Source organism: Dermochelys coriacea, chromosome 3, assembly GCF_009764565.3.
Source record: "Dermochelys coriacea isolate rDerCor1 chromosome 3, rDerCor1.pri.v4, whole genome shotgun sequence".
In the NCBI taxonomy this organism is placed as follows: Eukaryota; Metazoa; Chordata; order Testudines; family Dermochelyidae; genus Dermochelys; species Dermochelys coriacea.
Window position 1 is genome coordinate 161,052,548 of NC_050070.1, and position 143,146 is coordinate 161,195,693.

Sequence of the window (143,146 nt, forward strand, 5' to 3'; positions counted from 1 at the left end):
CTGCAATCTCCCTGTGGGGTGGCCCCGGCTCGGCCTGTGCCACCTGCCCTCCCATCGCTCCGGGGCTGGGGCGGGGAGGGAGACTGGGGGCGCTCCAGGGCTTAGGGCACTAGCCTGGGGCAGGGGTTGGTGGCTGCAGTGAGGGGGAGGGGCGCAGAAGGGGGTCTCGTTGGAAGGGGCAGTGCTGGTGGCTAGCCTCCCCCAGCCGGCAGTTCACATGCTGCCCATGATTACAACCTTACTGCCCTTGAAAATCACCCTATCTATCACAGTAAGTTCATGTCCGCAGTTCCAATAGTTTCTTATACTTGGACAGCAACTGCTTATTTCTTCAGGCCACCCTTTAATTGTCACTTCTTTAAGGATTCCCATGATTCTTCTTTCTCTGTTTCCTCTCTTATTTGTTGCAGTCTCCTGTTAGCTATATGAATTGACTTTACAATCAGATCTATATAGGCTTGCATCTCTGTCTCTAAAGTCTTCTCTGATTTCATAGGAGTCACTGTTCTGGAAAGTGCATCTGCAGTGAACACGTAGGTCACACCCAAACCATGCTTTTGCATATTTATCATCATTCTTTGAATCCTTAAGGTACAGTCATTCAGTATCAGGGGGTAGCCGTGTTAGTCTATATCCACAAAAACAACAAGGAGTCTGGCAGCACCTTAAAGACTAACAGATTTATTTGGGCATAAGCTTTAGTAATTTGCTAAATAATGCTATCAGGGGCTTGTGGTCCATTTCAACTTCCACTGTCTGTCCATAAATATACTGATTGACTCTCTCACAGACAAACAATACTCCTAAAAGCTCCTTCTTGATCAGCGTGTATCTGGTTTCTGCCTCAGTCAGTGATTTGGATGCATATGGCACTGGTTGCTGACAATCCTCATGCTTCTGTGAAATCACTGCACCTAACCCAGACTGTGAAGCATCTGCTGAAATGTTAATAGGCCTTCCTGGTGCCCAGAGCTTCAACGCTGGCACTGGTGTCCGTTGTTGTTTTAAACCTTCCCATGATTCCTCCTGTTCTGCACCCCACTACCATTCATTTTTATACTCTAGGAGTTTCTCAAAGCTGCTGCTTTGGTAGATAGATTAAATATTAATTTTCCAAGATAATTAATCATTCCCAGGAACCGTGGGACATCTTTCTTTGACTGGAGATGTGGCATTTCAATGGCTCAAATCTTCTTCATCACTGTTTACACCTTCATTGGAAATAATGTCCCCAACGAAAGTCAGTTCTGTAAACCCTAAAACACATTTCTCCCTATTTAGTTTGAGGTATGCAGCTCTAGTTGCGTTCAGGACTTCCTGAAATCTATGATCATATTCCTCTTTCGTTGAGCCCCAGATGATGATATCATCCATTGAGGTGTCAACACCATTAATATATTTATAGATCACATGTATGGTTTTGTGGTACACTTCTGGTGCTGAAGGTATGCCAAGGGTAAGCATAGAAAACTGTATCTTCCAAATGGGGTATTAAATATGCATAGCTTTGAGCTTTCTTCAGTTAATTTTAGCTGCCCAAACCCTGAGGATGCATCCAATTTACTGAAATATTGATCATTTGCAAATTGAGCCATAATCTCTTCTCCGGTTGGTAGTTTGAAATGTTCTCTTTTTACAGCCTTGATGAGGTCTCTGAAATCTAAGCATATGCATAGCTGGCCTTTACTTTTCTCCACGATGACTAGAGAGCTCACCCATTCTGTTGGCTCCTCAATTTTTTGTATTACTTGCATTGCTTCCATCCTTGCAAGCTCAGCCTTGAGTTTATCACGGAGTACAAATAACACCTTTCTACATGGATGGATAACTGGAGAGACCTGTTTGTTTATTCAGATTGTATGTTCACCCTGCAAACAACCCACCCTTGAAACAAGTCTTTATATTCCCAAAAGAGTGCCTCATAGCCAGGTTTAGTATGACCTTGCAGTGAGAGTACCTGTTTTACCAGATTGAGTTTCTCACATGCAGCAAGGCCTAAAATTGGTGTCATTTCCTTTGGCACTACAATGAATGTGAGCCCGTACAAGGCATTTTTATGGTTGATGCTAGCAATACACCTCCCTCTCACTGGTATATTTGTTCCACAATAACCAGTTACTTTTATTTTTGTCTTATATTTGTACTTATATTTTTGTCTTTTATATTTGTACTTATATTTTTGTCTTTTATATTTGGTCTTATTTTCGGTCTCTCATAATCTTTTTCAGACAGAATATTAACCTTAGCTCCTGTGTCCAGTTTCAGAGGAATAATTGTTCCATTCATTGTCATAGACAATCCTCTCCTCGGGCTTGGTAGATCCCAGTACAACTATGAAAAACTCCTCAACCAGATTGTCTTTAACTAAATGCATTTGACTTTTCTGCATTTGGGATTATTTTCCCCCCCATCTATGACAGAGTTTCCCAAAGGCAACACATTGTTTGGGGGCATGCTGTGATCCACACCTTCAACATAAACATCTATACCTAGTCTTCTCCCTAGCAGTGGTTTTCATAGTGAGTGGTTCTAGTTTCTGATTTGATCTATTCTGGCTATATTCTTCAGTACATGGATAATCCCTTCTGGTGAATTCAGCTCTTTGGCTTGTGCTTTCAGTTTCTGCTGCCTTGCATATTTGGAGAGATTTTTTTAAAGTTAAATCTCCATCACGGAGCAGTCTCTCTCTTCACACATTGTCTTTAATGCCACAGACCAGGGACATTAGAACAAGCAGGGGCCAGGAGGCCATGGCCCCGTCACTATTTAACAGCTGTAAGGGCAAACAAGGGAAGGAGGCAGAGAGGAGCAAGTGGTGGGGAGGGGTTTTGGGGGGAAGAGGTGGTACAGGAGCAGGGCTTTGGGAGAAGAGGCAGTATGGGGGTGGGGCCTCAGGGAGAAGGGGTGGCATAAGGCGGGGCCTCAGGGAGAAAGAGCAGTGCAGGGGGGCGGGCCGTGGTTCAAGTGCCGATGGTCCCCCCACTTTTAGAGAGCTTCCATTGTTCCTGCCACAGACTCTGTCAACTCACCAAATCACAAGTTTTACTGAGGTTCCTTAATTCTGTGACACACTGCTGTATGGTGTCATCAGTCTTTTGCATGCATATAAAAAACGTGTCTCTCTCAAAGGTCTCATTCCTTTTTGGCATACAATGTTCCTCGCATTTAGTCAGTATTTTATTTAAATTCATGCCTTCACCTTCTCCAGACTTAAAAGTTGTTACAAATATCTGATGCTTCCTCCCCAACAACATGCCAAAAAAAATGATGTCACATTATCATTTTTTTCCTCTGCACCTACAGCTGCTAAATACAATCAAATCTCCGGCTGAACTTTTTCCAGTTCTCTGCAACATTGCCTGACAATGGCAGACTGATGGAGGTTGCAACACATCCATTTTTGGCGCACACACCCCCTTAAGCAAGTCAAGCTACTACTCTGCTCACCAAATACATGGAAAAACCTCTGTGCCTGGTACTCCACTCCACACGCTTCTCTGGTGCCTACCTTTGTCTCTGCTTTCAGTTGCAAACACAGGAGTTAACTTCAAAATGACAGCAGTTTACTTCTCATTCAGCACTTCTGACACCATGTCACGATCATTGGGTTCATTAAATAACAAACCAGCAAATGAGAAAGGAATAAAACAAACTGGAGCACTTCTGGAGAGAGCTGCTGCACATAGCCATGCTGTGTTCCCAACCTACACCTCAAAGGGCACATCTCCAAATTCCCACACTCACAATGCTGTCCCTTCTGAGGGAGCATCTCCAAATCACAATCTTTCATAAACATATCTCTACAACAGGTATTTCAGTGCAAGTTGGTGTGTAGCCCAGCCCTACATTTAATGTTGGAAGGTCTGTGTAAGTAAGTGTATGTTATATGACTAGGTGGACAAAGGGTTAAGAAAAAAGGCAAGAAAAGGGTGCAAAAAGATGTAGGATAACATAACTCCTCTCTATTTTAACTTATTCTTTGTGTTAATTGCATTTTCTGTTACAGTAGATCATTACATTCCCTCCACTCAATAGGTAAAGTACACCACCATGTCTGTCACCTTTAAATTTGCTGCTAGGGCTCTATTTAGCAGCAACCCAAAAGGTCAAAGTCTGATCTCAGTTACATTGGTGTGAATAAATCCTGACTAACTCCACTGAATTCAGATTGCTCCCTCTTATGGAAAAAATATTATTAATATTTTTATTATAGTAGTATTCAGCTAACTCAATCCCAGTTTGGGCCCCATCGAGCTAAGTACTAGTCAAACACATAGTAAGCGAAAATCTCAGCCCAGAAGACTTTATAATCTAAATTGACAAGGAAAAGAAAAGCAGGAGAAAAGTATTAATGTCTCAGTTCACCGTCTGTGAAATGGGGTATTAAGTGACTTGACCAAGGTCAGACAGAAAGCTTGTGCACAGACAGGAACTGAACTCAGATTTCATGAGGGCTAGTCTACTGCCTTAAGCACATGACCATGCTTCTTTGCTTTACAGAAACTTTGCACAGGAAAACAGGATTTTGCTTTATTTTTATTTCATTTTTAAGAAGTTGATTCAAGTACATTTATGGTGTTAAATAAATATGTACACTAATTTCAGGGTAAAATTTCAAAAGTGACTTTCCATGAGACCTAGGTTACTAAACACACAAGTCTCTTGAAATTGGGACTTAGGCGCCTAAGTCCCTTATATGCTTTTGAAAATATCACTCTCAGTGTAGAAAATGAAATAATTTTAAAAGCTACTTTGCATTCAGCAGACTCATTTTGGATTTGCAACCATGTGAGAACAGAATCTGAATATAGGCACTGCCATACTGGATCAGACTGATGGCTCATCTAGTTTACTAGCCTGTCTCTGACTGTGGCTGTTTTCTAGATATCACAGAAAGGTGTATAAAACTTCATAATGGAATAACCTGTTCATAGGGTAAATTGTCTGCTAAACTCCACCAGTTACCGTACAACATGTGGGTTTATATTTTGCATTCATTTTTATTCCCTCACATGTAACTAGATTATCTCATGATCTATATAAAGGTATTGGCTTTTGTGAACTCAGACTGAACTCTTGGCCTCAACAATTTCTTGCAGCAATGAGCTCCACAGGTTAATTATACGCCTATTTCCTTATCAGTTTCATAGTTGTTGCCTTTCAATTTCATGGAATGGTCCCTGTTCTTGTATTTTGAAAACGGGTAAATAAGAGCCCCCAGTTTAACTTCTGTCTTCCATTGGTTATTTTATGTAACTTCATCATTCATTTATACCCCTCTTACTGCCTCCAAGACTGTTCAAGACTGAAATTGCAGGGAAGCTGAAGGTCAGAATTGAGGAGCATTTTCAGAGAAGTGCGTTTAGTGCTATCAGTCAATTTAATGTGTACTAAAATTCACTCTATGAAAGGCAGGGGGAGGGAGACTTCCAAACACAAGGTACTGATGTTGATCATAAAGTTTAAGAGATAAATCTCCTTTCCAGTCTGTTCTGGGCCAAGGTGGTCGAAGCACCACAGGCCTGGCAGGAGTACTCTGAGAAAAACAAGGCTTACACACAGCTGTGAGTTATTTGCTTTACTGAAAGTTAGTGACCCACCTGCAACGGGGACTCCAAGCGTTGCAGTCACAGAGGCGGGGAACCCAGCACACCGGAGCTATGCCTGGGATGGAGTCCAATGGAGGGGCAAACAGTCAGCGTTAATAAGCACTACACAAAAACAGCTCATGAATATAGAATTAGGTACTTCTCAAAGGGAGGCTTTCCGCTACCTGGCGAAGGGCCATGCAAAGCAGCTGTGTCCTTCAAGAACTATCTATATCCTGCAATAACAAAGCAGCTGTGTCCTTCAAGAACTATCTCTATCCCACAATAACGAAGCAGCTATCTATGTCCCACAGTAACCTCTCGGCTCGAGAAAGCGGAAGTTCCCTGGCTAGGCCGTAATAAAGTCTTCTGCAGTCCCTTACACAGTCCAAGAAATACAGTAAAGCTGAAACTCAAGGACAAATAGGTCAGTGAAAATTGCCCTTGGCTTAAGGTACTTTTCAGCATGATGACTATAAAGTCAAGATAGTTTAACATCACTGCTGCATGTGGCTAGTACAAGTTCTTGAATATGAAGTCCCCACCCTCTGAAAGGGCAAGTGATTCAAAGTGACAAAGCGGATGTAATTTGTTCAGGAGTAAATATGGTTACATGACAAGATGTTACTTGGCAGCTTGGAAGGCACAACCATGCTTGCCTTTTCTCATATCGCTGGGGCACTGTTGTTATAGATATGCGGGGCAAGGGCATCACCATGGTGGGCTCTGGCAGGCTGGGAGACCAGAAACAGCAAATGGAAAAATCACAATTAGAAAACATCTTCACATAATAATGCGACATGGAGCTTTGTTAAAGTATCCATTCTTTCATTTGCTGGATTGTGTAATTCACAATCAAAGAATCCATTAAGGTTTATGTGAAAATATATCAGGCGTGTGTTTTAAAGTAACTAGATGGATTTTAAATACTCATTTCAATAAATTTGAACTTCATTTTTAAGTGAATATTTACTTTTCACTCCATATTCCCCACCACCCCATCCCCTGCGGAGTTGTCAATAACACTGCAAGAGAAACAGAAATGATATTGTACAATAGTAAACAACTACGGTCAAAATGCTCCTATCTGATCCGCACTGCAGAGTTTTTAACCAACACTGGCAGCCTGATTATCCTCTGCCTTTCACTTTGTGTAGATTTTTTACACTTGTGAAAAGTGGTGGTAAAACTTTATTTCAGGTAGAAGTGGAAAATGTCAGTCTGGTAGCATTTTACATTCATTTTGCACTGGTGTATGAATTACTCCACTGTCTCTCTACGATATAATCTGGACACATTTTTCAAGAAGAGTTCCCAGAAACCATAATGGATTTTGTTGGAGCCATGTATTAAAGTCATGAGGTTACTCTTCAGGATCAGTGGATTAATGCCTGTAAATTTATAAAAAGAAAAGGAGTACTTGTGGCACGTTAGAGACTAACAAATTTATTTGAGCATAAGCTTTCGTGAGCTACAGCTCACTTCATCGGATGCATTTGGTGGAAAATACAGTGGGGAGATTTATGTACCCACACAGAGAACATGAAACAATGGGTTTTATCATACACACTGTAAGGAGAGTGATCACTTAAGATGAGCCATCACCAGCGCGGGGGGAGGGGGGGAGGAAAACCTTTCATGGTGACAAGCAAGGTGGGCCATTTCCAGCAGTTAACAATTGTTTCCATCCCACCATCATCCTCAGCCTGGACCAGTCCACACAAGAGATCCACTTCCTGGACACTACGGTGCTAATAAGCAATGGTCACATAAACACCACCCTATATCAGAAACCTACTGACCGCTATTCCTACCTACATGCCTCTAGCTTTCATCCAGATCATACCACACGATCGACTGTCTACAGACAAGCTCTACGATATAACCGCATTTGCTTCAACCCCTCAGACAGAGACAAACACCTACAAGATCTCTATTATGCATTCTTACAACTACAATACCCACCTGCTGAAGTGAAGAAACAGATTGACAGAGCCAGAAGAGTACCCAGAAGTCACCTAGTACAGGACAGGCCCAACAAAGAAAATAACAGAACGCCACTAGCCATCACTTTCAGCCCCCAACTAAAACCTCTCCAATGCATCATCAAGGATCTACAACCTATCCTGAAGGACGACCCATCACTCTCACAGATCTTGGGAGACAGACCAGTCCTTGCTTACAGACAGCCCCCCAACCTGAAGCAAATACTCACCAGCAACCACATACCACACAACAGAACCACTAACCCAGGAACCTATCCTTGCAACAAAGCCCGTTGCCAATTCTGTCCACATATCTATTCAGGGGACACCATCATAGGGCCTAATCACATCAGCCACACTATCAGAGGCTCGTTCACCTGCGCATCTACCAATGTGATATATGCCATCATGTGCCAGCAATGCCCCTCTGCCATGTACATTGGTCAAACTGGACAGTCTCTACATAAAAGAATAAATGGACACAAATCAGACGTCAAGAATTATAACATTCAAAAACCAGTTGGAGAACACTTCAACCTCTCTGGTCACTCGATTACAGACCTGAGAGTGGCTATCCTTCAACAAAAACACTTCAAAAACAGACTCCAGCGAGAGACTGCTGAATTGGAATTAATTTGCAAACTGGATACAATTAACTTAGGCTTGAATAGAGACTGGGAGTGGAGGAGTCATTACACAAAGTAAAACTATTTCCCCATGTTATATCTCCTCCCCACCCCACCCCCCACTGTTCTGCAGACATTCAGACGTACTGCTAGAAATGGCCCACGTTGCTTGTCACCATGAAAGGTTTTCCTCCTTCCCACCCCACCCCCCAATGGTGATGGCTCATCTTAAGTGATCACTCTCCTTACAGTGTGTATGATAAAACCCATTGTTTCATGTTCTCTGTGTGTGTACATAAATCTCCCCACTGTATTTTCTACCGAATGCATCCGATGAAGTGAGCAATAGCTCACTGTATTTTGCAAATACAGACTAATATGGCTGCTACTCTGAAACCTGTAAATTTATACTTAACCAGATTAAAGCTACCACTCTAAATATGGATAGTCAGTTCCCCCTACCATGGGGCCAGTATCCCCTCTCCTGCAGAAAACTCCATGAACTCTGGCCTTGTGCTGGATAACAGAATTTGGCCCTATCTTTCCCCCACTATGTCTAAGTAGCTGATTGAAGAATGTATATGGTGTTACTATAAATGTTGATATTAGTGTCAATGCAGAAAAATAAAATGCCTTTAAATATTTGGGTTTTTTTAATCCAGTTGATTAGTTTTTCTCTCTTATTAGTTGACCACATTTCCATGCAAAGGAAAATACACTCCAGTGCTACAGTACCCTGTGACCCATCTGTCTCTTCCTCTGCCTTCCTAAAGGAGCTACACATGGTGGGCCTGATACTAAAAATGCTGAGCACCTCATCTGCCTAAAGAATTCATTGGTAGTTTAGGATGCTCAGTAGGATCAGGCTACATATGTATAGTATTTGCATGGAGAAAAGTTAATTACTCACACACCTGCAGTTTAACTGTAAAAAACCGACTACTTTCATTGCATGTATGTTGTAAAATATTCCTGGTGTTTAGCCTTAGTTAATCCCAGTGAAACACAGACTACAATATATAGCAGCATTTTCACAAGTAATGAGTGACTGAATAACTCACCAGAGCAGTAATATGACTCAGATCATTGATGCAAAGTTCAGTCCTGCACAGATGGGACACCGTAACGGCTTTGCAGTGGGGATACTCCCACATTTCTATAGCAATCTATAGGCCAGATCCAAAGTCCGTTGAAGTCAATGGAAGAACATCCACTGACTCCAATGGATTTTGGATTAGGCCGTCTGAGCAAAAGTCAAGGGTTGCTAGAAGTGAAGAAACCAGAGTGGTTCTGCTGCTGGAGCGTGGAAGCAGAATTTCTGGACTCCACAAGGGAAATGCACATCTCTGCATGCTGGATTCCAGACTCACATCCCTGCACATTAAGGTGTAGGTGAGGGAGAAGGGAGCAGGAGCAATGGATTTGTTAGCGACTCTGCTGATTCATTAGCAGTCATCCCTCTCCCCAGTAGCAGTGAAGGTTTACAATAGCCTCGGGTTTGATGTAGTTTCTATGTGACTTTGTGGGCCTGGAGGATTCCTTCTCCAGCTACGTAGGCTTTGTACAAGGGGGTTAGGGGCCCAGGGAAATGGTTGAAACAGACATAAGTAATGATAGCCTAAATGCAGTTAATTATGTGTAGTCAAAGCACTTTGCTATCAATATTAATTTGTTGTATTTGAGACCAAGACAGTCAGAACAGCGACAAGTTTATTCAACGTCATTGCAATGATTGTGACTAAAAATAGAATGGCATAAGGCTGGAGAATAGAAATCTCCTTCCCAGGGCTGCCTTTTCAGCTAAGCACAACTGCATGAAAAGGCAGCTACAAGGCCAGGGTACCGTGTGGCCATGTCAGTAAAGCCCACTCCTTGGGGATCTCAAAGAACCCAAACTATCTAGGTGGATTCCATGTACCGGCACCTCCTTCAGGTTTGTTTTCACCACACTTGGTTCATTTCCATCTCGTACCTCCTTCCTTTAGAAATATTCATCTCCCATAAACAAAGAACATGTTATGTATGAAAACCTTGAGCCTCTAACGCATCTTTCACCCACAGAGCTCTAAGCACCGTCACAAGGTAGGTATCACTATCTCCATGTTAGGGGTGAGGACACAGAGGCACTGAAAGGTTAATGGCTCAGTCATGTGTTGGGCTATACATGCATTCAGAGGAATAAGGGGGCATAAGGAAGCTTTGTTCCCCGGATTGGGATACCTGCATCACCAGAGTCTGTGCAATGGGAGGGAAGCTGGTGCCCACCTGTTATTTACCTTCCCACACTGACGGGCAGAGAGGGTGAGCAGGGGCAGCAAGTTGTATGGGCCCCTGGTGCCCGTGCTCCAGCAAATTGAGGGCCCTGGGGGCCCAGCTCCACCAATGTTCGGGGCCGGGTCTCTCTCCCTGTTCCACCTGCTGACTCAGCGTGCCACTCCCAAGCGTCCCTGGACCCCGCCTCACCTGTGACCTGCACTCCCTGAAGCTCCGCATTGCACTCCCTCGCCAGCCGCTGCTGACTAAGGGAGCGGTGCCGGCGGCTGCAGGCTGACTGCTGCACCTGCGGAGGGGAGGAGGTGCAGCGGCATGGCAGCCTCCCCCGCCCCCTGCAGGTGACTCCGAGACCTCCTGGCAGCATCCAGGAGTTGGGGTGTGTCATGCCCAAGGGGAGGGGAGAGCCCTCCCCTGACCGGAGCTCACTGCTGCCGGTGGGGAGAGGGCTGGGGGGGTCCTCCTCTCTGGCTCCAGCCCCAAGACAGCCTGCCTGCTGCACCCCAAAGTTTGAACTCCTCATCCCTGGCCTAGCCCCACTCCAGAGCCCGCACTCCCAGCCAGAGCCCTCACCCCCTGACCCAGCCCTGAGCCCCTTCCTGCACCATGTACCCCTCAACCCCTCCACACCATGCAGCCCTCCCCCCCGCACCCCAACCCTCTGCCCTAGCCCTGAGCCCCTCCCATACCCCAAACCCCTCATCCCCAGCCCCACCCCAGAGCCTGCACCCCCAGCCAGTGCCCTCACTCCCCCACACACCAACCCTCTGCCCCAGCCCTGAGCCCCCTCCTGCACTGTGAACCCCTCATCCCTGGTCCCATTCTTTGCTTTGGAGTTGGCATTTCTTTCCTTTGTTCTTTATAAGTGATTCTTAGGTGTGCATTGCTGTGGGTGCTAGACTGTCTGACTTGTAGGCCTTGTCTGCACTGGGGTTATTTTACACCAGCATAGCTGCGTTTGTGCAAGCCCCTAGTGTAGACAATCCATGCCCAGTTAACCCTGACTTGTGCTGGCACAGTTTATCTCAGTATGAAACTCCAGTGTGGACAAGCCCTTAGTACGGTGACAACTCCACTTTATCTAAAAAATTAGTTTTATAAAAACAAACCCTTAAGACCCACAGAAAAATGTTCCCCCTGTTATTTTTTTCAATTCCATTGAAAACACTGTTTGCTGCCTCCTGAAGAACATTGCAAAAGAAGGGGCTACATTTTGTTTTAATTTTAGAAAGTATTTGCTTTTGAGGGTTATTGATCCAAGAGTACTTGGCTGTTTCCATATTCAAAAGAGTATTAATAAAGCTGATATTCTTAGTTAAATAATTTTTTCTTATGATAATGATATTGTGCAATATAGGGAAACTGTTAAACACTTACTGTTTCCAGTCCATTTTTACATTATTTAAAAAAAATACTTATCAGCTTACAAGGCAGGTGAGGCAGGGGGCAGGACTTGGACCCATTCTGGGCACCACCAAAAATTATACAAACCTGCTGCCACTGAGGGTGAATAGAGGGAAAGGTGGGCAGAGAGTGGCAGAGTTTATGCCCTGCCCCCCACGATGCACCAACCAGCACAGCTGAGCCAGCACAGAGAGAGAAATAAGCAGCACCAGCGAAGGGCTGGCACAGAGTACTTCCCTCTTGAAACAAAGGAGAAGCAGAAACCATGCATCTGATGAAGTGAGCTGTAGCTCACGAAAGCTTATGCTCAAATAAATTTGTTAGTCTCTAAGGTGCCACAAGTAATCTAGACATAGAAAAAGATAATTTCAGTCTTGCAAACATTTTTATTCTTTGCCCTTTGTGACACACATCCCTCAGCTCCTTATACTGGTTACGATACTAGGCCATTCAGTCACAATACAAAGGAATTCAGATTAAGTTTCTGGATCGTTTACAGTAACGAGACATTTTATCATAAAACAAAGCTATTTTACGTTAAAAACAAAACAAACAATCTGTTCTACTTACTGTACCATTTGATAAACTCTATGGAATCAAACTTGCCTTTTCAAGAAAACTGCCAAGATCTGGTATATGTTTGAAGAGCTAAGAATATAGCATTCAGATATACCTGACATTATTTTAGCATCTCCATTTAGTAAACAGGGCTGGTTTGCTACTATGTGGTTCTTGCTTCTTTGGAGGCTGATCCTGCAAGATGCTGTGAGGGATCTTTCCTCAAATCCCTTTCACTTCACACCCTCTACCAGACATAGCTCTTATGCTTAAGGCTACAAGCAGGGTGGTGTAGGGCTGATGTAGCCAGCCCTACGCCACTCAAGGCTTCCCCTTACATTAAGGAAATCCTCAGCTAGCTACCTAGGTCAGCTTTAAATCTCCTTTGAGTTTCTGGCGCAGTTCAAAGCAAATTTAGTGAAGGCCAGAATCTGGCCCTATATTCAAACAATTCACCCTTTGACTTGATTGAAAGTTTTGCCTTAAGTAGAGACAAATGGTCCATCCTGCAATCTTACTGAGGTCAAGGAGACTACTTGTGAGAATAAGGGTTACGTGTGAGTAAAGCCAATGGGATTTGGCCAAATAATATTTATGGCAATTAATTATCTTTATAGCGACCTACTCTTCTTTGGAATTGTGTAGTTTGAATATCTCTGTATTACATTGCAGTTTTCATTTAAGAAGTATAGGGCTGGACTTCTCAATGAGATGAGAAGTTAAATTACTGTTTACATTACCTTTTGTTTTTAATATAATAGCCAGTGTGTAAAACACTTTCCAGAAGCCCAGCACCCTAGTCAGAGGTTTTAAACAAACAGTTTACCTTAATATATATTTATAGCTGGATTGTGTGTGTGTACATATATATATTTATTCATTCATAAGCATACACAGTCCATCTATATCAACCTGTATTTTAAGATGAAGTCAAAAACCTTTGCATTCAATTATTTTAAAAAGGATCGACCGTCCTTCACAATACTTGTCCAATATGTGGGGAAACAAGCACTAAACAGCCCATTAATTTCAGATTACACTGGACAACACACATGAAACAGCATGAGAAAATTACAGACTAAAATAATCTGGTCCTTTACAGGTACAATATCTTGTATACACCATTCTGGTGTGTAGAATATTCATGTTACACCATTCCATAATATTGTGATTTTTAACAATTTTTTCCCCAATAAGAGGAAAACTATGCTACTGAATGGTTGACAGAATTAGGTCACAACTGAATGCATTTTAGACATAACTGTACCATACATAAACTGTTGCATGACAGATGGAATATAAAAATATATACCACTGGATATTCAATCACAGGAACAGTATATTTTTGGAAATCACTGCACTACCAGTGCAAGTTATTAATTTCTTTGTCATGGATGGAAAAAAAGCATTAAAATCACTTAATTGTCAAGATACAATAACTCTTTTTCCTTGGAGTCAGATGAACATCCTTGGATAACTGACATGAATCCCACCTCGATTCCGATGAGGGTTCATGCTCAGAATGCTGTGTACTTAACGTGTGTATTAGCAGCATCCTTAGCCACCATTCCCATGGATGGTGATCCTCCCCCTTCACTCTTCAGTACAAAATAGTCATTGAGAAGCTTTGCCCCTTGTGAAATAGCAGTTTGTGATGAACCAATTTCACTAAGCAGCATCTCCCATCAGATGCCGATAGTTCTTTGACTTTGCCTCCACATGTAATAATTTTTTGCTTGGTTTTTTTTTTTTTACAGCCACAGACTGGGATACACGGAGAAGCAGAAGATAAGCATAGTTTACTCAGCCTAGTCTCCATGGTACTCCAGAGCCGCAGTTGGCAATTATTCTTACTGTATATGTCTTTCATATACTGTATTACGGCTCAGGTTCAAAGCTTTCCTCTCCTTGCTATTCTTTTTACCAAGCATCACTGTAGGCTGACTTGTCCTTGCTCTCCATCCTTTGTTGTTTCCAGTCTTTAATGATGATTTTTGAGTTAAGAGCTCACTAAAGTGTAGATCATGCTGAATGCAAAAGAGAAAGAGCCAATATGAAAGCGTCCCTTTGAAGTATGCAGAGCACTTTTGATTTTTATAACCTTTACCCTCCATTCCTAATTTTTGACTCTAATGGCCTATGCCTTCCTTTGCCATACTGGCTCACGTTCCTTCCATCTCTCTATAGCAACTGAATTACGGTGGATTCAAGATTAGTATCAGAAATCACTCAAGATGCTATGAACTCATTAGCCATTTTCCATACAAGTTGTGTATGAGCTTAATAATGGACAATGTCTGAGCCTGAAAAGCAAAGAAAATAAAATCACTCTACTAACTAGTGTGTTTGATCTTTGAAATTTCTGCCAGCCATTCCCAGAAGGGAAAGCAGCGTTTCCACTGAAATGGTGTTGTTTCATTTCTTAAGAGAAAAAAATCTTCATGCAATGGAGGAAACATCAAAAATAAAGAGATCAGTTGGATAGGATACGTATATCTTAAGTGTAACTTTGTATAACTATGAAATCATATTATACTACCACAGACCTGCTTCATTGTATCTCCACTCTGATAACATAGGTAGGGGTGGCATAGGTGATTCTGTAATTTACACTAGATCGCTTAGGGCCAGATTGCAACGGTAAATTTCTGGCCATGTTTTAGGATGATAGAAATGAGTAGCTCAGAAGGGGCTGAGCCCCGGAGGGAATTCTAAAAACACTGTTACTAGCTGATACTAGTCTGCTGGCCAGTACAAAAGAGTGAAGGAAAAGGTACTATGGCTCTGCCTTCTCCAAACAGGCCAAGGAAGGGATGGGTGAAGTTAGCACTGCCAGGAGAGCTAACAAAGCATAATCCCTGTCCTTCCCACTCAGACAGTATCTGACTCATGCCAAGGGGAGCAGATGAGTAAGAGGGGGCAGGACCCTTGTGCCTTTTCACACAGATTTGGCCAGACATAATTTTGCTCTTAGTTATTACTTTTGTTTTAGGATGATATGCATGTTTTAGGATGATAGAAATGAGTAGCTCAGAAGGGGCTGAGCCCCGGAGGGAATTCTAAAAACACTGTTACTAGCTGATACTAGTCTGCTGGCCAGCACAAAAGAGTGAAGGAAAAGGTACTATGGCTCTGCCTTCTCCAAACAGGCCAAGGAAGGGATGGGTGAAGTTAGCACTGCCAGGAGAGCTAACAAAGCATAATCCCTGTCCTTCCCACTCAGACAGTATCTGACTCATGCCAAGGGGAGCAGATGAGTAAGAGGGGGCAGGACCCTTGTGCCTTTTCACACAGATTTGGCCAGACATAATTTTGCTCTTAGTTATTACTTTTTAATTTAACTGCCACAAATTTTTAACATGCAGCCCGCAGCATTTAAACCTCAGGACAATGCTGTAATTGATAAGTGAGCAGATATTACATTATCACTATTGCTAATCAGGAAGGGACATTCAGCCTCCCACAGCAGTGTATTGATTGAACAAGCCCCACTTTACAAAGCATTATGCAACATAAGGGTGCTTGGAGATGGGGTACTGGACGTGATCCCCGCTATGAGAGGAGTAGAGGGATAACTAAAATAAAATAACTTCATTTAAAATTAAAAGCATGAATTTGTGTTGTCAAGCTGCTTTAGTGTAATTACATGGCTCCTACCAGCAAAAGTGTAAGGATCATGCAGGTGTCTCCTTAACTAGACATGATCCCTGCATATTCCTTGCATCAGCCATTTGCATCTCTGCCCTTAGTAAATGTGACAGTGTAAGGGGGAGGAGTGGGATGGAGCTGTCCTTGGACCTGGAGTCTTTCCTTGACCTACCCTGACATTCGGTTGAGGCCTTATCTATCTTTATAATGCACGGTAGGCTGGCTCAGGATAGGCCACAGGAGAGGTACTCCCAAGTGCACCTTACTGCTGCAGATCAAAGCATGCATGGTAGCTGCTCAGGTGCACCTGCAGCCATGGAGCCCCCTTTCTAGTGCTCTTTTAAGTGTTAGGTAAGAATCAACTCGCAAAGCATAGGGAAGGATTTGACCCTAATATTATATATTATTAACTGCTGATGTAACTTATTTGCTATGATATCAATATAGAGTGATATCCATCTAAACAGACTATCCAAAGGACCAAAAAAAATTAGTTTCCTAGCAGAGATAGCTCTTTGACTGAAGGTTGAATGAAATTGTATTGGCAACCTTGAGGATGCATTGGGGCCCAATTCAGGAAAGCATGTAAGTACATGCTTCACTTTAAGTCCTATGACCTCAATGGGTCTTAAACACATGCTTAAGTGCTGTTCTGAACAGGGATCTTGTCCTGAATCAGAGACTGAAATGGTTACTCCAGTCAAAGGGAATGAGGTTGTCTGTTCTTGTTGGTCCATAGCGCAAGCTTAATTTTTACATAAAAACCAGCTCTGTACCACTTCCACATGGGAATGATCAAGCTTACCAGTAAAGATAGTAGAAGAAGGAAAGGAGATAGAAAGCTAGTTTACACCATGCTTCTTTCTGACAGTAACTCAAGGTGTCTGCATTCATGACTGCAGGTGGATCATATGCAAGCTCTGAACTATCCGCTGGGCAATGGAAATACCTGAAAGAGCAAGAGAAAACATCTGGAGTGACACTAATATTCTCAATCAAAATTTGTACAGGTTGCAGGTCCTCATGCCCCAGATCATTAGCCCAAGTCAGGAAGAAATCCCATCTCCTCCCATGATATAGCAATCCACAGTTAGGTTCAGTGTGGAGGTTTTAGTTCTTCCTCTGAAGCATATGGCATTGGCCATTGTTGAAATCTGATACCAATCTAAATAGATTACTCATATATCCCTGTAGCAATTAATTCTTGTGGACCTCCTATGTTCTATTAACTGTTTAGAACAATACATTTCATCCTCCTTATGTGACTGTGACTTATTCTCTAATACTAATATGTTATGAGTGGCAGTGTTGTCTACTGCTCAGAACAGGTAATCAAGATTCCTGAATTCTAATAGCAGCTATGTCACTGACTAACTGCATGACAACAGGTAATTCTCTCTGAACCAATAAGCACTTCAGTTTATCCATCTGTAAAAAGAATATAATAATACTTGCATACCTCATATGTAGGACCATACCAAATTCACAGCCATGAAAAACGCGTCATGGACCGTGAAATCTGGTCTCCCCCCATGAAATCTGGTCTTTTGTATGTTTTTACACTATTACTAAACAGTTTTCACAGGGGAAACCAGCATTTCTCAAATTGGGGGTCCTGACCCAAAATGGAGTTGCAGGGGGTCGCAGTATTGCCACCCTTACTCCTGCACTGCCTTCAGAGCTGGGTGGATGGAAAGTGGCAGCTGTGAGCCAGGCACCCCACTCTGAAGGCAGCGCCCCGCCAGCAGCAGTGTAGAAGTAAGGGTGGCAATTCCATGCTATGCCACCCTTACTTCTGCACTGCTGCCTTCAGAGCTGGGTGGCCGGAAAGTGGCAGCTGATGATTGAGGGCCCAACTCTGAAGGCAGCTGCACAGAAGTAAGGGTGGGATAGCATGGTATTGCCACCCTTACTTCTACACTGCTGCTGGGCGCTGCCTTCATTGCTGGGCTCCCGGCCAGCAGTGGCTGCTTTCCATCTGCTCAGCTCTGAAGGCAGCACCGTCGCCAGCAGCAGCGCAGAAGTAAGAGTAGCAGTATCCTGCCCCTGCCCCCCCACAATAACCTTGTGACTCCCTCACAACTCCTTTTTGGGTCGGGACCCCTATAATTACAGCACCGTGCAATTTCAGATTTAAATAGCTGATATAATGAAATTTACTATTTTTAAAATCCTATGACCATGAAATTGACCAAAATGGAACGTGAATTTGGTAGGGCCCTACTCATATGGCATATATTATATGGCTTAGTTGCATTGTTATATGGCTGAAAAATTTGCCACCAGCATAATCTTTGAATGGGAAATGACTTTTCTGCACAAGGGAAATTTCCATATTTGTTGAAAATGATTGGGTTTATAACAAAAGCTCAAAGAAGAAAAATGTTGAAGAAAATACATTGTTTTTGTCTAAATTATTTTGTGGGGAAAATAATTTCCTGATCAGTTCTAGTTAAATGCTTTGAGATCCTTAGATGAAGTATTATTATTACTGTTAAAAATAAAGTATAGTAACTGATTATATTAACATGTTTATTTAAAAACCCACCCATCCTTTTAAATGATGCAGAGCCAGCATATAGCCAACCTGTGGAACCAGATGTTTAACTTCTCATTAATGATAACCATGTCCTCTCTCCCTCCTTCCCATCTAGCATTTGTCACACTCACTCATCTTTATATAGTCTGCAGATTCTTCAAAAGGGGCCATAGGTGAAATTCTGGCTCCACTGACTTCATTGGGGCTATGATTTCACCCCACATCTTCCTGTGTCTTTGTACAGCACTTGTCATAATCGACCCTGATCCTTACTAGAGGCATAATAATAAGAGTAATAGCATATATACAAAAAGAAAAGGAGTACTTGTGGCACCTTAGAGACTAACAAATTTATTTGAGCATAAGCTTTTGTGAGCTACAGCTCACTTCATCGGATGCATTTGGTGGAAAATTTTTCCACCAAATGCATCCGATGAAGTGAGCTGTAGCTCACGAAAGCTTATGCTCAAATAAATTTGTTAGTTTCCACCAAATGCATCCGATGAAGTGAGCTGTAGCTCACAAAAGCTTATGCTCAAATAAATTTGTTAGTCTCTAAGGTGCCACAAGTACTCCTTTTCTTTTTGCGAATACAGACTAACACAGCTGCTACTCTGAAACCTGTCATTATGCAAAGAATATACACAGACATCTCTGCAGATAAAGATCTACTATATTCCCCCCCAAGCATGACTATAAACACTCGCCATCCACAAACAACATTTTTGCCTTGCACATTAAATATAATTTTCACACTTGCCAGATACCTGTTCTTGTGACACTTGAGGTGTTCCCCTCTGCAAAAATTGTGTTGGAAATACTATTAGCTTTCATGTGTTCAGCCCCACCAGAGAGAAAGCACATTCACAACTCCATCAAGCTTTTTGAGAATTAGATTGTCACTCTAAACTCAGAATAATACACTGTGCCATTCTACTTGTAATTACTACTGAGCTTTTGTAGCAAATACTACGAGAGAGTTACCACTCTTTAGTTTGAAACCAAGATACTCCTAATTATCTTCTTCACTATAACACTGCTCTTTGCACTGCTACACAGCAGTGGATTTCTGCTACATTCTTTAGCCCTCCTGACATAAAGAGACCCTGACAAGATAAAAATCATGTACGTCTTTTTAAATTTTTATGGGAATGTAGTGCTACTGAAAGGTGCTATACTGACAGCCCTGGGAATTAAAGTCCCTTAGTTATCCTAAGGACAGATGGAGGGCTGATTCTTTGCTAGGGTGAACTGGGGGCTTGGCTACCAGGGGACTGGCTGCAGTTCCCTGATCCTACATTGTCTGACTCTAGCATAAATTAGAGCTGCTGAAGAGAAATTTTACCTTAAGCAACTAATTCTTAATGTCCCTCAGTGACCTTAACCAGTGGAAGATCAAGAATAGAGCAGCTTCACTCCACCACGTCCCACACCTGCAGTGCCCCCTCCCTCCCACTGTGATGAGATGGGGGAGGCTGCCTCTGCCAGTTTTACACTAAGGGAAAGCTTGTCTGCAGACAGCTACAGCCAGAATCCAGCCACTCTGCAAAGCTAGAGTAGCAAAAAGTGGCTCGAGAAGATCAGAGAATCTGGCCACAAGTAGGGTTACCAACTCTCCCATTTTTGCTGGGAGTCTCCTGGAATCGGGCTTGATCTCCTGGATGCTACTGAAGCCAATCCAGGAGATTTTAGGCCGCTAAAAGTCTGGTGGTGCAACAGAGTTTAGGCAGGCTCCCTGGCTCTGCGCTGCTCCCGGAAGCGGCCAGCATGTCCCCATGGCTCCTAGGTGGAGGTGCAGCCAGGGTGTCTCTGCGCGCTGCCCCCACCCTAAGCGCTGACTCTGCAGCTCCCATTGGCCGGGAACGGGGAATCGCGGCCAATGGAACTTGCAGGGGAGGTGCCTACAGGCAGGGGCAGCATGCATAGCCATCTGGCACCCCCTCCTGCACCCCAACCCCCTGCCCCAGCCCAGTGAAAGTGAGTGAGGGTGGGGGAGAATGAGCAATGGAGAGGAGGGGCTGGAGTGAGCAGGCGAAGTGGCCTCCGAGAAGGGGCGGAGCATGGGGTGGGGCCTTGGGGAAGGGGTGGGGAAAGGGTGTTTGGGTTTGTGCAATTAGACAGTTGGCAACCCTAACCACAAGGACAGATAGTGAAAGTGGAAACATCCCTCAGACTCGCCCCATCAATGATCCACAATCCTGATAGAAGGGTTGAGAGGGTAGTTTCATCTCCACATCCGAAATCAATCCCTCTAGATAGCAAGCTCTTTCGGGCCAGGACTGCCCGGTGTCTGTATAGTGCCTAGTGCAATGGTTAGTTTCACTTTCATATTCTAGTCTTTTCCTGGTTCTCATGCACAACTATACTGCTGTAGTATTTGTGTTCCAACACTGTGTAGGAATAGTTAATAAACTTAATCTAAGATTTTATTTTTTTATTTTATTTTTCTTCCCCCCCCCCCCCCCCAATGTCATAAAAATATTTATTTTAATATTCAGGTTTGTAGAAACTTTAAAATCCATGTCATCCTCTTCACTGGAACCTGAATGCCTCATGTTTTCCTCTTTCTCCATACTGACTGTTAAAGTTTGAGGTCCTTTCAGCTTAAAAGTATGAACCCACAGCAGAACTGAGTTTCATCCACCTGTGCAACTAATGGTACAGAAAGGGAGATTGGAGAAAGAAATCCGTCCTTCATGTTACTGCTGTGTTTTCATTATCTGGTGCCACATACATGCATGTTGATTGGGCAAATGAGGATGACAATAGTCCAGTACATAGAAGACAGCCTTACCTCCAAAAGTGATAAAAAACCAGAGGAACATTCAGCCCCAGGGTTAGCCATTCCTGAGCACACAAGAACATAATGCAGAAAAGGCTATGGATAGAATACTCAGGCAGCACCAGCTGAAGAAACAGAAAAGCAGAAGAGAACAGGTCTATCAGAAAAGCATCTCTGTGATTTTTATAGTTTAAAACAGCTTTTCAGTAGACTAAGCATATCTGCAAGTCTGATGGGTCTATATGCCCCCAAGTGCCTCTTAACTGAGAGGCAATATGGTCTAAAGAAATGAGCACAGGATTGAAAGCTGAGTACTAATCTTGACTCTATTCCAATGACTTATTGAGAGACCCTGGATAAGTCACTTATCCTCTTCTTGCTTCAGTTTCCCCTGTGTGTAAAATGGGGATTATAATACTTGCCTATCTCACTTGGGTGTTCTGAGAATAAATGAGTGAAAGGTTACAAAGAGCTATTCCAAGGCTAAGTATTATAACTGAACCATTTGAAAAGAAAAGTGGAGATCTAATACTGAAGTTTCACTTTTGTTTGGGATTTAAAGTGCCCTTGAAAAAAAACAGAAGATTGTTTTCAACTATTTCGATTTTCTATAACAGGATTAAATCACTGGGAGACTCATGTATATATTAGAGAGCAGTTTGAGCCAAAATCTTGTGAGAAGAGAAACTTGAAAAGTCTCTCCCTAGTAACAACATGGCTCCAAGTGTCAGTGCTCTTTGGACCCAAGAAGTGGGTCATTTCTCAGAGAGAGAAACTGGGTGGACTTTAGAAATGCTCCTACCATCAACGCTGGTGGAACTGAATAGGTAGCAACAGGGAAATAAAATTTTAAGGAAGAAAGGCTACTCTAGACAAGACCATAGAGCCCTGTCACTATCTCTACTGCTTTTTCCCTTTCTTAGTTGGTCTTTTTCTCTCATTTTCTCGGGTGCTCTTTTTTACAACCGTAAAGATTCATTTGCCGACAGCAATCATTTCTCAACAAAGCCCGTTGCCAACTCTGTCCACATGTCTATTCAAGTTACACCATCATAGGACCTAATCAAATCAGCCACGCTATCAGGGGCTCATTCACCTGCACATCTACCAATGTGATATATGCATCATGTGCCAGCAATGCCCCTCTGCCACGTACATTGGCCAAACCGGACAGTCTCTATGCAAAAGAATAAATGGACACAAATTTGACATCAGGAATCATAACATTCAAAAACCAGTAGGAGAACACTTCCAACCTCTCTGGTCACTCACTAACAGACTTAAAGGTGGCAATTTTGCAACAGAATAGCTTCAAGAACAGACTCCAACAAGAAACTGCTGAACTAAAATTAATTTGCAAATGGGACAACATTAATTTGGGCTTGAATTGAGACTGGGAGTGGTTGGCTCATTACACAAATTGAATCTATTTCCCCATGTTAAGTATCCTCACACCTTCTTGTCAGCTGTCTGAAATGGGCCATCTTGATTATCACTACAAAAGTTTTTTTTCTTCTGCTGAGAATAGCTCATCTTAATTAATTAGCCTCTTAGAGTTGGTATGGCAACTTCCACCTTTTCATGTTCTCTGCATCTATCTATATCTTCTTACTATATGTTCCATTCTATGCATTAGATGAAGTGGGCTGTAGCCCATGAAAGCCTATGCTCAAATAAATTTGTTAGTCTCTAAGGTGCCACAAGTACTCCTTTTCTTTTAGCAGAGGCATTGTTTGCACAACTTTACCTTGTGCTGAAATTGCAATCTGTAGTACCATAAAGAAAATGAAGATACACTTTTTCATTTGTGCTACATTTGGAATCAGGAATGGTCTTTTTGCGGATACAGATTAACAAAGCTGCTACTCTGAAACCAATGAATATTATGTGTACCTCTGCATATTAAATTGTTGTTATGCCGTTTGCTACCCAGTTTCAAAAGGTTAACTACTGCAGGAGCTCACCCTCAGCCTCAGGGAGGCAGACAATGGCTGAAGATAACCCAGTGACTAGTACTTAAATACAGGTGTCAATTCCTTTGAAGTTTTACCTCCACAGTGCTCTGGTCAATAGGCTGGCTGGTAACCCTGGGGTGGGGAAGGGAAGAGGAAGGAACTCCAACTGGGGGAAATGAAAAAGAATTGTGGAGGGGTTAAAAACCTCACTCCTGAAGTTGAGAGGGACACAGAAGGAGTGCGATGAGACTGACCTTCACTCCCTGAGGCTGAGGAGTCTTGGGTAAGTTAGACGTAACCTTTAGGTAAGACAAAGGCATGTAGGCTGCGTGTTGTTTTAACCCTTTTCTCCAAATGCTGCATTCCTTTAGATTTCAGAGTAGCAGCCGTGTTAGTCTGTATTCGCAAAAAGAAAAGGAGTACTTGTGGCACCTTAGAGACTAACAAATTTATTAGAGCATAAGCTTTTGTGAGCTACAGCTCACTTCATCGGATGCATTTGGTGGAAAAAACAGAGGAGAGATTTATATACACACACACAGAGAACATGAAACAATGGGTTTATCATACACACTGTAAGGAGAGTGATTACTTAAGATAAGCCATCACCAGCAGCAGGGGGGGGAAAAGGAGGAAAACCTTTCATGGTGACAAGCAAGATAGGCTAATTCCAGCAGTTAACAAGAATATCAGAGGAACAGTGGGGGGTGGGGTGGGAGGGAGAAATACCTTGGGGAAATAGTTTTACTTTGTGTAATGACTCATCCATTCCCAGTCTCTATTCAAGCCTAAGTTAATTGTATCCAGTTTGCAAATTAATTCCAATTCAGCAGTCTCTCGTTGGAGTCTGTTTTTGAAGCTTTTTTGTTGAAGTATAGCCACTCTTAGGTCTGTGATCGAGTGACCAGAGAGATTGAAGTGTTCTCCAACTGGTTTTTGAATGTTATAATTCTTGACGTCTGATTTGTGTCCATTCATTCTTTTACGTAGAGACTGTCCAGTTTGGCCAATGTACATGGCAGAGGGGCATTGCTGGCACATGATGGCATATATCACATTGGTAGATGCGCAGGTGAACGAGCCTCTGATAGTGTGGCTGATGTGATTAGGCCCTATGATGGTATCCCCTGAATAGATATGTGGACAGAGTTGGCAACGGGCTTTGTTGCAAGGATAGGTTCCTGGGTTAGTGGTTCTGTTGTGTGGTGTGTGGTTGCTGGTGAGTATTTGCTTCAGATTGGGGGGCTGTCTGTAAGCAAGGACTGGTCTGTCTCCCAAGATCTGAGAGAGTGATGGGTCGTCCTTCAGGATAGGTTGTAGATCCTTGATGATGCGTTGGAGAGGTTTTAGTTGGGGGCTGAAGGTGATGGCTAATGGCGTTCTGTTGTTTTCTTTGTTGGGCCTGTCCTGTAGTAGGTGACTTCTGGGTACTCTTCTGGCTCTGTCAATCTGTTTCTTCACTTCAGCAGGTGGGTATTGTAGTTGTAGGAATGCATGATAGAGATCTTGTCTCTGTCTGAGGGGTTGGAGCAAATGCGGTTATATTGTAGCGCTTGGCTGTAGACAATGGATCGAGTGGTATGATCTGGATGAAAGCTAGAGGCATGTAGGTAGGAATAGCGGTCTGTAGGTTTCCGATATAGGGTGGTGTTTATGTGACCATCGCTTATTAGCGCCGTAGTGTCCAGGAAGTGGATCTCTTGTGTGGACTGATCCAGGCTGAGGTTGATGGTGGGATGGAAATTGTTGAAATCATGGTGGAATTCCTCAAGAGCTTCTTTTCCATGGGTCCAGATGATGAAGATGTCATCAATGTAGCGCAAGTAGAGTAGGGGCATTAGGGGACGAGAGCTGAGGAAGCGTTGTTCTAAGTCAGCCATAAAAATGTTGGCATACTGTGGGGCCATGCGGGTACCCATCGCAGTGCCGCTGATTTGAAGGTATACATTGTCACCAAATGTGAAATAGTTATGGGTGAGGACAAAGTCACAAAGTTCAGCCATCAGGTTAGCCGTGACATTATCGGGGATACTGTTCCTGACGGCTTGTAGCCCATCTTTGTGTGGAATGTTGGTGTAGAGGGCTTCTACATCCATAGTGGCTTGGATGGTGTTTTTAGGAAGATCACCAATGGACTGTAGTTTCCTCAGGAAGTCAGTGGTATCTCGAAGATAGCTGGGAGTGCTGGTAACGAAGGGCCTGAGGAGGGAGTCTACATAGCCAGACAATCCTGCTGTCAGGGTGCCAATGCCTGAGATGATGGGGCGTCCAGGATTTCCAGGTTTATGGATCTTGGGTAGCAGATAGAATACCCCAGGTCGGGGCTCCAGGGGTGTGTCTGTGCGGATTTGTTCTTGTGCTTTTTCAGGGAGTTTCTTGAGCAAATGCTGTAGTTTCTTTTGGTAACTCTCAGTGTGATCAGAGGGTAATGGCTTGTAGAAAGTGGTGTTGGAGAGCTGCCTAGTAGCCTCTTGTTCATACTCCGACCTATTCATGATGACGACAGCACCTCCTTTGTCAGCCTTTTTGATTATGATGTCAGAGTTGTTTCTGAGGCTGTGGATGGCACTGTGTTCTGCATGGCTGAGGTTATGGGGTAAGCGATGCTGCTTTTCCACAATTTCAGCTCGTGCACGTCGGCGGAAGCAGTCTATGTAGAAATCCAGGCTGCTGTTTCGACCTTCAGGAGGAGTCCACCTAGAATCCTTCTTTTTGTAGTGTTGGCAGGAAGGTCTCTGTGGGTTAATATGTTGGTCAGAGGTGTGTTGGAAATATTCCTTGAGTCTGAGACGTCGAAAATAGGATTCTAGGTCACCACAGAACTGTATCATGTTCGTGAGGGTGGAGGGGCAAAAGGAGAGGCCCCGAGATAGGACAGATTCTTCTGCTGGGCTAAGAGTATAGTTGGATAGATTAACAATATTGCTGGGTGGGTTACGGGAACCATTGTTGTGGCCCCTTGTGGCATATAGTAGTTTAGATAGCTTAGTGTCCTTTTTCTTTTGTAGAGAATCAAAGTGTGTTTTGTAAATGGCTTGTCTATTCCTTTAGATGTACATCAAGAATATTTTGTTTTGAAGAAGCTGATCTGAGTCACCGGGTCCCCTACTGGTCACAGCTCCCAAAGGGGATCCATGCAGGCAGCCAAACATAGTCAGGCCTGCAGACAAATCATCTTTGGTACACAGGATGCTATAGCCTGGAGACAGTGAGTCAGGGGACTCCGCCCTGAGAGAAGTGAAAGTGCAGGTCCTGTCACTTCACAGGGTGTCCAGAGAGAAACGGAGAGAGAGGTTAAAGGTACAGCTGGTCCTGAACCATAACAGTGCCCAGAAATGCTGGAACAATTTGTAGTACTGAGAGCCATTGAACCAAACTGTAAACCCTATATATAATGGAAACCACTTCAAGGTAAGGGAGGGGGCATGGCAGGACTCCCAGACCCCTAGTTTCAGTACCTATGACAATGCCTTAGCTCTAAGATGGAGGAATCATCCTAGGGTCTGAGCCAATGCCCAATGAATTTAATGTAAACTTTCAATTGACTTCAATGGGGCATTGGATTGGGCTCCTAGAAAGAAAAAGATTGGTTCAGAATCCAAGCCTACTCAATCCTTGCCATCTCTGCCAAGACAGTCCATTATGGTGGTAGTTTTTCTGATGCGGGTGACCTGTTCATTAGGAATTAGGTTGAGAGCACTAACTCATTTAATACAGACCACACAGCAGCTGTCAGAAGGTAACCACTTTAGGAGACAACTGATCTGCTCTTAATTTGAACCAGTGACCTAGGAAAGGAAGCCTCCAAATTCCATTACTAATTGGTCTTGAATAATCTAGTCCCTGAGTGAATGGTGTTTCAGTGTTTCTTTCTCAAATCATGGTGACTGTTATATAGACCAGACACTACAATATGCAATTCTAAGAAAATTCAATGTACCAAGATGATAGATTTAGCGACAGTAGCCCTGGAACATTCCAACAGCCAAATTCTGCACTCAGTTACATGTATGTAACCCCACAGGGTTGCAGATAAAATTTAGTCTCAACTGATGACCCCTGGACACAGCTTTGGCATCTTTTGAGATAGGTTCTAGGATATGGGACTGGAGGAGAAAACTGTCAAAGTAAAGCAACTGGTAAGACACTGCTGCTGTTGGGCTGCTCGGGGCCCTGCTGCTTGATGAACAGCAGTGGTGATGTAGTAGCCCAGGAATCCTGCTTGCTGACATTCACCAGAGGGAAGACCTTGAAGGGAAATCTGAGAAAAAGATTAACAGCTTGCAGGACCAAAGTTCATGAGCAGAAACACAGGTTGGTATAATGCATGGAAGCAGAGGTAAGGAAAATGCATTATATCCTACTGTTATCTAAGTAGTTTAGGGTAAGTTTGTGTTTTGGTCTATCGAATATAATTTGTTTATTTTATGAAAAAAATGCTAATCCCTTAATCAAAACCCATCATTTGTACCAGGTGCCTTTACAACAATTACAACGTACAATTTAATATAGACAGAAAAAATAATCGCTCATCTCATCATAAATACCTAATCTCCCAGTGCACCAGACAATGAATACACACGCACACACACACGTACGTTCTCTACTCCTCAGAATTCTAAGAGGAAATAGAACCTGGCAGCAACTTCAGGAGTTTACAGATCTGGGCTCTGCTGGACTATGGCACAGGGAGGTGAATTTCAGGGTCAGTCTCCCTTACAGACAACACCCGAATTTTCCTCGCAACTTGTACTCCCCCACGGATCAAAATTGCAGCAGTTGAGATACCTCAGAGCTGAGGCAGTCTCTCAGGTAGTTCAATCCCAAACCATTGGGCTTCTTGTTTTCTATATATATGTTGTTGTTGTTCTGTTTACAAAACATCCCTGGCTTTTTATATAGTTATTTGCCCTTTTGTCATTATTCTATTGCATTGGAATCGATCTTTCTTGTATGGGACCACACTTATAGCACATTACATGATTTTCATGGGAAATGAATATTCTAACTTGGTCCACTGTTGAATAATGCCATGTTTGAACAGACACAGAGGACAGATTATAGTAGTTACAACTGAAAAAGTGTAGTGGTGGCGGAATAAATATTACAAAACTTTCCTTGTTACTAATGAATCCTGCACCTATTTGGAAAATCACCTGTCAGAGCCAAGTCAGACCGTTCAACCAGTTATTGCTAAGTCACTCACTTAAGTGCTAAGAATCTGATACTACTTAGAAGCCCTTAGCTCATAGCTAATGCCCCCGAATATCCCAGAGCAACGGGAAACCCCACAGTTTTTCCACTTCTCGAGGAGGACCCCTCCATCCCTGTGAAAGTCTCCCCCTCTCCACATTATTACTTGTCTTACACCTCCAATTTCAAAAGCCCTTCATAGCAGACACCATTCCTTCTTTCAGAGAATGGCTAGATGGGATTCCCTTCCAAGCCCAGCCATGCCATTCTTTATCCAGCTGTTAACTGACATAAACTCTCCTGCTCCCTCTAAAGGCTGAGCCTGCATCCTGAGGAATAAAAGGGGAAAGGACATTGAACTGGAAGCTAGGTCTCCTTCATGTGACACAAAACTGTTCACTAGCCACGTGGAAACAAGTCTGTTTTCGTTAAGAACAGATCAGCCCCTTTCCATCCACATAGCAACAACAAGCAACTGCAAAGGGCGCATATGCATAAAATCAGTCAAAGATCCAAATCTGGGCCTGATATAATAGGCTGCAACTCCATCAGTGATGCTGCATCAGCTTTATACCAAGTCTGTGTTTGGCCTAGAGACTCTTTTTCCTTCCACCCACTGTAACTTCAACTCTTTTTATCCTCCACACTGCAGGAACAGTCAGTGGATGGACAACATCCAGCTCATAGAATCATAGAAGAGCAGGGTTGGAAGGGACCGCAGGGGGTGATTGAATCCAACCCCCTGCTCAAAGCAGGACCAATCCCCAACTAAATCATCCCAGCCAGGACTTTGTCAAGCCTGACCTTAAAAACCTCTATGGAAGGAGATTCCACCACCTCCCTAAGTAACCCATTCCAGTGCTAAAGGTCCCACGAATCCATCTCCTTTGGGAGTCTGGAGATGTCTGAAGCACCTCCCTGATGAGATCTGTGCTGAGAAGTCTGCAATTTTTTCCACATGATCACTTACTAAAGCTGAGTGGTGGAATTTGTCTGCATTCATGTCAGTGGAAGAAGGGAGGGGGGGAGCGGAATCCATGGTTTTCAGAGCAGAGAGTTAATTTAATTTCACTTTAGAGTCCATCTTAATAGAGCTCACCCAGTGTGAGCAGGGTTTATTGAGAAATATCAACTGCCAGATTAAAGCCTTTGTGAGAATAACAACAAGTGATTACCCTATTTGACAGCTATTAAATTGTGCTAATTGCAAGCTATAGACCAAGCTGGAAGAATTCAGTGCAAACTAGTGGAAAAAAATGAACTGGATTATACAGAAAAATAGTGGCACTTTAGAAGTGTGTGTGTTGCTCTGGAACAGGCACACATCTGGAATGCATACAGTGTAAATGTTTGCTCCCTTTGTCACAGACACCAAGATGCTTGATGAATTGTGTATAAACACACAACATTGTATACACACATTACATTTTAGCATTTTCAATGGTCTCAAATATTTTATTCAAGTGCAAGTTCCCCTCTTGTCACACCCACAACTGTCTGGGTGTCTCTCCAACCCACTTTAAATGACGCAAGTGTAGAGTGACCATATATCCTGTTTTGGCCAGGACAGTCCCTTTTTTAAGCCCTGTCCCGGGCATCCCAACATTTTTGGCAAAACTGGACGTTTGTCCCATTTGCTCCTGTCGACTGATCATCAGTTGGCAAAAGCAAACTGACAAATGCACAGTTTTGCCAAAAAAGTGGGATGTGACTCCTCGTGGGCCACGGAGGAATGTGCAGGGAAGCGAGCGGCAATGCCAGCCCCGTGCAGGAGAAAGTGCTCAGGTAAGCAGCTTGGGCCAGGCTGACACCGCAGGCAGCAGGGGGTCTTGGGCCAGCCCCACATGTAGATTGAGAGGGCAGCCTTGGGCCAGCCCTGTGCCAGCAGGCAGTGCGGGTGGAGAACCTCAGCCTGGTCCTGCATGTGGTGGTGGTAGTGGGGGCCTCAGGCCAGCCATGTGAAGTGGGAAAATTTCCTTTGGGAAAATATGGTCACCCTACCCAAGCAACACAGCTTCCACCACTTTCTTTGGGAGGCTGAAAAAAGTGGTTGGCACTAAGAACAGGTTTGACTGAAGCCCCTGGGTTGCATGCTTACAAAGTCCATACTGAGTCCATGACAAGATTTATAGCTTCCCTCCTCCAGCAGAGTCCCCAAGGGAGTGCAGGTGACATCAACACCAGCTTTGTTTTCAAGTAATTCGGCAATAGTGACAAAGGCTGGGTTGGTAGCCCTGGAGATCGAAGTCCTCTAATTATCTGCAGTATAAGTATGTGCCTCGGGAACAGAGGTGCACGCTTCCTTGCACTGCCTCACCAATGTGCCTCAGTCATAACCAGGCAGGACCTGGTTATGGGGCGAAAGGATGATTCAGTCCCCAAACCCATCGGTCTTTGGCCATTTCCGAGATTGGCAGCAAGACTGACAATTAGTACTACATCCATTCATTAGGAACTTGGAAACCACCATCTCATTCATTTCACAGACAAGCTCATATTGATGAAAAGGCCTCAGGAATCAGTAAAATGACATTCAGACATCTGCCTCTCAGGCCACATCCCTGGGGTCATGAACATCGAGTAACGTGCTCACAAGAAAGACACCGACAGGTCTCAAGTACAATCAATGGCCACCTGAGGAGGCAGAAGTCCAATGGGAAAGTGAGCAGGAGCTGTAACACTATCCAACCTATTTAATAGGAAGAGGTATTAACTCAGTCCACTTTACCTATTGTACTTATTGTACCTGTTTGCATAGAGCCTCTACTTTGAGGGATTGGGAGTCTGATCCTGACTCCACTTAAACTTCCATTGAACTCAGTGGGAAGAGAACCTAAATCTTTTGTTTGGATAATATGCAAACTTTTATTTTCTTCACAAACAAACAAACCTGCCAGGTTAGTGATTCAAGGTTTGTCAGTAACTTGTACACAGCTCATCAAAGAAGCAGGTGTATAATTATGTTCCTGAGAGCTGCTTAGGAGTCTGTTCTCTGGAGGCCATTAGAAGCAGAGTGGTTGCTAACACTTATTTTTGTCACAGCTTTGTTCCTATATTGCTCTGTTATCACTGCAAGGAGACATATTTAAAAGAATCCATTCTGGCTTGCTGTGTGATGAGTATTGGAGAAAGCAAACACAAGAGCAAAAGCTCAAAGGACCTACAGACATTCGCAGTGGAGTGATTAACACTGTCTTGAGTTAGAACTGAAGAATATGAGCTGAACACATGAAGAGAGGACCAAGAAGTGAAGCTTTTCACAGTGCCAGATGACAATAGAGATAGCAAGTGTCCCTAGGTTTGGATGCTCATTACATGAATTGCACATTTGGGCCAGAAACCAGGACTCCCTTCCAGTCATGGCAGAGGCATGGAGTAAGGATGCAGATGACTAGTTGAAGCACCGATGGGACATGGTAGACCAGGAGATGGAGGACCTGGAATGAGTGCTTAATTTGTGCCAGGGCTGATCCACGGCACCTCTGAGCTTGCTGTGTCAGTTCTGAAAGTAAAATAATTGCTTGAACTCCAGCACCTAATTGCTTGAGCCCCAGCACATGTTTCATCACAAGTTAAGTACTAGTGTGCAGGGCATTGGGGTAGGGCATGCATGGGTGCAGTTGGCTGGGGGGGTGGTATGGAGAGGAACAGGGATAGGAAGTGTCATTTATCCATGTTAAAATGTTGAAACACTTCAAATTTTGTGTGTATAAAACTTAAAACATTTACAATTTTCAGCGTAGACAAAAACTCAAGTTGAGTAGGACCCTACTCCCTGTGAGTGGTCCCAGTGAAGAAAATGGGATTACTCATGGAATACAATGCTAGTCAGTGAGTAAAGATGAAAGAATTTGGATCTTGATAAAAAACATATTAAATCACAAGTAGGCTCCCAAACTGCATTTCTATTAAAGAAGCTAACAAGAGACCAAACCAAAGGTGGACTGCCCAGTATAAACAAATGGGAGTGATAGCAAATGAGTAAGGATTATACACCAGTGTGGAAATAGCTGTATCCCTTAACTCTTCATTTTCAGACTTCCCAGATTTTTTTAATGGTGTCTAAGTTTTATAAAAAAAAATCAGAACATTGATTCTGGGGTGGCATCTGGACTCCACTGAAAAAGACTGCCAACTTTAACTATATGAGTTTTTGTTAGCATTGTATAACATTTACTCTACTAAGCCTATAAGGCATAGGTATAAAATAGGTGTTTATTAATAAAATAACTATTAACCTCAATAAATAACCATTAACCTCAATCCTTCTGATAAGGAAAGGGGGACAAACACTAAGATCTTAGTTGGTGATCTTTCCATAATGGTATCTGCCTCGCCTCCCCGGCCCTCTACCTGGAGATGCCGCCGAACTGGGTGGAGGTGGAATTAACGGTCTCAGACTCTCTATTAAAGGACTGAATTTTGTTTAGCACCTTAATCCTTGCAACAAATATTTTTAAAAAGGAGGATGGAGAAAAGCAATATTGAGTCATTTAAGAGTGTGATCTCTAAAGTACAATGTTTAAATACTGACAGGGAGTGATAAATATTATTAATAAGCAGGTTCCCTTTCCCCAAAGGATATTCTCATTGCCATGGTGGACATATTGTCATGTTAGCAATACATACTGGCCACTGGATCCATATAAGGCATGAAAGGATTTCATCTCTCACAGCTCACAGGCAGGAAGGATAGCCTTATGGTTAAGACCCAGGACCAGGAGATTTGGATTCTATTCCTATGTCAGCAACTGGCTTCCTGTGTGATCATGAGCAAACTACTAAACCTCTCTATGCCTCAGTTTTCCACCTGCAAAATGGAGTTACTTCTCTCCTACCCCAAAATCTGTTGTGAGTCTGAAATCATTAGTATCTATAAAATGCATCTTGAGTCTAAGATGGAAAGTGTTATCAAAGCACCTCACATTTTTTAATTATCTGCAACATGCACACTGCTGTTTCCACAGTGACTTTAGGCTCAGTTGTGAGCTGCCTGATGTGTCTGTGAAGAGGAATGAAGAAACAAGTTGTCGTCCCCCTCCCCATGATTCCTCAATCAGCACTGATCTATGTGCATGGTGAGAGCATCAGCTGTGGGATTGCCCCTCTCTCTCCTTCACAAGTGGGCAGGGAATGGGCAGAGCCTTGGCTTCATCTCCATCCCACCAGCACAGCTGTGCCAGCATGAAGGGGGAAGTAAGCAGGACCAGGTATATGGCTGGCACAGCTTCCTCCCTGGACAGGGCTGGCCTTACCATGAGATGAACTGAGGCGGCCACCTCAGGTTTGAGACTGCAGGGGGGAGGAGGGGCGCCACTAGGACCCAGAGTGTAGAAAATTGTGTCTGCTGCTGGTGCATATGTATTCTCTCTGCTCTAAATGCACAGAGATGGTGGAGTGCTGTGCTGGAGGAAGGAGGGCACAAGAGACATAACAGGCAGGCAGGAGAAAAGGTGAGAGGGAATAACAGAAAGCAGCAGGAGCTGCAGGGAGAGAGAGGAGGAGGAGCCTCTTCTGTACCTCTCTAGCATCCCCAGGAGCTTGGACTGATTAACACCAGCTTCTCAGGGAGCTTCCTGTTTCCTGCTGCTTCCCTGAACCAACTTGAGGAGAACAGGCAGTCAACTGAAGTAGCAGGAGCCAGTTAGGCCCTTAAGATGTTGATATCTTCCCTCACTCCGGCCCTGCTACCAGCCTGCTTATTTGTCCCCTTCAATTGAATGTTGAGAGCCACTATAGCTGGCACAGAACAGCAGTCCTGAGTGAAAGAAGAAAACATCCCTCTGGGACAGCATTCTGAAAAAGAAAGAAAGCAAAGACAGCTTTTTTATCTAAGCAGGAAGGAGCTCTCCTGAGATACATAGACACAAATGTTCATGGTGAGGATGTGAGTAGTGAGGAGATGCCTGATCTTCCAGTTAGTCAGAGTGCAGGTGACCTGGCAGCTACTGCAGCATCCATATCTCCATCTCAAATGGATGTAACCATGCATATTCCTGAAGAAAAGTGTAGATCAGAGAAGAGTATGGTGGAGGCTCAAGAAACCGCTGCTGCTGAGTTTAGTTCCTTAAGTCTAGATGATTCAGGACTGTGGACCCACTTGAGCAGTAGCCTGAGGGACTTCCTTGTACTGCATGGGCCACAGCTAGTGAAAAACTTCATGTTCCCCAAAGACAATGAAAATAGAAGTTTCCATTCAACACATTACTGGCGTGAAATTCCCAATGGTGACAAAGTGGAGAGGCCACGGCTTATGTACTCAAAAACCCAGAATGCTGCATACTGTTTTTGTTGCAAACTCTTCCAGTTGAATGTTCCAGCCACGCTGGGTTCTACAGGAACAAAGGACTAGAAAAATCTGGCATGCCATGAGAAGGCAGGAAATCACCAGAGAGCATTCCATAGGTGGAAAGAGCTTGAGATGAGACTAAGGTTAAAGGCCACTATAGATGATCAGCATCAAGAGAAGATTGCATCGGAGTCTCTTTACTGGCAAAATGTTCTGAAAAGGCTCATTGCCATTGTGAAAATGCTTGCTACCCAAAACCTAGCACTGTGAAGCACTTCAGATCAGCTGTATGTGCCAAACAATGGAAACTTCCTTAAAATTGTGGAGCTGATGGCTGAGTTTGATGCTTTACTCCAGGAACATCTAAGAAGAGTCACAAGAAATGTACACAGACCACTACCTTGGAAAAACAATTCAAAATGAGATCATACAGTTACTGGCAACAAAAGTCAAAGAGAAGATTGTGGCAGATCTGAAGTCAGCAAGATATTACTCTGTTATTCTGGACTGCACACCTGACATCAGCCATACGGAACAAATGACTTTAATGGTGCGTTTTGTAACAACAGAACCTAGTGAAAATGTCCCTGCAATGGTGACTCTCAGAGAGCATTTTCTAGAATTTATTGACATTGATGATACTACAGGAGCTGGTATGACAAATGTGCTTCTTAAAAAGCTGGAAGATACAGGAATTGCGATAGCCGACATGAAAGGTCAGTGCTACGATAATGGTGCCAACATGAGAGGAAAGAACAAAGGAGTGCAGACACGGATCCGAGAGTTAAACCCTCAAGCTTTTTTTTGTCTCATGCAGTTCTCATTCATTGAACTTGGTGGTCAGTGATGCAGCATTAGCTTCTAGTGAGGCTGCTGAATTTTTTAATGTAATTCAAAGCATCAATGTATTTTTCTCTGCAGCAACTCATCAATGGCAAATTTTGAAGCAACATCTGGGAACATCCTCTCTGACACTGAAACCACTGAGTGCCACACGATAGGAAAGTCAAGTGGAGGCGATAAAGCCTATCAAACACTAAATTGGGAAGATAGATGATGCCATAGTTGCCATTATGGAAGATAATGCTATGACAGGAACTGTTCATGGGAGAACAGTGGAAAAGAAATCACCAGAAACATATATAACTTCAAATTTCAGTGTGGCTTAAGGCATGGCTACACTGGAAACTTCAAGCGCTGTTGCAGGAATGCTCCCGCAGCAGCACTTTGAAGTGCAAGTGTGGTGCACGCAAGCTCCTGGTAATCCACCTCAAAGAGGGGTTTAGTACAGCTCCCTGCGCTCGGAGCCTGTCTACATTAGCGCTTTAAAGCGCTCAGACTTGGTGAGCTCAGGGGGGTGATTTTTCACACCCCTGAGCCAGCAAGTTAGAGCACTATAAAATGTAAGTGTAGACAAGCCCTTAGTGTTCTGGCATGACATACTGTTTGAAATAAATGTTGTAAGCAAGAGATTCAAAGGTGTTGACCTTGATATATCTGGAGCAATGGAACAACTGGACAAAGCAAAGTCATACCTACAGTCTTACCAGTCAGATGAGGGATTTCAAAACGTTCTGAAGACTGCTCAGAAGTTGGCAGAGGAACTTCATACTGAAGCTATTTTTCCACCAATTCAAGAATACAAGAGTCACCGAATAAGACAACATTTTGATTATGAGGCACAGGATAATTCATAAGAGACCCCAAACAACAATTTAAAGTTGAATTCTTTAACCACGTACTAGATTGTGCAATACAGTCAGTTGAAGAATATTTCATGCAGCTCAGGGAACATAGCACTATATTTGGGATGTTGTATGATATTCCAAAACTCCTCACAAACCTGAAGAAGACCTACACCAGCAATGCAGGGCACTAGAGACAGTGTTGACACATGATGACATGCGTGATATTTATGCGAGTGATTTAGGTGATGAACTGAAAGCCCTTTCAAGATACATTTCAGCAGGATCAACTCCAAAGGCTGTTCTGGAATATATGTGCACAAATAAGATGACCACCCTCTTTCCAAATGCTTTTGTTGCTCTGCGCATACTTCTAACACCTCCTGTAACAGTTGTCAGTGGAGAACGCAGCTTCTCCAAGCAGAAGTTAATAAAAACACATCTACGTTCCACAATGACACAGGAGAGGCTGGTCGGCCTTGCAACCATCTCAACAGAGCATGAGCTGGCCCAGACTGTGGACCTTTAGGAAGCAATTCAAATCTTTGCAACCAAGAAGGCATGGAAAGCACCACTTTGATTATTCAAACAGATAAAAATGCCAGTATTAACTTTCAGATGCCTGAACAGCAAATGTAACTTTTCTTGTCTGCATAGTAAAGTGTTACTTAAAATTTTTGAACAAGGCATTTTAAGTTGTTAGTTCTCCTTTATTGGGGTAGGTAGCAGAGCAGTACCATGAGAGGAGTAGAACAGGAAGAAGGCAGAACTGAGACCTTTCAAAGTTTTGGCCCAAGCAAGGGGGCATGGAGGCGTCATTTGAGCTCCCCGCCTCAGGTGCCAAAATGTTGTGGGCCAGCCCTGTCCGTGGAGCAAGGGGGAAGCTGAAGCAGAATTGTGACTCTGAGTCAACTATGGGCTGCTCCTTATTAAGGCTTGTGATTACCATACAACCTAGCCCTTTGTGATCTATACCTTCCTTATTCACCTACGCAGGCACAAGCGGGATGTAGCTTTTCATTATATTTTGTTAAGCACTCAGACTCCCTGAGGTAACAATAAAAACCATTATTTTCTAAACCTTTGGAAAATGCAGAACTCAGCAACTTGCAAAATTTCACTGAAAATAGTTTGATTTGTGCTGGCAAGGTGCATACCTAAATCAATATCAATGATGAATGAATTGCCTCCAAACAAGGGCTGGACTTTCCCTGGATGCTATATGTTCTTTCTGCACTTTTGAACTCCACCCTGTTTGTGGGTCACTTTTCCAGATAAGTAGGGGTACATTCTATCCATTCATTTAAAGCTTAGGTGATCACTTTACTATTTTAACCTGAGCTCACAGCAGATAATAGACCACTTATCCACATGATTTGACCTACACTATATGACAAAATACAAAACTATGAAACTGGCCTATTTATTTCTTCATTGGTATCAGTCTGTCAATGATTTCTTTCTAATGAGGAGGAAATATACCCCAAACATGAAAGATAATTTTTTCTTATCTATTATTTAAAAACCTTAGACACAGGCTCAAAAGCACCTTCCTTCAAAGCTCTGATACTTCTACTTTAAACAGACTTGTCATTTAGCTTTAGCTTTCTTTCTGTCTTACCTGGAATAAATGTTACAATAAGGCAGATATTTTGTTCACTTTCTCTTTATGAAACATGATTCAACATGCTTCAAAACAAAAATGAATTGCTTGCAGTTAACTCAGGCACACGGATACCATTTACAGGAGCCTAGAAAGAAATTCTGGGATAGTATCAATGCCCCACAATACGTAAATTACTAGTCCTGTGATGGGGCAAGAGCTTCCTCATCAGTTGATTAATAGGCAGCAAGTTTAAAACAAACAAAAGGAAGTATTTTTTCACACAATGCACAGTCGACCTGTGGAACTCCTTGCCAGAGGATGTTGTGAAGGCCAAGACTATAACAGGTTCAAAAAGTACTAGATAAGTTCATGGAGAATAGGTCCATCAATGGTTATTAGCCAGGGATGGACAGGGATGGTGTCCCTAGTCTCTGTTTGCCAGAAGCTGGGAATGGATCACTTGATGATTACCTGTTCTGTTCATTCCTTTTGGGGCACCTTGGCCATTGTCGGAAGATAGGATACTGGACTAGATGGACGTTTGGTCTGATCCAGTATGGCTGTTCTTATGTTGTTCCAACCCTGAGTAAATGGGCTTCACATGGGGGAGGGGTGCACAGGTGTGCGAGAGCTGAAATCCTCCTCTGATCCTGAAGTTCCCCTCCAGGTCCCTTCCAGGTTGTAGTAGCAGCTATGGACCAGTAGGCTTCTGTTACATGGTGTTTCTGGGAAATGGATGTACCTAGTTTACAGCCCCACAGCACCTGATTCTATTGTTCTCCAGAGGAAGCTGCTAAATAGCATTAGAGTTTGGTTCACAGAGGTTCTGGAATTCCCCCTACCTGGCCTCTCTGTACATTGTCACCCATGGCATATTTACTGTGTCTTGGTGTTTGTGAACCTGCAATAGAGGGGGTGTGGTTTCCTCCTTCATGAACTGATGATCAGAGTAAAGTTGTGCTATGATAAATATTCTCTCTAAGATGGTTTGGACTAGGGAGCCCAGATTTTCCAACTCAAGACATATGTTGCTGGAGTGGCATGAGGTCACTCCAGTGTTGTTTGGCATCAAGAAGATGTGCACAAGCATGTGACAGAAAAGGATTCCTACTTCTTCTCTACACCCATCTCTTTCCCACTCCTTCCCTGCCACCTCTGGGATTTGCTGGGGAGGGAGAAAGCTCCTTGGAAGGTCCAGAGGGACAACCAGGGATCAACATGAGATAGACTTGAATGGAGACACTCTTGGATTGCATATGTACTCACTCAACCTGCTGTCAGTCCCACCAGCTCAGCTGGCCAGAGATTCCTTCAAAGGGAAGAGTCTTCGGAGAGTTTGCAAAAATGTGGACAAACATACTGAGTGAAATCCTGTCCCCATTTAAGTCAATGGGGAGCAGAATTTCAAATTATTTGTCTCAAGGATAGGTCCTGAAAGCTTGGACATTTCTAGGTTTCAGGGACATTTGAGTGCCCTAGATTTGATTGTATCCTTGTTTTTATTCAAGAAAATATAACTTTAAATAGAAATGTTTTACACATGATAAAACCTGATGGGGTTTTTGAAGCTTCTCAAGATGTCACCTGACAGTAGAGGCCAGAATTCCATTTAAGGGCTGGATCTTCTCAAGCTGGAGGCTGTCTCACTGGCTGATAACAGGAAGAGTGACAAGGATGAGTGTGGTACAGGAGAGTACTGGAATTTTGAATGGACATTAATCAAAACCCAAAGGGCTCTTGGAGTGGTGAGAACACTGGAAGGAGGTGTTTGTTATTTTTGCCTAGATCTGCAACTATTGTGCTTTGTCTATGAGTAAAGTGTATCTTTACTCATAGACAAAGTTTAGAAGTTCCTTTCTACAGTCTGTGTGTTCCCTTTTTTTAATTGTTACAAAGTCCTTAAATGGATAAACAGTAACCCAGAATACCCACAAGGGCGGAACTCTGGAGAGGGTGTGCTTTAGCTATTGGGGAGAATTGAAAGGGTCTGAACTAGTGTTGGGACCTATGACAGCTAGGGTGACCAGATGCTCCAATTTTATAGGGACAGTCCTGATTTTGGGGGCTTTTTCTTATATAGGCTCCTATTACCTCCCACCCCCTGTCCTGATTATTTACACTTGCTGTCTGGCCACTCTAATGACAGCTGCAATGTTGAGTCCCATATCCCCAGAAAAAAGGGATACTAGACAGGGGTCTACTCCCTGCTGGAGTCACTAGACTAAGAAACAGTGTCTGGATGCTATTCAGTAGGCTTAAAAGCACATAGTAACCAATATAGCAGCCTGATGTCTGACCACAAGGAGGAGCTCAGCCAGAGCTGAAACACTTTACTAGGGAATAGGGGTTGAGACCTTCAGGGGGGGCAAATTATCCCACATCTGTCGATTGTGGTGTCTCTAGCACTTTCCTCTAAAACATCTGGCGCTGGCCACTGTTGGCGATAAGATTTGAAGTAAATTGATGATATGATCAGAGAACTGATCCAGTATAGCAATTCCTTTATTCATCTTTGCCTCCGGTCACAATCTGCAAAATGGGGACAAATAGTGCCCCCCACCTCACAAGGATGTTGTGAGGGAAAATACATTACAGACTGAACTGCAAAGATGCTATGGTAATGAGACTGTATAAATACCCAAGAGAAATAGATTCTCCTTGTTCCTCATCTCCCATGTCTCCTTTTTCTCTTTTTCTTTCTGCAGTGAGGATAGGCAGTAAAGACAGACCTCCCACATCCGACAGGAGGCTAGAGAGGGTGCACCTCATCTCTGCTTTATCACTTAGCGCTCTCCCTTACACTCATCCCTTTCTTTTTTTATCAGCTCATTCTTATGTCTTTTTCACTTCTTTTCTTCCATTCTAATCCTGTTCGGTACAAAGCAAATGCAGCACACAGTCCAAGAAAGAGTTGACAAGAGCGATTGCAATTTCAGCTCATTTTAATTTGACAGGGCTTCTTTAAATAATTTGTTTCTGAACATCAAACAATGCAAATGCCAGCTTCCATAAAGTTTATGAATTTACTCTAGTCATTGGGCGCTGCATCCTGTACAGCCTGCCTCCAGTAGTCAGTGGCAGCTTTAGGCACTTTAAAGCTAAGAGACTGGGGGTGGTCTGCAGGGTGAGTTATTGCTCAGCAAGCAAAAGTGTGAAGCTAGAGTGCACTAGCTTGCTGTGCAGTAACTCGCCGTGTGAACACTGCTACAACTCGGTAAAGCCTCAGAGTACAGGTTTAGTGTATTGGTGCTTGAAAGCATAGTATGCTAAGCTGTATTCTGGGACTTCCACTGTGCTGTAGCTGTGTCCACGCAGTGCGTAACTGTGGGGCAAGCTGGTGCAATGTTGATTCACACCCTCACTTGCTGTGCAGCAACTCACCATATAGCTAAGCCTTGTGACAAGTGAAGGGCATAGTTACAATCTGAAATAGAATAAAGAGGACATAAATAGGCCAGTGTCAAACTATAACTATGAGTCAAAATCAGACTTTGTGTAAGCAAGCTCAGTTCCATTGACTTCAATGGAGTTACAACAGCTTATATCAGTTCCAGATTTGGCCCATTTGTACGAGAAGTGGTTCTGGAGCAAGTTCTCCCATCCTTCCTGAATTTTGATGAAGCTTAATTCCAAGTGTTGCAACTGGCCCAAAGCAAAAGCCTCTATCTGAAAACCTCTCACTGCCTTTGGATCTGGGTCTGGCCATCAGACCCTGGATCAACCCTGAATTTACACTGTGGAGTATACCAGTATTGCTGCTTCCACTCAGAAAGACTTGGCCAGCTATGTGGATTGCAGAGGGAGCACTATAATGGAAATTAAGTTCATATAGAGGCATAAACCTGCAGAGTCCAAACCACTTTCAAAATCTCATTTGCTTTTCCTATTCCCTCCCACATCCCCTGCAGGGAGATAATGCTCCCTCCAGATCTTGGAAACGTCTTTCCCCAAGTTGTGCAAACTGGTGACAATCCTGCTGTTTATATAAACTGCAAATTGTTCCATTTCTTCTCTGACTAACAAGAGACTCTCTACAGAAACGGTCTAAAAATAAATTATGCATAAGGCATGATTTCCATGAGCTAGCTGAAAATTTTGTACTAATGTATTTTTAACCTACTTGAAATCTTATTTTCAATATGAGAGACTGAGAGGCCCACATCAGATTATCCCATAGTCCAGTGGTTAGAGCACTCACCTGACAGGTGGCTGAGCCCTGTTTAAATTCCTTCTGCTCCTCAAGGCAGAGAAGAGACTTGAACAGGAGGTCTCCCACATCCTGGGCAAGTACCCTAACTATTAAGCTAAAGGGGGGGTCTCTTCCCTGGCTCATTTTGTTTGGAGATAGGCAACCTCTGAGCAAGCCTACCAGATCGGGCCTGCATGCCCGTTAGGCAGAAAAACACATTTTTCCCTGTTCATTGATCACTAGCAGAACTCAGCACCTCCCTGTAGCTGGCCTTAGGTACCTACCTCCATAAGAGAGGCAGGGCTTTGCATACACCACTCTCCTCAGCATCTCCCATTGGCTAGCTTAGGTGGCTCCCTACCTAGTCTGCTGACTTTTGTGGATCGCATTCTAAAGTGCCTCTCTCTCCCCAGGCATTGCACAGGGAGCCTAGCACTTAACTTGGGCTTTGTGGGTCATAGTGTTGTTCCAGTGATTTTCTAGGTGTCCAAGTCCCTTTGTCAGCCTTCCTACCTCTGTTTCGTCTCCCACCTTTTATCTGTCTTGTTTATTTAGATAGTTCCTGCCCTGAAAAGCATACAATTTCTTACTATGTGTTTGTATAGCACCTAGCTCAAAGGGGCCTTGCTCTTTGTTAGGATCTTGAGGCACTCCTGTAATACAAATAATAAGAATTAGGCTATCATATTAAACATGGAGGAGTCCACACTTCTGCCAACCATCCATTTCAGTACCTCAGCGTGCCAAGGACTACCATATTTACATAAATAATGGGAGCAAAAATGAAAGGGAAATGTAAATAATAACAATGGCAACACAGAAGTTAGAAAGAAAACGTTCTTACGTATGCTATTCATCCACACCCTGACCAAAGCAGAACTGTTCCCGACGGTATATTTACCCAAAATTTTTGTAGACTGCTAGATAGGTATAAGTTTCTGGTTATTCCTTGAATCAAATAAGAGATAGTAACAAAGTGCTCAAGTGAGCACCTCAGTAAATAAGACCACACACACAAAACACTTGTTAATCAATTGCATTAAGATTTTTTCAAGTAATCAAATAGCTTAAGAAAGTCTTTGTGGTCCCAGTCACAGAGTAGATATTTAAGACCAATCCAAACCTGTAAATGAATCAGGATTCCTGAAAAGGTTTAAAAAGGTATAAACCCACTTCAGGGGAAATGGTTTAGCTGGTCAGTCCTTATTAGGTCCTGACCCTTGTTAAAAGTAGAGATGAAATCAGATCCAAACACAACCTGAACTTTGGGAAAGTTTGAATCTGCAGCTGTATTTTAGGTCTGACACCTCCCTCAAACTATGGCCTGAACTAAAACCCTAGATGGAAAGATCCCTGAACAGATCTGAGCTTCAAGTTTGTAAAAAAAATTAAACCAGGCACATTCATCGTGGTTTTGGGTTTTAATGTCAACATTTATTTCAGCTCAGCACAATAAATAGAGATGAGTCCAGGCTGTCAAGTTCAGAGAGGGATTCAAACTTCCCTGAAGTTTTGAGGTGTGCACAGCTGGTGTGTCAGTATGCTCCATCATTAGAGAAAGGGGTTGGGCATGGTCTTTCGATCTGATCCCAAATTTCCCTACATCTGCAGCTATTCAGATCACGTTTTGTGATTCAAGGCCATCTCTAGCTAGAACCATTTTACAATTGTGCTTCAAAGTTAGAAGCAAATGGTTTAAATACTCAAGAAAATAATATATGAGATGATAAATATTTTAAAACTTTAAAATTATAACACTGATTCAAATCACTTTATGTGCAGCAGTGTCTGCTAGGGCGGAAGCTTCTATCTGTATTGTCTTATAAGGACACTTAAGCTATTAAAATGTGAACTGAATGATTACCCAAATAGCTCCAGCACAGTTTGTACAAGCATTGGCTATTCTTCATAACTAATTTACTTTGCCTCTTGATGTGAGTTTTAGCTACCAATCACACAGCAGGAGGAGCCTCCTGCAGGATTTCTTGCTGCCCAGCTGGTGAGTCAGACTCAGCGATGTCATGATATTCATGAGGTATGAAAGAGAAAAGCATTAGGTATGCCAGGAAATATAGCAGGCACCAAGAAGCCACAAACAAGGATGCAGTCTTTGGACTCTAACAAGAGCAGACAAAGTGCATATACTCCAGCTTTGTTACAATCTCCGTCAATGGAAGGGATTCATGTAATGCCATTTTCTGTTCTCATTATGTTCTTTGTCCTAGGAACAATTTATCAAAACTCAAAATGCATCCTACATTGTTCTGTGAAATATCACAGCAAGTTCTGCTACTGCCACAGACTTAATTTACCTGATTTTCACTGGCCAACAATTCAGTCTCCCTCTCTGATGACAAAGGCACCTAAGCTGCAAGAAGGAAATTTTTACTATTCATTAGAGCAAGAGACAGCACCGGGTGTGTTACAAACCTGGCAGTGAAGACAATGCAAGATTCTCTCTCTAAAGCAGACCTATCTTTACAGTATGGCTATGCTGTAATGTTTACTTTCCTTATTAATCCCTGTCAAAATTAGAAACTGGTTCATTTTTAATCAGTGCTGAAAATGATTTATTGTGCTACTATAGGTAGGGGTATAGTTTTTATTCCCAGCTTTGCTACTGAGGCCTGTTCTGTACTTAAAAATTAGGTCTATCTAGCTATGTTGCTCAGGGTTGTGAAAAATTTCACGCCCTGAGTACTGTGGTTAGGTCGACCAAACCCACAGTGAGACACACCTAGGTTGATGTGAGAATTCTTCTATAGAGGTAGGTACTGCCTCTCGGAGAGGTGGATTAACTACATCAATGGAAAAACCATCAGCGTAGGAAGCATCTACACTATAGTGGTGTAGCTGCAGCTGTGCCAATGTACCATAGACACAGCCTGATTTGTTGGGCTTGTTTACACTAGATTTTAGGCTGTGTCTACACTGGGATTTTTCAGATCCATAATTCCCAATTGGTGCAGTTCCACAAGTTGTAGCTACTTTGGTGGATTTAGTATAGACAGAGTTGAAACCCTATAGGGTAGTAAAATCATATCTGACCACCCAAGCCCTGTCTACAGTACATCTTCCACCATTGAGGCAGCTCCATTGATGATAGCAATGGTGAGAACTCTATCACAGACAAAGCGTCAGCAAGCACTGGCATATTAATCATTTTATTGCCTAGACTGGTACTGAGCAGGATGAGTTCACAAGATGGTTAAAACCAGCAGCTTGTTTACACTAGGGTTGCCACCACATCTGCTATTGGTGGAGCTGAACTATGGTAGCAATTTTGGGAAATTTTAGGAGCAAAAAAAGCTAGTGTAGCTTTCTCTTCTGGCTGTCATTTAACCCCATGAACTATTCTTCAGACAAGGCAAGGCAGTGAGTTAGTGCACTAATCTTTCACCTCTGGGAGCCAAGACCTCTGGATTCTAATCTCTGCTCTGCCAGAGAGTTGCTAGGTGACTTCCTTGTACCAGTTATTTAACATTTTGGTGCCTCAGTTTTGACACCTGTAAAATGGGGCTAATGATCATTACTTACCTCACAAGGCTGTTGTGAGAAATGAATGTTTGCAAAGTGTCTTGAGATCTTCAAATGGAGTGCACTGGAAGAAGTGCAATGTATTATCATTATGGGCCTCTCACCCCTAGAAGTGTTCCATCCAGGTTATGGCTTAGGGACATTGGTAGGGCAGCGTGGTGAACCTAGCACTACTGCTTTCCATACTCTATTTTTTCTGTGGAAAAGCGATAATAAATTACAAAAGAGGACTTTAGTCTCCAGGATTGTCTTATACAAATACACCAAAAATAAAAAGAAAGATACAATGTTTATCTTTCAATTGTAAACCCCCTCCCCAAAACCCTAATTTTTTTTTCCAATTATCTGGAACATCTCTGAGGGCAAATATCCCTCTCAAAGTCACTTTGTGGTTACAGTTGCTTTGGCCCTGGAAATTTGCAGTGTTCCCTGTTGCTCTTTCTGAATTTACCAACAATAAATAAAAGGATAAAGATCTGAATCAGCATGTCTCTAATCCTACAGCTCCAGAGATATTATGTTTGACTTAGCATAAATGCTTTCTTTGCAGCTGTAGGAAAGGCGAAAGATCTGTCTTTAATCAATCTTAGTTCTCTTCCACAGAGACTCCAGTTCCAGTTCTGCTTCTCATATCCCTATCTTGCTTGAAGTTAACTAGGTTTAAAAACAAACCCGCAGTCATTTTTCGAGTAGAGACATTTTTATTGCTCATGAAAGGATGGGTGTGAACAAAGTGGGGTCTGGAACTTATCTGCTGAGAGAGGATATTATGGGAGATTTCCCTTCCAGACAATGTTCTGCTTTAACCTGGAAGGACTTCCCTGTTGGGGAATGAGAGGTTAACTCAGTCATTGTTCCCATGCAGTCCATAGTCACATCTGAATTGCTACCTGCTATTAAGTTGCCCTTTTTAAAATTTGTCCTCTAGGGCAGTGTCGTAGCATTACAACGTTCATGCTCCATCACGTTGCCAACTGTGTTAATGATAGGAAAATCATAACTGCCCTTAAAACCAGAAAAAAAAGTTTCCAACAGGCAGCTGTCAATTAAATAAGTTTCTCTAGAGAATGTTGTGCAGTGCACCAATTATGTAATAATATAGTCACCATAATAAACAGTAAAATATTTAAAAATATCATGATATTTAACCATATAAATAAGAGAAAAATTCCTATTAGATCATCTGCATGAGGAGATTCCAGTGGACCAGGTACCAGAAGGGAATCAGAAGGATTGAGCCATATTTCCAGCTCTTCCACAGATATGATGTATGAATTTGGGCAATTCATTTTCCCACTGAACCTCTGGTCCCCCAGCTGTAAAATGGGAACATTAGTACTACTCACCTATGGAAAAAGCCTTGTGACTATAGATGGTATGTGCTAAGTTTTATAAACTGTTTTTTAAAAATCTCATAGCAGTTACTTTGCATAGCAAGATGCAGTGTCTCCTGCCAGTTCAATTCCTCCTTCCTCTACCTTCCCAAGGATGATGCAGAATTAAGCTCTTAACATGCCCTGGTAACATAGAACAAAAACAGCTTGCTCCAAGTCTGACACATGCTTCACAGCACTGCTCTGCATCCAGATTGCTGAGGGGAAATACCCAGCTCTTCTACCTCTTGCTAGCACTGTGGTTGTGTCTATACTAGCCATTTTCCCCTACAACTTCCCAGTGTTGCTAACACCAGTTCAGCACCACCCATGGTACCAACAGCAAGTGGGCCACTGGTATTTTAACTACCATGCCTTTCTCTGCTCATAGCTGGTCTAAATGACATGATGGTTGAAAGAGAGACATGGTATGTAAGGTAATATCTTTTATTGGACCCACTTCTGTTGATGAGAGAGACAAGCTTTTGAGTTACACAGAGCTCTTCTTCAGAGTTGGGAAGGTACTCTCTTTAATATCCTGTGACCAAAACGACTACAACAACAGTGCAAACAGTGATGGTTAAAACACCATTGGCACATTGCCTAGAGCAGAGCTCTCACCAACAGAGCTGCAAAACAGGTAACAAATTTTAGAAGGGGGAAAAGCTAGTGTAGACCCAGCCTGTGTGGCTATCACAATCACTAGCACATACTTTAAGTAAATCAGCTTATGTAATAAATCTATGGGCATGTACATACACAAAAAGTGTATGATTTCCTGCTAAACCACATGTGACTGGAAGACCATACTACAGAGCTCCAAAAAACAGGCCTCTGAGATAAAGGAGAATTTCAGTATCCCACTGGGAACCCAGTTTTAAAACTGGCCTCAGGAAATAATATCGTTAAAGCATTTACATTGTAATCCAAGGGATCACTCAAGTCTGAACAAAGCTCATAGCCTCTTTTTCATCAAAGCTTTATTGTCTAGCAGAAAATTTGAGCAGGTCTAGGTCTATCCAGCAGAGGGCAGCAATACACATACATAAAAGCCAAAACATTACATACATGCCACCTGCTTTACATACTGCCTGAGTGAGATATTGTTTTCATGGTGTGTAAACATTTTCCAAAATTAATTCACATCAGATAGTGATGTTTGTGAATGTTCTGGTTGTGCTGTAGTGGGATCCCTCCTTTGTCAACCCCACCATGCTTGAAAACTCAGTCAAATTATATAACATCTTCTAGTATAATCAAACACATACACACAACTTATTGTCAAACCCTGCAAATGAGCTCCACTACATTAAAAAAAAAACCAAGGATTTCCAAGATAATTCTGACAAACCATCCAGTCTCTTCATCCATTGGGGCTCACTATATGTGACTTGTATGATGCTGTGTGCATGATCACTTGTGAGAGACACCCCTGTAGACCCTGGGACAGTGAAATGAAGCACATTTTTACAAATCTATTATAAATCCCTTTAAAATAGAGGTTTATAGCCAAAAATCAAGAATCAGTTCTAGTGGCATTAACAGTAAGACTGCTGGCTTTATGTTTGTAAAGTGCTTTGAAAATGTTAGCCAACCCCAACACCCTAGGAAACAGGTATGTTACTATTTCCCCATTTTATAGAAAGGGAAACAGGCACACAGAGGTTAGTTACCCACAGCCACACAGAGAGCAATGTTATAGTAATCAGAAGGTCTTTAGAGTTCAATACAAACTACATATTCCCATGTCCTGAAAACACTCAGTGTTTTAATTGCTTCCCCAAAGCTCTGCCACTAACCATGAATGCTCCAGAACTGCTATGTACACAAAAGTGATTATTAGTAAATATTGGACTTGAAGACTGCACATCTCTGTAATTATTCCTTCTTCCTCTTCCTGTATCACATCTCCCAATTAAAACAAATGTGTCCCCAAAGAACCTGGGAAGAGAAGCTTCATTAACAAACAATTTAAGTGAGTTAGAAGTCTGATCCCTGGTGTATGCAGTATCAGTAATTAGCCAGAAAGCACCATCTTTGCAATGAGGCTCAGGCTCAATAAAAATTAAACTTTCCTATGGGCAAGGACTCCCCTGGGGACTCACATATATTAATATATTTGCCACCCACCTGTTGCTTTCTGTCAGAGAAACTGGGACACAGCTGGAAACTAGATGACTGCTGAGTCAGCAAAATAGTTCCTGGAAAAGTACTAATTCTTTTTTATGTTGTTTAGCTAGTATGGATTAATATTTTCTCTCCTTGTCAGATGCCCAGTGCAAGTGATTACACGTGATTCTTGATAGCAGTGTGCTCAAAATTGTTCCCATGATCAGTTTAAACTGGTATAAATCAAGTTATTTAACAAAAGTGTTTTATAAAGTAGGGTCCCTCCCTAGTGCAAATACAGTCGTTTAGAACATAATCAGGCCCCGAGATCAGGCTGAGCCAGTACTTAGCACTGCCAATATCACAACATTTTGAAACTGAGTTTCCAGCTGTCCTGAACATAGCCACAGGCAGTCAATAGTGTTAGCTATTTCATTGCTGATCACAGTAGCAGAAACATCCAGGATGGATACAATGCAGCAACACATACTTTCCAGTCTGGACATTCTAATGACATCTTCTAAGAGCTGGAATGTTTTGTTAATTGTCATGATGTTGCATTAAATACTATAATACAGTGCATAGGTACACTTATTAAAACCTTTTTTGCAAGGTCAGGTCTTTTTACTTGGTCTGTTCAGAGACAGAATGGCTTAAAAAAAACTTGATGTAAGCAGCTTACATAATATACTGGCTAAGTGCATGTGATCATGTCTACATCTAGTGTTTGGCTTGCTAAAAGTTAAGAGCCTTGTATTCACTCCCAGCTAATGGTGTTGCTTCTTTAGCACATGCTGGGGCATTGTGATTTTGGTCCTGATGGCCACTGGTGCTATTCTCCCATTGTTGAGCACAGCTTACATTGAAAACCCCACCCTAAGGAAACCAGACGTGTTCAATGTTGGTCTAACTTTGCATCCAATGAAATCAATGGGACTTTAATGGAAGCAGAGTCAGGCCAACACTGAGTGCTTTTAAAAATTCCATTCTTAAATTACAGTAGAATTTGTAACCCATTACTGGATGAGTCCTACAAAGAGCAGAGCATCCTTTACTCCCATATAAACTGAGGTTACTTGGCACCATCATAGGGTCAGCTTCTATAATCTCAACATTCTCATTCAGCCTGTAAGAAACTCAAAAGGTTGAACTCATGCAAATAAAATGCTCCATTTATTAAATAATTAGTAAATGACTGTCCAGCAAAGAATAATTATAAACCTCAGATCTTGATGGCAGCACAGGCATGTGGCCATAACTGTCACAAGTTACACCTCCAGAAACCAATCACCACCTTCAAAAAGCAGGTTATTAAATCTGAACCTGAGAATGTTCTGAAATGTTCAGTTCTTGTCAGGAAATCCTAACTGATGGCAGCCCCTTCTCATTACCTCCACTTTGTTTTTCAAAGGTAACACTGATTCCAATTTCCGCACTGGAATCTCAGATTTCATGAGTGATGGTGGAGGATCAGTGGGACGGGCAAATGAACATACCCAGAACAGCCATCTGATGGTCTCAATTCTCATCAATGTCATAGATCCTGTGTTGGTTTATACTCACCTTTCGCAAAAGAAAGCAGATGCGCTCAATGTTTCTTAGTCTCTCTCGCTGCCAAAGAAAGGTGGAAAAAAAGTGGTGGGAGGTTATATTGTGTAATTAATTGAAGAAAATATATCACAAACATAATGGGCCAAAATCATCCATGGCTTACATCCAGATATCAATGGAGTTACACCAGGGATGAATTTGGCCTAGTAATATTTATCTCTCACATATAACTTTAAAATTGATTCACTCGGTTATCTAAGCACCCTTGTGAGGAAGGTAATTATTATTCCCCATAACATGTGAGAAAACAAACCAGAGACGAAACTGAGCCCTCAAGTTAGCAGGGCAACAACTCTGAAGTCAGTATTTGTGTCTTCTTACACTAAGGCTGAATTGGTGCAGAGAGACTGAGGCACAAACTTTCAGATTCCCACTAACTTCAGTTGTGGTTCCACACAGAGAACATTTGTTTATATAGGTACCTCTATAATTGCCAAGAGGCTCTATCAATGTGCAACTTTTATAGTTGATCAGGCTACTACAGTGTATTTGTAATATGCTAAAAATAGCCTTTTAAAATAGAAGATATTTACATGAACTGAAAGATACTGTACTTGAGGATTCCAGTGTTAAGGACAATGCATGCTCAGCTGATGCAAGGAAAGTCAAAACAAAAACTTTAACAGGCTTTCTGTTAAATGGATCATAGGTGAGAAATTCACTAGTAAAACAATGTTCTGGTCTGCTTAGACACATCACTCGAGCAACCAGACAAGATTTTGCTCTTGGTTACATGAAGGTACATCCAGAGTAACGCCATGACGCTCAATGGAATTATTCTGCATTTTCTGCGGTTAGCACAGAACAGACTCTGTTGCACTGTGCCCAAGAGGCGTGAGCAATTCAAAAGTAAGTGAAGTTTTATACCTCTTCTTACAATAAATTAGAGAAGTATGTACTGTACATGTACCATGTACTGTACATTCTCCTGAGGGTTATTAAGGTTTATCTCTAGACATTGCAAAAGCTACTATTTACAGTCACCTTTCTGAAACAAATAATGAGATGAACCAATGTGTAAAGCCAATTCTTTCTAAGCCGTCTGTGTTTTTCAAACTGTTTTAAGATGATTCCATTTTGTGAGGATTATATTTCTCCTATAAAAAAGGTTTCAGTCTGAGGAGACAGTGGAAGGTACAACAGTAATATTTTGCCATTACATGGCACCTTTTATGTCAAGAAGCTCCTCAGACTATGGTGCTATCCTGCAATGGTCCACGTGGGATGTAAGGTTGCCAAAACACCACTGGCTTCAATGGGAGGTCCATGTGGATGTAAGGATCTGCCAGCATAGCTCCAATTGCAGGTCTGGGGATAAACATGCCTGGTCTTCTGGAAAAGGAAGTTCTTTAGACTCTACAGTGGGAATCAGGTGACCTGAGTTTGAGTCTCAGCTCTGCCATAGTCTTCCTGACTGATATCTCAGTGACTCAGCTCCCTCTCTGTAAAATGGGGATAATAATATTCCCTTACCTAGCAGGAGTGCTGTGAGAATAAACTGATTAGTACAAGACATTAAAATAGTATGATCTGGAGTCCACACAATTAAACAGATGGAAATGTGGGTGCCAACTGATACACAATAGGGGAAGAAGGAAAAACATTTGGTGAATGACACCAGAGCAAATGCCTCCTCTCATAAAAATCTCTCCTAGTGTGCTAGAATAACACCCATTAACATCCACACTGAACAGGAGAAAGTATCATGAGAATACTATTCGACCTATTACAGAAAGTTTGCTAGGTGAGAGTCAAAATGGTGCTACTGATATAGACTAACTTGCAGGATTTTATTGGACATTTTCTGTGCAATGTTTGTTCAGAGTAAATGAAAACTACTGAACATTCTGGGATTAATGAATTAATTAACTAATTAAATCACTAACGTGAATTGAACAGGGACACACAGACATTGACTTTCTTATCCTGGAAACCAATTACATTAGCATTCTAAAACAAAAGCAGTTTCTCTCTCTAGGGCACTATACAAGTTTAGGAACAAAACAAATTACTGGGACGTGATGCAGAGATAGGCACAGAAAGTGTGCCTGTATCACAAGATGAGGACAAAAATGCATGAGGAGAATTAAGAAACATTGATAAATAGGCCTAAATATTACTTTCATAGAAAATGCTGTAATATATTTCAGTGGAGATTGTTCCCTACAGTTTCCATTTTCAGTTACTATTTTAGGGGTGGATTTATTTTAGTAGATTAAGAGATACAATTAATCACATAAAAATACATATTAACTTTAGACTGGCTTGACGATTCTGTAGAACAAAGCTTCTTGGGAGACTCAGGTTCAGGACTATCCTTACAATGCCATATTCAAGGGTGGTATAAAAGATGGTATAAGTTACATTTTGGGAATAAACTAGTCATGAAACGGATTTAAGTGGCCAAGTATTGTAATTTGAATCTGTTTGGCATTTGGTGGCAGTGCAAGATATATATAACACACCAATTTGATATTACGTGGGAACCAAAATCAGCCCATAGTAGAAATAAATGCAACTCCTAATGAGGTCAATGGGCCAAGTTCTGCCTTCTCTTCTGCTGATATTAATGTGGGGTAACTTCACTGAAGCCAATAGAATCACTCTGATTAACACTGGCTCACCTGAGAGCAGAATTTGCACCTGCTTAAACCAGGACTGAATTTGACACCAGGAATGTTGGGAATAGGACAAGAATATGTTAAAATAAGGGAAGAGGGAAAGCTGTCTCTTACCCATTGACTGGACCTCCTGATGCATGCTCTTATTTTCTAAGTTATACTTGTTTTGCAGTCACACAGCGGATGCCAAATCTTTGCCACTTACCCAATATGTAATCTATACAATTGTTTCTGTCCCCATAGAATCTGGCCCATAGACTTTCAAAGGAGATGCACCCCTTTCTTCCAGTCTACATTTAGTTAAATTTGGCCCAAGCTCCTTGTAAGTGGGGTAGTCACCCCGCTCTGGCTCAGCAAGGGTTAAAAGCCAGCCTTGGAGAGGGCTGGGGCTGAGAGCCAATCAGAAAAGGCTGAGAGGCAGCCAATCAGGGCCAGGCTGGGCCCCATAAAAGGCTACAAGGCCGGAAGGCAGGGGGTTTCTCTCTAGCTTTGGAGAGAGATGGACCTAGCTGTCTGAAGGAGTGAACGGTACCTTGGACAGAGCAGTACTGGGGAAGGGGCAGGCTAAGCTGGGGAGCTCAGGCCTGGTGACCTCCCAGGGAGGTTCTGGGGCTGCAGGGAAAGGCAGCAGGTCCAACCCCCTTGCCAATTATGAGTGGCCATTACAGACTGCAGTCTGCCCTAGAGAAAGAGGGCTAGATGATGACTGGCAGTAGCCACAAAGGCGAGGTGGGCTTAGAGGGTTGGGGGCTCCCCTGGGAGGGGAGACCCAGAGTGTGGGGTACTGTTGTGGGCAGAACCCCAAGGGAAAAGGGCACCGGGTCCAGGAAGGACACAGGGACCTGAGGCAGGAGAGACATCAGCCAGCAGGAGGCGCTCCAGGGCTAGAAAAGAGCTAATTCCCAGACTGACCAGCAGGAGGCACAGTGGCAGTGAGGGCTCAATCTGCCACACTCCTAGATAATTGACAGATTACTGGAGTATAGCAGAGCTCACAGCCTTTGTGTCAAATTACCCTTTACTGTAAGCAGGCGGAACCTCATTTACTTCAGTGGGTTATTCCCCCTTAGTGTAGGGAGAATTTTGACCTCTGCCTCTAGGCAGAAAGGTGATGATTGCATCCCTCATCAAAGCCCTTGAGTAGTCAGTACAGACAATGGGTCACTCTTGAAGCAGATGAGGTGAGTGAGGTAATATCTTTTATTGGACCAACTTCTGTTCCTGAGAGAGTCAACAAACTTTCAAGCTCTCACCAACAGCAATTGGTGCAATAAAAGACATTACCTCAGCCACAGTGTCTGTCTAATATCTGGGACTGACACAGCTACAACAATACTGCAAACATTGAGAAAATGGTCAGTCCACTGCTTGGATGCAGAGGAGAAAAGGGATTTTAAAGGAGGAAAGTGTGCCTCAAAATTAAGAGATGCACAAAACCCCTACAATCACATTTCAATTTCTCCTCTTCCTGAATCTCTAAGTGATCTCAAGCCATCTCCAGCAAGAAAGGGAACTACTTGAGTAAAAATCCACCCTGAGACCATCAGACTGATGGGTTGCTAAATCAAGGGTAATAACAGCTGCTCTTACAGACTACAACTACTTTCATAAGGGACTCCTAAATCTATTTGCATATTTTCCATTGACAGTTCAGCACATCTTCTTCCATTCAACATCTAACGTTTGGCAAATCTCAAGCTATACTCACTGCATGAACTGGATTGCACTGGTCTATTGGGCTCTTGAAGTCTGTCCTTAGCTCATCAAAGGCGATTATCTGCAAAATAATTTTTTCAAACAATGTAATGACAGCAGTAATTTCAGTGAATCCAGGTTTTTTTCTTTATAGTAGTTACTAAGATCTATTCTTACTAACTTGGGTTGAAATTCATCCCAAATATAATGAATTAATTACGTTTTATATCATTTTACAGAACTATATATACATTTCACAAAGCTATTTTCATCCACAAGATCACTGAACAAAGTAATATTGATAGGTCATGCTATAACTGGACATACATATTGACCCACTGCCAGGTTGAATCACTCCTCCAATAAATATGTGCTTCTATAGTATTTTTCAGAGATCAAAACTCTAAAAATGAATTAATTTCTCTACAGATAAATGCAATAAACCATAGTCCTAACACTGAGAGTTTTGGAAAAGGGTGTTGTATTAAAATAAGGAAAAGTCAGAAGGTAACTTGATTTAATTGGAAGTGGAGGATTATTTCACTATTTGAACATTAAGGGGGTTAAGCACAAAATCAGTCAAGTTAGAAATGAAAAAGACCTGGTTTGTGCCAGTTAGATCATACAGCCCCACATCTCACCCCAACCAGAAAAAGTTTGATCCGTAGAGCAAGGATTCTCAAATTTTCATACAGTGTAGACGAGACCAGCTCAACATTTTTTCAGCCTTTTCCTTTAATCCTTACAGATTTTCAAGTAATAGGAAAATTTTAATGAAAAATTTGTTTTTGTTCACAATTTTCCAGTTTTTTTATATAGCTTTTTTTCCATTTTGAATAAAAAAAACTGTTTTAGTTTTCAAAAATAGATTTTTTTATTTTTATTTTACAGTTTTGTTCCTCTCCCACCTTTTTCTCCTCTCCCCTACCTTTTCTTTTCCACTGGAAAAGTGGAATAAAGGAGAAAGGCAGGAACCAAATATAAAAACTCCCCCTGAAAGCCAAAAATTGAAAACTGTCATGGGGGGAGAAGGGGGGGCTGAAAACTGAAACAAAACATTTTGCTTCACTGAAAAAAATCAGAAAATGCCTTGAAAATTTTTGAAAGAAAGAAAAACTTTTTGTTTCCTAATTTTTTCAGGGAAAATATGCTAAAAAACCCCCACAGTTCTAGTGTAGCCCACACTTTGCTGAGAGATTGGCTCACTTCTCACCCAGTCACGAAGGGTCAGAACCAAGCAAGGGACTTGCACTGTCTCCCCGCCACCACCACAGAGCCTCAAAGTCTGGAGGCATAACGCCCATTGCCTGTAGTGGCTCTTCCAAGAAGAATGAAGATCTGAGAGGTGGTCCGAGGATTATGTAGGCTGAACTCCCTGCTTGTTCTGCAAGAGGACTGGGGAGGTGGAGAACAAATTCTCTCCCTTTGACAGAATTTTCTAAGGAAAACTCCTCGCCGATGACAACCCCTCAGGTTTTTCCCTCTGGGGAGGGTGATCTGGCTTTTGCTGTTTACACTCTTCAGTCATTCTGACATCCCTCTCCACCATCTCTTTAGTCACTGCTTAGCCAAGCTGGATTGATTTAGCTCTTTTAATCTTTCCTAATAAATCAATCACCTAAGTCCCTTCATTATTTTTGTTGTTCTCCTATGAACTCCACCTACTTGGTTTGTATCCTTCTGGTGTTTGAGTACTCTGAACACACTGGGTCTGAGCCTGTTCTACTTACAGTAGTGGGAATCTCCAGCAACTCCATTTAAGTGACTATAGATACCTTGGTGTAAAATTGGTTTAAATGAGGCAAAAACTGGGCATACAATTCCCAGTGTGGTCTCCCCAGAGTTGACAACAGGTAGACACAACCAACAGATGGTGAATGCAGAAAGGTAGTGGGTACGTCTATACTGAATAAAACCCCAAACCTGTGGCAGTGAATTTCAGAACCCGGGGCTTGCGGTACAGGGCTAAAAACAGAAATGTGGACATGGCTGCTTGGACTGGAGCCTGGGCTCTGCAACCTAGTGAGGGGAGAGAGTCTCAGAGCCCAAGCTCTAGTCCAAGGAGGAACATCTACACTGCTATTTTTAGCCTGTAGTGTGATTCCCACAAGCCTGAGCTAGTTGACCAGGCTCTGAGACACACTGCTGTTAGTTTTTTGTAGCGTAGACGTATCCAGTGAGATAGCTGTTCTGCAACTGAAATAAACATGTGGTCACAGCATGTAAACTGCCTAGCTTTACGAACAAGTAAGCCTCAAAACAATCCTGTTAAGCAGTTATGATTGTCTCTATTTTGCAGATATGGAAACAGAAGTGCAGAAAGGTTGAGACTTGCCAGATCAGAGCCCATAAACTCTAATGGCAGAAATGAGAATAAAATCAGAGACTCCAAGTCCCCTGCTCTAACAACACTGTTTCTACCAAGTTATAGAGCATTTAAAATTAAAGAATTGTGGCATTTTCAATAGCAAACTTCAGGTTGCAATGTATTCAGCTGATAACTCTTCATATCAGAGCATTATTATTAAATGTTTGTTATAGTCTTACTGATGTGTAGGTGCTGCACAAAGAAATGTAAGACAGTCCTTGCCCAGAGGAGCATACAATTTAAGTTATATATGACAGGTAAGGATGCCAGAATAGATTACATCATTTTTTGTGTTAGTTCATTTGAGACTGTAGTGATTCTCACGTCACCCACATAGTTGTTATTGGGGCATTTAGTGCACTGAATGAGATACGCTATCTGTTGTGACAGGCATGTGGCACTAGATCCTGCCATAATAGATGCAAAACCTCAGACATATCTCCATTGCTATGATGATCAATACCCCCCACAACACACCTTTCAAGATCCATGGGTCCTACACACACCTATTACAACATATGGTGCACCTCATGCAATGCATCAAATGCCCCAATAAACAACTATGTGGCATCACAACAACAAGGCAATCGCTATGCTCTCAAATGCACTCACACAGAAAAATGATAAAAGACTAAAAACACTATATAAGCCGTGGGCACACCCTTTTCACAAAATGATCACTCCATATTTGACCCCTCAGTCCTTGTCTTCAAAGGAAACCTGCCCAACACCTTCAAAACACAAGCCTGGGAATTTAAACTCATAACTTTATTAGACACTAAAAATCATGGACTTAATAAAGAAACTGGATTTATGGATCATTACAACAATCTATAACCCATAGAGCCTCCTTTGTCCTGCGACTGCAAAAGTGTTACTTGCCCATTTCACCTAAAATGGTCTCTTATGATGTTAACTCCTTATGCTAAACAATTTGTTCCACCTTGTGTTTAGCTGTGACACTGAGTACCTTTCCCAGACCTAAAGAAGAGCTCTGTGTAAGCACAAAAGTTTGTCTCTTTCACCAACAGAAGTTGGTCCAGTAAAAGATATCACCTCACCCACCTTGTCTCTCTAAAAGCATAATACACAGAGCCAGTGACATCCACAGAATTATCTGCCCCACCTCATCTCAGGTCATAAGCGATTGTTCTAGTTACTGGTGGACTGGTATCCACATCACATACAAAAACAACAACAAAAACCCCAAACCCCAATATCATCACAGTTGGTAATATTTAATATCCTGGCACTAAGATGAGATTGAATAGGCTATGGAGACTGAACTACCCTCTGACTCCTAGAAGAGATCTTCCAGGTCTGAGTTGAGGAATATTTGTTGGGCACAGCATGGCAGGAAGCTTGTACTGCCACTGCCTATGCTGTACTTGTTTGGTGGATGGAAGAAAAAGGTAAGTATTGGAGCTACCTATGGAGTGGTTATAAAGTTACTGGTCCTCCACAGTTACTAGAGAGGACCAGAATGTGTTGTAGCAAGGAGCTTAATAAAGGTAGGAACTTCCTGGTTAGGAGGTTCTCTAGTTGCTGCTTAAAGCATGTCTCTGTGTTTATGACCTCACACTACACTATGCATCTAATAAAACAACAGAATAAAAGTTCCATTGATTTATAAACATACTGGCCACACTCTGTGATGAATTTCTCCCCATGCAAGGCCATTAACTCCAAGTGTATATCAGCACAGAATTTGCCCCAATTTAGACATTATTATGCTGCATAGTTTACAGATTCTGTGCTGGCATCACCTGTTTCAGAACAGCAACCATTAGGAAGGTATTTATAGAAGTGCCTGAATTCCTCCCCACCCACATGCATGTTTCTCCAGACAATTACAGCTTTGAATACAGAAGCATTCGCATAAGATTGAGGCCGAATTTTCATTCTCCATTTATTTCTTTATACAGAGATCTAATGGAACATTTCACCTGGCAGTGGCAGGAAGGAATCCAGACCTGTGTTTTAGGGAGGCCACTCTAATTTTTGACCACTGAGCCCTTACAGGCATGTTTGGCTTGAGTGCAGGTGCTTGGTTTTTTTGTTATTAAACTGACCAAGAGTAATTTCTGGGTAGGAAATCTGCTGAGAATATTCTTTAAAGTGAATTAATTACTGGTAAAAGGTGCTGCATTGATAATTTTTGGGCTTGAAGATTATAATTTATACACATCTTAGAAACATCTAAAAATAAAATACTGAGATGAAAATGTACTACAGCCCTGACCTGGAGGGACTACATTTATCGTCCATTCATAGCCCATTCACACTGTGTCTTGCCTGCTCAGACTGCCAGCAAAGGTGCCAAATTAGTGCTGAATAATGTGGTGAACATCTGTCCATGCTGAACTAGTCTGAGAACAACAAACACAGAACAGCAGTGGTCTCAGCACGCCAGCAGGCTAACTGATATCCAGTTTTTTGTAGCCACCATTGTAAAGAAGAGTTTTAAGGAGCGATTTGAAGGAGGACAATGAGATAACTTCATGGATGTTTATGGGGAGTGCCTCCCAAGCATGAGGGGCAGGATGAGAGAAAACATAAAGGTACTCATTTGAAAACTTTGCAAGTGGGTGATGGAGACTGGTGTCATTGGCCAATCAGAGGCAGGAGTCGACATCTCAATAGTGAAAGTGTTGAAGTGAAGGGCTAGGAAAATAATATTTGCAGCAGCACTGTGCACGGGTATGAGTGGGACAAGATTGCATTTGTCAAGGCCAGAGAAAAGGATGTTGCAGTAATTGAGATGTGAGATGATGAGAGCCTGGATGAGAGTTTTAGCTGCATGTATGGCTTTACCCCAGCTCTAGTCAAACTTCACTGTGGGACCTTGAACCAAGGCAGTTGTCTCCTGGTTGCCCCCTCGTGGCCAGCAGAGGGTCTGCAGCAGCCTGCCTCTATTTTCCATCTTTAGGGCCCTTAAGATCTCCACAGACTTTCTCGTGGCTAACACCCTTCCCACCCCGACACCCCACCTCCCTTCTGGGGCTAGTTAAATAATAGAACAGTCCTTAAGGTCCTCAAAATAAAGTCCATCTCCACACCCCAGAAGCTCATACTCAGCTCTGGCTCTTAGTTCTACCACACAGGAAGATCTTCTTCTATCCCAATAAGCTCTTCACAAGGTTGCCATTCCTAGCCCTCCCTAGCAGGAGCTCTACCTTCTACCTCTGATTTCCTTCTGTCAGCATCTTCCCTGTGCTGAGAAGAGAAGACAGCATATATACTGCCCTCCTTCAGAAAGCGCCTCCCAATTGGCTGAGAGATAAGGAAGCCCATTCCCCCCTCCCCCACCCCGCTACATTACAGGCCCTTAAAGGGACAGGCTCCTGTTTTTTTCTCCACCCATCCAACTACTAATGCCTTGGAATGCTTCCTTTCCTCTGGCCTTGGCCATTTATTGAGCCTTTAAAATGGCATAACATTGATACTGGCCTGAAATGGGAACAGCAAAAAAGCAAAAAAAACACTCAAAAAAGTAAACTCTGTCGTCCCCGCATGCTAGCAACTTCTGATAAGTCTCTAATGAGAGCTTCATGTGTACATCTGATCATAGTTTGGCCCACTGACATTTGATAACTTATTGCAGGTGAAGGCAAGAGATGGAGTGTAGCTGAGATGTAGACTGAAAAAATGTTTTGCCCGCCAGTACTTGAGTTTAGGGTTTACTGTTTCTTCTTCAACTGCCTGATAACATTGCTAATATCTTAAGCAATGTTGCTAAATGTTTGGTGTCTAGTGACCCTGAATTCAGGGGTTGGCTGGTAAGTATAGGAAGACCAAGTTTTAAGCTCTTGTTTCAAACTATATTTAGGGCCCTTCATTTTTGGTTTTTATTCTATTTAATTTTTCCTGGAAATGTATTGGTGTTTATTACAACAACAAACAGGTAAAAATTGTTGGGAAAAACTATTAATAATTTTCTGGGTAAATATCAGGGTTTATTTTGGTGGACAGAAGGACGGGGGGAAAGTATTCAGTAGACTAATGCTTTGATTAATGAAATTCAGTGTAGTTTGCTGCAGAACTAAACAGAACTCAAAACACACTTCCACCTCTGAGTTTAAGAAAACAATGTATCTATAGTCCCCAAATAAAACTTTTCATTTGAATAAACAGTTTACTGTTGTGGACTTAGAACTATTAGCCTATAAATATTTACATTTAATAATTGGGCCACACCATTTGCAGTGCATCCTTTTCTCCTGTTTTTGTTTTTTTAAAACTTTTTTGAATATTTCCTTGTGTTCTGAAATGTATTCTGATACAGATTTTTGTTTTCTTCCCATTTTAGTGTGTCAGATCTTTCAACCATTATCGGATAACAGCTTGAAATGTGTATTTAGTGGGCATGAGATTCATCTGTACATTCAGATGCACATGCACTTCAGAGCTTGTGTGCATGCCTATTTGTTTATTGTGTGCATCTTCTAGACTATTCCATAGACTTACTTCAACAGGCAGCTTTGCATCTACACATAGACCAATGTATTTTCATAATACATATATCTCCTGCAATGCATTGTATTTTCCTAATAAAACAAGTTATTTTTAAATATTTGACTGATACAAAAGTAGGGTGAAAATAAAAAAACAAATACTTTTTGTAAAACTTGGGATTTTTCTGTAAAAATTGGTTTAAACTGAAAACGAAGGGGCTTAACTATATTGTAACAAATCCGTGGCCTTCTAGAACATCATTGTTGTTGGATCTGGAGCTGATAAGGTTTAAGGATTGTTTTCTTACAAGCTACAGAGCAATTCCATTTTCAGCCTCAGAAATCTAATTCTGTGACCTACTGGAATAGCAGAAAACCATTTACAAAGGTTACAATCCTAAGTACAGAAAACTTAGAATCAAGCTTTCCAATGCACTGGAAGACAGGTGTTAGAGGATGTTGATTTTACCTACCTATGCTACTGCACTTCATAAATTAAAGTGCTTTACAGATATTAGTTAATCCTCATAGCAGCTCTGTGAGATAACCACTTTACAGGTGGGGAGACTGAGGCAGGGAAATCCAGTGACTTGCCCACAGTACACAAGAAATCTATTCCAGAGCCAGGATTAGAACACAGGTGCACCTGACTTCTAGCCTGGTGCTCAAGCCCCTGGGTTATGGTGCATTCCAGGATAACAGAATAAGATTTTGGGGCTATTTTTACCCAGATTTCCTATGTTCCTGGGCATTAGAGTACTACACACTGTAGTAAACTGATGGTTTTAAATCTGCACAATGTTGCCAAATTCTGCAAGCAGTTGCACCTCAGTAGGGATCCCAAAGTGCTTTACAGTATGGATCAGTGATAGTCATAATCTTTGGGGTAGAACACAGCAGCTGTTTAGCAGTAAATAGAAACACTGTGTAAACAGTTTACAGCAGGAAGTGAAGAATAGCCTATCCAATTGAAACTGCAGGGAGTAAAGGATTTAGGTTGGCAGAATGTAAAATTACCAGAGTTTCAGTTTGACCAAAACACAGAATCAACACCCATACATCCCAAGAGATTTTTTAATGACCTCAAGTAGTCGTTTTGTATGAGTCATAAAACTAAAGGCCAGACAACAGCATCCAATAGCAGTGCCCCCGAACACCAAGTTGCCGCCTTTGGCAACACTCCCTTAACTAGCACTAGCAGTAGGTTCTTTGTTCTCTCTGTTGAGCCAGGCACAAGACATCGACATTCATACACACACAAAGCCAGTGCATTAAAATCTCTGCACAAGAGTCAAGATTAATAATAGGCCCACGCAGTGCTTGCACTAAATCTCCACTTCAAACTTTATTTTATAAATAAATTAACTCTGGGGTTTCTGGGTAGGTTCCATGGGACTTCTCTTCTGAAACCTACTGTCACGCTGCCTGAAATGGTTTGTGACTAAGGCTAAGATTTAGTCACAGGTATTTTTAGTAAAAGTCCCGGACAGGTCATGGACAATAAACAGAAATTCATGGCCCCTGACCTGTTCATGACTTTTACTATAAATACCCCTGACTAAATCTTAGCTGCTCTTAGAGTGCTGCTGCTCTGGGAAGTCCGGGACACCACTGTTCTGGGAGGTCCTGGGGGCCGATGGCTGGCCCCTGCTCTGGCGATGGGGGCTGGCTACCTCCAGCTGTCCCCAGAGCCACTGCTCAGGCCGCCTCCAGGGCAGCCCCCAGGACTGCTGCTACTCCAGCAGTCCCCAAGGCTGCCTCCCCCTTTCTTCCCCCCTCCCTCGGCTGCTCGGGCAGCCCTAGAGTCAGCCGCACTCATGACCATGGGTGCCAACCTCAGGGCAGACTGCCAAGAAACACAGCATGAACCCCAAAGTGGTTGGGTGTTTTATACTTAGAATTCACCAATCAAGTAACAAGTGTGAACTCCTCAGGCACTATAACAACCCTAATAGGGAGACACAGACGGTCCCCTTGGGTACTTCAATGTATCTTGCCACTCAGATAAGCCTGCATCTGTGACAGATGGTCCCTTACACCAAAAAAATCACAATATTCAGGTTACTCCCAGTCCCAAAGAATCAGTCACTTACCCCAGGTTATAGAATCATAGAATATCAGGGTTGGAAGGGACCTAAGGAGGTCATCTAGTCCAACCTCCTGCTCAAAGCAGGGCCAATCCCCAATTTTTGCCCCAGATCCCTAAATGTCCCCCTCAAGGATTGAACTCACAACCCTGGGTTTAAGCAGGCCAATGCTCAAATCACCAAGCTATCCCTCCCCCCACCAAGCTATCCCTCCCCCCAAACCAAAGACAACTAGAGCCCTGCAAATCCACGTATACCCACTTTATACCCAGAGATAGCCACATCTGCAGATGTGGATGAGGATATCCGCAGACTATTTTTGAAAATTGTGGACAGATGCGGATCCAAATTTTATATCTAAAGCCCTGAAAATCTGCTAATATCTGCTTTATATCCACATATCATTTTCGCGGATCACAGATCTGATGTGGATGCAAATTTTGTATCCACGCAGGGCTCTAAAGATAAAACTTGTAGTCAATCCTCTAACTCACTAAAGATTTATTAACTAGGAAAAAGAAATGAGAGTTATTGACAAAGTTGGAGAAGGTAAACATAACACCCAAATGAGAAACAGTCTTAAGTTCTGAAAGATGACAGTTGCAAGCTCTATATGTCCTTCAGGGCTAACCTAAGCTAAACAGCTGGAGACTCATCACTTATGCTTAGAAATCTTTGCCCTTCAGAGTTCAAGCCGCATCGGGATAACAATTTCTCCTTAACAGGAATTTTTATTCCCTTCCCCCAACATTCAAGATATGATGGGTAGGGTCCTATGAAATTCACAGCCATGAAAAACGTATCAAGGACTGTGAAATCTGTTCTCCCCCGATGAAATCTGGTCTTTTGCATGCTTTTACCCTATACTATACAGATTTCACAGGGGGAAACCAGCGTTTCTCAAATTGTGGGTCTTGACCCAAAATGGAGTTGTAGGGGGTCACAGTATTGCCACCCTTACTCCTGCGCTACCTTCAGAGCTGGGTGGTCAGAGAATGGTGGCTGTTGACTGAGTGCTTAGCTCTGAAGGCAGTGACCTGCCAACAGTAGTGTAGAAGTAAGGGTGGCAATACCATTCTATGCCACCCTTACTTCTGGATTGCTGCCTTTGGAGCTGGGTGGCCAGAAAGTGGCAACTGCTGACTGAGGGCTCAGCTCTGCAGGCAGCAGTGCAGAAGTAAGGGTGGTAATACCATACTATGCCATCCTTACTTCTGTGCTGCCGCTGGCGGTGGCTCTGCCTTCAGAGCTGGGCTCCCAGCCAGCAGCTGCTGCTCTCTAGCTGCCGAGCTCTGAAGGCAGCAACTCTGCCAGCAGCAGCGCAGAAGTAAGGGTAGCAGTACCGCAATCCCCTCTACAATAACCTTGTGACCCCCTCACAACTCTTTTTTGGAGTTTTTGTTATAACACCATGAAATTTCAGATTTAAATAGTTGAAATCATGAAATTTACTATTTTTAAAATGCTATGACCATGAAATTGACCAAAATGGACCAAGAATTTGGTAGGGCCCTAGTGATGGGACAAGAGCATATGCACATATCCTCTTCAGCAGTGTGCAGAAAGCAATCAACAAAGTCTTTTGTCCATAGTGGCTTGTCTGATGTCTGTAGACCTTTTGCTGGGGAGGAGAAAACACCTTGAGGTAAATTAGCATTTCGCACTTGATAATGCTTCTCCCCTGACTGTGGGTGATTTACAGTCTTAGAAAACGTTTTTATAGTTACAAGGCAAACATTTAAACATTATCTTATAACATGGGATACAGATACTATCAGCAGGATTAACACATGCAGTATCCTACAAACATTCCAAAATGTCTAAACATTATACACATTCTTATAACTCTAATATCTATTTTAACAATACTAACACACAGGTGAACCAGACTGGTTTCCAGATATGCATTTGTCAGTGATTAGTGAGGCTTGGGGCCAGGGCGTGAGCTGGCACCATGTCTGCCAGCATCGCACCTACCTATAAAAAACAAAAGCAACCAGCCTCATTTAAAAAACCAAAACCAACCAAACCTTAAACTCCCCACTTGCCTATCAAATTCTGCTGCACTAATCCAACGCACTGTCACAGCATTATTAATCCTACCCTGCCAGGATTTGGGGACAGAGAAGAAGGCCCCCGTGATAGGACCAAGGACACTACTGCTGTGGCACCACGGTAATCAATGTTACTTAAGTAAAAAGAGGGAAAAAATCAGATAAATATTTCATAGATTCTAAGACCAGAAAGGACCACAGTGATCATCTCATCTGATCTCCAGCAAAACACAGGCCATAGGACTTCCCAAAATAACTCATTTTTAAACTAGAGCATATCTTTTAGAAAAACATCCAAACTCGATTTACAAATTGTCAGTGACGGAGAATCCACCATGACCCTTAGTAAATTATTCCAATGGTTAATTACTCTTACAGTTAAAAAATTACACTTTATTTCCAGTCTTAATTTGTCTAGCATCAACTTCGAGTGAATCTTCTCATACCTTTGTCTGCTAGATAGAAGAGGCCATTATCTAATATTTGTTCCCCATGGAGGTAATTATAGCCTGTGATCAAATCACTCCTTACCCTTCTCTTTGTTAAAACTAAATAGAATTAACTCCTTGAGTGTCCCACTAATAAGTCATCTTTTCTAATCCTTCTTGTGGCTCTTCTCTGAAGCCTCTCCAATTTATTAACATCCTTCTTGAGTTGTGGACACTAGAACCAGATGCGATATTCCAATAGTGGTTGCAGCTGTGCCAAATACAGAGATAATATAACCTCTCTACTCCTATTCAAGATTTCCTTGTTAATGCATCCAAGGATCACATTCGTCCTTTTGACCACATAGTTGCATTGGACGTTCATGTTCAGTAGATCATCCAGGATGACCCCTAAGCCTCTCAGAGTAACTGCTTCCCAGGATAGAAAAGTACGGCCTACATACTTTGGCTTCTTTTGGAAATCCAGTAGACTCGGCTCCCTTCATATGGGGGTGGGAGGGACACATAGTGCTGATGATGACTTACTCAGTGACTAGCTCCAAAAGGGGTTTGCTCAATTCTACATTTGCTGCTAAGTCCTGAAAAATAACAAGAGTCCCTGGCAAGGAAACGAAGCAGGAATTTCATCTTCAAACACGTCAGAAGGCAGGGAAATCATTTGCGTGAACCAAGCTGGAGCCAGAGAGATAAAGAAAGCTGCTCGTAAGATACCAACTTCGCTGAATCGCAAAGGCTCCAGTTTGATTAGAGGCTGTTTGAGCTGGGAGATTTGACATAGCTTTAATCTCTTCTCTCACATCAAAATCATGCTGCTGGAATTTACAAATGGCAGGTGTGAGGCTTAATTCTCTGAATGGCTGTTGTGTCGTGATAAGTATTTTTTGGAGTGACTATTCACTTCCCAAATTCAATTTACCATATAGAGATGGCATAAAGCTTTGCATTCATGCAAAATTCATGCCTAGTGTAACTCTATTGGACGAAGTTGCAGGGATAAAGTTAGACCATTCACTTTAAAGCTTGCCAAAAATTATTTGATTTTGCTGTGTATTTTGTTCTGGTGATATAAGTATCCAACTCCAGTTGCATTATAGAATCATAGAATATCAGGGCTGAAAGGGACCTCAGGAAGTCATCTAGTCCAACCCCCTGCTCAAAGCAGGACCAATCCCCAACTAAATCATCCCAGCCGGGGCTTTGTCAAGCCTGACCTTAAAAACTTCTAAGGAAGGAGATTCCACCACCTCCCTAGGTAACGCATTCCAGAGTTTCACCATCCTCCTAGTGAAAAAGTTTTTCCTAATATCCAACCTAAACCTCCCCCACTGCAACTTGAGACCATTACTCCTTGTTCTGTCATCTGCTACCACTGAGAACAGTCTAGAGCCATCCTCTTTGGAACCCCCTTTCAGGTAGTTGAAAGCAGCTATCAAATCCCCCCTCCTTCTTCTCTTCCGCAGACTAAACAATCCCAGTTCCCTCAGCCTCTCCTCATAAGTCATGTGTTCCAGTCCCCTAAGCATTTTTGTTGCCCTTTGCTGGACTCTTTCCAATTTTTCCACATCCTTTTTGTAGTGTGGGGCCCAAAACTGGACACAGTACTCCAGATGAGGCCTCACCAATGTCAAATAGAGGGGAACAATCACGTCCCTCCATCTGCTGACAATGCCCCTACTTATATATCCCAAAATGCCATTGGCCTTATTGGCAACAAGTGCACACTGTTGACTCATATCCAGCTTCTCGTCCACTGTAACCCCTAGGTCCTTTTCTGCAGAACTGCTTCCAAGCCATTCGGTCCCTAGTCTGTAGCGGTGCATGGGATTCTTCCGTCCTGAGTGCAGGACTCTGCACTTGGTCCTTGTTGAACCTCATCAGATTTCTTTTGGCCCAATCCTCTAATTTGTCTAGGTCCCTCTGTATCCTATCCCTACCGTCCAGCATATCTACCTCTCCTCCCAGTTTAGTGTCATCTGCAAACTTGCTGAGAGTGCAATCCACAGCATCCTCCAGATCATTTATGAAGATATTTGACAAAACCGGCCCGAGGACCAACCCTTGGGGCACTCCTCTTGATACCAGCTACCAACTAGACATGGAGCCATTGATCACTACCCGTTGAGCCCAACAATCTAGCCAACTTTCTATACTTCTTTAACTTGCTGGCAAGAATACTGTGGGAGACTGTCAAAAGCTTCGCTAAAGTCAAGGAACAACACGTCCACTGCTTTCCCCTCATCCACAGTCAGTTATCTCATCATAGAAGGCAATTAGATTAGTCAGGCATGACTTGCCCTTGTTGAATCCATGCTGACTGTTCCTGATCACTTTCCTCTCCTCTAAGTGCTTTAGAATTGTTTATATTACCAGACCATCAAAGAATCAACTCTTTATCTTTCAGGTTTCTTCAACAATATTCCCTATTTTGGTTCTTTTTAACTGCTAATCTTTAAAACCCAGAAGATACCTTTATTTCTGTAACAATATTTCCCCTTTTGTCATATGGGTATATTGACCAATTTCTCAATATAATCTCAAGTGATTTAGTTCCTTTCTTTTCTCCTTAGTATCTCAGCTACAACTTGCCTAATGCTTGAAGTTACTGTAGCAGGGCATATTTGCATCTCAATAATATTTAAGTGAATCTTAGATCTCTTTGGAAATTGGACTTGCATGATCACTGAAGCAAATACAGGACATAAAGCAAAATAATTTAGGGTAATCTTTGCAGTGTCAAGTATAATTTCACTGGAAATAAACCCTCTTGACTTTCTGTTATTATGAAGAGCTTTTCTCTCTTCCATTAGGAAATGACAGACAGCTGTTTCCCGGAGTGATCATTCAAAATCTTCAAGAGCCTGCCTCACATGCCACAGAGCCTCATGCTTAAATATTTCTTTATCTTTATTCCTTACCAAAATCCTTTTAGTAAAACATTTAAAGTTTTTAAAAAAAGAAAAAGAAGAAAAATCTTGGATTTCAGCAATATCCTCTTGTGTAACTCCTAGATTCCCCAAGCAAGCATGTCTGAAATGCTTACTTTGATGAATAACCCATTACAGCCAACTGAAATGTGGGAAGGCAAAAGGAGATCAAAGACATTCCTTTTGCTCCACTACTTAAATACTTTCCTGAGCAGTATTTTTAAAATAATTAATTCGTGGTTGGGTTAAAGCAATAGTAATAATAAATCTTCTTTTGTATGGCAAGAGGGGTGATCCACGACATTCAAATAACCAAATCCAGATTAGTGAATCACTGAATAGGTTTGGAAGTGACTGGGTGTAAGTCTGAGATGCCACTGGCAAATGATTGAAGCGGGCGCTGATTTTTATTTTTCTTGGCATGGGAAGGAAAAAGCCAGTGTGCACAGAGTTCAAGATGCTAAACAAAACTAGAGCAGATTTCATTTTTATTTTCCAGTTAGGCAGCAGGTATGCAGTGACAGCTGTCTGTCATGCTGACCAATTATGTTTGTTATATCCACCTGTTGTCTCTCATTGTATACTTAAGATTGTAAGTTGTTTGGGGCAGGGACCATCTCTATTATATTTTGTACAGTGCCTAGCACAAGGGGGTCATGATTCAAAACTAGGCGCTAATGTAATATAATTAGCAATACAAATATTTCAGCATTTAACATTTTTATTTGATAAAGTTTGATGATGAGTTCTAGAGATAGTCAAAAAGCTGGAGGGGAAAAAAAATCACTAAAATTTCAAAATGCCTTTATTTTTGAAACTCAAACAAAGCCAACTAGCTCTAATCAGAACTGTACATGGGCCAAGGAGGTAGTGTTCAGGTCCAGCTCAGAATCAAGCATAAACTGTAGTTCAAGGTTCAGAGTCAGGATTTATCTTCACTACCAAAAAAGTTGCATTTCTGTGGAATAGCTAATGCGCATTAAAACCCTAGTGGAAACACAGCACTATAGTTTTACCACAAGATAAACTAGGTAAGGTCAAGCATGGGTGGAGTGGAGTGCTGACCTCACCTACCTTCCTCCCAGTAAAAACTACAAATGCCTGCTTTCATTAGGATTTTACAGTCGGATAGCTAACATGTGTTGTTATCCCACAGTAAAAACACACCTTTTTTGGCAGTGAAAACAAAGAGTTAGATGTGGGTAGTGCTGGCACTGAAATCTCACAAACTTTTCTCACAAGATCCACTGATCCTGTGGAATTTCTGTGATCTTGAGTTAAAATTTTGTCAGAACGCTTCGAGCTTCTGTCTGTGTCCCAACCAAACACAACAGAGGTTTCCTTCCAGCTTTGACTAAAGGCCAATATTTTACAGAAGCTTCAGATCCAGGGATTTGAATCTGAACCTACACATCTAGAAAGTCAAAGGAGTAGAGATTGACAGTTCCAATTTTGGTCTAACTCTAGACTGGACCACTTAAAAGCTGGAGCTGTGTACATTTTATGTGTTTGTGGGGTGCACGTCTAACTTGGTTAATGCATTTGAGCAGAAGTGACCCATAGAATAATAATGGGAGGGGGAGAGAAAGCTGTAACCTATAGATTACCGTGGGGGGGCGAGGGGAACAAGAGAATGAGCCTGGGAGTACATAGAAAAGCAGGAATGTTAGAAGAATAAGAATGTCTATGCCTAAATAGATTAGTGCCTGAAGAATGCTACATTGCAGAAGAGGCTAATAGTAATGGACTAATGTGAAATGTAATAAATGCAACCCCCGTAGCTAACACATGTTAGTTGTCTGCTTTAGGCAATGCCTTTGGGGCTAAGATTGAAAATAGCAATTTCTCACCCTTGGGTGGTTTAAAACTATTTTTGTCAGATTTCACATCAATAACTGTACGGCACTTTCTGGCTCCATCTGATTTGAACTTCCTAAACCATCTGCCATGACTTAAAAACATATTTCTGAACTGAAGGCCAAATTCAGGCCTGATGTAAGCAGGCACAATTTCTGTTGGCTCCAATCTGAAATGCACCAATTTACACCCAGCCACTTGGTCTTAATCTTTTCCTTGAAATTAAATTCTAGGTTTGTTGTTTGGTTGTGCTAAGGAAAGAAGAGTATCAGGTTTAGTCCAACTACCAAACATGATTTTTAGCCTCTTAGGCACTAACTAGTATTTTAGCTAACTCAACAGGCATGCAAATCTCATTTTACTTTCTCAGTGATTTAAGCTAACCTACTATGTCTTTTACATGGCATTACAGTATGTCAAATTAAAGACACATATTCACAATACAGGCTCAGTCTTGACCCTGCAAATATGATTTTAACAGCTTGTCTACTCAAGAAAATTTGGTGGCATAATTATACACATTTCTGTATTCTGTATTACATTGGTGGCATAATTATACACATTCCTGTATTCAGGAATAAGAATGTCCACACAGAAAGTTATACCGGTATGACTACAGTGGTATTGGTAGAGTGGAAAATTTCCCCATGTAGACATGACTGTATGGACATACAAGCGTGGAAAGCAGCCTCAGCTACCGCAAAGTCAGATTTCCAAGCAAGTGGACAAGTGCAGTGCAAACTCCTATGGATAATTATGTGGCAGTCAGTTAAAAGAATCCATCTGTTATTCTGAGAATGAAGAATTCTGTCATGAAAACCCAAGTCTTGGAAGTGTATAAGGATGTTTATTTTAAGGAATGCAATAGTATCCTTCAAAATAGCAATTTTTATCTTGAAGGACCCTGTCTCCATGAAAGTTATTAAATATTATTATTGTAACACTGCAGGCAATGCCTGGGAAAAGAAAAAAAATTAGAAGTGAAAGGAATCCATATTCACTTGTCGTTATTGGTTGTGTCCAAGCCACTGGGAGTTTTCCAGCATCATAAGACGGTTGAGAACATGATGTTCCCAGATGGCTGACTTGACCAGCAACAATTGACAGATCTTTGCAACTGCTGTGAAAAGGCCTTTTAAAAAACCATCTTATCTAATGGTAATTGAAAGAGGAGGTTTCTCTGGCAGATATGGGACTGACATTCCACCTCCTCAGCCCCAGCCACTGAAATATGTTCCTTGTTTACCCAGATGACTGTCATAATTGGAGGATTTCCACCTTCTCTTTAGAGAGTGGGAGAAAGAGGATCCAGCTATTCACCAAATCCATCCAGAGAAATTCAGAAATTCTCTATACCTCCACCATAGTTTTAAACTCACTCATGGACTTTCAAGCAACACCAAGTGAATTCAGCTGGGGAAATCAGCTGTGCACTGATAAACTGGTGGTCATTATGGAGATGAAAACAAGCAAGCTATGTGGAAGAGACATTGCAAATGTAGTTGTATGCAGCCTGTTCCTAAACAGGCTGATGATTTTACTTACTATATCTGCAGTCAGAATACATGTCAAACAAATTTCAAGTTGAGGAGGAATTTCTGAAGCCCAGACTGTCAGGTTTTTCTTTATTGGAGGGACTTCATCATATTGTTGTCACAATCCTTCTATTATTAATTATTATTATTATTACTATTATTATTTAGAAGCCCCTTATTACTACATGCCATACAGGGAAGCCAACAGTTTGTTGTAGAAAGTCGCATTACAGAATGGGTGAAACTTACTTTTTTTAAAGGGTTCACAGGCAGCTATTAATTACACCCAGAAAACCCAAGGCAATACTTTATTGACATTGACATCACACATCAGGAAAGCCATGACTTATTGTTTATGAACTAGTTTACTCTGATGTTTGAATGCCACAAAATACCCTGGGATGAATTCCCAGGGACTGTCTCATGCTAGGTGAGCAGGGAACTCATTCTTGTGTTATTCAACAATGCGTCCTCCAACCAGTTTCTCTTCTTTCCTCCTGCCTGGAAAGCCCATAATAAAGATGGGTCTGAACCAAATACCCATACCCCAAAACAGTTGAATTATGGGAAGTTCAAATCCACATCCAAACTTTGCAACTGGCCCTAATTTCTATATTGGCCCATACCAGAAACCCAAATCCCAATAACCCCAAATTCTGGGAAAATTTGGATTTCAACTTTGCAGCACAAGCAGCTAATAGAAGCCACTGGCATCAAAGAACACTGACCACTGTGATGTGGCAGCAGTATTAACCATTCTGACAGTCACCCACCCATACAGTGGGTCCATTAGCTTGAGCCAGGAGGGGGAGCTGTCCCCACCCCAGCTAAGGAGTACAGGGAGCTGCAGGGAATTGCTGTTAATCCAAGACAAGACAGGCAGAAAAGGGAGGGCTCCCCTTAGCTTTAGTATAAAAAGGGGAGCTGCATAGCCCCCTGTTACTCCTTGTTTTATACCCCAGGCCCAGATCAGGAAGGTGCAGCCAGGAAATAAACAAACTGAAATGTATTACCTATATATCTGTGCCTCACAGGTTTATTACTAGAGGATACTAGTGTTTACATACTGTGTTGCTTATGTAGGCTGAGCTGTGTGTTATCAGGGCTGGCCAGAGCTGGGGGCAAAGGGCCTGGCTAGGAAGGCTGGCCATAGTGGGGCAAGGGCCCAGCTGGGCTAACAGCTCAGCCTACATAAGCAATGAGATGTGCAATCCTCTCACAAGCTGATGGCTGTGATGTATAAGCAGCAGTGGAGGGCTTCCTCTGCCTGCAGCAAAGTCCAAATGGGCACTCTGTGGGCCTGATGTCAGTGGAGATCAGGCTTTGCCAGTGTTCTGGCTTTCTCAGCCAACAAGATCCATCTCTAACAAGAAATAAATTTTCCAAAAAGTGGGCATATTACAAGAGTTCACACCATCCCCCCGGTCTGGGGACCATGTAACTGGCCCATCTACAGTCAGGAAAGGAAATGTTCTTCTGCCCTCGTTTTCTCTCTCCATTCAAGATCATTTGCAGCTTATCTGTGCAATATCCTCCTGTGTAATACCACCACTTTCCTTTGTTTCTTTTTTTTTAAAATCACACAGAGTATATATCAATTATTCCCCATGGAACATCAAGGGGGAAAACAAATGCATAAAATCTACACTGTCTTTTCTTCCTGAGTTACATTCTTAGAAGGAAATGGAGTATTTTCTATATAAGGGTTCAAAAGCTAAGGGACATAATAACCCAAAGCTAAGAGTAAATGGGAAGCTTCTGCAGAATCACTTCAAGCAAAGGGTAATAAACAGATGTAATAAGATACTGGCCTAGGTGCAACCAGAGAAAATATTTGCAGGTGAAGTCAGGAGGGAAGAGAGAGACCAGGAGAAGGAATTTTGTTCAGAGTAAGAAAGACAAAAATCATGGGAAAGAGGCAGGACAGCTAGTCAGTGCTGACCCTTAGCAAGTTTCCAGTCACCCTCACAGCCCATTTAATCCCATCCATTTTCTTTTTTAAAAACTTCCAATATTTTGTTACTGATTATATTGTCTTAGCATTTATATTTTCTATTAAGTAAACACTTTAAACGTGACTTTGTCTCCCTTACATTCATCTTTTTTCTTCCTTCACTTTGTTAGTTCCCTTATTATCTTCTCTGTCTTTCCAGTCTATTATCTCCTCCATATTATTTCTATATTGTGAACATTGTTCCTTCTCCTCCCACACATCTCTTGTTTTCTTGTGCTGAGTTCTCTTCCTCCATTCACCAATGGTTCTCTCTCTCTCCCAGGGCGGTCCTTTCAGGTGGGCGATGTGGGCAACCACCCAAGGCATTGTGGTCAGAGGGAGCTGTGGTCAAGAGGCAAGGAGCAGAGTGGGCCTGGGGTGTGATGCCGTGAAAGGGAGCTCATGCCAATTGGGGGAGAGGAATGGGAGAAAGGCAGGGGAGCCAGGTTTGATGAGGGGATGGATGGAGAGGCAGCAGAGACTAGTGGCGCAAAAATACAAGTTCACCGAGGGTGCCATTTTCCCTGAAGCTGGCCCTGCTCTTTCCCCACTCTTTTCCTCTGTCTTGTACTCCCATTCCCACTTTCTCACACATGCACTACTACCTTCCCCCAAATTCCAGCAAAATACACAAACACCTGAAGATCCCCCAGACTCCACTCACACCTGTGGGCTGCCTCCCCCACACATCCATTCACACATACATGTAGGCTCCCTAACCACACAAGACTCATTACACAGGCTCCCCCAAGAGAGTCCACATACACATACATTCAGCTTCACCTTACAGACTCATGCAGCCTCCTCTTCTCTACCTTTCTCCTCTTCCATTCCTATCCCCAGCACCAAGAATTTTTATACTTATTATCCCCTCCTTCTTTCCTTTTCACTCATTCATGCCCATACATGTCCTCTCTTCTCCTTGTGACTGAGTGCTGGGAACCAACAGATGAATCAGCACTTTGGTCCCTTAAACACCAATTAATTCCCTGCAGGGTGGGCATGATGGGGCCTAATAAGTGGATTAGAATGGGCTGGGGGAGGAGTAATGAGCAAATTGGCCCATTAACATAGTAAGCATAAGAACCAGGCAGGGCAGGGCAGAGAAGAGAAGAGAAAGGCGCAGGCGCAGGCGCAGGCTAAGGCTAGCAGAGCCAGAACTGAAAAGGATAGCTGAGTAGAGAGATCTTTTCCTTTTCCTCTCCTTGGCAGAGAACTGAGGAGAAACTCAAAGTGTAAATAATTATGGGGTATGGCTCAGTAAGGTGGTAGGAAGAGCAAATGAAAATACAACTGCACTACAGTGCTTGACAAATGAAGGTCTCCAAGTCTGCATAAACAGAGCAGAAGAAAGATGTCACACTCCTTACCTCCTTCTTCTCCCCTCCACGTGCTCTCTATCCCCAGATTTCTTCCTGTCCAGGTGCTCTCTTCCCCACGCCCTGCTCAACCTCCTGGTGCTTTGTAGTCCTTCCACGGTGGAGGAAAGGAGCCTGTTGTGGGGCCCCAAAAGGAAGTGCGGAAGCATCTGTGCTTCTTCCTCCTCCAGCATCAAGAGAGCAGTTCCAAGCAGAGCAGGAAGTGGATGAGAGACTCAAGGGAGCTTTGACAGCAGCTTTGACTCTCAACCCTTCTAACAGGTCAAGAAGACTCTTCTGGTGCACACAAGGAGGACTGGCACCCCCAGAGACAGTTGGTAATTCCAACTAAGTACAGGGAAAAGCTCTTAAGCTTAGCCCATGATCATCCTACTGGCCATGCTGGGGTGAACAGGACCAAGGACTGTTTGGGCAAGTCATTCCACTGGGAGGGGATGGGCAAGGACGTTTCTACCTATGTCCAGTATAGTGAGGTGTGCCAGAGGGTGGGAAAGCCCCAAGATTAGGTCATGGCCCCTCTCCAGCCAGACCCCATCATTGAGGTTCCATTTCAGCATATAGCTGTGGATATTCTGGGTCTTTTCCCTAAGAAGACACCCAGAGGAAAGCTGTACATACTGACTTTCATGGATTTTGCCACCCGATGGCCAGAAGCAGTAGCTCTAAGCAACACCAGGGCTAAAACCATGAGCCAGGCATTGACAGACATTTTTGGCAAGGTAGGTTGGCCCTTTGATATCCTTACAGATCCGGAACTAACTTCCTGGCAGGGACCATGAAAAGTCTTTGGGAAGCTCATGGGGTAAACCATTTGGTTGCCACCCCTACCACCATCAAACAAATGGCCTAGTGGAAAAGTTTAATGGGACTTTGGGGGCCATGATATGTAAATTTGTGAATGAGCACTCCAATAATTGGGACCTAGTGTTGCAGCAGTTGCTCTTTGCCTATAGGGCTGTACCACATCCCAGTTTGGGATTTTTACCCTTTGAACTCATTTATGGCTACAAAATTAAGGGGCCATTACAGTGGGTGAAACAGCAATGGGAGAGGGTTACATCTTCTCCAGGAACTAACATTTTGGACTTTGTAACCAATTTGGAAAACACCCTCAAAGACTCTCTAGCTCTTGCTCGAGAAAACCTAGAGGATGCTCAGCAAGAGCAAAAGGTCTGGTATGATAAACATGCCAGAGAGCGTTCCTTCAAAGTAGGTGACCAAGTCATGGTCCTGAAAATGCTCCAGGCCAATAAGATGGAAGCTTCGTGGGAAGGGCCATTTATGGTCCAAGAGTGCCTGGGAGCTGTTAATTATCTCACAGTGTTCCCAGACCCTACCCGAAAACCTAAAGTATACCATGTTAATTCTAACAGATTTATTTGAGCATAAGCTTTCATGAGCTACAGCTTACTTAATTGGCTGTAGCTCACGAAAGCTTATGCTCAAATAAATTTGTTAGTCTCTAAGGTGCCACAAGTACTCCTTTTCTTTTTCTGAATACAGACTAACACGGCTGCTACTTTGAAACATGTTAATTCTCTAAAGCTCTTTTATTCCTGAGAAATCAAGGTTCTCCAGTTTACAGCCCAGGAGAGAGATGACACTGAGTGACCTGAAGGAGTCTACTATGAAGGAACAAGCAATGGTGGCGTGGAAGAAGCGAGCCTTTCTATGGCCCTTGGGCATAAGCAGCGACAGCAAATCCAGGAGCTGTGCACCAACTTTGTGCCAATGTTTTCAGCCAACCCAGGACAGACAGACCGGGCGTACCACTCCATTGACACAGGTGATGCTCGCCCAATTAGACCTTACTGGAGGGCTCCTCAAGCCAAAACTGCAATAGAAAGGGAGATCAAGTACATGTTACAGATGGGTGTAATCCACCCCTCTGAGAGTGCATGGGCCTCTCTAGTGGTTCTGGTTCCTGAACCAGATGGGGAAATCTGTTTTTATGTGGACTACTGTAAGCTAAATGCTGTAACTCACCCAGAAAACTATCCAATGCCATGCACAGATGAGCTATTGGAGAAACTGTGTCATGCCCAGTTCATCTCCACCTAAGACTTAATTAATGGGTACTGGCAAGTTCTGCTAGATGACCCAACCAAGGAAAGGTCTTCATCACCTACATAGGGCTGTATGAATTTAATGTGCTCCCTGTCGGACTGTGAAATGCACCCGCCACCTTCCAGAGACTGGTAGATAACCTTCTGGCTGAATTTGGGGAATTTGCAGTCCCTACCTCAACGATGTGGCTATATTCTCAGATTCATGGGCAGAATACCTGGAACACCTCCAAGCTGTCTTCCAGCACATAAGGGAGGCAGGATTAACCGTTACAGCCAAAAATGTCAAATAGGCCTAAACAGAGTAACGTATCTTGGACACTAGGTGGGTCAAGGTACTATCAACCCCCTACAAGTTAAGGTAAATGCTATCCAAAATTGGCCTGTCCCTAAGTCAAAGAAGCAGGTCCAAACCTTCTTGGGCTTGGCTGGGTATTACTGACTATTTGTACCACACTACAGCCAAATTGCCACCGCACTAATAGACCTGACCAGGAAAAAACTGTCAAATGCAGTTCAGTGGACTGAAAAGTGTCAGAAAGCCTTTAACCAGCTTAAGGCAGCCCTTATGTCTAACCTGTACTGAGGGACCCGGACTTCAACCAATCATTCATTGCACCACAGATGCATCCGAGCGTGGTGTAGGACCAGTTTTAATGCAGGAAGGACCAGATCAACAATTCCATCCTGTCATTTTCCTCAGCAAAAAACTTTCTCAGAGGGAAAGCCACTGGACAGTCTCAAAAAAAAATGCTATGCCATTGTGTATGCTCTAGAGAAGCTATACCCATACATCTGAGGATGGTGGTTCCAACTACAGACTGACCATGCTGCACTGAAGTGGCTTCACAAAGGAGACTAATAAAAACCATCTTCGGTGGAGTTTAGCTCTTCAAGACTTTGATTTTGAAATACAACACATTTCAGGAGCCTCTAATAAAGTGGCTGATGCACTCTCTCAGGAATGTTTCCCAGAATCAGTCAAGTAAAAATGTCCCTCCATTCTAAGTCATTGGTCCTTGAAATGTAAAAAGTACAGTTTAGTTCGTCATGTAATTATTAGTAAAATTTGAGGTGCATGTATCTTATTAACTCTGTTTTCCTAAAGCTCCAGGAAGAAATCCCAGCCAGTGTGGACCGGACTTGAACCAGGCTGCCCAATACCGTCTATGATGGGGGGGAGGGTGATCAATAAACGGTGGGATAGCTCCCTTTGATGGATACCCAGCCAGCCAGTTAGCTATAAAATTCCTCTTGGTAGCCGTTCTTTACTTGCTTTCCCTGTAAAGAATTAAAAGTCCCCCAAGTAAAGAAAAAAAAGTGGGTACCTGACCAAAAGAGCCAATGGGAAGGCTAAACTTTTTTTAAATGGTAAAAGAAACTTTCCCTTTGTCTGTTGCTCTCTGGGCTGCAGGGATGGAGCAGCAATGCTGCAAGCAGAAATGCTGTTTAAGGTTTGAATAATTTGGATAGAGAATGTTTAGTTAGACACTATCAGGTTTATTTCTTATTTTGGCTTGTGGATCTCTTCTGTGTTAACCTCTGATGCTTTTGTTTGCTTGTAACCTTTAAGCTGAACCCCCAAGAAAGCTAGTTTGGGAGCTTAATTTTTGGAATTACTCTTTTAAAATCTAGCAAATGCCTAAATTCCAGGTGTATTTTCTTTCTTTTCTTTTCTTTTCTTTTCTTTTCTTTTTCAGAGTGACAGAGTGGGGATTCAGCCTTGACAGGGGCCTTTCAGGGAACGGTTTCAAGATCTTTCCATTTTTAACTCTCCATCCACAGGGCATGCAGAGTTGGGTGTGGACTTCACCAAGGGAAGGAAAACACATGTTTGCTCCAGCAGTGGTTGCACCTGGGTTATGGGAGGAGGGCAATCAAAGATGAGTGTAGACATAAATAAGAAGAAAGGGATTAGGTGGTAAAGCAGGAAGGTGAGGTTAAGATAACCACAGAAGTGGCAAGTATGCTGGTCTTAAAACATCTTCCTGTTCTATCTCTTCAGTAGCTTATGTTCTCATGAAACACATTCGTGTAATTAAAGGGATATGGTCTAGTTCAGGAATGAGGTTAGCCTTGAACTTGTATCCAAACAGAAATGGCATCTCTGAGGATATGTTGTAATTGCTGAGTTAGTAATAGTAACGGCAGATCACGGTTGAAGCGCATGTAGCCAAATGATCTTGGTAGAATTTTCACCATTTCTGTCTATCTCTACCCATCCTGTGAATGTATAAAAGAGCTTTAGTCTTCTGGACTGTCAATATGTGAGCAATGAGTTCTCTTTAAAATTTTATTAAGGGGAGGAAAAAATCATGCATGGTGATGTTAGCTATGAACCTACATTACTTAGCCAGCACTCTTAACTTGAAAACTTAATTACAAGACAGAACATTGACTTTAAACATTCAAACACTTAAAGAGTGACTCACAGCATGAAGATGGTTGACATTTAAATTTTTAGGAAATTGAACTTTACTGCCTAAACAGTAAACTGCCTTTACTGGCCCATATAACAACACTTAACATTTACATAGTATCTATCATCAAAGAATCATAAAGGATTGTACAAACAGTGTTGCCAATTGTCTCCATTTCTTCTGGAGTTGTCACAATATTTGGTATTTTTCTTAAAGCTCCAGTTCCTGGATTCAAGTGATTAGGTGAGATTCTCAGTTTGCTTTCTTTTTTCTTTTTATAAAGTAAGTTTCTAGCCCTTCTAGTTGCATAATAAAACTTGAAAATGTGACCAGAGAGCAACCTAAAATCTCAAAAATCAGAAGGCAAATAATTCTAACTTTATTTTTTTTAAATCATTTTTTTTTAAATCCAGTTATGATTTTGATGGCCTGAGTCATTATACTTGAATGCTTGGGATTGGCAATGCTGCAAATTATTCAGAAAGCATCACATCCCCGTGTGAGGCAGGTAAGTATTATATTCATTTTTCAAAAAGGGAAAATTGAGGCACATAGAGATTAAGTGACTCACCCAGTGACAGAGTAGAATCAGTGGGGGAGTTTGGAACATAACCCAGGAATTCCGGCTCCCAATCTAACCACTAGATAACACTGCCTCTTAGCTGTCCACTATTTTCCTATTAAGTAAAAATCATTAAATTCTCAACAATTATGTTTTTAGCAGGGGTGTCATGCAATTCTTTTCAGTGGGATGATTACTGTATTCTGTATTTGTTGCTGCTAGTAATTAACCCTTAAAGAAAGCCCAATGCCACATCAAAGAAGTTAATACAAAATTACCGGGGGTTTAAAGCAAAAGAAGGAGATGCTGATCTCCTGGGCTGTATGCTGCTCTACCAGAACAAAGGGGCCTCCTTGTTGTCCATTGTTTCAGTGTGTATATAGAATAGAGTGACCAGATGTCCCGAGTTTATAGGGACAGTCCTGATATTTGTGGCTTTGTCTTATATAGGTGCCTGTTACCCCCCACTCCCTATCCCGATTTTTCACCCTTGCTCTCTGGTCACCCTAGTATAGAAAATCCAAATGTGAAACATCAAAGCATAATGCAGAGGAGAGTTTATAATGTTCTTCACTTCTAATAGTATAAAATAATTTTAACTGCACTATATGAAGCAGAACTTTACTTTAGGGATATAATTGATAAAGGTTCTATTAAAGAGCACTGTACATCATACAATATTAGAATGGAACTTGCCTGTCTGGGTAACAATATTGTAAAAGTGATGAATTAGGAACTGCCTTTGTGGTAATATAAATACATGAGACAGGACACAAGGAAGCCAGAGAGAAAGCTCATACATTTTTAGTATCACTGTGACTATGTGTGGCACGTAATTGCTGAAGTATCAACTGGCAGGGCTGGAAGAGGTTATTGTTTGATGGCTCCATTCCTTCCTGTGTTGTGTCAAAGGTCGGTGTTGACAGCTCCTCACTCACCCCAAAGATTTTCTCATACAAAGTCCCTAAGGTTGGATTCTGTCACCCTTCCCGTGCAAATATGTAGGCCACCAGAAAAGACCAAAAGATATTTGGGAATACCATGTTGTCAGTAATTTTTAAGATTTCAAACATTTGCCCATTCCTCACTGCAATGAAATTTTTCTCAAGAAGTGAGACACAGAGAGACTCTCTAGCCTGGTGGAACTCCTCTGGAATGTGGCAGACCTAAGCTCAAGTCCTTGCTCTGCCTGATTCAAAACAGGGACTTGAAGCTGACTCTCCCATGCCCCAGGTGTAGGCCATAACCACCAGGCTCTAGAATCAATCTCTTTGGGCCACTGAATATTTAATTATTAATACAAAGTAGAATAGCTCCTACAGGAGAGTTTGAGAAAGAGCCACCCAGAATAAGCTGATGGTTAGGGAAATCACCTGGGATGTGAGAGACTCAGTTTCAGGTCCCTGCTCCAAATCAGGTGAATCATGGGTGGCTCCCTTTCTTTCCCTCTCCCCATTTAGTCAAAAAAAATTCCAGACCAGCTCTAACCCTGATGATGTACAACTTATATCCCCTTTCCTGCAAACCTAGACAGCACAGCTTCCTTGTTTTCCTAGTAATTGGCCAAGATAGAGACTTCAATGAGAATGACCTGGCTGAAGGACAGTCTGGAAAAGATGGCGACCCTGCTGGTTGTCAGTGGCAATATTGCTCATAAGTGAGCTGTGCTGTCAAAGAAGCTGGGGAAGGAAGAGAGGTCAAGGAGTTGACAATCCTTGTGGATGCCCCAATATCTAGAGAGCTAGGATCAAGATTCTCCACTGACTCTCACGCTCCTTCGGGGGTAAGTACTCTTTATCCATTGAACAGGCACAACAATGGTAGTGCAGACTTCCCCATTTACTGGAAAGATATTTGATAAAAAGATCTTTTGTATTTAGAAGAAAAATCAACTTTAAAACACGGGATCCATTTTATAATTGAATTAAGACATTCTAGGGGTGAATTAACATACACCTTGTGTGGTTGAAGATGCAAATCTAGTTCACAAATCACTGTAACTGTTTCCAGGTAAGACATCTACCCTCCATGCCATTGCTAAAGAAATAGGTGAGGCATAATATGTGAAAAATACTTACCTGCTCATATATGGCCAGTTACTAAAGTACACTGTTTACCTGCAATGAACTATTGACTTCCCTATCGGCACAGAACTTTAAGACATCCCCCTTCTGCTCTTTTCATCCACCTCCAAAGTTAAGCCTATGCAGGTTGACAAAAATTAAAGAAAGCCAGAGCTTAAAGGAGTTAGCTGTCTATCAGCCATTGAATTCAAGGAGTTGAGTACCTAACTCTCTCAGATGCCTTTGAAAATCCAAGCATAAACTACTAAAAATTGAATTCCAATAAAATTAAATCTATACCAGCAAGAAAATACAGAATGATTAATAACAAAATTATATATATACACACAGCACCTTCCACTGGAAGATCTCAAAGCATTTTGAAGATATAAATTGACCAAGACCACATGCAGCATCCCTGAGAATTTAGTTGTATTATCCACATGTAACAGATAGGAAACTGAGGCATAGACAGATATAAATCACTTGCCCAGTAATCACATAGTGAGTCATCAGCAGAGCTAGGCACAGAACACAGGATTCATGAATCATACCTTCTTGCTGTTATCGCTCCTTATCTTCAATTAAAACTGAAATGCCAGCTTTAATCCATATCACTGTGCCAAGGTACGTAGGATTAATAACTGCCCCCATAATGTCTAGGCACAACATGGGGAGGGGGAAATGCATCATAAATAATCAGTGCTGGAACTAGGGGTGCTGCCACACCCAATGGCTTGAAGGGGGTTCCATCATATACAGGGTTTACAGTTCGGTTCACTGGCTCTCAGCACCCCCACTATAAAAGTTGTTCCAGCACCACTGTCACAAATATAACTGCAAATGTATATTTGTTGTTATTAAGTCAGGCTCAGAACTATATGAATGTAATTTTTAAGGATTAATGTTTTTCCCCCCTCTCCCTCCTCTCTCTGAAAAGAATATGACATTAAATATAAGGGAAAGGAATGTGGATTGTCATGCTCTGGGGTCTTATTCTCCTGCCCCAGGGTATGAGTAACTCCCATTGATTTGAAAGATTGTTACTTTTGCCATGCCAGAGAACTAGGCCAATGGAGTCCTCTGTTTGGACCTAAGATTGTAGCAAAATACCCCATATGCTTAGGTGATGTTATGTTATTCTTTATGCAAGCACTGAATAAGCCTACTAGCTCTCTACATATATATTCCATATTGTGAAATGAGTTTTGTCCATTAAAATTGTATTCTTAATATAGTCTTACATAGTACTGAGTGCTAAATACTGTTATGCATTCACAGGACACACTCCATTAATGCCAAAGAAACATGGTGGTGTGATCTCAAATTGTGTACAATTAATTAATGTTAATAGTACAGTACTTTGTATTTATGAATTGTTACTAAGTTGTACTATTAAAAAAAACATTTTGAAAAAAGCCATGCTCTGCATTGATAACATAGCCTTTAATGTGACAAACCTGAGAGCATAAGCATCTTTCATCTTAAAACATTTGAAAGAGGATGGCCTCACGTGTGGATGTTCAAATACAGTAATCTGAAGCGAGTGTCAAGGTTGTAGGACTTTGTATAAGGGAGTTGCATTTCAAGTGGCTGGGAATAAACATCAATTTAGACATCTTGGGTCACATTCAGTCCAAGTGTAACTTCACTGAAATCAATGGAATTATACCAGGGATGAGTGTGGCACCTTAAATCCTGTTGGGAACTCAAAAAGACTTAACATATCTTAGATAAATGTTAACGTGCCAGCGGAACTCCAGCTGAGGGTAGTAGCGTAAGGACAAAGAGTAATCCTGATTTGGACAGTTGGAAAGTTGCTTAAAAGGAGCAGCAATGAGAGCTGAGATTTAGGAGGAGATAGAGTTAGCTTTGATCTTTAGTGAAGAGGATGATCTTGTTCTATTGGGTTAATAACTAAATCAGAAAAATCTACAGAACTATACAGCAAATGGACCAAATTCTGCTATCAGATACACTATGCAACTCTACTGAAGTCAGCTGAGTTGCAAGAGTGCAGCTGAGAGCAGAATTTGGCCAAATATATATATATGGAGGCTATTTCAGATAGTAATTCAAAATACAGGGATATATTCTAGTTTGCTACATTTTTGCAATGTCTTACAATCCCATAGAGTATATCTTGATGGGCAAAGGTGAGTTTTGCAGTTGAGTTATCTCAATCAAATTAGATTAACATGACTAAAAAGCCCCATTAAAATGCAGGCTAACACAATTGAAGCCAGGTTCCCACCAGACAACAACACGGCAACCTAACATGGCTTCATAAATGATAGCCTACTTCTTAATAGGATTTTTTTCAATCATGTTAACACAATTGAGCTAATTGGACATACCCATACAGAGTCTGTATGGACATTCAGAATTATTTTTGTAATTTGTTATATCGGACATTTATTATCTATGGGCCAAATTGCCCTACTCTTCCTTACACTGAGTAGTACCTTACTCCACGTGAAGTCCCACTGAATTCAAAGTAACTATTCAAGGAGTAAGGTACAACAAAACATAAGCAAGTGTCTCACAATCTGGCCCTATAAGAGATCTTGAACAAGCTCTGGGAAATACTTTAGGACCAGGGTAGGTTAACCTTATGAAAAAGACATATAGAATTTGAAAAGGACTCTAAGCCACTAGGGATCTGTAAAACTTACTCTAAACATCAACAGAATTTCACAGAAAATGCTAACCTTTCCATAGACTATTTTTAATCATCATATAGCAGGAATATAACTTTCTACTAAATTCTATAAAATGATTAAAAGAAACTTATAGAGAAGTCATCTTCTCTTCCATCTTCTCTAGTACTTTTCCACAAGAGCAGGATAGAGTGTCCATAATAAAGAATGACTTTAATACTATGTTATTCCAAATAAAAATAATCTGAGAGGTGTGATGATTGCCATGCCATGGAGACCTGGATTTAAGTCTTAGTATTATGAAGTGCATTGACAGTGTGAATTTTCAGTACTTTTTCATCACTAATTTAGCATCAGTGAAATTTCAATAGTGATAACAACAGTATCACTAGTGTAAACCATGCACAGGATTTGTTTGAATCAATGGGTCATCTAACTAGAGAATTCTTTCCATGCAAGCAGACATTGGGAGTATTGCAGGGACAGTGCACTCAGCCCTTAGGTAGGAAAGATAGTATTGACCCTTCCAGATAATTAACAGAATTTCTGAAGTCCACATTGCATCTAGATTTTATTTACACACACATCAAATAATTTACTTTAAATACTATATACCTTTATTAGATCTCCCTCACTAGGATGCTGCAAGTATTAATGTGTCTACAGAACTTTTAGCATCTCAGATAAAAAGCACTATGGAAGTAAAAAATAAATAAAAAATAACACAATAACCTTTATTAGTCTTTGCTTTTATTTCGGTTTCACAGTTCCTAGGTACTACAGTAACACTAATAATAATTATACAAACCATTATTACAGTTTGACGTGTTTAGCATGAGGTACAGGATGAAAATGAGAACTTTAATTTTATTCTGAACCACTATGGATTCATTCTAAAAACTTCCCGAAGACTCAAATTTTAGATCTGGCTCTGAACGCCACCACAAAGTCTGAATATGGAATTTTGTTCTGGTTCTTTAAAATAATTCCAGAATTAAGATTCAGGTTCAGTTTTTGAATCTCCCAACCCCTTTCAAACATTAGTGAGTATTTGGGTGTTGAGTCAATCTTCAGTTTAGTCATAGTAGCCAAACTGCCTAAAGAGACTTACAATTTGAGAATCCATTTGGAATACATCAACTCTCCATTATAAATATATAAGAACCAAAGTCAGATTCTGGGAAAAAGATGGGAAGGTTTCTGCACTGACATATTTAGAATAAAAGACTAAATATATTGCATCATATACCCTCATCTTCCAGTGAAATCTCATAAGAAATTGGAGTATTACTGTTCTCACTATGAGAATAATAAAAGCTCTGTCAGGTTTATATATATATATATATATATATATATATATATATATATATATATATATATATATATATATATATATACGGAAGGCACCTTTAAAAGTTGGTGTGATGTTTAATCTTCTGTTATTCTATTACTTTCATAAACTGCTTACTTAAGTAATATTATTTGTTATCATTCTACAAGAAGAAACTAGGCTAATTTCAGTTCTATTACACTGGAGAAAACTGAGCAGTTCTACTGATTTACACCAGTTCATCAGAACAATTTGGCCCAGTAGCTGCAGGTGCTCTATGTTTTTATAGAGGTAGCGCCTGTCACAAAACTTTTACAGTTGCATTAACACATAGACCCCCTTGTTACTGCACCTGTATTAGGTTAGAATGATCAGGTTTCAAAAATTGTTTGGACTATATAGACGCGTTTATCTTTTCACTTAATATTCCTGAAATGCTTAGACAGACCTAAATTAGCAGCTGTATCCTTCCCATGTTTCATTAATAATAAATCCTAAATCCCTCTATCCTGCTCCATCTGACATCTGTTCCATAAGCGCTATATGATGTTTTCTCCCTTTTCCAAGTTATTTTGCTTTCTCCTATTTGGTCCCAGTGTAGTTCTTTTATGTCATTAAGGAAATTATTAATTATTATTCATAAAGCACATCTTCATTCCAAAAGATTCCAAAACATGTAATAATTTTAAATTGATGGACAAATTATATATAGGGTTAACTATAACCCATTACTGAAACGCACCCTCCCTTCCATCTCCCCCTCATCCACCCCTAGCTGTTTAACACTACACAGTTAGGATAGGACATGAAGAACCCCATATCCATAATTGCGGAAGAATTAAAAGAAGGTGGAGAAAGGGGGCAATCTCATGTTAAATAAAATCACATTTTAACACAAATGTCCTCATCTATGTAGCTAGTGACACATTAGATTATTAAAACGGAAAAAAATGGAAACAATCTAATTTACTTTTCTTTATGTTCCCCCATTCCTCCTTTCCTGGACAATGAAAATGACTAGCACTTTACTTCCCAGTTCTCATGGATTAGCATGATCAATGGGCCCAAGCCAGACACGGAGCCATTGAGCGCCCTTGATTTCCATAAAAGCCCCTGGGCCTGCAGAGTGCTCAGCACTTTACAGGATCAGGCCCAGCATTCAGGGGACATGCCTTTCAAAGATCTCCTACTGTAATTTAAAAAAAAAAAAAAAAATCCTGAGGATCTTTTCACGGGTCTTTGGCTTCCTAAAAGCTTGTTTTATACAAACCCAACTCTAGGGGCACCTTTATCCTGAGGTTGCCTCTTTAGCCGAGTTGGGATTTGGATATGAAACAAAGGTGCGCACCCCTGCCCCAGCAAAAAGTACCAGGGGGTCTTTAACCAGGGGTCAGGCCCTCGGCTTTACTGCTCGGCCAGCAAAGGGCTGGCTCCGTCTCCGCTCATCTCCTGCTTGTGCAGCATCCCGGACTGCGCGCTGTAAGCTACCCTCCTCTTCCGCCAACGGGCCCCCCTTCCCCCCCGTACCCCGGGCAGACCGTCGCTCTCAGCAGGGCGGCGGCTGGAGCGCGGACGAGCCCCCGATCTCACTTTCCTACTCGGCAAAGTACCCGCCACTCGCCCCCACCCTGCTCCGTGTTTTCCCGCCTCCGTGGCTCCGCCACGCCGCGGGCGCTGAGCCCGGGGCCTCGGGACTTCCCCCAGCGCCCAGGCCAACAAAGCCACGCCTGGGAGGCACGAAGGGAAACGGAGGACGGGGGGGGGGGCTGTAAAGTCCCGTTTTCTTCAGCCCAAGGGTCCCACTTATCCCTCTGCGGTGGTCACCCGCTTCCTCGCCCGCCCCCCCCCCCGCGCTCATCGGTTGCTTCCTTCCCGGTGTCGGGAATCGTTTCTAAACCCGCCCACCACCGCGGCCGGCATTTCCAGCGTCTCCTCGTTATCGCTCCGTGACCCGTCGCAGCCCCGGGCGGGGGGGGGGGGGTGGCTGGGGCTCTGAGCTGTCTCCTGCGCTCCCAGGAGCCGAGCCGGGCCGGGATCTTGGCAGGGGGAGAGGGCGAGGGTGGGGCGGCTCCTGTCCCGGGCTTTGGGGGGGGGGGAGGGAGGGAGGGGAGGGGCGGGCGTGTCGGATACTCACATGCCAGACGGCGAAGAAGATGAGGGCGGCGCACAGCACCAGGGACAGCATGTAGCAAAAGGCAGCGAACGTGAAGGCCATGGTGAGGGGAGACCCCCCCCCGCCGCCGCCGCCCCCCCCCCAATCAGGCAGCGAGGACCCCGGCGCCGCAGAGGAGAGACGACCCCAGAAATTCAAGGAGGGGGTGACTCTTCCCTGCCCCCGCTCACTGCCGGGGCGCCCCCAAGCCCAGGAGACCCCGCTGCCCCCAGAATAGAGATGGGAGAGGGTCTCACCCCCGCAAGGAAACAGCAGCGAGGGGAGACTCTCCGCCCTGCTAAACACAGGCGGAGCCCGGCTTGGGAAAGCGGGGATCGGACCTCGGGAAAGGAGACGGGGAGCCAGGACAGGCAGGGAGCGGAGATTTCCCCCCCCCCCCCAATGTCCCGGGGCCTTCCCAACGCGAGGCGGCGCTCAGCGACCCCCACGGAACCCAGAGGACAGGACGGGGACCCCCAGAGCGGCCGGGGGCCCCCCAAGGCAGAGGGCGAACCCGGAGCTGAGGGGGCCCCAGCGCACGGAAGAAGCCGCCGATCCGGGTGGGCGGTCTGGGGTGGGTCTCTCTGCTCCCCACGGATCCGGACTGCGAGCGGTGCCCCCGCCGCTGCCCTCTCCTCCCGCTCCGCAGCTTTTCTCCGTTCCCCTCGGTCCCGCTCCGGCTCCGCTCCCCCGACGCTCAATCGCGCCCCCACTGGCCTCTCCTGTTACAATCCCAGACTGGGGGCGCAGGGGGACCCCCGCTCTGAGTCCCCCCGCTCAGTCCGCAGCAGCTGCTTTGAAGGAAATTCTCCACCTGCTGCTGGGGGAGGAGGAGATGCGAGAGCCCTGGGATCTCCTCCTCTTCTCTCCTCCTTCCACCCGCAGCCCTGCTCCTCGCACCCCACGGCAGCGGGGAACTGGGCTCTCAGCACGGCCATCAGCAACCCACCCACCCACCGCCCACCGCGTGCAGATCTCTGGAGTTTTCATAAATCCCCAGGAAACCACGTGCAGTCCTGCAGGCTGCTGCTTTTTCCACGATTCGTTGCTTCTCCTCTCTCCCCCTTCTCTCCCCACGACCCTGTGTCTCTCTTCACTTCCAGGCTAGTTCAGGCTGTGGCGAGCTGCATGAGGAATGTTAATAAAACCAGACCATAAGTGAGGTTTTAAATGTCTCACTAAAACATGCATAGCAAAATCCACCACCCCCAGCGGGAGGTATTTTAAATAATACTTTTAAATGATTCCCCTGAGGGCCCCTCCCTCGCGGATAAGAGGGAGCTTTAAAAAGACGATCCTGAAATAAGGAAGAATAAGGAATCCAATGATGGTAATTAGAGCATGGGGCATTTTACATGATGGAAGGCTGGGGAGTCATCTGCCTAACACAGCAATATTTTCTGTCACTGCTGCATCCTGACCCAGTTCTGCTGATGTGAATAGTTTATGATGCAAATAGAATAAGAACATTCCTATTAATAGGCAGCAGGTTTAAAACAAACAGAAGTATTTTTTTCACACAATTCACAGTCAACCTGTAGAATTCCTTTACAGAGAATGTTGTGAAGGCCAAGGCTATAAAAGCATTCAAAAAAGAACTAAATAAGTTCATGCAGGATAGGTCCATCAATTGCTATTAGCCAGGATGGGCAGAGATGGTGTCCTTAGCCTCTGTTTGCCAGAAGCTGGGGATGGGCAATGGGTGGATCACTTGATGATTACCTGTTCTGTTCATTCCCTCTGGGGCACCTGGCATTGGTCAGTATTGGAAGACAGAATACTAGGCTAGATGGACCTTTGGTCTGACCCAGTGTGGCTATTCTTATGTTGATCATAGTAAAGGTCCCCATCCTGCATAAATGCACATGCTTATGAGCACCTGCATAAGTGTTTGCAGGGTCTGGATCTAAGTTTTGTTCTAAGACCAGGTGTACCGCTTGTGGAGATGGGTTCCCCTTCCCCCACATGCCATGAATGCTACACTTCAAACACTTTCCTGTGTTTCAAAATCTGAACCAGGATGTGAGCCTAAATTAGCCAGTAGGTTAACTCAAAGTGGGCTTCTTTATAAGGGATGGAACAAAGCAGGGGTCTGGGACCTAGCCCAATATAATGAGTAAGGGTAATAAACAAGAAGGGTGGTGGAGTGAGGTGACATTAAGAAGATCACAGAATTACTCACTTTTGGAAAGTACTACTAAGCCATCCCTGCCATGCTTATTTCTTATCTGTCAAAGGTGCTTCAAGAGCATTCCCGCCTTTCCCCCCCACTTTGGAATGCATCTATTTATACAAAATGGCAGGTATTTTCAAAACCTTTTCTGGAGAAGATCCTCTGAGAAGGGGTTGTTTTAACAGTACTTTGAAATCCATGGCTGGAAGGTGCTATATAAATCCAAAGCACTTTACAAGACATGAAAGAACTACTGCTCCTAACCCTGCATTCATCCATTTCTACAAAAAAGAAACTGAGTGATAGAGCTGTTTACTAATTTGACCAGGGTCACTTAGCAGAAGCCAAATTCATCCCTGATGCACAGAGGGCATAACTACATCAAAGCCAAGCCAAATATAGACTTCCTTCTTCGTCAAGTGTTTACAGATATATAATTTCCTTTCTTCAAAATGAGGTTTTATTTTTAACTAATGTACACTTTTGACTCATGGAAACAGAACTGACTTGAATCCAGTGCCAATGCCAGTAATTAAAAAACTGGCCTAGGATGGCTAGCTAGAAGCAATGTTTTATAATAGAATCATAGAATCATAGAATATCAGGGTTGGAAGGGACCCCAGAAGGTCATCTTGTCCAACCCCCTGCTCAAAGCAGGACCAAGTCCCAGTTAAATCATCCTAGCCAGGGCTTTGTCAAGCCTGACCTTAAAAACCTCTAAGGAAGGAGATTCTACCACCTCCCTAGGTAACGCATTCCAGTGTTTCACCACCCTCTTAGTGAAAAAGTTTTTCCTAATATCCAATCTAAACCTCCCCCATTGCAACTTGAGACCATTACTCCTCGTTCTGTCATCTGCTACCATTGAGAACAGTCTAGAGCCATCCTCTTTGAAACCCCCTTTCAGGTAGTTGAAAGCGGCTATCAAATCCCCCCTCATTCTTCTCTTCTGCAGACTAAACAATCCCAGCTCCCTCAGCCTCTCCTCGTAAGTCATGTGCTCTAGACCCCTAATCATTTTTGTTGCCCTTCGCTGTACTCTTTCCAATTTATCCACATCCTTCTTGTAGTGTGGGGCCCAAAACTGGACACAGTACTCCAGATGAGGCCTCACCAGTGTCGAATAGAGGGGAACGATCACGTCCCTCGATCTGCTCGCTATGCCCCTACTTATACATCCCAAAATGCCATTGGCCTTCTTGGCAACAAGGGCACACTGCTGACTCATATCCAGCTTCTCGTCCACTGTCACCCCTAGGTCCTTTTCCGCAGAACTGCTGCCGAGCCATTCGGTCCCTAGTCTGTAGCGGTGCATTGGATTCTTCCATCCTAAGTGCAGGACCCTGCACTTATCCTTATTGAACCTCATTAGATTTCTTTTGGCCCAATCTTCCAATTTGTCTAGGTCCTTCTGTATCCTATCCCTCCCCTCCAGCGTATCTACCACTCCTCCCAGTTTAGTATCATCCGCAAATTTGCTGAGAGTGCAATCCACACCATCCTCCAGATCATTTATGAAGATATTGAACAAAACGGGCCCCAGGACCGACCCCTGGGGCACTCCACTTGACACCGGCTGCCAACTAGACATGGAGCCATTGATCACTACCCGTTGAGCCCGACAATCTAGCCAGCTTTCTACCCACCTTATAGTGCATTCATCCAGCCCATACTTCCTTAACTTGCTGACAAGAATGCTGTGGGAGACCGTGTCAAAAGCTTTGCTAAAGTCAAGAAACAATACATCCACTGCTTTCCCTTCATCCACAGAACCAGTAATCTCATCATAAAAGGCGATTAGATTAGTCAGGCATGACCTTCCCTTGGTGAATCCATGCTGACTGTTCCTGATCACTTTCCTCTCCTCTAAGTGCTTCAGGATTGATTCTTTGAGGACCTGCTCCATGATTTTTCCAGGGACTGAGGTGAGGCTGACCGGCCTGTAGTTCCCAGGATCCTCCTTCTTCCCTTTTTTAAAGATGGGCACTACATTAGCCTTTTTCCAGTCATCCGGGACTTCCCCCGTTCGCCACGAGTTTTCAAAGATAATGGCCAAGGGCTCTGCAATCACAGCCGCCAATTCCCTCAGCACTCTCGGATGCAATTCGTCCGGCCCCATGGACTTGTGCACGTCCAGCTTTTCTAAATAGTCCCTAACCACCTCTATCTCTACAGAGGGCTGGCCATCTCTTCCCCATTTTGTGATGCCCAGCACAGCAGTCTGGGAGCTGACCTTGTTAGTGAAAACAGAGGCAAAAAAAGCATTGAGTACATTAGCTTTTTCCACATCCTCTGTCACTAGCTTGCCTCCCTCATTCAGTAAGGGGCCCACACTTTCCTTGGCTTTCTTCTTGTTGCCAACATACCTGAAGAAACCCTTCTTGTTACTCTTGACATCTCTTGCTAGCTGCAGCTCCAGGTGCGATTTGGCCCTCCTGATATCTTTCCTACATGCCCGAGCAATATTTTTATACTCTTCCCTGGTCATATGTCCAACCTTCCACTTCTTGTAAGCTTCTTTTTTATGTTTAAGATCCGCTAAGATTTCACCATTAAGCCAAGCTGGTCGCCTGCCATATTTACTATTCTTTCGACTCATCGGGATGGTTTGTCCCTGTAACCTCAACAGGGATTCCTTGAAATACAGCCAGCTCTCCTGGACTCCCTTCCCTTTCATGTTAGTCCCCCAGGGGATCCTGGCCATCTGTTCCCTGAGGGAGTCAAAGTCTGCTTTCCTGAAGTCCAGGGTCCGTATCCTGCTGCTTACCTTTCTTCCCTGCGTCAGGATCCTGAACTCAACCAACTCATGGTCACTGCCTCCCAGATTCCCATCCACTTTTGCTTCCCCCACTAATTCTACCCGGTTTGTGAGCAGCAGGTCAAGAAAAGCGCTCCCCCTAGTTGGCTCCCCTAGCACTTGCACCAGGAAATTGTCCCCTACGCTTTCCAAAAACTTCCTGGATTGTCTATGCACCGCTGTATTGCTCTCCCAGCAGATATCAGGAAAATTAAAGTCACCCATGAGAATCAGGGCATGCGATCTAGTAGCTTCCGTGAGTTGCCGGAAGAAAGCCTCATCCACCTCATCCCCCTGGTCCGGTGGTCTATAGCAGACTCCCACCATGACATCACTCTTGTTGCACACACTTCTAAACTTAATCCAGAGACACTCAGGTTTTTCCACAGTTTCGTACCGGAGCTCTGAGCAGTCATACTGCTCCCTTACATACAGTGCTACTCCCCCACCTTTTCTGCCCTGCCTGTCCTTCCTGAACAGTTTATAACCATCCATGACTGTACTCCAGTCATGTGAGTTATCCCACCAAGTCTCTGTTATTCCAATCACGTCATAATTCCTTGACATCACCAGGACCTCCAGTTCTCCCTGCTTGTTTCCAAGGCTTTGTGCATTTGTATATAAGCACTTGAGATAACCTGTTGATCGCCCCTCATTCCCAGTATGAGGCAGGAGCCCTCCCCTCACAGACCTTCCTGCCTGTGCTTCCTCCCGGTATCCCGCTTTCCCACTTACCTCAGGGCTTTGGTCTCCTTCCCCCGGTGAACCTAGTTTAAAGCCCTCCTCACTAGGTTAGCCAGCCTGCTGGCAAAGATGTTCTTCCCTCTCTTCGTAAGATGGAGCCCGTCTCTGCCCAGCACTCCTCCTTCATGGAACACCATCCCATGGTCAAAGAATCCAAAGCCTTCTCTCCGACACCACCTGCGTAGCCATTCGTTGACCTCCACGATTCGACGGTCCCTACCCAGGCCTTTTCCTTCCACGGGGAGGATGGACGAGAACACCACTTGCGCCTCCAACTCCTTTATCCTTCTTCCCAGAGCCACGTAGTCCGCAGTGATCCGCTCAAGGATCACTCAATACAGAGTCTCAGTAAAGTACTTGTGATTTGATGATTTCATTAAGTAGGGCAAGTTGCTGTAAATGATAATGGGCTTTACAGTTATGCTAGACTGCAGTAAAATTTTACATTGCAATCCTTTTGACCTTCTTATCCTTTTGTATTTAAAAGCCATTTCCCCCTGAAATGTAGCAGTGTCTTTAGAAATTAAAGGGTTTATTAATAACAGCACATTTTGAACAGAGGCTGTAAATAGATTGCAGAACAATAGGTCTTTGTTTTAAAAAAACCCTCTCATACTTTGTATTGTGTCACGGTTCCTCCAACACCTGAATATTTATCATCCACTTTAGCACTGATTAAAGAACAGCTGATGCCTCATAGAAAGCATAGGGAAAACATTTTGTTCTGAAGCAATTCTGCAAATACATACATTACTGTGATAAAGAACCATACAAGACATTAGATCTCACTCAGTCTTTTCCCTGTTACTGCAGGATTGTTCCCCACAGTATATGGTGTAGTATATTGTCAAATTTATTATTATTGCCACCATCATCATTTGTGTGCCAGCCATGCACTCAGGGCACATGTCCAAAGAAATAGGGTTTCCACTACTTCTCTTTAGAGACTGTTCCACAGTCAAATACCTCCATTGATAACAAAGTTTTTCCTGGTTTCAGAGTAGCAGCCATGTTAGTCTGTATCCACAAAAAGAAAAGGAGTACTTGTGGCACCTTAGAGACTAACAAATTTATTAGAGCATAAGCTTTCGTGAGCTACAGCTCACTTCATCAGATGCATGCAGTGGATAATATAGTGGGGAGATTTTATATACACACAGAACATGAAACAATGGGTATTACCATACACATTGTAATGAGAGTGATCAGGTAAGGTGAGCCACTACCAGCAGGAGAGAAAAAAACAAAACAAACAAAAACAAAAAACCTTTTGTAGTGATAATCAAGGTGGGCCATTTCCAGCAGTTGACAAGAACGTGTGAGGAAGCGTGGGAGAGTGTGGGGGAAATAAACATGGGGAAATAATTTTACTTTGTGTAATGACACATCCACTCCCAGTCTTTATTCAAGCCTATGTTAATGATGTCCAGTTTGCAAATTAATTCCAATTCAGCAGTCTCTCGTTAGAGTCTGTTTTTGAACTTTTTTTGTTGAAGAATTGCCACTTTTAGGTCTGTAATCAAGTGACCAGAAAGATTGAAGTGTTCTCTGACTGGTTTTTGAATGTTATAATTCTTGACGTCTGATTTGTGTCCATTTATTCTTTTACGTAGAGACTGTCTAGTTTGGCCAATGTACATGCCAGAGGAACATTGCTGGCACATGATGGCATATATCACATTGGTAGATGCGCAGGTGAACGAGCCTCTGATAGTGTGGCTGATGTGATTAGACCCTATGATGGTGTCCCCTGAATAGATATGTGGACACAGTTGGCAACGGGCTTTGTTGCAAGAATAGGTTCCTGGGTTAGTGGTTCTGTTGTGTGGTGTGTGGTTGCTGGTGAGTATTTGCTTCAGATTGGGGGGCTATTCCCCACACTATTACTGAAACATTGCTTACTTTCTCATTTTTAACCTTATAATTATAAAATAAATCAGCTGGAATATAAATAGTGTATTTACATTTCAGTGTACAGTATATAGAGCAATATAAACAAGTTATTATCTGTATGAAATTTTTGTTTGCACTGACTTTGCTAGTGCTTTTTATGTAGCCTTCTGTAAAACTAGGCAAATATATAGCTGAGTTGATAAACCTCTGCATACCCGCAGAGGTACACGTACCCCTTGTTGAGAACCACTAGACTAGGGGATCCAGCTTTCACAGGCTCACAGGATAGGGGGATATGGGGGAGGTTTAGATTGGATATTAGGAAAAACTTTTTCACTAAGAGGGTGGTGAAACACTGGAATGCGTTACCTAGGGAGGTGGTAGAATCTCCTTCCTTAGAGGTTTTTAAGGTCAGGCTTGACAAAGCCCTGGCTGGGATGATTTAACTGGGACTTGGTCCTGCTTTGAGCAGGGGGTTGGACTAGATGACCTTCTGGGGTCCCTTCCAACCCTGATATTCTATGATTCTATGATTCTATGATACTGTTCCCTATGTCCCCTAAGTGGTGGATCACTAAAAGGTCTCTTTACTCTCCTTATATTACTCAGAGTCCATTGTCTCTGTCACAAGAGAAGGCAGGCTTTCTGGGAGGCAGATTGTGTTCCCAGGAGTGATTGTTAAATGGTCTTCTCCCCTGCTTGTTTAACTTGATGGCTTTGTTTACCTTATATGTAAAGGTTTCAGAATAGCAGCCATGTTAGTTTGTAGCCGCAAAAAGAAAAGGAGTACTTGTGGCACCTTAGAGACTAACAAATTTATTGGAGCTATAGCTCACGAAAGCTTATGCTCAAATAAATTTGTTGAGATTAACAAATTTATTTGAGCATAAGCTTTCGTGAGCTATAGCTCCAATAAATTTGTTAGTCTCTAAGGTGCCACAAGTACTCCTTTCCTTTTTGCTTATATGTAAAAGTACTTTCATTGTCCTCTGGCTTACAAAGCTTGACCCAGACAGATGAATCCCCATTCCTTTGTCTAAGCCAAACTCATTTATCAAGTCAGTCCCCCAAAACGAACACATTTCTAGCACACATACATAACTCTTTACATACTATCTGTAAACACACCACACAATATTCATGACCAGTGTGCTACCAGTTTACATTGGATACATTACATGACACCTTTGAGGCATATAGTATGACAACAGCGTGTTGGGGCAATGAGTGTGTCAGGCCTGGGTGTGAGTTACAGTTTTGGGTGACCTCTGCCAGTTGGCATTGAGGAGCACCTGGGATCACACCTCTCCTCTTACAATGCTGCAAAAGGTTCAGCCACTGGCTGAACTGTAGGCATCAGGTCAAAACCCTCTTCCCTGTCTGGGAGTGTAGTGGTCCCTCCTGGTCAGGCTCAGAGGGAGGCCACTCTGCCTTTTTGTGTCAGGCAGCAAAACCATCATTAATTAGTATTCTATAGGCCCTGGCTCTCTGTGTGGGGCTGAGTAACTAGCAGTCTTTAGCCTAGTCTCCTGGCTCTGGCAGACAACAAACACAGTTGAGGCCCACTGCCTCGTGTCTGGGGCAAGCCACAAACAAGGCTCAGCTCTTACAGCCTAGGGTGAGTTGGCTACTACCCCAAGGTTGTCAGTGGGGGACCTGGGCCCACCCTACTTCACCAGCTTTTAGATCGGGGCCCTAACAGTGGCGGGTGGTCCCACCACCAGTTCAGCAAGGATCCCACAAAAAACCCGACTCACTTCCCGGCAGCACAACCGGACTAATGTCTTGTTCCCCTGGACTATCTCCTACCATCCTCCATTGGCATGGCTCCATAGTCTGTGAGTCCTCAGTCTCTTCCAGGTAAATGTCAGAGAGCAGTGCCAGCAGCTCTCTCCACACTGTCTCCTCCATGGGCAGGGCACTATATTGCTTGTCAGCAAGCCCAGAATCCTGCAGCAAGCTAGAGACAACTGGCTCCCACTTCACTGAGCTGAAGAGCCCGCCTCTTATACTTCTTGTCCTACCCCTCTGCTTCCAGCACAGGGAACGAAGCCAGCATGGCTCCTACCACCAAAAGGAGTGCAGTGGTCCCTCCCGGTCAGGCTCAGAAGGAGAAGACTTGTTTCTCCCTTTATTTGGTCACAAACTTTAAAGCATACTATTAGTAGGTATCCACAACTCCTTATATAGTGTTAATACATACATTTCACAATGGTATTAATCACCAGTGTGTCATCAGTTTCATAAAAGACCTTACTTGACACACTTTTATACTACAAAATATTGTATAGAGTCAGTTGATTCAATTGCTTATTCTTTGGGGTTCAGCCCCTCAGTTCTCCCTCTCAGGAGTCTGGATGCTAATTGTCAAACACAAAGAAAGGCTAATAGAAACAGTGACTGTGATGTATCAAAACAAAAAAAAATGTGCCCTTCATAATGCTTTTTATTAAGGAAATACAAAGTATTTCATACCTGTTCTGTTGCATTCTTTCCTTGTTCCGTATTGTTTTCATCTCTCATTCTTTTGTCATTCCCATTTCATGCCTATTATCCCTGGTATTCATCTGTAATGGCAGAGTCAAGGTTTATCTGCTTTTTTAGACTGGTTCCCACTTTCATTTGTGAGACACAAGAAGCTCAGCAGTAATAAGTGTCAGCTGTTTCATCTTGTTCTCGCTGTTTCATCCTGTTCTCTCCCAATGTACCCATCTTACTTCGTTTCCTGGAGACATGCTACTTGTCGCTTAGATCTCTGAAGCAATTGTTGACTGGGAGATCAATGAAATATAATGTGAAGAGATTACTGGAGAAATGGAATAGCTAAATGTGATCTTAACTAATCATATCATGGATGAGAATAATGACATGTGTCAAATTGAGATAGCTGAACAGTCAATATCAAAATACCATGACTCACAAGAACGTCAAATATATTTTTTCCACTGAGAATTGTACAAAGAAACACTATTTTGCAATACAATATTATTTAGTTCTTTTAAAGGGAAACATTGAGCCAGATTGTTATCTAATTTATACCAGTTTTGCATTGATATAATGTTGATGACATCAATGCAGTTATTTGATTTAGGAAGGTGTAAGTAAGATCAGAATCCATCCAATATATATATTATGGGCCTGGTCCTATGAATTATTGAGCTACAAAGTAGCTATGAAATAGTATGAAGGAGCATGTGATTGGAGTGGGTTTTTACTTATTTCCCATACCATATATTAGAGGAGACTGCTATCAATTGCATTTTAAATCAATCCTCAAAACAATATCAACTCAGAGCTATATATACTTTCATAGGGTGATTCTGTCCTTGTACGCTTTACATGCTGCAATAGTATCTCAATGACTAGCCAGATTTATTTTTTTTTCAGAATTAATTTCAGCGGCAACTTGTAATGCCATGCTCTTGAGTCATTGTCAGTGTGGGCGTTGAACTTGGACTTCTCAATTTAAATGTACAAACCTCTACTGTCTGAGCAAAAAGATTCAGCTGTGCTAGCCAAGGCTGCAGCAGGACTCATCAACCTCTAGCTGTGGCCCAGGCACCAGCAGAGTGAGACACCGTACCTTTGCTCCCTTTTCATATCTATTTACTGCAGATATTCTAGCATACCAGTTTACTGACAGGAACATTCACTCATACTGCAAATATCACGCAAATATTTCAGGATATTTGAAGAAAGCAAATTTCAACTTCATTATCACGAGCGGTGGCACAGGGTGTCTATCCCAGACAGATGACCAAAGATTAATGGCAGTCAGAGAGAGTCAGAGCCCACCCGCTTGCCCCTGGAGGGTATAACAGGCCTAATTAATGATGAAATCCAGATGGGGAGGTGCTGGATGGTGTTATAAACAGAAGAAGTTTGGAGCAGAAGTAGGGGCTGTAAGGAGAAACTCTGCATTCACTCTCCTGATAGTAAGAGGAGTCCTTGTGGCACCTTAGAAACTAACAAATTTATTTGGGCATAAGCTTTTGTGGGCTAAAACCCTGATAGTAAGAGTGAAGGCTACGTAGGGAGGCCAGAAAGAGGCTGTGGGAAAGACCTGCTGACAGGCCCAGGTGGGAAGAAGTGTATGGAGGTAGCAGGAGGCAGATCTGAATATAGACACCCCTTTTCTGCTCATTACAGGGAGCCCAGAGTTTTAAAGGTATTTAAGCATTGCTGCTTGGAGTTTTGCAACACCTAACTGATTTAAGAGCCTACTTCATTTTCTAAAAGGATGTAGGCACTTAAAAACCTAAATCCCATTGACAAATGCTGAGTGTAGCAACACCTATCTATCTTTTTAAATTCTGGGCCTGTGTCCTAGGACTGAAACCCAGAGGAAAGGAAGGGCCTGGTTTCCCTTAACTGCACTGGGGATGGTGGTGCGAAAAACCTCACCCTGCCCCCTGAGATAAGAGGGATAAGGACCTTTGAAAGCCCTGGGATGAGAGGATGTAAGGAATATGGGGCCCACGATCAGGGGTGGAAAATCTGATGTAAGCATATCATCCAACACAATAAAAGTCCATCCCATAACCAGGAAGGGGTGAAAACAAAACGTGACTTGGCTGGAGGACTGAGTCATGAAAAGAGGTAGACAACTGAGGGACCAGAGCAATCATTGCCAGGGGGCACTAGAGGAGAAAAGCCTGCTATGCCACACCCAGCCACGAGCCATTTGCCTGTGATGAGTCTCCTCTTCTATACAAGCCTGCATTATCCACCCATGTAAATATCTCTATGATTGAGAAATATGGTCCCAGTCCATTCAGATGTCAATTTACTCATTTGAATAGTCCCCTTGGCTCCAATGGAACTATATCATAGAATAAAAGAACTATAGAAATGTAGGGCTGAAAGGGACGCCGAGACCATCTAGTGCAATGGCAAGGCAGGATCAAGTATACCTAGACTATCCCTGAGAAGTGGTTTGATGAGGATTCCACAACCTGCATTAGAAGTCTATTCCAGAGCTTAACTATCCTGATAGTTAAAAGTTTTTCCCAATCTCTAATCTAAATCTCCCTTGCCGCACATTAAACCCATCACTTCTTGTCCTCCCTTCAGTGGCCATGGAGAACAAGTGATCACTGTCGTCTTTGTAACAGCCCCTAACATATTTGAAGACTGTTATCAGGCGGGTCCCCCCTCAGCCTTCTTTTCTCAAGACTAAACATGCCCAGTTTTTTTTAACCTTCCTTCTTAGGTCAGGGTTTCTAAACCTTTTATCCTGTAAGGGACCCTCAAAGCTGCTTGCCCCCTACTACTACAAGCAACCCCATTCTACAATTCCACTCATATATTTGTCAAGCTGTATCTTAACACTAAGTAGGTTATTGGCCTCCCTAACTCCTACCAGGAAACAGTTTCAGATGAAGAGTCCTCTGATGAAAACTTGAAAATTGTTTAAACCACCTTGCTCAGATTGCTAATTTTGACAGTACATCCATGTGATAGGGTTGATGAACCTCACACAAGATTTCGCAAGGAAAGGGTTAAACTCCCCTTTCCCAGCCATAACCCCATCCGCTCCAGAAATGTGTATGAGGTGGGGAGAGAGGGAGAAATCAGCAGATGAGAACTTGGAGTTTATGACTCTCTAGGCTTTTCTGTTTTGGGACTATTAAGCTGTGCTCTGCTGGTGTGTGCCCTACAACATTCACTGCACTTGTTCCTTACCTAATGGGAATAGCAGCTCCATTGGCTGACTCCTCTCATTTAGGCTAAATTATAGGTATGGGAAACCTTCGGGGCAAGGAATGGGTGGTGAGTGGATAAAACTGCTACCTTTCAGGATTTTGAGGGAAAACCTTTTAAATAGAAACCTTTTATAGAAATGAGTCTGAGCCAAAATCCTGCATCTAGACACCCCTGGTCTTTGGATCTGGCTCTGCCTATGGTTCAGGCTCATCTTTACTTTTCCCTTTTGGGGATTGTTTGGGGTTATGAATTACTCAAACTACATTATTGTTCATCATCATCATCTCATTAAAATGTCAAATACAAAAGGCCCTAATTTACTCCATATCTAGTCAATGACTGAACAGCTTCATGAAAATTGCTTCAGATGCAGCACAATCAAGTGCAATTTACAAATCATTCTGAAGATGAGAATTCTGTGCATAATATTAAATAAAAGTGGCCCCAAACAAGAACAATTTCTCAGCAACCTTTTCCCCTGAACTTTGAGAGATAGGTAAAATGGGGCCTGGACCTAAGGCATCCTTGCAAAAACACCTAATCACCACTGTTGCTCCTTTTTATTGAGCACTCCTATGAAATCTTTGGTTCAGCTTTGTAGTAGGTTTACTAAATCAGCATTTCTGTGGTCACACACCTCTGTGTTAAGGTACCACTCAATCACTCAAATCACTAGTTATGTACATGACAGGAAAATGTGTTTCCCTGTCAAGCATGGCCTAAAAGGGTCTGTGAGGGCCAGGGCTGGCTCCAGCTTTTTTGCCGTCCCAAGCGGCGAAGAAAAAAAAGAAAAAGAAAAACCCGACTGAACTGCTGCCGAATTGCCACGGAAGCGGAAGAGAGGGAATGAAGGACCCACAGCCGAATTGCTGCCAAAGACCCGGATGTGCCGCCCCAATAACTCACGGAGTGTTGCCCCTTTCTATTGGCCACTCCAGGCACCTGCTTCCTTTGCTGGTGAGGGCATTTATCAGGCATACTCTGCCCTAGGAGGTATGGGCACCCTGACATCCCCTGCTCAAGGAAAACACAGTCAGACTGGGCTACCTTCAAGACAGTCCTCCAGATGCCTAGAAGGGCCAGGAGCAAACACTGACCAATCAGGAGCCAGCAAGACATAAAAAAGACAAACAAGCTATAAACAAGACAAATAAATTGAAACACAAAGATAGGTCAGTTATGAAGCAAAATTATGTACGTTTTACCACTTAAAAAGGCTGAGTAACATCCCAGTAGGACTAAAACAGAGTCATAGTATTAAACAGAAGTGGCCCCAAACAAGAGCCAGCCAGTTAAGAAGGCTTGCCTATTCCTGCTCAGTAGTAGAGCTGGGTGAGGCTGGGATCAGTGGCACTGGAACAATTTGTATAGTGGGGGTACTGAAAGCCATTGAACAAAACTTTAAACTCTATATATGATGGAAACCACTTCAAGCCAGGGGTTGAGGCAGCATCCCCAGCACCCCTAGTTCCAGCATCTATGGCTAGCATGACCAAGCGTCCGATTTTTGACTGGAATACCCAGTCAAAAAGGGATCCTGGAGGCTCCGGTCAGCACCACTGACCGGGCCGTTGACTGTCCGGTTGGCAGCACCACACTGTGGGGCTGGCAGGCTCCCTGCTAGCCTCCGTGCCATGCAGTTCCCGGGAAGCAGCCAGCATGTCCCTTCTCCATCTCCTACACATAGGGGCAGCCAGGAGACTCTGCATTCTGCCCCCACCCAAGTGCCCCCACCCCCGCAGCTCCTATTGGCTGGGAACTGGGGCCAATGGGATCTTCAGGGGTGGCATCTGCGGACAGGGCAGCATGCAGAACCCGGCATGCAGAACCTGGCCACCTCTCTGAGTAGGAGTCGGAGGGGAGACATGCCATGGCTTCTGGGAGCTGCTTGAGGTAAGTGCTGCCTGGAGCCTGCACCCTTGACCCCTGCTCAGGCCCCAACTCCCTACCCCTGCCCCAGACCTGATCCCTCTACCACCCTCCAAACCCCTTGATCCCAGCCCAGAGCACCGTCTTGCACCCCAAACCCATCCCCAGCCCCACCCCAGAGCACACACCCCAGTAGGAGCCCTCACCCCCTCCAACCACCTGCCCCAGCCCTGATATCCCTCTCACACTCCAAACCCTTCAGTCCCAGCACGAAGCACCCTCCTACACCCCAAACCCCTCATCCTCAGCCCCACCACAGAGTCTGCAGCCCCAGCCAGAGCCCTTATACCCCCCTGCACCCTAACCCCCTGTCCCAGCCTGGAGACCCCTCCTGTTCTCCGAACCCCTCAGTCCCAGCCTGGAGCACCCTCCTACACTCCAAATCCCTCATCCCTGGCCCCACCCCAGAGTCCACACTCCCAGCCGGAGCCCTCACCTGCTCCCGCACCCCAGCTCCCTGAGCCAGCCTGGTGAAAATGGGGCAAGTGAGTGAGTGTGGGGACAGTGGGGGACAGAGGGAGGGGGAAATGGAGTGAGCGGGGGTGGGGCCTCGGAGAACGGGTGGGGCAAGGGTGTTCGGTCTTATGCGACTAGAAAGTTGGCAACCCTACCTATGGCTGGGATTGAGGAGGAAGTCCTTGTGCCAGCCCAAACCCTAGGGCCTGGCCTTCAAGTACTACAACTAAGTGCTTGCCTTTGAATTTTGTTTCTTTATTTAAAGATGCAGACAGCCAAATTCCGAGCTTTGTTATTTTGTTACTTAACTGTTTAGAAAATGTTGCTGAATTTAGGTCACAGGCCACCCTGTGCCAAGCAAGCGGCCAAATGTCTAGATTAAGGCAGGGGAGGCCTGCAGTACCACACTTTGCCCTACAGGGGGTACCATGGAGCAGCCTCTGCCACAGGGTTTCATTTCTAAAGGTTTTCTTTTCTGTCAAGCAAACTTGATTTACAAATACTCCCAGTTTGTTATCAAAGTGACAGTCACCTAGGTTATATGTGTCAGTACTTTAGTAGATTGCAAATTAAGAATGCAATTTAGCAACCACTCTGCACTGAACTGACTCAGAAATGGAGGATGTAGTGGGGGTGAGAGTATATACAGTGTCTTGAAAGACTTAAGATCCACTACTTTCTATTCACCTAACTCTAACAAATAATAATAGCATGGAAACACCTACAGGGTGCTTATCTCTGTTCAAAGTACTAAAGAAGATGTAGTTCTTGCCCTCAGGAGGTTTACTAACTAGCTGGAGAATCTAATTCAAAAATACATCTAAATGTATTTACCAGGAAATTGTTCAGAAGTAGCAATGTATCATATGGTTTAACAGCTAGATATGTAGTGAAACAAATATTATAGCAGTAATACAGTCAGACCAGTCCCCCTAAGTGGGGGAAAGGCGGGAAGAGGTTGGAAAGTGATAGAATCCAAGCATATTACAAACTCCCACTCTAACCAAATTGATTGTTGGTTAAGTATATGTTTCTGTATTTTTGTTTTATTTGAAGTGGGAGAAGGAGGAAATGTGAAGGTATGAAGTAATGTGACATAAAACCAAAGGACTTGATAAGACACAGAGTCAACTGATCGAGAAGGGAAGATCTGTGAAGGACAAAAAATATGTGGAATATGTGGAAAAGGAGAAGCTAAGGGAGGCTTTCACCATAAGAACAACAGACAGGGAAGATGCCATTGCATGAGGTAGTGTTTTGGATGGCTGAAGAAGTTGAGAGGGAGACCACCAAAAAGTAGATTGAAAGATGATCGGGATGGGAGATGAGGAGGGCCTGGATGAGAGTTTTAGCTCTATGAACAACCCACAGGGTCCCAGAACCTGGGCTCCAGCCCAAACCCAGAAGTCTACACAGCAATGAAACAGCCCCACTGCCCAAGACCCAGTTGGCTGGCACGGGCCAGCTGCATGTTTTTCTTTGTTGTGTAGACATACTCTCAGGAGTCAGAGGAGAGCAGGAAACAGGATGGGGAAGTTCAGGAAACTGCAGCATGAAAAAGGCTCATGCAGAGAAGACCCTGCCACCAGGGGAGTTTGGGTCTACAGAGAGTAAAGAAAGTGCAACCCAGCTCCAGGAAAAATGGGGATGCCCTGGGGAAAGAGAGACATTGAACTGGGACCAATATGTGTCATGACTCCAGAAGGGGAGTATTTTAATTACCTTTGGACTGCAATGTGGAGTCCAAGAAGGGAAATTGAGGCAGGGTGCTGCAGTGCAGACTGACTTCTGGGTAAAAGAGGGCACTCGGATGGCAGTCACCCTGTTAAACTAACATCAAAACTGCTCTGAATTGCTAGTCTATATGAATTCCTAGTCACAACAACAATAATAGAACTTTTGTTACTACTTTTAAATTCTTACTCAAATGCGGGGAGGGTGGAAGGGGTTGTAATAATTAGTGTAAACAGCAGCTCCGCCAAACGTGGTGCTGTATCTTTATCATAATGCTAAATTATTGTCTTGTTTTGATATTATGTTGTATTTGACAGAGGGAGGTGGTTGTAGGAAACTTTAGTCCAGCCTGTGTGTGCTAGAGTTGTTACTTGCAGTGTCCTAATAAATCCTTTGATTCCTATAAGCGAGTATTACAATACCCCTCATATAAACAAACAAAATCGCTTATAAGCTGCATTTTGCATCAGTGGTGCTCACCCCTGCATAAAAGAAAGGTGGTTGCACCAGAGCAAATTGCTGCTTTGCCTGTCTATGCTTGGGGATTGCACCAATGCAGCTACATCAGCGGCTGGCTACTGATAGCTGTAATTTGGGCCATTTGGCTACTCTGTCTCTCTCCAGAATAGACAAGGCCTAAGGCACTCAAGTGTTAAACAGCTGTAAAGAGGGCAAGTAAGTGAACCTCTAGCTGGCAAGCTGAAATGGTGGTGTGGGAAGGAAATAACCATTTCAAAATATTTAAAAGGGTTGCACTGTACACAAGGGAAACTTTAGCATACACCAGCAGGGTCTGCATGGGCCAATTAATGCTCAACACGGTAGTGTACTTTAGAAATCATACCCCCATGATGCGCATTATCCCACCACGTAAACAAGCCCTTAATTTGTGCTCATGCGCTACCAAAGTTAGGACCCAGTCCTGCAGCACTTCCTTACACAAATAGCTCTTCTTCACACCAGTGTTCCCAGAGATGTTATATGAGTACAGGCTACTCATGTGAAGAAGGGTTCCAGATTAAGACCCGTATTTATGTCTTTAAATCTCACACAGATACAAGTAGGTGAAACTTTTTGAGGGGGGTGGGAGGGGAAGCTATTCAAAACAAAAACTTGGGGTTTTTTTGCAGGTATTTTTGTTCAAAATAGATAACACCCACAATCTTCAATCTGTACAAAAGAACAGAGCCTAAGTAAAAGTGTCCCAATATGCTAGCCCATGACAGTTCATACATTCCTTATGATAGCAAAGTGCTCAGTGAAGTCTGAGTTTGATTTAATTAGAGGTCTTGCCTGTATCTTTCAGTCTCCAACTACTTATTCCTCATTTGCCACCCTGGTACCTGCACACTTAAAGGCTGCAGGATCAGACCATTAATGAACCCAATACCACCTGCACAAGTGCCTGCTGGATTGTATCTGGGAAAGACCATCTTCCCCAGTTTGGTTTCTGGAACCTACCTCTTCCTCTACAGAAGGGAGAAAGACTGAAATGCAAGAAGTTTTGTGGAGAATAGCCATTCACTCCAGCCATGGTACCTGCTGGGAAATAAAGTTTATTTTTGTAGAAAAAGCAGCTTTTGGAAGAAATTCCAGGAGCCAAACTGAGTGTGGAAAGTTATATTATATACACAAGAGCTGTCATTTTATGAATGGGGCCCTAAATTCTTTTAAGATCTCATCTTAGTAGAATTATGCAGATTTGGTGCCCCCTGCTGTCCCTTCTTTTGACATCTGAGCTGTCAACTAAAAGCATGTATAAGCACTGCAGATGTGAAAGTGCATAAGACACCTCAATAAGGCAGATAGGGCAGCCTATACAAAAGGACACATTTAAACCACAATTTTACTCCATAGCCGGTCTATGGAAGGAGAAGAGCCCTGGAGAGGCAGATAAAAATATAAAAAGCTGTATCATGATAGAATAAGAACCAAAGAAAAATAATGTAATTGTCCATTGCCAAGGGACGCTGCATAGCAGCCTGAGCCTCTGGTTTGGAAAAATCTAGACTCTCTGGAACTACAGTTTCAAATCTCAGCAGGATCAGGCCTGCATTCTTCTGAGGTAGCATAACGCGCAAGCTCTGCATGCTACATTGGCTCTTCATTCAATACTGGATCCAGCATAAGGTCCTGGCCCTCCTCTTCAAAACCAAACACCTTCTTATTTGTATGATGGTAGAACCTAAAGGCCCCAAGAGATATTGGGACCCTGTTGTGCTAGGCACTGTGCATACACAAAGAAAAACAGTCCCTGCTACCTGAAAAGCTTGCAGTCTAAATAGTCAAGACAGACAAATGTTTGGAAGGGAAACAAAGCCATAAAGACATCAGGAGAGTTTCCCAAGCTCACACAGCAAATCAGTGGCAGTGCCAGGAATAGAATCCTGGGTGAAATTCTGGCACTACTAAAGTCAATAGAATTTTGCCACTGACTTCAATGGGACCAGGATTTCAGCCCCAGTCTGTAGATTCCCAAACCAGTGCCCTAGCCACTAAACGAGTGGTTCTCTACCTTTCCAGACTACTGTACCCCTTTCAAAAGTCCAATTTGTCCTGCATACCTCAGGTTTCACTTCACTTAAAGATTACTTGCTTACAAAATCAGACATAAAAATACAAAAGTGCCACAGCACACTATTACTAAAACAGTGCTAACTTTTTCATTTTGTCTGTATGAAATTTTAGTTTGTACTGACTTCGCTAGTGCTTTTTATGAAGCCTTTTGTAAAACTAGGCAAATATCTAGATGAGTTGATGTACCCCCTGGAAGATCTCTGCATAGTCCTTGGTTGAGAACCACTGACCTAAACAACATTACCCCTACTTTCAGGTCTGCCCTGCTTGCTCTCTCCTCTCTCTCTAAACCACTCCAAAAATACTAGGGTACATGGGATGATGAAGCTGATCTACAATACCCCAGGTGAACCTCCACAGAGTTGCAAGCAAAGTATTTTTGATGAAAGGTGTCCATCTACAAAATTTCCTATTGCTAGAGAGCTGGATAATTCCATGTCTTTATTCTTTGAAAGAGGCAAGACATGGCATTTCTTTGCATGGGCCTTTGTTTAACACAAGAAGCAATAAACTAATCAGTTAGTTTTCTTTCTCCCTTTGGTATCTTTGTCTACAGATGACCAAAAGAAAAAAATTTCCATTGAAAAGACAACACTGAGGCATTTAAAATCTTGCCTACACACCATGGTGATTGGCATCCTGGAACTATGTAGATCAATTTTGCAAGACCTTTTCTTGACTCATAGATAGCTAAAAATATCCAATTCTTGATTTACAGGCTTTCCCACAAGTCAGTCCAAGAAATGTACTAGTGTTTTCTAGCTGTAACCTCCTGTGCTCTCTGATTGCAAATTACCCACTTCTCTTGTTGACTAACATACCTCAGTTCAGAAATCCATGCACTGGATTTGCACTGGGTGTAATTCTGATTCAAACTGGTTTGTTAGCAGCTATAGCTTTGCATGTGCTGATATCCATATCCCAGGGAGCAAGGCTCTTTCAGGACACGTTTGTATCTCCTTGTAGAAGGAGCTAGAATGAAAATGGTCATATTGGTGCTATTAAAATATTGTAGTGAACTTGTCAATAGATTTCAGAGTAGCAGCCGTGTTAGTCTGTATTCACAAAAAGAAAAAGGAGTACTTGTGGCACCTTAGAGACTAACAAATTTATTTGAGCATAAGCTTTCGTGAGCTACAGCTCACTTCATCGGATGTCAATAGATGGTTTTGTTACGGCAAAATCCTTCAAGTATCCAAATTCAAGTCTGAAAGAGGATGATAGGGCTCAACTTCACAACACATCACTGGCTGTTCTGGGGTGGTTTGATGGTGCTGACTGATGAACATGATGAGTTCAATGTTCATTATTTCTGGGATCTGGGAGGGGTTTTGCCACATTCAAAAAAAAAGCCAGATCCATGTCCTTATCAGGCTGATCAAAAGGGAGAGTGTGGTCTCTATTACAGGCAGCTTTAGATTGGCCACGGTTTCTGGTGCTTGTTAAATACTAAGGTTTCAAGAACCATTTTCAAGGTGCAGGCTTGGAAGCCCAGTGTCCTATGGAGTTGGTATGATTTATATTTAAATTACTGACACAGCATTAAAGAAGATACAGCAACAATAGTGGTTCTCCCCCATCCTCTCCAGGAGAGGTATATTGTACCTCCAGGTGCATAGTTTTATCCCTCAACACTCAAGATATCATGCAGAATGAATCTGGCCTGTTCTCTCTCAATGCTGCATATAGGTAAGAAGTCAACTTGGTTTTTGTTTCTGTTATATTTGTTAGTTTACTTGATGCAACAGCAGCCTTGGCTCTGGAGGCTGGTTTGGATTTTCCTTTCTATCTCCTCTAACAGTTATGTGCATCAACAGTCCGCCTCCTGTTGCCTCTTCTTGTGGGAGGATCTTTTCGAACCAGTTTCACATACAGCCATGCCAAGGGTTGTGTGAGAAGAAGATTAAAAGGGTGGAGCCATTTGTTCTGGTCTCTCTGCAGGGCAACGTAGCTCACCCTGTTGCTATGCTCTGGAGGTGGCTGCTGGCAGTCTCTCCTTGCTTCTTGTATTTGCTCCCCTTTTTCACCTTTATTTTCCCCCTGCATGACTTCACAGCCAATGAGTGCCTTGAGTGTCCAGTAATTGCAAGAGCAGCCCCTGACACTCAGAAGGGTGAAATTCTAGTAGGTGGGATAACAGTAATTTTGGAAGTGAAGAGACTCTTTAATCCACTATTGAAATTAACATGAGCACAGGTGGCTCAGTTTACATCTTTGAAGGGAGAGGGGTCCAGGAGGAAATGAAAAGGACTAGTAATCACCAGATCTTAGGGCACAAGCTAATCACCAGTAATACATTATCACAGAAATACGTGCATTATGTGAGATCTTTATCTGAAGCATCTGGCATTGCCCACTGTCAGAAAGGTTGCATGGATCATTGGTCTCTCCAATATGGCAATTACTAAGTAAGTATTACAAGCAGATTCATTTTCAGTAATTGCACAGCAGACCCCACTGCCCAAGATACCTTGCAGGAGACAGTACAGTATACATACATGTACCCACACACCTCACACTCATCTCCCTCCAAAATGTAGATTTCCTTCATTCTCCTACGAAGAAAAGGAGTACTTGTGGCACCTTAGAGACTAACAAATTTATTTGAGCTGTAGCTCACGAAAGCTCATGCTCAAATAAATTTGTTAGTCTCTAAGGTGCCACAAGTACTCCTTTTCTTTTTGCAGATACAGACTAACATGGCTGCTACTCTGAAGCCTTCACTCTCCTATACACTCTTCCCCAGGTAGATATTGACACACACATCCCTTGAACTCACACACACTCCTTCCCCTCCCCCAGCACATTCTCACCCATATTCAATCAATCAGTCAGACACACTTCCTCTAGAACACATACACCTATCCTCACCGGTATACATGTACCAACACAGGCAACAAACACACATTCATACAAATGTTCACACGCTCTGAGAGTCTTTTAAAAACTTTTCTTCAAAAATTTAGCTTTTGTACTGGAGGGCTGGGAACACGCTCCTAGAATAGAGAGCAAGAAGTGGAGCAGCACAAGTTAAACAAACACCATGACATTTATTGTAGCAATCCTCCCAAGCTGGTACTGGGATCTGCCTGTCACCTAAGGCCTTCTTCATGCTGGCTAATGAATGAGTTGTAAACACCTTGGCAGAGAAATCAGTTTCTGACATGAGTTGTCCAGCCTGTGTGGACCAAAGATAAACTTTGTTAAACTCATGTTTTAAAAAAACCACAAACAAGTGTGAGTCTAGATTTAATAGAGCTATTTTAAACATTAAAAAAAAAGAGAGAAACAATGATGACCATAAGCCAGAACTATACTGTACTAGAACATTCAGTCATTCAATTTACATACAAAATAGGTAACAGAGGACTGCTAAGCAGAAAGTAATATTTTTACACCAAATACCCATGTTTCTACTGCACCATCTACTTCTGGGGCCATCAGCATAGAATAAGATTGTACTACGTACCTATGAATAACAACACAGTACTATGTACTATATATACCTTTGTAGAACAATGTTGTACCAAGTGTCTGTATTCTTATCTGTATTCCAAAAAAAACCAAACAACCCATCCCCCCACCCCAAAACAACAAAAACTGTATAACAAAGAGTTAAGTGTGCTAAGTGATAATTACTTCCTTCTTACAACATTTACAAAATCCAAGCATTTAAAAGCAACAAAACGAACAGTTAATAACAGCAAAATCCCTATGCTGCCTACACAATAAGCAAACATGTTCTTATCAAGTGTAAAGAAATGCATATTCCATCACCACAGCTTTAAGTCTAACCCATGGGAAGTTACTTTATCATCTTGATTTTAATATCCAAATATCTTAATTGTAGCAGCTAATTTTTTTAAGTGATGTTGTTAAATGTTAAACCATCAGTTATTTATCAACTAACAGTAGAACTTTGGGGGGAAATACTTGAAATTGAGAATAATGCTGTATATATGATTCAACCAAAAAAAATGCAAAACATTATTGGTTTATTGTAACATACATATATGTGAGTGTATATTTGAGGCTGATCAATATGGATCATTAATGTATAAATTTGCAACGTTCACGTTACCTTTTCAAAAGGATTGTGTGTCTTGTTTATATTTTGAAGTTACTCATGAAATACAGTTTATTCTGGATCACAGTTAAGGTTGTGGCATTACATTAAGGAATTTGAGGAGAATACAGTAATGTATTTATTATGTTGGCAGTGTGAGAGTTATAATGTCTTTAACTATTAATTTCCTTGTTAATAAGGGAATGGATTTTGTAAGTGATTTAATATGTTACTCTTGTCATTCAGCAACCTCCCCCGGCCCCTTTTTTAAGCAAAGTTTGTTTTTGGAATTGTCTGGGGTTATTTTATTAAATATGTTTCCTCTCTTGACCTCCCTGCACACCATTTGTTTAGGTAAAAGAAGATACTGGGGTGAAATCCTAACCCTATTGAAGCCAATGGGATTTTTGCCATGGACTTCAATGGGACCAGGATTTCAACATTAGTTTTTAAATAAATGGGATGGATGGGTCAACCAAATTATATAATTAAAGGAGTGAGCAGTGGTGATCAACTGAATAATGGATCATGCACGGCCCTGTCTTGTTCCATGCACACATGCCAAAATGCACACATTCACTAGCACAGCTTACCTTCCTCCTGAACATTAGTAACGCGTTCTAAACAAAAAAAAAACCCATTGAACATCGAGACCCAGGGAGTGTGTTTCTTGAGGATTGTTATGCTCTTTGGTTATTGGCAGAAATTCAAAACCCAAGTGAGTTTAACTCTGCTGAGAAATTCAATATATAACCTCAATGTGCCCTGTGGGGAATACCTTGTTGCTGTTATGAAACTGAATTCACTAGTCCAGAAGACGACACGGGTTGCCTTCTACTCCCTCTCCCTGTGGCTGATCCTGCACCACTGGGATTTTTAGTATAGACTTCAATGACATCAGATTCATGGCTGCTGTGTGTGTTATGCTCCACTACTTTCTTCATCTCATTTGCTGTTTTCCATCTGCATGCTTTTTCTGAATCACCCCTTACACCGAGCACAGCCTTCCAATTAATGTTCACCTCCCTATCTTTCTCTTTTTAAGAAACTCCAGAAAATCAGCATCTGTCATGAAGATTCCCGCTATAATACCCACATGCCATTTGGTTCACTGCTATTACATTCAAAGCATATCTGGCAAGGATTCTTCTCTTTGTTTAACACATTTCACCTATAGTAAAGCATTGTACATATACCTATGTGGTTATATATGAATAATAAGCTTAGATTTCTGTATTCACTGGGTACTATCAACATGCATATGATGCTACCGAGAAACTTCTGTCCAGTGCTCTAAAGCCACATAGTAATCCAACACAGTATATACTTTATACTATCATAATTTATAAAGTAAGTATGAAATATATTAACACAGTATATAAGGCAGTCATTCTTGATGTTTGTATGGTTGGATGTGAATGCTTCCTGGGCTACTAATAATCACACTGCACTTTTATAGAACGTCCCATCTGAATTTCTCAGAGGTACTTGACAAACATTAACTAATTCTCAACATCCCTGTGAGGTAATTGTCATCCCCCAACATACAGACATTGAGGCACGAGATGGTGAAGGGACTAGCCCAAAGTCACACAGTGAGTGGCAGTGCCAGGAACAGAACACAAACCTCCTAGTCTTACAGGCTTGTGAGCTAATCTCTAACCATTAGGAATGAAAGGACCTGCCACATGTCAGAGGGGCAAGGTAATTTTCAGTATTTTTACAATTATTTCTTTGAGTTGGCTTGTGACATACAAGTAAGTACAAGCAGACACAGGATTTTTTGAATATTTGTTAAGTGTTAATATTTTACAGGGGTGAACTAAATTAACAACATTCTTAGAAACAATTTATTTACACTGAATAGAATCATTCCTCATACAGGGAGTCCTACTCTTAAAATATAAATTTAAAATAATTAATACTCAGTATTTTAAATAATGTTTTTTAAGGCTGTACTACCTTATGGTTCTGCAAATGACCAGTAGGTGTCAGAGTTATCAACAGTATACTCTGCACTTGCAAGATTTTCCCAGCTCCCATCAGTTTATATTTTATTTTCGAGCAAGACATAAACATTAGAGATGGAAAAAATCGTATAAGATCATAAACTCCTCATCTCTGCAAGGGTAGGATTAGTAAAGGAGATATCAGTTACCGCTGAAGTAGCATGCGGACTGTGGTCCTCCAATGCTCAACAGAAAAAGTGTTAAAAATTTTGCATACAAGTAAGAGTTTCTCAAACTGTGTCTCAGAAAGCCATTGTCATTGCTGGTATGGAATAAGGTGATTCTAAGCTTCATGGATTCAGAGACTAATTCCCACAGGCCTACTTTTTTTAAGCATTCTTTGACAGAAGGGTCTTTAATTTCTTTAAATTTTTGAAAACAGGTTAATTAGAAGAGAATTTAAAAGTTTGGGGAAGGGGAGATGGGCCGGATTAAGACATAGGCACTATAAACCCAGGACTACAGCCCCTGTTCCTGAAGTCGTGTCCGAGTCTGAGATTTCATTCAAATTGTTGCTTTAAAAGTAAATTTCTAGTCCACGTGGTAGCAAAGAAAATATTGAAAATGTGACGAGCGTTCCCAGTGCAGCAATGGCTGCCCAAGTCTGCAGACAGTCTGAAACAGTATCTCTAAGAGATCTGAACTGCCCCAGGCATCACGATGGGGGTATTAGCTCCCAGGCTTACTGCTGTGGTGCAAGCTGCCATTATCATCCCAGCAGAGGACTCTGTACCGGAGGAGAATGCAGTGGGCCTGGCCCACCCACACAAGGATATGCAATCCAGCTGCCGCTGTAAACACTTTGCTGTTGTACACACACTAGCTGCCAAGTTGTGTGCAACTCCATGTGTGACAATGTATACCAATTATTTGCAGCAATATAAAATAGCTTATTAAATCATTTGCAAGTAATCACAGACTGCAGCTTAGGACCCTTCAACAAGTACTGGTGGGGATAGGACACAGAGCTGTACAAACCTGGCAGCTGAGGCTCAGGCAGATAGAGGGTGGGTATCCTGCTGTGATACGATAGGTGGGGGCGGTCTGGTGGGTGTCTGAGTTGGCTGGGTGCTGCCAGGGGTTGAGGTGCTGTTGGTGAGTTTGGGGATGGGCGCGAGGGGTTGGGAATCTGGATAAGGGTCTCTGAGGGCTAGGGGGGGCTCTGAGGGTTTGGCTGGGAGGCAGGCATCTGAGGGCTGGCTAGAGGAGCCTGAATCTAGTACTGAGCCCCCTCACCTACTGTCCCCACCAGCTGGGCCTTCTGCTGCTGCCACCGCTTCCTCCCCACCTCTTGATCCAGCAGATGGAGCAGCCAGAAGGGAGGCAGACATACACCAGGGCTTCCTAAGGCCAGGCTCCACAGAAACATCTAATGGTTGGCACGGGAAGTACAGCTCCTGACTACAGCTCAGCCAGATGTAGGAGATTCAGGCTAAACTGCAGGCAGGTGTGATGGGGCTGCCAAATGCTTGAGTATCATGAGATGCGCATACACTTGGCAACAAAACTCTCCAGCCCAAGAGGTATGTTTAGGGACCCAAAGTGCCTTATTCTCACTGATGGATCTCCACTCACTTTGCAAATAAAATTATTCACAATGAATAATTCAGCTGTTCTTCCATGTTTAATTGCAAACAGGGAATTATCATCGAGGGTGTGTGTTTCTAGTGGAGTCCAGCAGGGATTAATTCTTGGGCCTATGCTATTTAACATTTTATCAATTACCTGGAAGAGAACACAGAATCATCACTGATAATGTTTGCTGATGAAACAGAGACTGGGGGAGTGGTGAATAATGAAGGGGACAGGTCACTGACACAGAGTGATCTGGATTGCTTGGTAAGCTGGACACAAGCAAACAATACGCATTTCAGTATAGCCAAGTGTAAAGTCGTAAGTACAAAGATTACAGGCCACACTTATAGGACAGAGGACTCTATCCTGAGAAGCTATTATTCTGAAAAAGATTTGGGGGTCCTGGTGGATAATCAGCAGAGCATGAGCCCCCCCATGTGACACTGTGGCCAAAAGGGCTAATGCAATTCTTGGATGTATTAACATGGCATATTGAGTAGGAGTAGAGAGTAATACATTACTTCTGTATTTAGTACTGGTGCGAATATGGCTGGAATACCTCATGTTCACAATTCAAGAATGATATTGAAAAATTGGAGAGGGTTCAAAGAAAAGCCATGAGAATGAAAGACATGACTTATAGTGAGAGACTGAAGGAGCTCAATCTATTTAGCTTAACAAAGAGAAGGTTAAGGGGTGACGATCACAATCTGTAAGTGCCTACATAGGGAAAGAAATTTGATAAGAGGGCTCTTCAATCTATCAGTCAAAAGGTATAACAAGATCCAGTGGCTGCACGTTGAAACTAGATAGGTTTAGGCTAGAAATAAAGTCAAAATTTTTAATAGTGAGGGGAATCAACCACGGGAACAATGTACCAAGAGTCATGGTGGATTCTCCATCTCTGGCAATTTTTAAATCAAGATTGGATGTTTTCCTAAAAAATATGCTCCTGTTCAAGCAGGAATTAATTCAAGGAAGTTCTATGGCCTGTATTATACAGGAGGTCAGACTAGAGGATCACAACAATCTCTTCTGGCATTATAATTTCCAAGTCTCCTATGCTCAAAATGCTATTAGCAAAAATAGCAGTGATTACCAGAATGTAGCTTGCAATTTGAAAGCTGTACTTTCATTCACTATGTTGCTGGTCCCCCTTGCCCTCCCCTCTATACAGTGCCTCCATAATTTTCTAGAGTAGACCGCTTATAATACAAACTATGATCATTAACACAGTAGATGCAATTGTTAAGAAAGGGTCTGAATCTGGTCTCACTTTCCTGATTCTCATTAGTGTGTGATTCCTCTGAAATCAATAGGTAGAACATCAACAGACAGTGGGAGAGGATTTGCGTATGAAACAACCGCTCTGAGATCCCCATGTGAAGGGGTTCACTCACTGCAAGAGCGCCTCCTTGTGGCCAGGCATGGCATACTGGCTCTCTCCCTGTATAGCACCCTCTGACTACAACTGCTCTGTCACTACAGTGGTCTCTCTTCCCGTTACTTAGCCCTCCCCTTCCAAAGTAACCGAAAGTCCAACATAAAAGAATCCAGTGTCCCCACAAGAGGGTCTTTGGACCTAACTCTGCACCCCTGGTCCTCACACCCTTGCCTCAGGGCTTTCCAATGTCCTTGTCCCTTTATCCAGACTCATGCCAGGAACTGATACGGGAACCCGGGTCCTCCCTGTACACTGGATTGCAGCCCAGGGACCGTATAACCAGCAGCTAGGGTCTGCACAGTGCCACTCCTTGCTGCTCTTTCCCATAGCTCATTCCTACCATTAACCTTTTCTCAGGCCATGGATGGTAGGTAGCATAGGCCGGGAAAGGCTGTGCCTCCCCAAACAGCCTGTCTGCTTCCAGTTGCCTTCCCACTCTTCCGTGTCTGAGAAGCTGGGGCAGGCAGGCTGGGGCCAGTGCTCACAGGGCCCAGGGCTGGGGGCGCTGGGGCTGGGGCCATGCTGGCCAACCCAGCACTCCAGGGCTGGGGGTGCTCTGGCCGCGCCACCCACCCGGCGCTCTGGGGCTGAGGGCACGTGGGGTGGATGCTCTGGGCTCTGGAGGAGCCAGGGGTGGTGGAAGGGGAGGGGCAGGGCCTCAGGCAGAGGGGGCAGAGCCGGTGGCTTGCCTCCTCCAACAGCTCATTCACCCCCACCCATGCCTCAGGCTTTTTCCCCCAGCCCCTTTCTGGGCTCTTTGTAATGAGCAACACTCCCAGGGCTTCTCACTAGAGCAGGGGTGGCTGACCGGCAGATTCGCAGCTCCGTGCAGCTCTTCAGAAGATAATATGCGGCTCCTACCAGGAGCCGACTCTGGGAAAAAAATGGCGGGTGCTCAGCACCCACTGGCAGCCCTATCAGCCCTCCCTCTCTGTCCCTCCCCCAGCATCTCCCCCTCCTGCAGAGTTGAGGAGGCTGGGAGGGGGAGAAGCAAGGATGCAGCGCCTAGTCCACCCTCACTTCCCCAGCACCTCCTCCTCCCTCCCCTTGCCTCCTACCTGCTATGATCAGCTGTTTTGCAGCCGGCAGAAGGCTCTGGGGGGGGGGAGGAGTGAGGACACAGCTCACTCAGGGGAAGGGTGGAATAGGGCGAGAAGAGGTGGGGCAGAGGTGGGGCAGGAAGAGACGGGGTGGGGACTTGGTGAAAGAGGTGGAGTGGGAGGCGGGGCCTGGGGCAGAGCCAGGGGTCCAGCAACCCCTGGCCCACGCCTATGTCTCCTTGAATAAAGCACACTGTGACTAGCTGGTGTGGAAATTTTTAATAAAAATTTCTTACACCATCTAACAATGGAAGGCAAGTGCAAACAGAAAAGAAAATACACAGATGAAAAATCGAGGCTTCTACAGGAGTGGGAGAATAAGTACTTTTTCGTTGAATGTAATGGTAAGGCCATGTGTCTTCTTTGCCAGACATGTATCTCTCAGTTCAAATCTTCAAACTTGCAGTGTCATTTCACTTCTAGCCATGCACATATGGATCAAGAATTCCCACAAGGTTCTGAACTCCACACTTTAAAACTGAAAACTTTGAAAAAACAAATAGATGTAAAAGCCCAGTTCTTCATGAGATTTGCCAACCAGTCATAGACTGTAATGTTAGCCTGGCACATAGCCCATGCAAAAAAGCCCGAGTTTATAAAAACATGCCTCACTGATGTGATTTCAATCTTGTCACAAGAGAACGAGAATCTACAGAAGAAAATTTCTGGCCTGCAGCTTTCATGCCACACAACAGAACGCAGAATCTCCAACCTGAACAGTGACATCGAATCGCAACTGTACTTGCAACTTCAGCAGTGTGAGTATTTGAGCATCATTTTGGATGAGTCATGCGATGTACAGGATAAACCTCAATTATTGTCTGACGATTGTGTTGTAAGGGTAGAACTCCTCGATATCATGCCACTAAAGGATAGAACTCACGGACGAGATCTGAAGGAGGCATTGCTGTTGTTAGTTGCAAAACACCACTTCCTTTTACAGAAGCTCACTGCCATTGCAACAGATGGGGTTCCATCCATGTGGGGATCTGTGAACGGATTAGTAGGGCTTTGTAAACCTGACAAGAGCTTTCCCAAATTTTGGACATTTCACTATTATTCATTATTATTCATTATTCATCAGGAGCAACTGGTATCTAAAAATATCAAATTTGATCACGTCATGAAACCTGTCTTGCACAGTGCAAATTTAATTCACTCAAACGCACCCAATCCCGGACAATTTAAAAATCTAATCAAAGAACTGGATGAAGACTACTTCCTTGCCAATTAGCCATTTCACTGCGCAGTTCAATTGCTCTCAAGAGATAAAGTTATTTCGCATTTTTTCGAGCTCCTGGAACCAGTAAAATTGCTTATGGAGGAGAAGCACAGAATACACCCTGAGCTTACAGCTCCTGGGTGGGTTCTAGATTTGGCATTTTTTGCAGATATGCTGCTGCATTTGGATAAACTAACTATGTACTTACAAGGAAAATTCCAGTTGCTGTCTGATCTAGTGCAAAGCGTATTTGAGTTCATGAACAAACTGCAGTTGTTTCACAGACAAATGCTTGAGGGAGAGCTGACACACTTTCCCTTAATGTCGCAACTTCAAGCTGATCAAAAGAAGATGCAGCAGAACCCCTAAAACGGAGCACAATTAGATATGTGAGCATGATTAAAGATCTTAAAGACAGTTTTGAGGAAAGATTCCAAAATTTGCAGCAGAAAAGACCTCAAATCAGATTTCTAATTGACCCTTTTAGTGCTAAAGCCAATTGCCTGAAGCCCCCTTTAGTCACTGACGAAGCAACATCCCAGATGGAAATAGAACTTTTGGAAGATGACAGATTGAAATCTGTTCAGAAGACAGAGGGACCCTTACTTTCTGGAAATCTGTACTAAATACCCCAACATCTGAGATGCAGCCCTAAAATAAATCTCGATGTTTGCCTCAACCTATCTTTGTAAGTCTGTTTTCTTGACACTCAAACATGGGGAATCCAAGCACTGATACATTTTGACAGACAGCCACTTAAGAGAACTGCTGTGTGTGAGCACAACTGAACACAAACCAAAACTTCATCGGAATTGTTGAAAGCTAAGATTGGCAGAAGTCCCACTAAATAAAAGGTTAAGACAAGTTGTCATTATCATCGTTAACTATTAGGACTGTCAAGCAATTAAATAAATTAATCGTGATAATAGAATACATTTATTTAAATATTTTTGGGTGTTTTCTATATTTTGAAATATACTGATTTAAATTACAACACAGAATAAAAAGTGTACAATGCTCACTTAATATTTTTATTTTAAATATTTGCACCGTAAAAAAATAAAATAGTATTTTTCAATTCACCAATACAAGTACTGTAGTGCAATGTCTTTATCATGAAAGTTAAATTTACAAATGTAGAATTATGTACCAAAAATAACTGCATTCAAAAATAAAACAATGTAAAATTTTAGAACTTACAAGTCCACTCAGTCCTACTTCAGCCAATCGCTCAGACAAAACAAGTTTGGTTACAATTTGCAGGAGATAATGCTGCCTGCTTCTTGTTTACAATGTCACCTGAAAGGGAGAACAGGCGTTTGCATGGCATTGTTGTAGCCGGCGTCGCAAGATATTTGTGTGCCAGATGTGCTCGTATGTCCCTTCAGGCTTCAATGACCATTCCAGAGGACATACGTGCATGCTCATGATGGGTTCTGCTCAATAATGATCCAAAGCAGAGCGGACTGACATATGTTCATTTTCATCATCTGAGTCAGATGCCACCAGCAGAAGGTTGATTCCCTTTTTTGGTGGTTCGGGTTCTGTAGTTTCCGCATTGGAATGTTGATCTTTTAAGACTTCTGAAAGCATGCTCCACACCTGGTCCCTCTCAGATTTTGGAAGGCACTTCAGATTCTTAAACCTTGGGTTGAGTGATGTAGCTATTTTTAGAAATCTCACATTGGTACCTTCTTTGCGTTTTGTCAAATCTGCAGTGAAAGTGTTCTTAAAACAAACATGTGCTGGGTCATCATTCGAGACTGCTATAACATGAAATACCCGCATTCTGCCATATAAAACAGAGCAGGGGACATACAATTCTCCCCCAAGGAGTTCAGTCACAAATTTAATTATTTTTTTTAACAAGCATTATCTGCACGTCCTCTGGAATGGTGGCCGAAGGATGAAGGGGCATACGAATGTTTCACATATCTGGCATGTAAATACCTTGCAAAGCTGTCTACAAAAGTGCCATGTGAACACCTGTTCTCACATTATAAATAAGCAGCAGGCAGCATTATCTCCCGTAAATGTAAACAAACTTGTTTGTCTTAGCAATTGGCTGAACAAGTAGGATCAAGTGGACTTGTAATCTCTAAAGTTTTCCATTGTTTTGTTTTTGAGTGCAGTTACGTAAAAAAACAAAAATCTACATTTGTAAGTTACACTTTCACAATAAAGAGATTGTACTACAGTACTTGTATGAGGCGAATTGAAAAATACTATTTCTTTTATCATTTTTTAGAGTGCAAATATTTGTAATAAAAATATAAAGTGAGCACTGTACACTTTGTATTCTGTGTTGTAATAGAAATCAATGTATTTGAAAATGTAGAAAAAAATCCAAATATTTAATAAATTTCAATGAGTTTTCTATCGTTTAAAAGTGCAATTAATCGTGATTAATTTTTTTAATCCCAGCAATTAATTTTTTTGAGTTAATCGCGCGAGTTAACTGCGATCAATCAACAGCCCTATTAACTATACATTATAAATGCATAATAAATATACATTATCAAATTATATATGATATAGATGTATACACACACACACACACACACACACACACGTATATAATCATTACTGTGGCTCTTTGGCAATGTACATTGGTAACTTCTGGCTCCTTCTCAGGCTCAGGTTGTCCACCCCTGCCTTAGAGGCTAGAGGTTCCTCCCTTTGGGTTGGGTCAGTCACAGGAGCTTGCTCCAGTCCTGTGTCTTCCAGATATCTCCACATTCTAGTGCCCAGTCAGTGACTGCAGACTCTCTCCCTGCAACCCCCTTTGTCTTTGTCTCTCTTTGTTGATTGGTGCAGCAGCCTCAACATACAAAGCTGTGACCATCACTTTCTTCATTCATTTTTAGCCACTTTATATCTCCTTTCACTCAGGCTAGTATCCTTAAGAAATACAGCAAGGCTTCTTTTGCGCTGTTGCATTTCTATGACATTTTCACGAGTCCCTTTAGGGAGAAATCCTTTCTTATAAAGTAACTTTCTTTCCATAGAATTTTGCCCACAATGCCACAGTATGTGATCAACAGTTTCTTTGGTTTTGCACACATTACACAGTCCATCTTTATTTCTTTTTAATAAGTTTAACCTATTTATAGCATGACTACCACCCTTTTTCTATCATAACCGTAGAGTGTAGTATTATCTTTGATTTTTGAGCATACATCTTTTGTTTCATTAGTCCATAGTTCTTCCTTCACTAGCTCCTTCTTTATCATAATTTTAAATTCTTGTCTGTTTAAGGGTATCTTAATAACTGCCTCCTCATTTTATAGAGCTTGTTTTACTGCTTTGTCAACCATCTCATTTCCAGGTATTCCGATATGTGCCAGAATCCATGCTATTGTTACACAGGCACCAGCTTGCATTATTTCCATAGTTAGGAATATTATTTCACTTATTATGTCATGTCTGCATTCTGTAGTCCCGTTCTGATTGTCATAATGCCTGAAAAGGAGTAAGATAAAATTACAGGTGCAGCTGGTTGCCCATCTTTTACTTGGCTAGTGCCAACATTATCCCTATTAGTTCATCTATCAGAATGGTTACATAATTCTATAGCCTTTTAGATTTCTGGATTCCATGACTAGGAACACAGAAGGCTGTTCCCACTCAATCCATGCTGTCATCTCTTGATCCGTCTGTATAGACTTGGCAAAACTGGCCCCATTTTTCATAAGTAAATTCAGAAATTTTATTGGTCATAATGTCTGTTTTTCCCCCCCTTTCTCTCATTTTTTCATACAATTCCAAATCCTCAAATGGGGGAACAACTGTCCAGCTGTAATTTGATTATCCATGACTAAACATTTTTCTTTTTCTTTTTTACATATCCCTTTTACCTATTTTGACCCAATAGCATGAGGAAGTCTGTGGCAATCCATATCATTTTGTCTACTAAGATCCCTCTGTGTCCTCATAAATCTGTTGTGCACTTCTATTTTCCATTATTCCCTTTTACCTTTGGCCGAAAGGTTAGCTCCAATAGTTTCTTCCTCAGATGTATCAGTGCTTCTGCAGCAGCTATTTGCAGCATACATTCTGGTGTTATCATTGCACCACATGCCAGTAGCAGAGCTTGCAGCCCCCCTCTGCTACAAACATCCTCAGTGTATACTAAGCAGCCTGTTCCTGCCCAGCTGGGTTTCATGAACAGTTAAGCCTGGCTCTCCCTCGGGTGCAGCCAGATAACATAACTGGCTTCTCAGGCTCACATTAGCCCTTTCAGGGCCTGTATGGGGGTACACACATCTTACACCTACTGTCTAGAACATTAGGTCTCATGCAATCTCCTCCTAGGCCTAGCCACATGAGCTGGGAGTGAAACTCCAAATCAATTCAGCCCTTGGGAAGAATGAGATTCCCCTCCTCCAGGAGCCAAGGGACATGTTGCCACTTCTGGGGAGCCACCTGAGGTAAGCACCGCCTGGAGCTCACATCCCCCTGCCTCAGCCCTGAACTCCCTCCCGGAGCCCAGAGCCCGCACCCCAACCCCTTGCCCCAGCCCTGAGCCCCGCTCCTGCACCCAAACTCTCTCCTGGAGCCAAACCACCTCCCACACCCCAACCCCCTGCCCCAGCTCAGACCTCCCTTCCACACTCTGAACTCCTTGGCCCCAGGCCAGAGCCCCCCCCATACCCCGAGCCCCTCATCACCAACCCCAGTCCAGAACCTGCATCCCCAGCTGGAGCCTTCACTCCCGCCCCGGTACCGCAACCCTCTCCTGCACCCCAAACACCTCATCCCCGGACCCACCCCTTAGCCCACAACTCCAGCCACAGCCCTTACCCCCTCCCGCATCCCAACCCCCTGCCCCAGCTTGGAGCCCCCTTCTGCACTCTGAAACCCTCATTTCTGGGCCCACCCTGGAGCTCACACCCCCAGTCGGAGCTCTCACCCCATCCCGCACCCCAACCCCCTGCCCCAGCCCAGTGAAAATGAGCAAGTGAGTGAGGGTGGGGGATAGCGAGCGACCGAGGGAAGGGTGATGCACTGAGCAAGGCCTCAGAGAAGGGGTGGGGCAGGGGCCTTTGGGTGCTATTGGAATACAAATAATAACAGAACAGTATTAACCCAGTATGAGATCAGAAGCCACCCCACGGTGTGTCAGTGAGGGAATGAAGAAGGAACCAAACTCCCACAAAACTTCATGAGAAATTATGTCCCTGGGAAATTTAAAAATGAACAAAAATATAGTGTATGTGACCCCAAACATGGCCTGCGCTATCTACATCCATACATGTCAGACAATATTGATGTGCAGCATTTGTGTTACATATTCTCTTTGAATACAACTTGGTTAATCAAGCTGATTCATTGCTCATGTAAACCTATTATATTTAAGTCTCTATGCCAAGTGTAACATCTCTCTTCTTCTCACAAATCTATGGAGAAATTTGATCCTTATAGTATCTATAAAATTTAAGAAAGTAGTGAAACACCTGCTTCCCTAACATAGGATCCCAATCAAGCTAGATCAGATTCTCCTCTTATTTACATTGGTGTAAATCCCTTACTGTCAGTAGAGTTACAGAATCAAGCCCAATACAGTGACAATTCTCTAGTAGCAAGCACACTTTTCCATGTGTCTTTTTACTACATTGCCCCTTAACTCCTGCCTTCAGGTAGATGTTCAGTTGTTTCAATGGACCTGATTCTGATCTCACACCAGTGGGATTCAGGAGTAACTACACTGAATTCAGTGGAGTTACACAGATATAAAATCTGTGTGAGATCAGAATCAGGAGTTCAACCAATGTCAAGCCAGTATACGTAAGAGGATAATCATGCCCAATATATTTTATACCTAAAGCTACTAAAATGGCTAACGCTAAAAAGAGGATCATTTTGGGCAACCACTATGGACCATATCCAGAGAACCCTATTCTGTTTTTACTCAGTTTTCCACAGGCAAAATTCCCATAAAGATTTCAGGATTAGGCCCTATGATTCCATGGACTTTCCAACTCAGACACATGTATGAAAATAAAGCAAGTTCAGGACAGGTTATACTTGGCTCTAATTAATACTCCTACAAGTTTCAGCACTATTTATCTGCATGCAAGTGTCACTCAAAATGATGAGTCATTCTTTCCTGCCTCTGAAAAGGTCTAAGAAAATCAGTGAAATATTTCTAATCTGATCTTTCTAAGTCAAAGTCCACCTCACTGATCAATAAGAGTAAGGACTGAATATCCCAACTCTGATCAGAGCCAAGTATGGAAAGAAAGATTTGATCCATCTGTTGTACTCAATGATCAAAAAAACAAAGATCAATAAAAACTGAATTCCACTAACTAATGGTTTGTGGGCCTTACACTGACTTCAATATGTTTGTACTGACTGGACCCTGGATATCCTCCTTTTTTGGATCACTGGTAGTGCTGTTGCTTAAGGACTGCAGAGGCCTAGAACTAGCATTCAGCAGGTCTGATTGCAGATGGGAGGTTCCATTAACAGATTAAGTCTTTCCTTTGTGCTGACAGACAGAGCTATATCCATCTATGGAATGTGGGGATAGTGCCTGGTTGTAGGTTTAGAGATAAGTTATTTCAAAACTAGGGCAAGAGAGCAGTTCTGGTGGCAATCAGGACTCACCTGAATGTATTGCATTCATGGCGACTGTACCCCATGAATTCAGATTCAGTAGTCAGAGGGTGATTGGCACCTTACAAAGAATGTCATGATGGGTGTATTTCATTTCTAATATTTGTCTGGATTTTAATGATTCACAGTGCTTTCCTATTTTTCAGACACTTGTGTTTTTAGAACAGGGATTTTTCATCTGACAATGTTGATATAGGGCCTGATCCTCCACTCCATTACAGCAGATTTATGCCACTGTGACACTACTGTAGTCAAGCAGTACCAAATTGCCTAGCATGTATGTGTACCATTACCCCTTGCAAAATGGAATCAGAACTGTTCAACTGTGTCATAGGCCCCATACTTCTAACAGCTAATGGAGATTCTCTTAGCTCAAGTGACAGGGGCCTGTGCTTTTAAAAAAGATTTGAGTTTATTCCAGATATTACTGAAAAGTTTTGAGTGGCTATGGTCAGCATAGCAACAACCATGATATGCCAGGTGACAGACTTGTTGCAATACATATTTATAATCTTAGGTTCCCAATCCTGCATTTAGTCAATGGTATTATTTTTCAGGAGCAAAATTATACATGTGCTTAAGTATTTGTAAGATCAAGGCCTTAATTCCAATTTAACAAAGCTGGTATTTTTCCTTGGAATATTTCCTACTCATGAGGATCTGCCTCCAATTCCATGCCCTAACCACTAACCCAAACTTTTTTCATGGAAACAGCATTTCTATTTGTTAAAACTCTAAGGTAAACTGTTAATATTTAAAGAAAACTATAGCCAAATTTAGGTATTTCTAGAGAAACAATACTTGGAGCATAGTGATTTCTATTGTCACCTGCACATATATTGTGCTAACATATATTGATAGGTAACAAGAGGACTGGCAATATATTGTGTGTGTATCTCTCTATCTGTCTGTCTGATTACTCACATTATACATGAGTAATATAGCCATCCCAAATTCACGTCAATAAAGCCTTCATACCATACCATGGTGTCACCTATCCTCCCTGTGTTCTTTTTTCAGAGACAATAGTATAAAGGTTTCATTAGCCTATATTTGAGATGACTACATTACTTATGCGAGGCAAAGACTCAAATGAGTTATGCAACTCATCCCAAACAAGTGCTAATAACACCTCCATGTCATACCACTCCTTGTGTGTATGCCACAGGCTTTACAGAACTTTTAAAAACACATTTAAAAATTCTAATATTTCTAAGTCTTCTCTTGGTAAAAATCAGTGTCTTAGTACCAAGAGTCCAACTGTATAGGTGGAAGAAGAAGAAAGAGTTATTTAAGAGTAGGAACATTTGGAAAGGCTCTAAATTAGCTTTTCTGTAAGTCAGAATGTTATGATTATAAGGTCCAATTTCTCAGGGCCTCCCAGGCTACAGAGGGAACTGTATTCTACTGGATTCCCAGATTCCCAGCAGCATAAGTGCCATTTTCCTGACAGCTTGAGTGATCAGACCTTAAAATTATTGCACCATGACTCCATATGTCCCATCCTGTGCCTTGGGCCAGAGTAAATTTGGAGAGGGCTTCAACTTGGGGATGGGGGAAGAAATATTTGTATGCCAGGTAGTTTTAAATTTTTTTTAAAAAACAGCAATTCCAAAGCTGCTGAGAGGCAGAAGTAGTTCCAGGATTGATGGATAAGAGGGCGGACCGCGGATGAGATGGTCAAAGGGGCAAGGTATCACATAAGTGTCCCATATATATAGGACAAATTTCTTTCTAGTTTTCAATAATGTATATTACTTTGGTCATAAGCACTAGAACTCTTAGCTGTTTGTTTGCTTTCAAATGTTAACACACAGACGCTTCCTTTACCATCCTGATATTTCAAACAGAGAGAAGAGGCCAGGAAAGATGGGGGCGGGGGGATAAATATATCACAGGAAATGGAGCAGGGACTAAGTGGAAGGAGAGAGGATGAAGGTAGCAAAAGCCAAAGTATAGACAGACAAAGTGAGAGTCAGAGAAATGGTGAGTGTCAGGTCTATGGGAACAGAAAGAGGGACCATGGGTGAGACAGAAGAGAGGAGAAAGGGAGAATTACAAAAAGATGCTGTTAAAGGGGATAAAGAGGGTGGGCAGAAAAATATGCGAGACAGAAGCATCTCTCTCAATCTGCCAAGGCCTCAGTGTGGGGCACAAGGGGAGAGACTAAGGAAGCACACAAAAATTACACATGTAAAAAACTTAAAACGCTGTGGGATTCCTTTCTTTAGTATAGCTAGCTCTTGTTATGACCTCATGATTTTTTATTTCTGATGTAAATAATTTTCAGCAATGAAAGCTGGAGAGACATCAAGTTTGTGTGGAATGTAGGTAAATTTTCAACTCAAAATGAAGGACCTTTAGGTTCTATGCATTGAGGTACTGTTAAGAGACTTCTGGTCCCAGAAAAGAAGGATGATCTTGTGGCTAATATACTGAATTGGCACACAAGAGATCAGAGTGAAATTCAGAGTTCTGCCACAGCCTTCCTGGGTGACCTTGGGCAGATCACCCAAGACTTAACTCAGGAAAGCACTTTAGCATTTGAGTAATCGCTGAATTCAAATGGGACTACTCATGTACTTTAAGAAATAATCCCCACATCATCAAATAACTAATCTCAGTGTCTCAATTCCCCAAAATGGGGATAATAGCTTCCTTTCTGTGCAGTTCTGTTTAAATTGTAAAATGTTTGTCTCTTACTATGTGTCTGAACAGGGCCTAATACAATAGGATCTGGATCTTAATTGGAGCCTCCAAGTGCTGCTGTAATATAAATTGTGGTCAGGGTTATAAACGGTTATACCCCTGTTACAGGGCAGGGATCAGTATCTATACTGGCATGATATAGGCCCATAACACAGCCTTGTTGTGTTGTTGATAATTCTTCACCCTGCACTAGCAGATCAACAATTATGTCCACACCATCCATCCCCTTATAGTTCTGGGACATGATGCTTTGGTACACCTCAGGCCCTTAAGACATTCTGAAAGGAAAGTCAGTTAGATATGTTTACTAAAAGAGAAGACCAATATGCCGAGTTTTGCACTTTCGCTATCAGCTTGGATCTGTCAGAAACCTTGACTTACATCCAAAACTAAAAGTAATCTTGCCTATTGAAATCCAGACAGCACTACTTCAACTGATCTCATGAGACACTCTTTTGTTTGATGGCCTTAACCAAATTTTTTGGACCTATACAAGTTCTTAATTAGTTTGGGGTTTACTGTGACTATACTGTTAACCCAGTACATTGATGACTGAATTCATACAACATCTAATTTTACCATCCTGTCTAAGTCATCTTCTAATGTATTACTCAATGCTAATGAGACTATGTGGTGCATGTAGTTTGCTGACACAGTAGATCTATATTAATGTGGTGTATTATATTCTTAATGCAGTCCATTGTGTTAAACAGTTTAGATTATTTAAGAATATATTTTGTTCAGTGTACCAGGTATATACCCATTTGATTATCTGCCTTTGAGGACTACTTAATTTTAGCATGAATAGGATTTCTTGTTCTACTATTTGAGACTCGCCTGCCCTTATTCCAACATGCCAGTATGTGATTATAGGTCCATATTGTGTATGCCAATTAAAAATAGTTGTTACATTTTTAAAATTGGGCAATCACTAATCTTTTTGAATACTGTTGGTGTGATTGTGTTGCAATCATCATCATCAGTATCAATTTTGAAATTTACATTCTGTTCATTTATCCCCACTACCAACCAAATCTGTTGTAAACCCTTGCTCTTTAACCTTTCTAATGTATAGGTCTACACACAGTTTTTGTATGGCTATAGTTAAAGCAGTAAAACACCCTCATGTGGGTGCAGTTGTACTGGCAGAATTTATCCCCATATATGTATGGGAATAAGGTAAATTGATATAAGCACCTTCACATGACCACACCAGTACCAATTTATCTATTTTGTTATCAAATCACCTGCTAACTGAAATTTAAAATTTGTACAAAAACTATTTAGACCAGGTCCAAGAGACCCACTGAAAAACTCTGTTTCTGTAGCAGAGCTTCGTCCTTTACCTATGTATTACTGAATGAAGTTTGCTTTTGTATACTTTTTCAATTTCTTATAAGGATGCACAATGGTTGCATGAATGACATTGCATCCTTGTGCTGGACACCTTTGCAGCATGCTCCGATTGCCTCCACCTTGACTACAAATAAATCCATTCTTTGCCATTTGTTTGCCACTGTAGTTTGTTTTAATGCTGTCTTAAGCGTTTTTAAATTATATGTACCTGATTGCTTTCATTTCTTGCTAAACACTTTAGTTAGGAATTGCAGTTTTCACTAGCTCTGCAAATACCCATTGTTTGCAAAGTCTAGTGCATTTTTCACAATAATGTTACTCTGAGTCTTAGTTATCTCAGATAATTTGGTATCTACTTAGTCCAGCTGCTAGCTGTTCACATTCAGCTTTATTATGTAGATCTATAAAATAATGGTCAATGGTTTCTCACGGCAGCTGGCTTCTTGTAGGTAATTGGGCCTTTTACAAGTGACATTCTTGAGCGATTTAAAACTATTCTTGAATGACTTTATTTAATACTTTATAGTCCTTCATGTTCCTGCTGAACTGCACAGTAGTACTCTGATCGCTCACATGCGTCCACATGTAGCAGTGTGGAGGAAAACTTTTCCAATATCGCTTGCTTCCAGGAAAGTTTGAAAGCACTGCAGCCACCTTCAATAGTTGTCTGCTGGGTTCCTTTCCAGATTAAGGCAGCTTCATTTGTTCCATTTTTGCAGAGATTTTAATTAACTTCTGACACTATGTAATAAGGTGACACACAAGCACCTGACCTTTTCTCCCCCCCATGAATAGTGTTTGCAGGACCAGACCCTAAAAAATTAATTACAATATACAGATCTAGGTTTTCATAAGGTCACTTCTCTCCAGTCCCTACCCTGCCAGTTTATAGCTGGATAACCTTTAAGGCCCTCCAGTTCCGGTTTTTATTTTGTTTAAAATTTCAGTGTTTAGTACAAAATTTAAAAATGGGTGAAAAAAATCAGTGTACAAAATTACACTTCAGTTTTCCAAGTAACTATTGGGGTGCAGGAATATGGGGGGTGGGGGGCGGAGGGAAATGGAGAAAAGTAAAAGTAGTGAAAATAAAAGCAGTTTAATGCTGTGGGGTGGGTGTGGGTGTATGTGTGTGTGTGTTAACACACACACACACACACACACACACACACACACTTCATGGTTGTGATGCTTTGATATAAGGGGCTTCAGTCTAAATTTCTAAGTCCTGGGTAGTGTAGGCTCACAGCAGTTGTTTTGCCAGTGTCTTTTCCTAGGCTTGTTCTCCTGCAATCTTGGATGTAGCTGAATTTAGAAAATATTCCTTCCAAAGCAGCTCAGCCAAGAGGGATATTGAGGATGTGGGAAGCAGTGTGGCTCAAAACACATCTACCTACAGTGAATGTGTTTAGGGTAGCCACTCATGAATCCCTGAAATACCAGACATTCTGGTACTTCCAAGAACAGTGTGGGTCCGCCCCTGCCTGCATGAGCTGCAGGTGCAGAGAGTGGTGTGCTCTTCAAAATGTCATCCCCCATGCAATATTGGACAAATACATGTCCAGTTTTGTCTCAGGACTAGAGGAGACAAACCATAGAAAAGCAGGACTGTCCATTTTAAAACCAGATGAATGGCCTAATTGTATTAGATTTTCTTAACATAATCAGTATTTTCATCTACTTGTGTGGTCCAAAATTTGGGTGAAAGTTGGTAAAACAGCTTTTTACAAAACCATTCCTTGGTTTTACAAAGTCACTGAAACAAAAGGTCTTGGTAATCCTAGATCAGGGGTAAACAACCTATAGCATATGTGCCAAAGGCAGCACACGAGCGGATTTTCAGTGGCATTCACACTGCTCTGGTCCTGGCCACCAGTCCCCGGGGTTCCAGCTGCTGCTGGCCCCCCTGCCAGCCTGGGGGGGCTCTGCTGCTGTCCTGGGGCTCTGCAGCTGCCCCTAGCTGTGGCTTACTGGCCCCAGCCTGGGGCAGTGAGGGGTGCAGATGGGGCAGTGAGGGAGTGCAGCTCAGCACTCCCACCTTAAAAATTATTCCAGCGCCACTGTACTGGTTCTGATTTGCTGATTACATCACTATCACACCACGTTGAACAGTGCACTGCATTTGACGTTGAGATTAGAATGTCCATGCAAGAACTGGAATCAGAATTTTCTGACAGATTTCAAATGATTTGGCCCAATGCTTTCTTTTTCTAATTAAACCTGAAAAGTTCCACAAAAGTGACTTGGATTTGTCTGTATTCCAGTGGATGGGTGTTGAAGATTTCGAAATGCAGCTCATTTCAGTTAAAAAGCTCAGAATTGTGGGCATCAAAGTTTGGAGATCTGTGGAGTGCAACCGAGAGAGATCATGGGGCCTCTATTCTGACCTGCTGCATGTCCCTGCCAGTGAAATTTAACTGTTTGAAGAAAATTGTGTTTGCAATGCTTTCAGCATTTGGAGCCACATACCTGTGTAAACAGGTATTTTCACACATGAAATCTGTCCTCTGTCCCTCTTGGAGCTAGATAACAACTGATCACTCAGAAGCCTGTGTGCAGCTTAAAGTATCCAAATACATGCCAGACATAGGAAAACTCAGCAAGGAAAGGGCAAGGATCACACTAAACTGATAAGATCTGCATTTTAATTAAATTTTAAATGAAGCTTCTTAAACATTTTAAAAACCTTATTTACATACAACAATAGTTTAGTTATATATTATAGACTTCTAGAAAGAGCCCTTTTAAAAAACATTAAAATGTATTACTGGCACGCGAAACCTTAAATTAGAGTGAATAAATGAAGACTTGGCACACCAGTTCTGAAAGGTTGCCGACCCCTGGTCTAGAATAATTGGAGGTAAAGAAGTTCACGTCATTGTTGGAGCGGCAGGGAGTCAATTCAACATCTGGGCAACAGAGGGCCCAGAGTCACCCATAGTGACCAGGAAAAAAAAAAAAAGTGGTGATCAAGCTCAAGGAGAGACATAAGAGGCTGGTAGCTGTGAGCAGAAGCTTGGGAGATGGCTGCTAAGGAAAGGCCAGGTTTACTGCCTACAAGTAGTAAATGTGAGGCATGTGCTGCAGTCGGATAATAAGAGGACAAAGCTAACCATTCCCCCGCCCCCAACTAGGAATGAACAACTGTTCATTCCTAGTTGGGGGTGGGGGAATGATTAGCTTTGTACCCCTCTATTGGACTCTCCCCCCTTCCCCCCCCCAGCTAGGAAGAACTGTGTTTGTCTTTAACCACCCAATCCTTTGTACTGAGGATATTTGCATCTTCTCCTTTCTGACAGCATTTTACTTAGTGTGTGAGTGCTGGAAACCCACCGGGGCTCAAGAGTATGCTGTTCTACCATTTGGAACACCTACCTTGCTTGCCTCTACACTTGTAATACACATAGCATCCTAATATATCTTAAATAGGAGCAGTATACCACAGCGCTCAATGACATCCTACATTCTCAAGTGCCATCATCTGCAGGATGAAATCCGATGGCTGTTTATCACCACAGGGCAGCATTACACAAGGTTAATGGCAGGAAGTGGAGGAGAATACTGTATCCCATTGAAATTACAGAGGTTATTTAGATAGGGTGTAGATTGAATGTAATTACCCAAAATTAATTGTCCTGGCCAAGTTCAAACACCCCTGTTTTTGTAAGAAGCATCACAGGATCTTTACTGAAAAGTGGTCAAGACCACAATTTGATGTCTCATCCAAAAGGTGAGATGCCCCTTTTGACTTCCCTGAAGCATTGCATCAATGACAGATGCAGCCATGGCATGTATTGAGAGTCTAAAGTACAGTTTGTGTGATTCCTAGCCCTTGTCACAAGCTAACACAGTAGTCTGCTTGAAAACTGCTTTTTGGAAAAGGACAAGCCTCTTAAAAGTGGTGTTTGTTCTCAGTCCATGTTTCATCTTTTGGAGACTACAAATGTATCTCTGGCAAGTAAATGAATGTTTAGAATCTGGATAGTGCCATCATTCTGATACTCATTTCTTTTCAATCATCTTGGTTTTTGTTTGTTTCCTATGAGCTATGGGTGGCGAAGAAAAGCAAGCATGCACACACACAAACTTAATTTATCATGCATGTTTGACTGACAAGCTGCTCAGGGGTTTGGAATGTTAGAAGTCCTAGTGAGATGGATTAGTGAGCAGAGTGCAAGTGAAGTGGTCAGTCACCATTTACAAAAAACAAAACAAAACGCCTCAAATGTAGAATCCCACAACAAAAAACAAACATGCAAAAGAATTTACAGGCCCAGACAGGCAATATTCAGCCCTGCACAGGTGACAAGAAGGATGGATATTTTTTGGCCTTGCAGGTCTACAAGTGAGAGCTGTATGCTTTCGAGGGGGGAAAAAAGGGGGGGGGGAGGGGATTCAGTTTTCCAGCTGGACAAGGGACATTACAGGGCGAGCTGCAAATGCTCAAGATAGCGCTTTTAAACATAAAAATGTCAGAACTCCAAAGTATTCTATTTTAGGTGTTTTTTTACTGGTGTCTTAGGTGTATTGTTTTAATTTTCCTCTCCTCAGTCTGAAAAGCCTTAATGCTCTTCACTTACCATTAACAGTGGAGGAGCATAGAAATTAGTTTCAATCCTGCATTTCTAAAATATTGTTTATGAACTATGTGACTATATAGAATAGTTGACCAGTTGCTAATAAAAATATTTATTCCACACCATCATGTATTCTGTTTGTACATCTATCATAGCTAGAGCTGTTGCGACAGCTGTTAATGTTGCCCAGCACTTTTCCTTCAAACTCCATTTTCAGCTGTTTATAACTTTGTCAATTATCTTTTGGATTAAATCTGGTGCATTTGTTCTTCAAAATATTACTTCTGGTTTGAGAAGCCTGAGTGTATGCAGAGCACCAGCTCCACTATAGTTAAGGTTGAGCAGTGCTTTCTGTTTAAAGGTCTACTCTCCTAAGTGCTCAAAACCTACGTACTCACTGGGATTGTCTTGAAATTTGCTATGTCTCTTTGTGGGTGCAGGATAATGTTAGTTGTCCAAATTTGGGATCAATTGACCAAGCCCCCTGAAACAAAAACAACCCCCTCCCCCTGCCTCACACACACCTGGTTCTTATCATCCCAGTTATTGAGAAAACTGCACTTTTGAGTCCTCCCCTTGATGGCACCACACAATGCTTAGGGATCTGGCCATCACCTTTCTTTGGGTGGAAACCTGTGTTACACTCTCTCCCCACAGACTGGGGATTTAGGCTGTGATTCCTCCTGCAATTCACTGTGATCACCTTAACAAGTCTAAGTTGCTTAAGCAGTTGTACATAGGACGTCCTGCAGTTTGATTACTGAGCCAGCCAACCTGTGCTTTCCACACTGCCACTAGGTGGGCCACACCATCCCTGCTTAGGCACACCTCCTGAGGCATGCCCTGGCCACATTCACTGGATTCCCCTCCACCCTGGCCCACTCCCCACAACTGTACCCAGCCCACCCACCCCCCACTGCAAGCATTTCCCTGAAGTCTTCACTCCCTGCTATACAAACATTTCTATTGCTGATACTTCCCCACCCACTCCCTATTCCTATAACCCAACTCACATGCAGTCCCTGGAGCAAAGGCCTCCTAGGAGTATGTCTACTGTGCAGTGTAAAACCCAGGCGCAGACTCAGGTTTGAGCCCAAATCCCCACATCTTCCACACACATCTTTCTGATTTGTCAGCTAACCCTTGAGGCCCACCTGGGGGAGTGGGCCTGAGCCCAAGACATTCAGGGACTCAGGTCCAAGCCCTGTCATTTTGCAGTGTGGACACAGCTCAAGCTTGGAGTCCTAGACTTGTCAGGGGATTCCACCAGTGCTACTCCTACAATCCTGTTTCTCATCCCTTCTAACCTAAAACTTAATTCACAGGAACTGGAAGCAACCCCCACCGGCTTCTAGTATAGTTGCTCTTCCTCTCAATGCTGAGCACTCATCTGGAAACTCATTTAACAGTCTCCTTTATTAGCTATGGCCACTGATGGGAAGAAGCCCCACAACAAGTACACTGCTTGCTGGCCAGAGGAACAGAGTCAAATTCTGGTAAGTCTCTGGTGTAAAGCAACCAAGAGCTTCAACTTCAGTAGAAGTGCAAGAGATCATGTGTAGAAAGGAATCTTGAAGTCTGTAGCACTAGGGATTCACCAGACTGCAATCAGTGAAGAGCGAGTAAAGTGGCTTAAAAGTGACTAGTGCAATGTGAGGAACAGTAACTGCCTGTCTGGAAATGCATCTTCCGCCTCCCTTGTGTACAAGCAGTTTGACCGGATTCAGGAGGATTCAGCAGCCACATTGCAAATACTATACAATATGACAGTCTGCTATGCAGGAATGGCACCCTAATAACACCAAGTTACTGGAGCTACCAGAGAGCCAGTAGCCATCAGATGAAACCTGGGAGGTGAGCCTAGTTTCCATGCCAGTAACTGAGGAGGCTAATGCCACCAGAGTAGCCAGCACATCCTGGGACCATACCCGGAGGAGCTGTTTGGGTTGCCTCCCCAAGAGCAACCAGCGGCAGAAGCATGGGAGGCAAAAGCAGCATCAAAGGCAGGTATGTTTTGCCTCCATATTGGCTATTAATATACCAATGGGAGGAATTTCTGGTTTATGACCCAATGAAATTATTATTATAACCCAGGGATTGTAGCACATTTCTGTTACTGGTGAAACTCATGCCCTTATGTCTCCAACCTAAAGCAGCAGTTTGTTCATTGGCCCATGGATTATAACCCACTCTTGGCTGGTTAGGGTTGTGTACTTCTCCCAGGACAGGGCATACTTATTAGGACCACCTATGTAGCTCACAAGCCCTCTCCATTCAGAAGCATGCTGGTCATTCACCAAATGCCTAGAAAGCTCTTTAGCATAGATGAATGGCCAGCCTCTGCTAATGGGGAGCAGAAGGTCATGCTACCAGTCAAGAATCTCCATGGCTCTAATGTTCTCCAGTTGTTGCCCTGGCTAAGGACAGTAAAACCACAAGTAGTAAAGCATAGTGAACCTCATACCCTTATGCCCCATGCAACTCCAGGATAAAATGGTGATTTATAAACAATTTAAATTCAATTTGTAAAGTACATCTTCCAATGATGTCTGGAGTCTTGCTGCTGATTGAAGCTCACAGGACTGTCTGAGCAAAGAAAAATTTTTTGTTGGGTTCTGTGCTTGTTCTACACAAAAGTAGCACCTTTTGCCCATGAGTTGCTGTAGCCCCTCCCTGTGCAGCAGATGCTATGTAATACTGTGTTTGCACTTGCCTTGGCTGGCTCTTCAACTTCTGTATGACGCATATAGGCACCAAGGAGCCTTTGGATGCCAGCTTTGGTGCAGTGGGGCATGGAGGAAATGGGTCCAAAATGAAGTAACAGCTAAGACCCTGTGGAAGGCCAACCCTCAGCTGGAATTCCAGAGAAAGAGAAAGAAAGGAGTTTGGCAGCACAGGTTTTGGAGCAAGAATGCAGGCTGAGGGAAGAAGATAGAATGCAGCAGAAAAAAAAGTTTGAAAGAATGCCTTTGCTCATGGCAGCAAGATTGCAGCCGCCAACTGCAACTCATGCTCCAGCACCATGCCCTGAAATCCCTCAATGCTAGCATGTCTTATAGCTCATGCACACTTGTGACACAGACCACCCAGCCCCAATATTGTCCAAAGTAGTTGGACTCACCAAATGTACCTCCTGCAGTGGCCCACATTCCAACACACACACTAGAATGGCCAAAGAACAGAGAGATAGCGGACTCACAGATATAATTATAGTTATTGAGTGGCCCTGAATAGAGCATGAGTGTTTTGCACTGTTGTGCATTGCATTTCCTCACAACTAATGTTCACTGGGTTTTGCACTTTTTGTTTTATTATTAGTTTTGCTGGCAGCTGGTCTGCCCCCATCAGGTTTTTAACTTTGAGAGTTTCTATTACATGACTGTTTACAAATAAAGTGTTCCATAGGGAAAGTGTCATTATCATGGGGTATTACATGTACTTCAGAGGAAATTCCTCACAGTAATCTATAAACTGGGCTTTCACGTTTATGTTTAAACATGCATAAACCACCCCTTTAATTTCAAAGCATCACACCATTAAGATGTGTGTCTAAAGAATGTGGCCAGTTTTTATGACGTGGATAACATTTTTCATACATACCCTCATAGTAAATCAAACTGTGTGATGAGAAACATGATGGGATTATACATAATGCATCATGTAAATTCATAAAACCCTCCTCTGGATCTGGCCTACACCTACAGGCTGACTGTGGCACGTATTACAAATACTATTTAATTTCCTATTACATCACTCCCCTCACCCATTGGAGGAGCAAGCCCATTAAGTAGGTGCACAAAGCATCCCCGATTTTTGTTGCACATGTGGATCCTGTCCCTGTATTGACCAGTACACACAGCCAGAAAGTGCACCTGTCTAGAAGTCTAGCAATGCATTGAGCCCATTTCTGGGGGAAGAGCTCACTCATGCTCTACAAAACATCTGTGAGGACAAAGCAGGCAACAATAATGCAGACTGTCATTGCTTACAGAATTGTTTGAATGCCAATGTCATCATTGACACCAGGACTTCAATCTGCCAAATGCACATTCAACCATCACCCTACAGGTACTGTGTGTGTGTGTATTTGAATCTTCTTTTGCCATGTTCTGTAAGGAACTCATGCAGTCCGTCTACGTCTTGCAATAGTCTTAGTATAGCTTACCCCTCGTTAGTCGTTTCCCACTAGAGGCCACTCAGACCAACCATAAGAACTCAGGGAGTGCCAGTCCGTGTCTGCTCAATGCACTGGCTGCCTGGCTCTTCACCCACTAGGTGCTCTGCTGCTATTGCAGCTGAACCAGAATCTGTTTGAGTATTTTGTTCCATGACAGGTCCTCCGAGATCAGGAGAAGGTTTCATAAGCCATGGCAAGAGGGGGTAAGCAGGGTCCCCCAGAATAATATTTGGGCAGTGACTACATTTATAACCATGTCACTGGGTGAAAACACCACCCCAGCTTGTCCATGAGGGTAAAGTTTCAATCTCCAGAACACCCTGGCATCATGCACCTTGCCACTACATCTCACATTAGTGTCCATGAACCTACCTCTCATGGTTGATAGGCCTGCATAATGAGGGTCAACTAGGGCCTGCATAAATCAAAAAGGATACTACTCCTTATGTACTCACGTGCTCCTTGTGGTGGACAAATTGAGGGCACAGGAGTTCACCAATGGCCCCACCACAAAAATTGGAAAGCCTATTCTTGCAAAACCAGATGTTATTTCAGGACATTGTTTATGCTCACTGCCTTTGGTCACATCAGTCCTGATTGCCTCACAAACTTCCACCATCACGATCCCAACGGCGGATTGCCAACACCAAACTGCTTCTCTATGGACCTGTGACCGTCTGGCATAAGCCAGCTTCCAGATAGCTCTAGCAGCCTGCTTCTGTAGCAGCCTGGCCTCCCTCATGTGTATATCCTGATGCTAGAGGGTTGAGGCAAGCTGCTCACAAATCTCCAGGAACATCTGCTTCTTCTTGTGAAAATTCTGGAGCCACTGCTGCTCATCCCATGTCTGCATGATGACTTGATCCCACCAGTCTGTGCTTATGGCCCAGCACCAGGAATAAAGCCCAGATAATTTCTCCCCGAGTGAATCATCACAATGTCCAGTAGATCACAAACTCTTGAGTCACTCATTAGACATTGCAGAGTGGGCAAAACATGATGCCAAGGCAGGTCATCTCTCCACCCAAATGAACCTGTAATCAGCAATCCCCATGTCATGGTGTATTCCTTGCTCTCCTGCAAACTTCTATAACCTAGTGATCCAGCAATCTCCCAAAATCCACACACGTGCACTCCAGGGTTGCCAATGTCTTTTCCGTTAGTGGAAAGGGGTCCCTGTGCGGTCAGTTACAAGCCTCCACAATACAAGTCTTAGAAACCACCACATTAATCTGCCCAGAGATCAGGAAATAGCCACTTGCCACTTTCTGTTCCCCAGGGTCTAGCAAAATACACAGATTTCCCCCTCAAACAGCCAATCTAAGTCTTGCCTACCACCTACCCTTATTTCTTGCTCCCTCCACAGCCGCAACCCCTATCTGACCCTCTTACCTGTCCCCCTCCCTCCCACCCACCACACAAAGTCCTCTGGCTCCAACTCCTTCCCACCTAATAGAAAAAAATTTTTTGTTTAGACCAGCTGCTGACTGTTCTGTGTTCACAGTGAACCTCTGAATAAAAACAAAACACATTAACATAAGAGGCAACTTGTAATAAGCAACATGAGTTATTCAGTTTTTATTGAACAGGTGTACAGATGTTTGAACTAGTGGCAGGGTGTTCATCGGGGGCAATGGCATCAGCACATTCCCTCGAACTACCCCAGCATGCATAAAGTGGCTGCACAGGAACCCTTTCAGATTTATTCTTTATTGGCAATGTGCACTGTAATCCATCCAGACTGCACATCTATTCAAGTGAAGAAGTGAACATTTTCTTAATTACCCATTCACAATTTGGGTCCCCCAAGATTAAGAGAATGGCATGTACTATTTTGGTAAAAATTGACCGAGTCCATTTTCACCTGCATCACAGCAATACTTTGATCTCCAGCTCAGTTTAAAAAAAAAAAATCTCAAATGACTCAAAATTTGGGTCACTATCCCCAGCATGCACCCTCCTTTGAAATTTGATGCGCCTCAAGAATCTGACTAAGCGTGTCAATTTTAGAAGGCTTAGAAAAGTCAATCTTTAAATGAAGTTGTGATGCAACCATGTCATTATAATCCTGATTCTCTACTGTCTTGTGTGATTTTCACCTGTGTAATGTGGGTTTAAAATGCTGATTGGTGTAAGCGAATGGCTCAGAGAAGCCAACAATTAATATCCCTGGTAGGAAGTGGAAGCAGAGTGGAGCACAGACTGGCCCACCTGGATTCCTTGCCCTCTTCCAGTGGCAGCAAGTCCCACCACCTGGTGTCGGTGCGGAACACAAGAGTGAGGAAGTGTATAATATGAAGAGTGAGTGCATACAGATCTTTTCCAGGCATGGTTCAGAGGTGGATCAGTTGGAAGTTGTGCAGCCAACTCAGGTGGCATGTCAGGGACAGCAGGGAGGCTCACAAGGCAGGATGACAAGATCCAGAGGGCCAGCGTGAGGAATAGTCAGGGAGCACCCTCCTGCAGCACCTGCTCAAGGAAAGTGAGAGAAGCAGGAGGCAAGGCAGCTCCTGGAGCGCACAACAGGAGACATGAAGGATGGGCAGCCTCATGTGCTGATCAAGTGCCACAGGTCTACCCAGTCCCTTTTATCATAGTCCAGGAGATCTCTAAGTCTGCTGGTACCAGCCAGGACATCCTCTGCCACACCAAGGGGATTCCACCACC

At 42.8% G+C, this 143,146-nt stretch overlaps 1 protein-coding gene across 1 annotated transcript; it reads right to left on the reverse strand.

Moving 5' to 3' along the window:
• Nucleotides 1–12,252: 12,252 nt before the first annotated feature.
• CNIH3 (cornichon family AMPA receptor auxiliary protein 3) lies at nucleotides 12,253–99,205 on the reverse strand. Its single transcript, XM_038397159.2, has 7 exons — nucleotides 98,982–99,205; nucleotides 89,600–90,741; nucleotides 55,278–55,346; nucleotides 50,901–50,948; nucleotides 21,414–21,526; nucleotides 16,886–17,029; nucleotides 12,253–14,459 (listed from the first exon to the last, which is right to left on the reverse strand). The coding sequence occupies exons 2-7, from the start codon at nucleotides 89,678–89,680 to the stop codon at nucleotides 14,432–14,434; spliced, it is 483 nt and encodes a 160-aa protein (XP_038253087.1). The 5' UTR covers nucleotides 89,681–90,741; nucleotides 98,982–99,205; the 3' UTR covers nucleotides 12,253–14,431.
• Between the last annotated feature and the right edge of the window lie 43,941 nt (nucleotides 99,206–143,146).

Excerpts from the sequence above, each read along its gene's own strand:
- CNIH3 (XM_038397159.2), bottom strand. The coding sequence starts at position 89,680 with ATGGCCTTCACGTTCGCTGCCTTTTGCTACATGCTGTCCCTGGTGCTG. Across the intron at positions 17,030-21,413 it reads GTTTTTTATCACTTTTGGAG|GTATTTCCATTGCCCAGCGG; the intron begins GTAAGGCTGTCT and ends TTGCTCTTTCAG. Across the intron at positions 14,460-16,885 it reads TTCTTCTACTATCTTTACTG|CATGATCTACACTTTAGTGA; the intron begins GTAAGCTTGATC and ends TTTTGCATTCAG.